This window comes from Rhinolophus sinicus, linkage group LG10 (genome assembly GCF_036562045.2).
Source record: "Rhinolophus sinicus isolate RSC01 linkage group LG10, ASM3656204v1, whole genome shotgun sequence".
NCBI classification, from domain to species: Eukaryota; Metazoa; Chordata; class Mammalia; order Chiroptera; family Rhinolophidae; genus Rhinolophus; species Rhinolophus sinicus.
This window is the reverse complement of record NC_133759.1, coordinates 39,172,838-39,299,726: the sequence shown is the minus strand read 5'-3', so window position 1 is coordinate 39,299,726 and position 126,889 is coordinate 39,172,838. Positions and strand designations below refer to the sequence as shown.

General features: G+C 37.0%; 1 protein-coding gene and 2 long non-coding RNA genes across 5 annotated transcripts in view; all 3 read right to left on the bottom strand.

Annotated features, from left to right (window-relative positions):
* Nucleotides 1–5,428: 5,428 nt before the first annotated feature.
* Nucleotides 5,429–107,827, bottom strand: RASA2 (RAS p21 protein activator 2). 3 transcript variants are annotated; one of them, XM_074312934.1, is made up of 24 exons: nt 107,607–107,827; nt 84,601–84,718; nt 80,152–80,255; nt 70,081–70,175; nt 61,191–61,267; nt 50,007–50,090; nt 48,296–48,368; nt 45,024–45,100; nt 43,940–44,041; nt 36,025–36,181; nt 35,538–35,686; nt 34,801–34,915; nt 34,264–34,338; nt 33,403–33,526; nt 31,046–31,152; nt 25,765–25,848; nt 25,208–25,285; nt 21,648–21,721; nt 20,989–21,098; nt 13,371–13,453; nt 12,295–12,503; nt 11,507–11,610; nt 10,964–11,153; nt 5,429–8,602 (listed from the first exon to the last, which is right to left on the bottom strand). In XM_074312934.1, exons 1-24 carry the CDS (start codon nt 107,737–107,739, stop codon nt 8,575–8,577), a joined length of 2,550 nt encoding a protein of 849 aa, XP_074169035.1. In that variant the 5' UTR covers nt 107,740–107,827; the 3' UTR covers nt 5,429–8,574. The 3 variants fall into 3 exon arrangements, with proteins under 3 accessions (XP_074169035.1, XP_074169036.1, XP_074169037.1); XM_074312935.1 differs by having other exon boundaries at nt 20,992–21,098; XM_074312936.1 differs by having other exon boundaries at nt 107,641–107,774.
* A 6,041-nt stretch (nt 107,828–113,868) lies between these two features.
* LOC141567218 (uncharacterized) lies at nt 113,869–124,388 on the bottom strand. Its single transcript, XR_012489685.1, has 4 exons — nt 124,224–124,388; nt 122,085–122,313; nt 119,966–120,122; nt 113,869–117,776 (listed from the first exon to the last, which is right to left on the bottom strand). It is a non-coding gene; the product is annotated as an uncharacterized LOC141567218 (long non-coding RNA).
* Nucleotides 124,389–126,215: 1,827 nt separating this feature from the next.
* The window catches only part of LOC141567107 (uncharacterized), a 2,187-nt gene continuing 1,513 nt past the window's right edge, over nt 126,216–126,889 (bottom strand). The window contains exon 3 of the long non-coding RNA XR_012489500.1: nt 126,216–126,375. This is a non-coding gene — a long non-coding RNA (uncharacterized LOC141567107). The remainder of the gene's footprint in view (nt 126,376–126,889) is intronic.

Below are 126,889 nucleotides of genomic sequence, written 5' to 3'. Positions count from 1 at the left end.
TTGAAATTTAGCATTTCAGTTGTTTTCTTTTAAACTGCCACCAAAAACAACTGAGTCCCAAAGTGATCATTACACTATTATTGGTTATAGGTTTTAATTTCCTCCATGTTCCCCATACATAAATAACCGGGGGGTCGGGGTGGGGGGGCTTGGTATAAGAAATAAAGCCATCCAGAGGAGGGGGAAATGCTGGGTCTATGCCTTATCTTCTTTGATCACTGGAAGGGCCAATTGTCATCCAAAATGTTGTCCTCTGTGACATTAGAATGCAATTGTCAGTCCCTTCAGCTCATCTGAGTCCAAAAAATCACCTTCACAAGTTGGTGCCAGCTTTGCTGTTTTAAGGCAGCTTTTTGTCTACGAACTATTAAAAGATAAACCGAGGCATATTAAACATTTTAAGCCTTGATTTGAGCAAAAATCAGTTGGAATCAGGCAAAACAGAATTGATTAGCTCTCTGCCCACAGGAGCCAGGGGCCCCAGCCTCTCCCCAGCCCAGAGTTTCAGTGGTGGAGAGAGAAGTCGCCATAATTTCTGGCTGTGAAAACCAGTAGAGATCGTAGCTGAGATGGTGGGTGGCTACACTTCCAGGAGCTCCTCTTAAAAGGATTGGACATGGACTTGCTGACGGACTCACTTGCTCTCGCTGAGCTCCAGTGCAGGGGTAGCAGCTGGAAAGGCACCAGGAACATGCAGAGAGGAACTGAATTGTCTAGCTCCAGGGTGAGGGCTGGAGGGGCAGCTTTCTGGAAACCATTGTTTCTTTGTTGATCCCTTCCCCTCCCAGCATGCAGACACAGACAGACGCCAATCTGAGTCTCCATTAAACTGGCTATCACCTTTCTTCTGCTCTGCCCTATTGATTCTCTGAGACCCCACCCCACCCAACTTTTGAGCACACCCAAGCCACATCCAGTGGCTTTTCCGTATAAATGGCCTGCTTTGGCTCATGCTGCAGATATTCCTAAAATCTCTCAAAGGTTCACAAAACCCCAACAAGCAGCATCTGGCTTTAGCGTGTTTCGTACCTCTGGTTGAGCAGCCCTCAGCCTGGCACCAGCAACAGCTGGCCTCGGTTCATGGCTTGGCCTCTCAAGGCGCCTCCAAGCACAGTTTGAGTGGTGGCCATCTGTGGATTGCTTTGTGGCTCATGCCAAGTAGTCCTGGGCAGGGCACAGACTGCAGCTGAACTTGGCCTGCAATGGGTCCCCTCCCAGGAGGTCCCAAAGCTGGCAGGTCCAGTGGCCAGCTTCAGACTGGGCTGGAGCATCACTTGGCCACTTTCAAGGATGACACACCCAAAAGGCAGATTGGGAAGACAACAAGAACCCTGCTAAAGCGAACCCTGCTCTGTCGGGTCAGCCCCTGCACCACAGCTCCTCCACTGTAGTCACAGTCAGTCCTCAGAGCTAATCAGCTTGAGGGCCAATCCCTCCCAGTGACATGCAAACAGCAATCAATCTCAACTATAACAAGAGGCACACAAAACCCACACAAAGGACACACCTAGATCATCCATCTCTGATGACCAAGGAGACTGTACCACTGGGTCCCACAGAACACCTACTACGTAAGGCCATTCTGCTAAGACTGGGAGGCATAGCAGCTGTACATATAAACAAACACAGGGAGGCAGTCAAAATGGGGAGACAAAGAAACATGTCCCAAATGAAAGAACAGAACAAAGTCCCAGAAAAAGAACTAAACAAAATGGAGACAAGCAATCTACTAGACACAGAATTCCAAACACTGGTTATAAGGATGCTCAATGATCTCAGGGAGAACTTCAACAAAGAGATAGGAAACATAAAAATGGAGATAGAAGACATAAAAAAGAACCAGTCAAAAATAAAGACTACAATAACTTAAGTGAAGAATACAGCAGAGGGTATCGACAGATTAGATGAAGCAGAGAATCAAATCAGCATTTAAAGGACAAGGTAGCAGAAAACAATCAGAACAGCAAAAAGAATTAAAAAAATGAGAGTTTAAGGGGCCTCTGGGACATTAGGCATAACAACATTCACATCATAGGGGTACCAGAAGGAGAAGACAGAAAGCAAGGAATTGAAAACCTATTTGAAGAAATAATGACTGAAAACTTTCCTAACCTGATGAAAGAAGTGGATATTCAAGCTCAGGAAGCACACAGAGTCCCAAACAAGATGAACCCAAAGAGGTCCACACCAAGACACATGATAATTAAAATGTCAAACGTTAAAGACAAAGAGAGAATCTTAAAAGCAGCAAGAGTACAGCAGTTAGTTACCTACAGGTAACTCACATAAGAGCTCCCATAAGATTGTCAGCTGATTTATGAACAGAAACTTTGCAGGTCAGAAGAGACTGGCACGAAATATTCAAAGTGATGAAAAGCTAGGACCTACAACCAAGATTACTCTACACAGCAAAGCTATCATTTAGAATTAAGTGACAGATAAAAAGCTTCCCAGATAAGAAAAAGCTAAAGGAGTTCATCATCACTAAACCAGTATTACAAGGAATCTTAGAGGGACTTCTTTAAGACTAAATAAATAAAAAACATGAATAATAAAATGGCAACAACTACGTATCAACCATTACTTTCAATGTAAATGGATTAAGTGCTCCATTCAAAAGATAGGGTGACTGAATGGATAAGAAAAAAGACCCTTACATGGGCTGCCTACAAGAGACTCATTTCAGATCAAAAGACACATACAGACTGAAAGGGATGGAAAAAAGTTATTTCATGAAAATGGAAACAAACAAAAAAGCTTAGGTAGCAATACTTATACAAGACAAAATAGACATTTAAAACAAAGGCTATAAGAAGTGACAAAGAAGGACAAGTAATCCCCCTTTAGAGTAATTATCTGAAGAAACCCAAAATGCTACTTCTAGGAGACATGTGCATCCATATGTTCATTACAGCATTGTTTACAAGGGCCAAGATGTGGAGGCAGTTGGGGTCGTCTGTCAATGGATGCATGGATAAAGAGTAGGTCGTACATATATACAATGGAATATTGCTTGGCCAGGGAAGAGAAAGGGTTCTCACCTTTTGTGGCAGAATGGATGGAACTGGGAGGGTATTGTGCTGAGCGAAATATGTAAGACAGCAAAAGACAGATGCAATGTGATTTCGCTTATATGTGGAATGAAATAACAAAATAAACAAACAAAATAGAAACAAACTCAAAGATACGGAGAACATTTTGATGGTTGCCAGTCAGGAGGAGGGCTGGAAATAGGTGAAAAAGGGAAAGGGATTTAAGAAGTACAAATTTGTTGTTAAGTAGTCATGGGGATGTAGGGTATAGCATACGGAACAGTCAATAATATTGTAATAACTATGGATGGTGTCAGATGGGTCCTACATTTATTGGGGTGATAGATGGGAAGGGTGTTGGGGGACAGGGTGAAAAAGGTGAAGGGATTCAGAAGTACAAATTGGTAGTTACAAAATAGTCACGGAATGTAAAGCAGTGCATAGGAAATATAGTCAATGCTATGGTAATAACTATGTACAGTGCTAGGTGGATACTAGACTAGTCAGCGGGATCACTTCTCAAATTATATAAATGCCTAACCACTAAGCTGTACACCTGAAATTAATATAATACTGAATGTCAACCATAATTGAAAAATTATAAAAGGGGGGGGAAGGTGAAGAATAAGAGGTTCAAATTTCTAGGTATAAAACCAATAAATCATGGGGATGTGTGTACAGCATAGGGAATATAGTCAATAATACTGTGATAGCGTGGTACAGTGTTAGATGGCTGCTGGACTTATCATGGTGATCGCTTCTTTAGGTATATAAATATTGAATAACTCTTGTGTACGCCTTAAACTAATATAATATTGTATGTTAGCTGTATTTTAATAGAAATCTTAAAAAAAAGAATCCGTCTAAAGTGATGGCTGTTTGTTTTTTTAACAGTGCAGGCAGTGTGGCCTTCTCAGTTCTGGGTAGAGTTGAGAAATAGATTAAATTTGGAAAAGAATGTTGTTCACTCCAGACAATTCTCCCTTGATGAGCAAAACCTTTGTGTCTAAGACTGAATTACATGTCAAAAAGTAGGTCAACACAAAAAACGTACAAAGGTTTTGATATTACAAAACAAAGAGGAACTGAAATATACGACAGAAAACTAAACAAACCTTAATAGGACTTTACTCTAATTAAACAGGTTACATACACTTTTACTGTTAATGTAAAATATAGGCATAAGCTTAAAATATGGTGGCAAATTGTTTCACCAAACTTAAAGTCAAGTGGCAAAATGACAAGTCAAAGAATGAACCTTTTGGCTACAAAAGACCAAACCTGAGATGAGAATTTGTGAGAAATCAAAACTAAAGGTCTCTGAACATTGGTCAGTTTATTTGGAAGCATGTCATGTCTACCCACGACAGGCTATTCTCTGAAAGGTCAGCACTGGCCAGTGCCTTGGAGTAGCAGAGAAACCCAGCAGTGCCCAGAACACAGCAGTGCCAAGCTATGTCGTTTCTTATTCTTGCGTACACCTACAGGGACTCTGCTTGGCCTCAGGTGCCTCTCATTTTGGAAACATGTACTTTGGAAAGGGAAACTCAATTAAAGTATGGCCCGCTCTCTAAAAAAACTAGCTTGGTTACATCATAGAACCCTGTCTTTAATGTTTCTGACAAGTTCTATTCTAATATATGGGCCAGTATGAAATGGGATTCCGGTGCTTCAATAAAAATAAGATCCTTAGAGATTCAGAACCGTATTCCTTCCTCTTTATTAACCTTAACCTTTTCTGGAGTTGCAGGGGCTAAGTTTTATGGAGGTTTATTTAGAGATGCTAAGAGGGCTGCTGAGGCACTATGGGGAAGTATTCTTGCTTCTCTTGTTGGCGGCACAAGTTACTGACTAATCTGGTTGTTGGTGCTGTCACTATATTCTCGAGACAATTCAGCAAAATGGCATGATGTGGTTTAAATTAGTACATCCAGAGGGATGCACTAAAAGGTGAGCTACAGGGTAGGCTCAACTGCGGGAGTCAATGCAGGACCTGAGTAACGAGCCTGTAATGTTGACTTTTTTGAGGAGAACAGAATGTAGCATTCTTTAAAAAGTCTAACAGGCTGAAAACTTCAGCTCCAAACTACTGACCCAGACAGGAGTGGAATATATTCCCATACATGGGACCTGCATGGCTCTAGGGAATGACAGGGTCCTGCATGGCACACTGTAGGTCTTCAAAACAAGTCTGTTGAATGAATAAACAAATTAACGACCACAGTCCATCAAAAACCAGCCTAGTTAAAGGCAAGAATACTGACGCCTTCCCAGATTGCTTCAGTATTCTTTGTAATTGAGGATTTCTCACTTTTGCTATTCCCTTACTAATAGGCAAGGTACAATAATTTTAAACAAGAATTCCTAAATAAATTAGAAAGAGCTCACAAAGAATGGACAGGCTTTTTGTACTTTATTTTGAGTTATTTCCAAGCGACAGTTACAAAAGTTTTTAATTTTTATAATACTCTTGATAAGAAAATAAATTTTAAATAAAAATACATTCTCAACAATACAACATGGTTACACAAATTTACTACATTAAGTTTTGATAACTTACATTTTAAACTGCACACTGTAAAAACCAATATTTACTAGCAACATATTAATTTCAAAATTATAAAAATGGAAGCAAATAATATCAATCAAGACAGGTAATTTAACTCTAGAATGAGTCCTGCATTTTTCACATACTGTAAGGCCACCTAAAAGGCTTTGTTGCATTCTGTCTTTACAGGATGTACCGTTAGAACAAATTAAAGGTGCTTTTACTTAAAAAAAATAAATCTGCTTTCTAAAACCTGGCATGAATGAGCCTTTCTGATAAATGAAATTAGGCTTCAGAAACAGAAACAAAAGCCACATCATTCGTCACCTTTTTTTGTATAATAAGGAAAGCCTTGTTTGACATTTAATATGACCAGCGATACTATAATATAAACATATTTCTTTGGCAAGTAAAATCGTTAAATTTGATAAACTATATTTCTGGGAGTAAAAAACTTTGCTATTGCCCATCATTGTATTAAATGAATATTAAAAAAACAAAGCTAAACAATACCCCCCAAAAAACAATAACAACAAAATAGGCAAGAGATCACCAAAATTTCAACTGATGGAAATGGCTATGCTAAGAACCAGAACTGGCATTTATGGCAAAAGTTTCTCTGTATTATCGCTTTCTTTCCTTCTTGGGGTTTTCAGGTTTTAGGATGAAGTGAGCTGCCACGTATTTTTTCAAATGTGGGAAAGGCAGAGAAGAATAGAACGTACATGTAATATTACATGTACATTCTATTAGCACTACTAGATCAGGTAGTAAAAAAATCAAAGTATTGTAAGTTAACAGCTGAGGACTGAGGCCCTCAGAAGCAAGTACCTTGATTATCTAGGGTCCTACTGACATGGTCTCTTATTCCAGAAGACTTTCAAAGAAAATTAATTTCACATTACTTCTTTTTAGGCTGTGCGATGTTGGTTAATTCCAGTCAACTGGCTGTTTAAAAGTGTCATTTGAAGAAAATAACTAGATGACTGAATTCTTTCCTTCAAATTCGGCATTATGCATCCACACAGCGCTGGTCCCTTTGTATAATGCCATGATCTTTAAAAACCATCATAATTGGGAATTTGATATTATAAATATTAGAAGAATATTTCTTTTGCCTTGAAAAATATAGCAGATGACTAAAAAACCACTAAAGATAAATGGGTGGTACCTGGCAATGCTCACATGTCCTTTTCAAGTAGACATTTCAGAGACTCTTAAAAGGAAATTTCAATCTGAATAAAATTCAACAAGAAATTTGTTAAATGGTTAAATTCCTTCACATTTATAAATCAGTATACAGAATCTACAGGCTCATAAAATTTAAAGGACTCTTTCAAACTTGTCTTTAAAATGGGTCAGGAATAACCTACCATAATGTAGACTAAGACTGTTTCTTAAACAAAACCAACTGATTTTTACAAGTCATTTAGGGAAATACATTGCTCAGTTATAATCATTTATGGAACAACTTTGATTGTGTGCCAATGGTCTTTGAAAATAACTACCTAGTAACAATATAATTTAAAAACAATTACCAATTGTATAATTGGCAAAAAGTGTATCTTAAAATATAGCTTATGCTCAGGGACACAAAAAAAGCACTACTAGCTAGACTTACATTAATAAGTCACAGTTTTAAACAAAGGTGTATAAATACTCCAAGGTTCAAAGTACCACATTTAGAAAATGTTTGCTTTTAAAAAGACAAAATAAGAGTACCATGGTTTTTAATACTGATGAAGAAGTGTATCCCTCTTAACTCAAGGTGGCAACTTGCTTTGACTGCTTATTTACAGTTATGGTTTTTAAGATAAAAGTAAATTATCAGGGAAAAATAGGATTCAAACAGTTGCTTGCCCAAATTCCATTTGGCTAGCAGGTAATAAGCAAACAGCAATGAAATATAAACATTTTTAGGAAAGCGGTATTTCTAGATTTAAACACTGATCATTGAACTGATCATAAAGATTAGATACCATGGAGTATCTGAAGTAAAATCTGGGGCAGCCCAGATTATTAAAGTGCGCCGAGTGACTGTTCTTAAGTTAGTTAGCTCTCCAACCGCTAATAGTCACACCAGGAGGAGGGCATCCCTATGGTGGCCCTTATAATAATATGGAATTACAGGTGAAGTCAAGTGATTTTGACTTTACCACCACCTTCATTCACTGTTTACTTTCTCTTCTTTTTCAGAAGAGATGTCCTTACAAGTCATGTTAACTGGAACGCTCAAGTCAAGAGAATGAGTACCTGATATTTGAAACAATGAAAAAAAAATTTAGTGGTCTCATTTTTATTTCATCTGCTATCACTCATCTCAAATGTAAACAAGACGCACACAATAGTACATGTTCCCTGATTCTTCCTATCTGAATTCTGTTTACATCTTTAAATAGGCAAAAGGATCTACCAACTTTCAAGGCTACTCTGGCCGTTTTCTAAAGTTTCTGTCCCTGCCCTAAATGTAATCTGTAATGACTAATCAACCAAAGGAAAGACTTTTATGTTTTTTCTTTTTTGAAGAGGGAGGGTCTAGGTGAACTACCTGGAAAGCTCTGAGTTGTCATGGACTGAGATTTTCTAGTAAAACAACACAATGTCGGCAGTATAGAGCAGGCACTAATGGTAGTGAAAAGTCCACAGCACATGGAGTGTTACAAGAGATGGTTTCTTGTTACAGAGGAGTTCTCTCTCTTTTTTTTTTTTTTTTAACAAAGCTTCTTTAGGAAGATTCTTTCTATTAAAAAGAAGTTTTAGAAACATGGCTTTCAACTTATAAGATATGAAGGGAAATCTTGGATTCCAAATTCTCTAGTAATATATCAATACCAGGATTCCCAAACAGGTAATTTCAATTATTAAATATTAAATACAATGTGAATGCAGGTGACACTGAAGCCAATGTTCATTCTTAAATACTATGAACAAAACATATGATGAATTGAAAAACAAAAAAAACTTTCCAGTTCTTCTGATTTAATTGGACAAATTCTAAGATGTTTTCCCAATTGGATTTTCCCTAGAAAATAATAAAAGAAAGTCATTTTTCAGAAGTTAAAAAAAGTAACATTTTAAAAAGTGACAAATATCTCATAGTATCCATTAAGCATTTATCGTTTTCCCTTAATAATCTCTCATGACAAGTCTTATTTCATTAATTCAACAAGTATTTACTGATCACCTATTAAATGTCAGGCACTGTTTTAGAAGCTACAGTAACAGTAGTTAACAAAATAGTCAAAACTCTTGCCCGAATGAAGCTTGTATTCTAGCATAGGGAAAATAAAATGAAGAAGTAAAATAGTAATAGAAGAGCGACTGATAATTTTTAATAGAGAAAAAGAAAGCTGGGAAGGAGTAGAGTGTGTGTGGGCATGACGGGGAGTTACTGTTTTAAAAGGATGGTGGAGCATGAGCTAGAACCTCATATGGAAACTTCCTGGGGCTACACAACTGCATGACCACTGTTGGAAGAGAACCAATTACGCTAATGTAGAAGAGACAAAATGAGGATGTTTATAATAACCTGTTTAATGCACTGAGCCTTCTATCCGGGAGACAAAGATTTATACCTGTGAAACTGATTTTGATTGTTGAAAATCCACAAATATAATTATTAATCCACATAATTTTAAAAGAATACTTAAAATTGTGGGGCCAGGATTTAAACACCACCTTACTAATCAGCTGTGTGACTTTGAGCAAGGCACTTAACTTCCCCTAGCCTCAGTTTCTCTAGCTGTAAAATGGGGATATAACCAGGGTGGGCTGATGTGAGGATCAACGAAAGTGGCAAATACTTATTTGCCACTTATTTGCTGGTCTAAGCACCATCCCCTCCTTATTTACTTCTGTATGAACAGAAACCTGATTGCAGTGCTGGTACTGGGCAGCCCTGCATTCCTAGGGAAGCTGGGTAACTTTAGATAAGGTTCTTTTCTCTTAGTGAGGAGAAACTGCTTCTTCTCTGCCTCCCAGAACTATTATATAAAAGTGTGAGGCTTTGGGGCGACCAGATGGCTCAGTTGGTTAGAGCGCAAGCTCTGAACAACAGGGTTGCTGGTTTGATTCCCACATGGGCCAGTGAGCTGCGCCCTCCACAACTAGACTGAAGACAACGAGCTGCTGCTGAGCTTCCAGAGGGGCAGCCAGACAGCTCAGTTGGTTAGAGCATGAGCTCTCAACAAGGTTGCCGGTTCAATTCCCCCATGCGATGATGGGCTGTGCCCCCTGCAACTAAGATTGAAAATGGCGACTGACTTGGAGCTGAGCTGCACCCTCCATAACTAGATTGAAGGACAATGACTTGGAGCTGATGGGCCCTGGAGAAACACACCATTCCCCAATAAAATTAAAAAAAAAACAAAAAAAAAACATAAAAAAATTTTTAAAAAATGGAAAAAGGAATTGAATACGTTAAAAAAAAAAAGTGTGAGGCTCTGAACTATTATAGCCCATCTGTGACCATATAGCCTGAGGAAGACCGAAATCATCTTGTTGAGAATGGCTGAATGGCCGGATGGTCCTTTTTGTTTGTTTTATACAATTTTTATAAAAATGTATCTGAGCCAAAAAGAGGAGGCAAGATCTCAACAGACTGAGATGAATGCTTCCCTTGATGTGTTGAGCTGACGAATTAACCAACTGTAGAAACTAGGACTTAATGTGTGAGATTAAAATTTTTCTTACTGGTTAAGCCACTTCCACTGGGATTTTCTGTTACTTGCTGCTAAAAACAATCTAAGTGATGTGATGTAGAGTTAGGCACACTGCCTGGTGCTAGAATAAGTTCCTAACAAATAAATGTTAGTTGTGTTGTTATCCATCTATATCTGAGATGGGTCCAAAAATCTACTATAAAATACTTCTGGAATCTTTACAGCAGATCCTTCCTTCTTTCCTTCCTTCTTTCCTTCCTTCTTTCCTTCCTTCCCTCCCTCCCTCCCTCCCTCTCTCTCTCTCTCCCTCCCTCCCTCCCTCCCTCCCTTCCTCCTTCCTTCTGTTCTTCCTTCCCTCTTTTTCTTTTTTAGTACTTATGTATAAAGCACCGTGGGAGATATTAGGAAGGAAGAGAAACAGTAAAAACAAAACAAAAATAACAAGCTACTGAGTATTCAATTTAATGAATTACAGTGGACTATGACATTAAAAGTGGTGATAAAGTACAGCATCAACATAAGGAAATGATACCAGAACTGAAAAGACAAAGGTCACTGTGAGGGTGGCCAGGGAAGCTCTTACACAGGAGAAAGGTTCTGAGCTGGGTCCTGAAGGAGGAAGGGAAGCAGGAGGCCTGCATTTCAGGTATAGAGTACAGAGTAGTAGAGGCAATCTCAAACTATGTTTAAAAATATGTTTAAAGTTTCTTAAAAATACTTACTTGCTCCCATATTTTGCACTACTTGATCTTTTCTTCCTATACTTTTCATGAGGTTCATCTAATTTCTCTATGATGCTTTTTATTTGCTGAATTGTCTTAAAGGTTGTCACGGAATCCTCGATGACAAAGTTAGAATAATCATCAGGCTCTTTCTGTGGTCCTTGATAGACTGCTATAGTTCCACAGGCCTCTGCAAGGAGCAGCAGAATCTCTCATCACACAACTATAGTCCATAAATGCAATTTGTAGTACAAGTAAGAACTTTTCAAGTGTCTCAAGCTGGAGAGATTTCCCCCCGGAAATGCACTGATAACCCAAAATACATTCATTTTATTAATTATGATCATCACATTTATGCAAAAACTGTATTTTTACTTCATGAATTATCTATGATAATTCATGGGAGTTTGTCAACTTTCATATAAAGTAACATTTTGGTAAACCTATGAGTAGTTTCAACTTTAAGATAATGCCAAAGCAACACTACAGGAATTGGCAATTAAGGATCATAGTTACATAAAAATATTTTAATTGTACATTTACCTTCCATTTTCTGTAGCTTAAGTAAACTGAGGGTAAAAAGGGAATAAATTCTTTCTGTTTCTCTGTCTTCATCAATATCTATTTGGATGTCTGCAGGGACACCTCTATGGTAAAAATGAAATTAAAGACATTGGAAAAATTTCACTTTGTTAATATGCCAAAGACTTTTGATGATTTGAGACTAAAAAAACTCACAGAATTTTGCATAATGAACATCAGAAATCTAGTCTCGTTTGACAATTACACAGGGCCAAGAAGTTTGGTCATTATGTGACCCTAATCAAAAGGAGGGGTCATAACCTATGCTTCATCACAATACCAATACATTACTTCTTAAGTCTATAGGGCGACAATGGCTGTTCCATACAATTAAAAATGAGAATGTTAAGCCCTTCTTCCTTGATATCTTGCTCAGGTTTACACATCTATTTAAACATTGCCCCTTTTTGCTGACTTGTGCCAACACTACTTATTTGAGAACATTTTCATCACCCCCAAAAGAAACCCTGTATCCATTAGCAGTCTCCATTCCTCCCTCCCTCCAGCCCCTCACAACTGCCAATCTACTTTCTGTCTCTATGAATTTACCTATTCTGGACACTTTATATAAATGTTATCATACAGTATGTGGTCTTTGTGTCTGGCTTCTTTCACTTAGCATGTTTTCAAGGTTCACGTGTGTTGTACCATGTATCAGTACTTCAGTCCATTTTATGGCTGAACAGTATTCCATTGTATAGATATACCACAACTGCAACATTGCTTTTTTAGTCAGAAAGAAAACTTACGCAGTACATGGCTTGCAGCCGACAGCGTTTTCACTAGTCTCCTGACAGCAGAGCCAGCTTCCATTTATATATGCAGAGGGGTGATAGGAACTGAGCCTGTTCTGATTGCATCGGCTCACCCTGCAGAGTACGTCTATCCATTCATTAGCTTCTACACAATTATTTGCCTGGACATAGAGTGGTTTCTCCGTATGTATTACTTGGAACATCTTCATAGGCAATTAAGATAAAAAGTTAGTGACAGTCTAAAAACCAACACACAGAACAAAAAAGAAAAGGTATATAACAGAAATATAGTTTGCTTGGCTAGATAACTGTTCAGGTATCTTATGAATTGTTACTTTTCAAGCAAGTTAGTCTCAAGGACAATCTGAGCCACATGTACTAAATAGTACAACATTATATAATTTTTAGAAGCCACACATGCCCAAAGGAATGGACTATCATATAAACAGTATAAAGGGAGGGAATTTCAGATGGAGGAAAAAGTATGAGTAAAGGCAAAGCAGTGGGAAAATATACAGAAACAAGGAAATCATCTTGGCTGGCTTTAGTATAATGATATGTACTGAGTGGTAGCAGAAGAGAAGATTGCACAGATTGCTTGAGACTATATTATTAAAGACTTGAATGTGGTTTCCAGAGTGTAAGGGGGGAGGGGGGTGGAGATGAGGGTAAAGCGGGAACAAATATATGGTGGTGGAAGGAGAACTGACTCTGGGTGACGAACACACAGTGGGATTTATAGATGATGTAATACAGAATCGTACACCTGAAATCTATGTAATTTTACTAACAATTGTCACCCCAATAAATTAAAAAAAAAAAAAGACTTGAATGTCAAGTTGAGAAGTTTAAATAGGGTAATAATGAGAAAAGTACCTTTACCTTAATAGTGTAGGCAGACTATACAAGGCATCAACAATAATGGATATTTTTAAGATAGAGTTCTAACCAGCAATTATACAATAAAATAGTAATGATTAATGGCAAATACTAAAACGACCAGCTTCTTCAAAATTCTCAACTTAGTAACATACACAGTTTAAAAAGCTTTAATTATATCTGTAACTTACATTTTTCTTGCTGAAAGAGCTCTCTTCCAGTTTTTCCACAGCAAGAATGTTTTTCACTGGAATTGTGTAAATTGCATCTTTGCCTAATAAAAGAAGTATGACAAAATTAAAATAATTTCCTGCAGAATTATAAAGATGAGAAGCTAATTCTGTAAGGTTTAAGTTTACCCTCTTGATGGTATAGGAGTATGATTTCCAAATGGCACATTTAAAAATATTTTTTGTTTTATGGAACAGATGAATTTTGAATGTTTTCTATAAAGTGACTTTCTCTTTTTTCAATATAAAATTAAGACATTTTCAAGGAAAAAATGTGGGAATAAATTTGACTTCTATGTAGAAAATAAAAATGTTTTAATATTTTGTAACATTTATTATATGGGGACTGAAAGAGATAATATACTTAATAATAGAGGCCTACTCAAAACTTGCTAAGACATGGAATTTTCTTTTATGGAGTTATTACATTAACAGCCGATCTGACTGTACCTAAGCAGATTTTTCTGTTTTTCCACCCTAATATTTAATTAAGGGGCTAATCCTCAAAACAGTGTTTTTACATTGAAAAAGTGTTCATTACTATCACATATTGGCTGGTCAGCTGACTAGAGCTACCAAACTTACTCTAATAGATACAGGAAACAAAAGTAAAAACTTTATTTGGTAGAGTGAATCTTTAACCTAGTTTAAGAATTTGAAATTTGGGTTTGCTAAAGGAGCTCCATAATAATACGGCACGAGGATATGATGCTCTTCAACTTACAATTTACCTGAGAATAGACTTGACCTCATGTAGTCATAGAAACTATAAACAAACAGAATTACACCTTTTCCTGGTCATTTTGTAATGCTGTTGTTTAGAAAATCAAAGCTTTGCTTTCCCCTCTGTGCCCAAACTTTAATGACATGTGGATTGACGTGCTGGAGGTTAAGACCTTTACATTTTAATCCATGGATTAATGCACAGCTTTCTGGTCAAAGATAATTATTTGGTTAGTAAAGGTTTTCTGTCTTGAACAGAGAGCTAACATAGAATATTTGCTAAGCCTAGTTCCTGGTGTAAAATCTGAAATTTATGTAATTCAAGCAGATGTGATATACAGTTTAAAAAAAAACAAAAAACAAAACATCAAGACACTTCATTCAACGGTCATACATTGAATGTCTACCATACACCAGACACTGTTCTAAGCACTTAGAACATAGCAGTAAACAGAACATATAAGGTCCCTAAAGAAGTTTACATTTAAGTCTGGAAAGACTGACAAAAGACAAATAAATATTAAGGAGAGATGAATGCTATACTGAAAATAACCCGCAGTGATGTGACAGAAAGTAATTGGGAAGTTACTTTAAACTGGGTGGTTAGGGAAAACTTTTCTGAGGAAATGACATTTAAATTCAACAAATACAGATCACAAATGCCTGGGAAAATAAGAAAAGGCTCCCGGAAGAAGACAAAATCAAATTTATGGCAGCAGAGGAGGAAGGGTGGTGGTGAGGTGGGGAGGGTGTAAACTGAAAAAAGCCACATGTAGGAGAAGACATCTGCAAGAGCAGGGCTGGTTAGGAGGGGGCTTCAAGCCATAGGCAATGGTCACGCTCAGACAGACATACCTCAGGATGATTAGTAAGTAGGTGAGCTGCATCTGAAATAGCTGGGCCAATTAGGTCCTCCCCCTCCCTGCCCTCCCCCCAACCCACTAGCTTGTGCTTGTGCTAAGCAGCAGTCAACAGCGGCATATGTCCCAGGCTGAAGCAGCAGGGATGCGTACTGGGCTGCAGAACTGCGATGTCACAGGTAGCTGCTGGCCCTCAGGAGGGGAAGAGCTGCCATAGCAGGAGACAAGCGCCAGCACCCTTGCCCTGCCTTGTAATCACTGGGGTAAGCTACTGCACACTCAAGCGGGTGATCTAACTGTAAAACACAAATATGAGCAAATCACCAATTAAAAGAAAATCACCAAACAGATGAGGAAATCACTAAACTCTGAAGGACACACATGCAACAAAGAGAATGACATCTGAGGAAATCAGACGTATAATAACTTAGGGGGCAGAGAAGCCATGTCTTTGAGTACTGATCTACATGGGGACACAACAGAGATCACAGACAGTTTACAAATTTGGCAGAAGTTTCTAGCTTCCAATTTGGTGAATACACAAAGCAGGCACATACCCTACAGTTGCTGTATTTGTTCATTTCTGGACAAATTATAATATAGCTTACATAGAAAAAGTGCATGGCCCCCAGGCACATACACTATCCATGATGTCACTAGAGTTAATTTCACAGTAAATAGTGTTAAATGGAATGAATTGCAAGGTAAATTAGTAAAATGGAAGATCTTACTGAGGACTCTTCAAAAACTCAAAGAAACAGAAAGTAAAAAAGTTAAGAGCCATGGTGGATGGATTAAGCAGTTACAATACGTCTAGTAAGAATTGCAGAAAACAGAATAGAAAGACTGTTCAGGAGAAAATTACCAATTAAAATGTTCCAGAGATAAAGGTAGAAATCTTCAGATTGAAAGGATTCATTAAGTGCTGAACAAATGGAATAAAAAACAATAACATGTGGATACTTGGCTGTAAAATATTAGAAGTTGAAGGCTAAAGAAAGTCCTAAGAGTTTCTAGGAAGAAGAAACAAGACTGCGAATGGTTAAGATTGATGTCAAAATTCTCACCAGCAACAGTGGAAACTAGAAAACCATGGAGTAATATCTTCAAAGTTCTGAGGGAAAATAATTTTAAATTCAGTCTATCATTCAAGAGTAAGGGTAAAATAAAGACCTTTTTTTTTTTTTAATATGCAGGGACTCAGAAAATTTATCAGTCATTAAGCCAATCTGAAACAATTCCTCAAGAAAGTATTCCTGCAAAATAAGTAATGAATCCAGGAAAAAGACGAGTATGTTATATAAGAAAAAGTGCTGGACAGAACGGGGTCCTGCCTCTTTTGCTCTGCTCTCGGTACAGGATTCTTTAGCCAATCCTGTGAGTGCTATCTTCAAGATAGATTCAGAATGTGATCCATTTTTACCACCTCCATTGCTACCAAAGAAAATATAGAGAAAAAAATACTGCAGAGCCATGCGTGTGAAAATGTGAGCAGGTAAAAACCAAGTCAACGCAAATGTATTGAGATTTCTGTTGAAAACATTACGGAAGTTTCGTTTATATTGTCCACAGGCTATATGAGCTAGAACATTTGCGATCACGTGGAAGTTATGTAGGCTGTATGTATGTACCTGCGTATGAGTATGTCAGGTCTCCCCAAAGTGGACACTATCTAAGCAAGTCTGGAGAACACGGGAAATAATTTCAGAGATGAATTTCTTAATAATCTATATGCTTGGTGAAAATTTTAGAAGTCTAGCGCTGTGGTTCTTAACATAATTAAGGTGATAGCATATCCAGAACACACGGTCTTCTTTCAAGAACACCATTTATTAAAAACATTTACTAAATGCCTTAATGAAGGAAGTAAAAACATGTCCCCACCACTGAGAATTTTAAAGACCAGGGGAAGAGAAAGGCCACACAGTATGACAGAAGTTATTACTAAGGTGATAAAGAAACACAGTAAGGGAATAGCTCAACTGAGGTGGCTAGTGGCTTATAAATGACTTCTGTGAAAAGCTAACACTTGGGGGCGGCCGGATGGCTCAGCTGGTTAGAGAGCAAGCTCTGAACAACAGGGTTGCCAGTTCGATTCCCACGTAGGCCAGTGAGCTGCGCCCTCCACAAGTAGACTGAAGGACAATGACTTCGAGCTGATGGGCCCTGGAGAAACACACTGTCCCCCAATAGTCCCCAATTAAAAAAAAATCATATTATTGATTTAAAAAAAAAAAAAGAGCTAACACAACTTAAGGCTTAAAGGACAACAAACCACTGGAAGAAGGAAAGAAAGGGATATCTAGGTAGGTCATACGCAAAAGCATGTATGTAAAAGAGTACAAGTTAAAGGAATTACAAGAGATAGGCTGGTGAAGTGACATGTGGAGAATGCAATAGACGAGACTGGATGGGACAGGAAGAGGCTGGAGCATCAGTAACTCATTTGGCTCCAACATAGAACTAGAAGGACTTTTACTTGTGGAAGACTACTGCATTAAAATAGAGCAATATGAAAAACCATAATTACAAGCACATGGGTCTATAAAAAACTGTCAAGGTAATTATGACTGACAGCTGACTGAGTACCCTGTAATATTCATTTGCCACATGTTAATTTAGTTCTATTGGATTTGTTGCTTACTGTTGCTGTTAGTAATTACCTAAGCAGGCATCAAAAATTTAATAACTTGTTTGAGAAAAACCCTTAAAAATGAGAAAATTGTATTAATTCCTTTTCCAGTAAATTGGAAAAAGGCTGTATTATTTGATTCTAAGTAGTAGAAAAATTCAGAATACTAGTGTCCAGTAAGAGAACAAAGTGAAGGACTCAATGATTTAGAGCTAGGTCACAGAAAATTTGGGAGGAACGCTTTTAGACACCAAAGTCACATAGTAAGTGTAGCAAGAGACTTAACTAGTAGTCTTGGCTATCCAGAAAGCAGCAAGGAAACAGGCAATAAGCAAAACATTTGTTGAACAACCAAACAGGGAATCCAAAGCACATGTATTTTATCCATAGAGGAAAGTCCTGAAGTTTTCAAAGACTTAATCTTATGCATAATTTTAACAAACACAGTACCCATATCCTCACTCACAGTATATTAGCAACACAAAATGAAGGCAGGTGATGGAGATGGAAGTGAGATGTTACATCATGGTTCACTAACAGTACAAGAAATTTAAGGTGACAGCCTAAACATAAAGGGGATAGGAAAAAAACGTATACAGCAAATACAGGAACACAAAAAAGCATAGCAGTCCAAGGCATTTAGCTGGGGAGTAAACAGCTGCAGACACCCATAAGCAGCCCTGAAGACGTTACTAAACCACAGCACTATATAATAATTAATATTATCAATGATAGCCCCAAGTCATCTAGAAAATGTTAACTTACGTTCAATGAACTCTTTTTTAGAAGGCAAGGAAGCATGTAATACATTTTGGAAAAATCCATCAAAATAGTTAAAGCAACAAGCATGGATGCTTACAATTGTAGGGTTTGGTAAATAAACTCACAACTTCGTATGACAGAGCTCACTCCTCCAATGTCACGCTCAATTTCTTAATGTCTGGAAACAATGTAACTTCTAATGTTTCTATTTTATATCTAGAGTAGCCTAATCATTCTACAAAATTTTGTTCTCCTAAAATCACTGGCCAGAATAGAGGTTCTTGAGAGCTGTGAATGGACTTTGGGTCTATGAACTCTCTGAAATTATATGCAAAATTTTGGGTTTAGTTTGTATGTGCATTTTTCTAGAGGAAAAAGGGCCTAAAGCAGGGGTGTCCAAACTGCGGCCCGAGGGCCAACTGTGGTTCGCAATCCATTGTTAATTGGCTCGCAGCAAATTCCAAAAATATATTTAGTTTACTTAAATAAACCAGGTGAGGCAATACGTACTTCACCTCGAGTGAGTGGTCTGGCTGTTTGTGTATTTTACCGCATATGGCCCTTGGTGAAAACCGTTGAAAAAAGTTTGGACAGCCCTGGCCTAAAGCTATCATCCTAGTCTCAAAGTCTTAACCCCAAAGACTTTAGAATAGTGGCTTAGATTAGAAAATGCTTTCAATGAGAAAAAAAATAGCTAATTTATTCATGGAGAATGACTAACTTAATTTAAATTTTATATCAATGTACCCATTAATGTAAACATAATTAGCACATTATGACAGCGATTTTTAAATGTTGCTATATATGTAAGAACATTTATATAGTATTCAACATAAGCTGTAACTTCTAAAACATTCAAAATATGCTTAGCCTAAAACATGCTGTCTGGAGAGGCAAGTATGTGGCCTACTGATGTTTAGTCATTTGAATATTTATATGCCATAACAAATTGGGTGCCTAAAGATAAAACGCATTTGGTTTTGTATGTCTTACTAATATATTTGGACATAAACAGCCATTTTGGCTAGGCCATTCAAAGAAATTATGAAACAAAAAAATGTTATTATCACTCTACTCTTCTTAACTGAGTAAACTGGGTAACTTAACTATTCTTAAGCTCCATTTAACTGAGTTTACATTCTCCTGAAGGTATCCTATGTCTGGTTTTGTTTTATCAGTTCAGAATTCATAGCAGAAGCTCTCTTAAGAGATCTTTACCTAACAGATTTGATAGACTAACTGAGACTCCCCGTTTCCTCTGTAAAACATACTAAATGACGTTCATGGGATGCTGAACATCCCATGGTTGCTAGGCTACTATCTATTAAGCCTGTATCCTTCTGTTCCATTGGTTAGGCTTTTTTGCTTACCAAGTCCATTGGGCTTGTTCCCAAACCTATTTATCCCATTTTTCCATGTTGTAATTTTAACTTACTGAAATATATATAAAGTGATGTGCCCCCTACTAACATGTGTATTATTTATTCGAAAATCAGGCAAGTGCTCTGAAAAGCTTCAAAAAAGGGGACTCAGACCCACACAAATAAGGTTGATTTATATAGGGAGTTATACAAGATTAGGGTGACATTCATGAAAATCTAAAGGGATTCTGTACTTGGATTACTTTTCAAGTATTTAAGTTCTAGCTTCACTTTGGAGACATTAACCTGAAAACTGATGCATTAGGGGTATATTTGCATAAGACTGAAGGGAAATCCAACCTATAAATCCATACTCAAAGAAAAGATCTTGGCTCTTTATGAAAGATTGGTAAACAAATATGTAAATATTTAAAATATGTATGTATCTTTTCGTTTGTTTTAAAAAGATTCTTGCTTTAAACGACCTTTTTGGTTACGTGAACATCTTTGGATCCTGATCACTTAGAATGAAAAGGATTCTACTGTGTGTGATCTATAATCTAGATACTAAGTTCTTCTTGCTAAGATACCAGAAGAAGCTAATGGTCTTTAATAGGTAATGCTTTAACCCAATGAAATAAACTGACAATGGAGATTTTAAACACTGTGTCAGTCCACCGAGAGAGAAACTTTGCCTCTCTGAAGCCTTCACATCACACCGTAGAAAGATAGCTCTCTTCACACAGACGGCCTATTTGTGCTTTCTCAGGAGGCAGACTATTAAAACTTCCATCTTGGAGCTGGCTTGGCCAAAGTCTACAATGAATCTTATAACTTTACAGGAATCACAATCTATGGTATGACTATGGGAATTTTTGGTTGATATTATCCAGCAAATCACTGAAGTACTCTCCTCTATTTGATACTGATTCTTAACCACTTGACTCTGAGAGTTAGAGAAACTTCTAAGAGATCTAAATGTTGTTCCTTATATATTGATTGTAACAGCAGGGATTTACTGGGGATTTTTAAAAAACAGAGCACGTGTGAGAAAAATGTAATTTACATGGTGCCACTTGTCAAACACTTATTCCATTTTTAGTTGTATACATCACTGTGAGAATCAGCAAACTATAGTTTTATTAGTGAAAAGATTCACTAGAGTCACATTAAGCAGCAAAAAAGAAATCATTACTGAGAACCAGGAAAGAAGAGGCCCCACAATAAAGCATAAACACAACTACCTGGCTGTTTGTGGTAGGTGAGCTCTCTGCTTGTCAAGCAGAACCACCGTTTCTTGAAATTCTTTTTTCCAATCCTAGTTCTTCCCTGAGCTCTTTTATGCATCTCACTGCCAAAACAACAGATGTGAACATTTAGTTACAAATATTAAGATAGTTAATCCAAAACAAAAACTTGCTCTTTAATTTTAAATAATATGAAAGGTTGTATAAGATTATATTAAATATATAAAAATGTCTTTGCCATTTATAAGTTTTGCATTTATTTTGGCCATACTAAGGAAATAAAGTCTTTAATTAATTTGATATTTATAATTGTGCTATCCAGAACTAAAAGGGCCAAATGAGTGATTTCCCCTTTAACTTCCAATGATAACACTATCCTAAGACTGAACAGTGCTAGTACTTTTTCAAAGTACTCTAATACCCATAATTTCATTATATTTGCAAAACAACTCTAGGATTGCATGGACAAGGAATCATGCCCATCTGGCATAAAGTTATAGGATAATGAGCGCAAATTACCTGTTTGATGTTACTTAGGCAGTTCTAGCACGGAACAAAAACTCAAGACTGCCTCATTCTCAGACCCATGCTATTTGTACTTACTTAACATCCATACTAAAACACGCCTTTACTGTTTAATTTCATTAAATTACCCTTCTTTCAGGTGCACAGGCTCACTCGTACCACTGGACTCTTTAGTTTCAGTAGATGAAATTTCATCCAAGAACTAAATGGGAAAATAGGCAAATATTACACTTTGTGATAAGATATAGCATAAACTCAGTTTATCTTAAATATCACTGATAATACTGTAAAATTCTTCATTATTAAGGAATACACATAATTGTAATTTACAAAGCTAAAAGCATATTTAATTGTAGCGGAAGTCCCTAATTTACATATGACAGGTATTCTAAAAAGTTTATTCTTTTTTTTTTTAATTAAAAAAAAAAATTTTATTGGGGTGACAAAAAAGTTTATTCTTAAATTACTTAAAACCCAAAATATATTCCCTGTAGAAATAATTCAATCCATAATCCCTTAACTGCAATTCTGAAATCTGTAAAGCACAAATACTTTTTATTTTTATTTACAGTAAACTAATTTGGGGGTATAACTTAACCAGAACTGGGATAAGGCTATTTATAGTCTGTATGAATCTACTTAGTGTAAATATTCATACATTTACTACAGAAATATTAACATATTTGATTATGGGGTACGGTCCCAGGTCCCACTGGGAGTATTATAATACATAGCATATACTTAATTTTTCAAAACTTTGAAAAGCTGAATTCTGAAATACTCCTGGTCCCAAAGATTTTAGATATAGGACTGTGAACCTATATTATAGATTAGGGATCATCAAACTATGGCTTGGAGGGCCAAATTCAACCTACAGCCTGTTTTTGTAAGGCCCACGAGAAAAAAATCGTTTTTGCATTTTTAAAGTGTTGTAAAACAAAAACAAAAAAGAAGAAGAAGATGTGGCAGAGCCCTTAAGTGGGCAGCAAAACCTAAAACATTTACTCACTGGCCCTTTACAGAGAAAGAGTTTGCTGACTTCTATTATATACAATTCACTTTAGCCCAAGAGACAGTATTTCAGTTATGACTGAAGTATAACTGGGTTTTCTGGAATAACCTCGAATCTAATCACCATTTATAAACTTCCTATGGAGAATGTGTGAATGTGGTGGCTCCAGAAAATTGGGAGTACCCATGTCTAACAATGGCAAGCTACCCAGTGAAGAGCATTTAGCTTCATAAATATGCTACCTTGACTGGTCAAGAGCTTCCTGTGTGGCTATTGTGGGAAAGGGAAATGAGTAGTTCAAGAACAATTCTTGTTCTTAGAGAGGAATCCCTATTTTGTCCCGCAAATGAACATCCTTGCTTTTTCCTTTATATTTTATGTTGTGCCATTTAGGACTTACAAAAAAATAAACAAAAACAGAGTATATTCCAATAAGAATGACACTGAGGCTCCAGTGCCTACTGTAAAGTAGAATTTGTGGGCACAGCCATTTTCTCCTACAAACAGCTGTAGATTGCCCGCCAGAACCCACACTTGGAAGTTTTCCAATGGAATGTTTACTTCTAGTTTGCTGGAAGGAAATCTTCGTAAGAGAAACAAGAAGAGCAGAGTTTCTTTTGCATTATACGTGGGTGATACAGAACAAGTATCCAAGGGAACTGAAGAAGTGTCCTATCACATCTTCAGTTATCACAGATGGGCCACCTGCTAATGGCGTATAACACACTGATTTGAACATTTCATTTCTTAGTTTTGCCCTTGAAGGCACTGGTTTATTTATTTGACAATATTTATTATTTATTTATGATAATTATTACAGTTTAAACTTTATTTGTAGATTTATAAGGAATTATGGGGTAAATATAGTTATACAAAGTGAAAGAAAACACAGTAATTAAGATGGGACTATACGCAGGGTGAATATAGGCCCCATTTTGCTCAGGGCTATCCTTGTCTGCAACTGTGGTCCCAGCATAATCAATAGAACTCCCTGTCACTCTTGAAAATATCCAGGTTTTGACACTAAATTACGTGGTCATTCTGTTTATAGACCTATCCAGGTTACTGTTACTAAACTGTAGGAACAGCAAAGGATTCAGAGTTATAACCTATTTTCTTCTGGAGCAGAGGTCAATGTCACTAGTGAGAACAATATGAAATGAAAAATTGGGTTTCATAAGTTTTGCAATTTATAACACTGCACATATCCAGACTTCTCTAGTGAATAATAAAGAAAACTCTTATATTAGGACAAAATATCCTATGCTAGTTTAGGAATGTAGAACCAAATCTGAGAAGGAGACATACTGTGGTGACAGTCCATGAGAATGTGAGTGGGTGACTCAGGGTGGATCAGGAACAGACTAAACTGGCACCCTTGAATGCTTTCTCCACTGACCTTATCAACTCTACACATTCTGATTATATCAGGAAAAAACAAAATCAGATGCTACTATGACCTAGGTCATAAAAAAATGGAAAAACAACCCTAAAACAAAAGACAGTACATCATAATCTTGCCAACAAAAGTCTGCCTACACTGTCCCACAAATGTTTCAACAATGTCCTATAAATAAAAGGGTAGCTTTTTCTTTGCCATTCTTTTGAAAGACTTTCTCCTCAAAAGCCTTCAATGGACGCTTAAAAAAAAATTTGGTTGAACTTACACTATTCTAGATGAAAAATTCCCACTGGCTTTAATTTTTTAAATTATCACTTTCATTTATTGAGTCCCTGTAAGAATTTTAAAAGTACAATAAAAAGCACAAACATACTTCCACAAAATATACTCTTACCAATCAACTGTGAACCATGCTGCAGAAATTGAATGAAATCTTTAAATTTGGCCTTGCTAATTTGAATTCATTAAGTTAGAATTGTGATAAGATATAGTGTTTTCTTTAAGCCAAGTTTAAATGTACTTCAAAATAACTTTTTTTAAACAAATTTTTAGAGCAATGCTAATTTTGTTTAGAATGATTCAGAACCAAAGACTCAAGAAATTATAGATCCTGTCAAAACATTCTCAGTTACTAAGTACAGTAATTTTTGTATATTATAGGCCTTGTGTTAGGATGCTATATACTGTAGGCTTTTGTACATTTTAATTTACAGTAACTTTCCTCAGGTTACTACCACAAGACTATATCATTTATAGAATGTTCAATAATTCATAAATTTTTACTATGGCAGTTAAGTACCTACTATACGTGAGGCACACAGTAATCCTTTACCCCTAAATCAGAGGTTCTCAATCAGAGGCAATTTTGTCTCTCAGAGGACATTTGGCCACTTAGAGACATTTTTGGTTGTCAAACTGGGGATGCTGCTAAATGTCCTACAATGTACAAGACAGCCCCTCACAATCTATAATTATCCAACCAAATTGCCAATAGTGCCGCTTTTCAGAAGCCCTACTCTAGATGTAATTTGTGTCATTAAGATACTGGCACTAGTAGCTGTCACTAAAATTCATTTAGGTATTTTCACAGCTAAAAAACCCGTAGTTTCGCATAGGAGAAGAAATGGGGAAAAAGACAGCCTTGTTACATTTGATGGCTAGTTTAAACATTATTTTTTAAACCAGGGATTGACACCTAGGAATAATAAAACATGTTATTTTCCCAGTGCTATATGGTAAGAAATGTTAATATTTCCAGAGTAAAACAATCATACCTTTTTAACTGCTATAATATATCCTTCTTCTTGAAACATTTTGAAAAATTCACACATGAATGTCTCCTTGAAACTTGACTAAGAAAAAAAAACACACAGAGGATTTATGTATATTAAGTAGAGAACTAAGACTATAATGGACTGTATTTTATTTTATTTTTAAATTTTTATTTATTTATTTATTTATTTTGGACTGTATTTTTAATAAAGCTGAAGATTAAGGCCTGAAAGGATTCAATCATATTTTTCAAGAGCGTGGAGCTGAAGATTTCCTCAATAGCTGTCATATGATAAGGGTGCAAACCGATAAACAAGAAGCACTAGCGTCTGTTTACTAGGCCCGCTCCCCTCTTAGATATATTAGTTTAAATGAATTTATTTCCTTTAACAGGTGACTAAGACACAACATCTACCTAAAAGACAGCTACAGAATCTATATATATGTATTTTGGGTTTTGCTTTGTTTTTAATTTGTGAGGGAGTAAGTGAGGGAGAAGGGATCACAGTAGAACAACATTTAGAAATGTGAATAAAAAGCAGGAGGTGTAAAGACTTACCTTGCTTTTGGACAGACTTCCCCAGCTTCCCAAAGTTTGAATGGTTTTTGAGATGAGAGTTAATGTTCTAATTGTCGGTGCATCCTACAGAATGCAAAAAAGACACAAAACTCCTGTTAAGTTTTCAAAAAATAGAATTTGTATAAGAATAGAGTCAGTGGGCTACATTGCTCTAAAACAGTGACTCAAAAATGTTCATTCAAACCACCAACATAGTTAAAATCTAGCAATGGATGGGCACAATTCACTGGACTAAGGAATTAAGAGGCTAAAGAAGTCACATATATTGACAATTCCTTCCAAAGTAATTATATTTATGATATGTCATCTCTGAAAGACAGAATTTAATAATTATTATATATGTTGTGTTGTACAGTATGGCAGTTTTAATTACCTAACAAACTGCATTCACTTTTGAAATGTCAATGGCATCTACTGTTCTCTACCATATAACTTAAAATAGCCATTTCCAAATTTTCTGTACTCAACCCATATTTAAGCATATTCAATAACTTTTTTTTTAAAAGAGTACACGCTTTTCCCCCACATCCCTCTGCCCTCCAGTTCAAGCCGTTGTTTCTCAGTCTAGTTGTGTAGGACACAGCTCCTTGGCCCGTGCTGGTATTATGAGCCTTGAGCTCCCCCAGGCTGAGGCAGTCGGTGGCTCAGCTCATGGCAGCTCTTGCCGGCTGCCAGCCACTCACGCTGGCTGCCGGCCATTCATGCTGGCCACTCACTGGCCACTCAGGGCAGCACATGGTAGCCCACGGCAGGGCATGGCAACCCACGGCAGCACACAGCAACTCACGATGGTTGCCAGCCACTCACTGGCTGCTGGCCACTCACACTGGCCACCAGCCGCTCATGGTGGCACACGGTAGCCCACAGCAGCACACAGCAGCTCACACCAACCTCCAGCTGCTCACGGCAGCCCAGCTCCAGGGAGATCTGTTGTTCACAATCTTAGCTGTAGAGGGCGCTGCTCACTGGCCCATATAGGAATCCAACCAGTGACCTCGGGGTTAGGAGTACGGTGCTCCAACTACCTGAGCCACCAGGCCAACCCCATATTCAATAATTTATATAGTTTCTATAATCAATTCTTTTCACCATGAAAGCAAAGATCTAAATTCAACTTAGGAAATGAGAAATCACCCAGTTCATATAGGATCTTAAGCAGAGGGTTAACTATTTGGGTCTATTACCCAAGGTGATTTTTCAGGTCTCTCTATCAGAAAGAAGTAAATGTAAATAATATGATTAACAGTATTCCTTCGAGTCCTTGCTTCTTCCCTTTTCTTATAAAAAAAGACTGAGATATAATTTACATATAGTGAAATGAACTGACTTTAAATATATATATAGCCTGATGAGTTTTCACCAATCCATACATCTGTATAACTAATTCCCCTATCACTATATAGAGTATCTTTGTTTGGGGGATTCAAATAAACAATATCTTTCATCAAAAGACATGCTGAAGAAAATGTAGATACAGAAATGGTTTAGTTTTTGGTTTACATTCCTTAATATTTGGTATCCACACACTGAAAACAGGCAGTGAATGTGAAGGGGATGAAACAACCAGAAGGTAAGGCAATCTGGAGAAAAAGGGCTATGTGGGATATGATTATTATGATATACTTATGAAATAGTTACATACCTTAATTAAGGTTATTCAGAAATGTTTTAGCTAGAATATACAGGATTCCACTGTATGTGTCAAAGGTCCCTATAATTCTCTGCCTTGGAAGAATATAAAATTCTTAATGTGCTAATAAACTAAATCTCACCAAGACTTCCCTGTTCAAATTTGGTTTTAAAATCAGTGTTTTATGCCATCATCTCCCTGAACTAGAAAAAAGGAACAAAGCATATTTTATAGTTTCTGCCTATCAGAGATTGGTTTTCAACAACATGGCCCTCACAGCTATTTGACAGACGTCCATTCAGCGCCAGTTGATTCCCTGGTGTCTTCTAGATAGAAGCTGTTCTAAGCTTTCCCTTTGCTACCATCCGCCATCATAATTTTTCATAGACAACCAGTACCTTAGACATCTGGCAACCAACACACAGCTTGGCACTGGCATATAGTAGATGCTGTGTAACATTTATTAAATTAAACTGAAATGTTGACTCATTGTTGACCTCAAAACAACATATCCTATCCTTTTTTCCTTATATTAAGTTGAACATATGAAATTACCATTATTTGACTATTTTTGATCTACAAAAACCCAAACAAAACAATTTCATGGGGTTCACCATAATATTTCATAGGAGGAATTATTCTTTTTCCCAAGGTTTACACCATCACTTTCTAAAAAGACACTCTTTCTGGGACGGCCGGTTAGCTCAGTTGGTTAGAGTGCGGTGCTCTTAACAGCAAGATTGCCAGTTCTATCCCCACAGGGGCCGCTGTGAGCTGCGCCCTCCACAACTAGATCAAAACAACTATTTGACTGATGGGTCCTGGAAAACCACACTTAAAATAAATAAATGTTAAAAAAAAAAAAAAAAAAGGACACTCTTTCTGAATCCTCCAGGATACTGATCTGGTATTAGTGAGCCCCCTTCTCTCTTAAATTTCTCCTACTGCTCATCTCTTCTCTATTTAAACCACATGTAGGTTTTCCCATTTTGGAAAAAACTCATCATTTGACGGGCTCTCTCTCTGAGCTACCATTTTCACTTCCCAAACATTTACTGAGCACATACTTATCCTAGAAACTGTGCCATGTGCTTGGGATACACAAACTTGAAAAAGATCTAGCCCTTGCTCTTAAGGTACTGACAGTCCACACGCAGAGACTATAAACAGATGATTATAAAACAGTGTAAGAAATGCCATGACAGAGAGAGCCACATGGTGCTCCAGGCACACATAAGAGAGGCACCTAACCCAGATTGAAGGATTAGAGAAGTGCCTTGGCTGAGTTCTTGAAAGGAGCTATCAATGAAAGAACGGGGAATATGGTGAGAAGGATAGTTCAATCCTTATTTTTTCCACCATAAAATTTCTGGAAAGAGTGGTCTGCCATGTCAATACTAACATAACTCATGTTTTAAAAATACTATTCATTCACATGTACATGCATGTGTACTTACCTGAATTTACCCATATGATTGGCAGCAGGGCAAGCTCACTTTTGTTTTATTTCCTAGGTAAAACTACATTCACCTATTTATTCTTTAATCTTCTGCAATCTGATTTTCTTCTTCTCTTTTACTCTACTAATACTGGCTTCTCAAAAGTCAGAGAACTTTCAAATATAAAATCTAACGACCTTTAATTGGTTCTCCTCCCCAACCACTCTGTAAATTTTAATACTGGTCTTGACAATGCCATCACTCCCAGGTCTCCGAGATCATTCCTTGCTCTCAATTTGTATAGTGTGAATTGTCTATACGTCTTACTTGGTACTAATCAGGTGCTAGTTTTAGATTTATATATGTAGTTTTAGATTGTGTATCTTATGCATTTACCCTATTTCCCCAATTAGAATGAAAGGCTCTTAAAAAGAAGGGATGAGGTTACACTTAACAGTAAGCAATAGTGGGGCGGCCAGGTGGCTCCGTTGGTTAGAGCACGAGCTCCCAACAACAGAGTTGCTGGTTCGATTCCAACATGGGCCAGTGAGCTGCGCCCTCCACAACTAGATTCAAGGGCAACGACTTGGAGCTGATGGGCCCTGGAGAAGCACACTGTTCCCCAATAAAATTTTTTTTAAAAAAAAAAGGTAAGCAATAGTTATGACAGTATGAAGCAATCCTTCTGGCATACCGATAAGAAAAGTGACCTAAAATAACAGAATTTGTGGTTAAAAAAACTCTATAGCAACATCTGTTACCAGGAATATGCAAATCCAAGTCTGAATACAAGGCAGGGTCACAAGCTCAGAGGTAGGAGTTCTGTTTACATCCCGAATGTTGCTACCAAGCGTTTGCTTCCCCCGAGTTCAGTCCAGCTTCAGCGACACAGCCATAAAAAGGACAGCCATGTGAACAAAAGGACACTGACCCACGCTCTGCTGCAGCTACTCACAGACCATTTGTCCTTTGAGAAGAATGGGTGTGTTGCTGCCACAGCAGCAGGGTTCTATTTAGTTCTCCAAGTTAAATGAGTGGCCATTGTCAAGAGGAGGCGTGGCCTTCAGAGCCCTGTTTAACTCCAAAACTGAGGGGGTCCTCCTCACATTGCATTAGTCAGTGAGTTTCCTAAGGGCAGGAGTCTTCCCTTCACTGCATCCCCAGGGCAGAGCACAGTGCCTGATACACTGTACGGCTCCAACACCTGACTGCCTAAGAGGCAGGAAGGAACAGGGAGCAAGCGCACAGACTGGAAGACCAACTAAGTCAAATTCCAGTTTAATCCAGTTCAAACTGAGTGAAATCAAATCATAATTTATTAGTTGTTTGACCTTGGAGAAGTTAGTGAATTGTGATTTTCTTACCTGCACATAGGGATGATAATAGAATTGACAGGGTTATTGGGAGGACTAAATTAAAACATACAAAGTACTTAGAACAAAGCCCAGTACAAAGTAAGCACAAAATAAATGTTGGCTATTACTATTATTTGTTAGACAAATCAGCAACAAAAGCAATTAAGATAAGATTATAAAATATTTGGGACATGAAAGGTTCAAGAATTAGCAGAAATAACATTGTATGAGAAGGAAACGCAAACAGCAAAAATAAGGACTTTAAAATTGTTAAGAAACATAAACCTATGTTGTTCAGATTCCTATTTAAATAATTAAATAGGACTTCACAACAAAAATATTATATGCTTTAAAAAAGTTTTAATCTCATACAATTACAACATCATCTCAGGTGAATAAAAAGTAAAAATATGGAGATAGCAAACAAACTGTTCCAATAAAAGTTTCCACAACTTTCAGAAATGAGCCTCTTCAAATTTCTGTGAGATTTAAAAATATATGAAAGATTAAACTAAACCTGTAACTAATTTAAAAAATCCTGTATTATGGAAATTTACAAACATACACAACAGCAGATGGAAAATATAATGAACCCTCTTTGTACCCATCACCAGGTTCCAACAATTATCAGTATTTTATTACTCTGTGTAGTACCTTTTAACAATAAAAAATAGAATTTTCAGCCTTCTCTGAAAAACTGGAACGGCCAAGAAAAATGTACAGTGAATTTAAGTATAAGAAAACATAGCCAAGTGAAATTGGCATATTTTATCTTTTCTTCATTTTAATAAAAATAAATAAAAATGGAATAAAGCTTTGAGAAGAACAACACTTACTGGATGATGAGGTCGCAAATGAAAAGTATGAGGTGATACTACGGCTACAGCAAAGAAACGAAGAAATACAAAGCTGCTCACTGCAGAATACTGAACATGAGGGTCATCTGCAGGAAAAAAATGGTGACATGTCATGCACAAAAACACTGAATTGAAAAACGATGACAAAGTAAAAAATATTGAAAAAAAAAGAAACTAAATAGATTAATATAATTTGTCTAGTAAAGATTGAGTTGATGAAATGATAGTAATGATTATGACTAAATTAAAGGAAAAAATTCTATGACTAAAAAAATCTGAAAGAAATACAATAAATAATAAAGAAAATGAAAGGCAAAGCTGCTAAGTTTTCAGAAACATTTTAATTTGGAAAAACACTTCTTTCCTCAATCTGCAAGAGACTCCTGAAATTACAACAAAAATAAAAGTAGTATCTAGCACTACCTAGTGGTAATAACTGAATCCGTTAAGACTAGAAGAGGAGATTGTTTTCAGCTTTGGCATATTATTTCAAAAATCTTAATAATATCAAAGTTTATGCAATAAAAACAATTCAGCTGAAATCTTTATTTTTAAAAAACTATCAATATCCTATATAAAAATAGATAAAATGGAGACAACTTGTGGCTTTGATTATCGACCTATAGCTTTCGTTTCAGACTGGAGGCAACTCTTAACCCAACAATCAAATGGTAGAGAAGCAGGTGGTAAGGGAAAGAATGTCTGGATTTGGTTTGAGTTTTAATTCTTATAAGTCACTCAATAGGTAGTCACTGACAAGTCATTTTAATTTGTAGTTCTTTAATAATTCTTGCTTCCCATTCATTGCTTCCTCCCCACTTTCCAACCCGTCTTCTTCCCAGGGTGGTAAGAACAAATGAGAAAATATGAAAGTATTTTATGACAATAAAACTATCATTACTGTAGTCTACTGAGGGTACGAAGACATATTAATATTTAAGCCAACAAAAAAACAGTCAAGAAGATATGTTTGCATTTATTTAAAAAATCCTAAAATGTGTTTTAGATTCTTTATGTAAACAAGAGTTACATGCGTACAGCATATTTAAGGCCAGATCACTGAGCAGTGCAGGGTACAGAGATTAGCAGCAGGCTTTGGAATGGGCCAGGCCCAGGTTTGATTCTGCTTGCCCACTGGCCATGTCATGGACCTTGAGCAAGTTACTTCAAGTTCTCTAAACCTGTTTCATTGTCCACCTGAGGGGAGCAGGACCTGCCTCCTGTGGTACTGAGCAGATAAGAGCAGGAGACAATACAGGCCAGCGCTGTGCCTGTTCACTCACTAAAGCATTCCATGTGGTTACCATGTTCTAACTCACTAAAATATAATTTCAGTCAGCATTTCATCTTTCCATATGTTAATGTCTCTACTCCCTTTATTTTTGTTACAAAGATTGGATTTAGTATACTTATTAAAGTTAATTGTTTATGTCTTTACTATAATAAGCAAAGGCATCTAGGTCTGAATTCATCTACATGTTAGTTGGACAACTCAGCCCCACCACTTTATCACTGGGTAAATTTGGTGGAAGGGCAGAAACTGCACACACAGGTGTGCACATACACACACAAAATCTCTTCAGATGATTATAGAAATAAATCATCTGAAAAGTTTCACATAGCTGGGTAAGACTGATAATTTAAATAGCTCCCCCTCCCTGCCATTACAGGCAGATCTGGAAAGACAGCTATATCAAGTTTATTTGCTTATCAGAGATGCATGTAATTAGAATAATTCCAAGTATTGACAATCAGAGATAGCAACTCTTAATTTTGTGAAATGTATCTATGTAAAGCCTTGACATAGCTGCTGTCAAAAATTAAAGTATGCTAGTTATTGATATGTTCCTCAAAATTCTATGTATATTATAACAGAGATGTTTCTAATATCTAAAACCAAACTTATCACCACCAAAACCTTATCATCTCAAACTGTCAAATCTAGTCAGCCGTAAAAATTCTCAGTAGTTGAAGGCATGCACATGGAAAAGGGAGTTAGTACAAGTAACAAAGGTGTTTTTATTATATTTAACAATCTCATAAGCACCTCATATAAATGCTTATATGTCATAGTTCTAAATTTTGCCTTGCTTAAAAATAATGATTTTGATTTACTCTTAGTAAAAACTCATCATTATATTGAAATAAAAAGGAATATGTTTTCAGATTACAAGAAAATTAAATCAGATTTTCATAAAAAAGCTAGAAATATTTTTAAAAACTAAGACTGCACCTATAAACTGTAAACATTTCCCATAAACCAAATACACAGGAAACCTACAAAAAAATAAAATATTGAGAAAGAAACGGCATGTTTTAGAATACAAAGCACTTACTAGGAAATCTCTGAGTAGCCATTTGCCTTAAAGAATAAAAGATATCACACATTACAGTGGGGCAGCTCATACTTGATTTTATAATTGTACTGAATAACTTGTCTACATAGTAGCGCAGATTCTCCTGTAGGATTTGAAAAGGTATACATTAAGATTTTGACTTTTACACATGTTCAATAACCTTCATGGAAACACATGCAATGAAAATGAGATCAAATAGGCAGTCACTATTGAGTATTCTCAAACTCTGCTTCACTTCACTAAACTCATCAGCTAAAGGACAATTTACAGCTTGACCTAATTTAATAAATTAGATTTAGACTAGCTAGATATGAGAGGTAAATGTATGGGATAAACTGCACAAGAAGCAACAGAGAATAAAACAATCCAAAGGGAAATAACTGAAATACACACACACGGACACACACACACACACACACACACACACACACACGGACACTGTAGCACTGTTACCTACTGCAATGAAAACTTGTGGCTCTAACACAATCATGATTTTCCCAGAGACAACTATAATTATCGGTTGACCAAGTCATTGTACTCCTTAGCCTGATCAGTTTGAACCTAAAGGACTGACCAGAATGGGGCTGCAACTAGACACAGCCTTACTTCACTATTGTTACTAGGGCAAAAAGGGACAATCAAGAACAAAAATAAAGTGAAACCTGATAAGGAGATAACATTCTAAAAACTAGACATAGGAAATACTGCTAACAGTATGGGCATCATGCAAAGAATAAAAAGCACTGCCTCCCTCCATACAGCATTGCTATAACGTAAGTGGGAGATACGTATACCTTTAAGGCCAATTTTAATGCAGTTATAAAGATAACAAGGACATACCTTATTATTTTCTACATTATCTCCCTCTTTCAATTTAATAGGATCAATTTCACAGGATTTTGAGGATTCGCATATCTGGAAAACAGATTTTTCATTTATTAGTCTTTTAAAAATAATTTGGCAAAATGAAAATAATTAATATTTTTTGATATACAAGTTAATTATAAAAATCAAAACTGTAACAAACTTTAAAACCCCCATCCAGAGATAATGTATACAATACTCCCAAAGAACTATATAAAAAAATATTTCTCATGTATTTGACACTCTAGCTAAAACAGAAATCCACTAACAAAGAAATAATTATGTAGATTATATCATCTGAAAAGTTTCACACAGCTGGGTAAAACTTTTTTTACAATTGCCCTTTGAGTAAAAATCCATTGATGAAATAGTTTATTTTACTTCTCAAGTGTAAAGCCTTTTTTAAGTAATACATGAATGGATATATCATTCCCATCAATAGATTATTAGATGAAACAGATGCTATAATAAGGCTACACACACCATTATCATCAGAGTACGTATGTTCCATACCTCATCTATAATAGGTTTTAATGTAACTTTCAGGTAGTGCCCTCCCACTATTTTCATCATCTCATCCAGACATCGGGTAGCCAAGGAATTTCCTCTGAAAATTGTGTTTGCATCTCTGAAATACAAAGAGAAATAAGGTGAAACCAAGTAAACAAAGGCTGTGAAATCAATAATACAAGATAGCTGACTTGGTCAAATGAACAATTTTAGTAATTTTTACTGTCCATTTAAAAGCTTGATGCCATTAAGATTTTCAAACTTACAAAAACTACTTACTGAAAATATAAGAAAATAAGTTTAAAAAAAGCAAGCCATATTTACTAACTACAAACATGTAGACTGAGTGTGCGTGTGTGTGCGTGTGTGTGTGTGTGTGTAACAACAGACTATGACGAGAACGGGAAGCCACCTGATTGTTTTCTAATGTCACACCTGTGCATATAAGGGTGATATATAATGGATAAGGAAAAAGAAACTTGTGACTTGGTGTTTTATTTGTGACATGTGAATCATTATAAGAAGCTATGACTAGTAACAGGAAATTTCGACACAGTAAAAAAAAAAAAAAAGTCATTAATTGTTAATTTTTCTGTTGGTGGATACTGTTTGCTAACTTAAAAGAACTGCCTTTTATTACATGGTAAGCAGTTCTTTACAGACTATGATACAGATTATGAAAAAATTTGACAAACTAAGGTCCATATCAACACATAATTGACATTTAATACAACTCTTACTGTGTATCCTTCAAGTCTAATTCAGCCACTGCAGTGGCAAAAGGAACAAGTTTATCATGGTGCAGCAGCAGTCGTACAAGGGGCAAAACAGCATCATTTTTATCTCGACATATTTCACCGAAAATGTAAGCAGCTGAGGCAGATATCGGCTAGAATATAGAAAGGTAGAAAACAAGCACAAAATCAAGGAAACATGACTAACTATTCAATCACTAGCCTGTAAAAGTAATTCAAATATGTTCATTAACTATCGGAGATGAAATCTGGAGCACATATTGGAACCACAATACTGAGGTTCAGGTAAATTAAATTAAAAAAAAAAAAAAAAATATATATATATATATATATATATATATATATATATATATATAAAATTGCTGTTTTAATAAAATTTGATACTCTGAAATTTTTTCCTCATCATTTACAGAATTATTTTAGCCTTTTCATATTAAATACTATACTTAAGATGTTTAAGATTTTAAAGTACCTGAACATCTGGTGATTTTAGCAGCAAAGTTTTCAAAGGACCATAATACTCTGAAGGAAGCACATAGTCTTCTGTATAACATATATTTAATCGAAGAGACCCCAGGTCATCAGTTTTAGATGACTTGTTTCCATTGTCTCTTGGCTGTAGCAGGTACCTAAAGTAAAAACACAATCAATTTCATGTGATGGTAATGAGCACCCAAGCTGGAGGTAAATAAATAGCTAAACTATAAAAAAACTGAACCAGAAAGTCAATGTTTAAGGTCAGGACACTTCATAAGCAGCAGACTATTAGTCTTCAGATTAATAGTTGTATATTGAATTAGAACGCTATAAATAGATTTTTATCCAGGAAACAAAAGGTATAGATAATACAAAAATTAAGACCTCAAAGGGATTGAAGAAGAGTTTGATTAGCTTGCAGGTTTAGAAAAAAAATTAATAAAAAGTAAAAAATTTAAAATCCACTGTATTATCAAAAATAACTTTTTACCAACTAAGTTCAAGAAAGATGCATTTAGTTAAAATAGATAGGACATACTACACAAAAAGGTGTAAGTGACCTTATTTAAAAGTAAATCCTGACGGGCCTGGTAGCTCAGGTGGTTGGAGCGCCCTGCTCCTAATGACGAGGTCACTGGTTTGATTCCCACATGGGCCAGTGAGCTGCACCCTCTACAGCTAAGATTGTGGACAACGGCTCTCCAGGGAGCTGGGCTGCCGTGAGCAGCCGGAGGTAGGCATGAGCTGCGTGGGACGCAAGGCTCATAATACGAGCCTTGCGTATTATGAGCCAGGGAGCTGTGTCCTATACAACAATGGCTTGAACGGAGTGGTGGTGGGGGGAGGCGGAGAAGGGAGAAAAAAAAAAAAAATCCCATATGTAAAACTTTGAACTTATTTTTTAAAAAGTCAGTGACTGAAGGTCTATAAATAGATTTTTGTATTAAAGGAGTAACAGTGTAACCACAATGAAAAATTTTTTATTTGTAAAAATCAGATTTACATGAATTTTTTTCAGTTAAGTAAAAGGAAAAAATAATGTAAAAAGAGACAGCTATAAAAATCCAAGCAAAGTTTAGAAATCACGAGAAGTTTGCAGAACTAAAACTAGAAATCTAAGTTACTTTATAAGACTTTTTATTACAGAAAATTAAAACTACACACAAAAGTAAAGACAGTAGTATACCTAGCTTCAATAATTGTCTCAAGGCTATTCTTCCAGCCATACCTCCACTCACTCCTCCCATCTCACTAATGCGTTATTTGAAAGCAATTTCCAAGTGTTTAATAATTTCATCTATAAATATTTCAGTATATATAACTATATATATAAAACTCTTAAAAACCATTAACAGTTAGTACTCAAGTTCTTCCAAACATATCGTAAACAGTTTTCTACAGTTTTTTTCAAATCCACGGTCCATAGATTATAATTGATTGATAACTCAAGTTTCTTTTAATCTATGGACTCCCTCTACCTCCTAAAAAATCAAATAGTTTCTCTGACAGAACTTTCCACCTTTGAGGTTGTGTTTGTCTCTATAACGTCATTTAACATGTTATTTTGTCCCGCTATATTTCTGTATATTAGTAGTTAGAAATAGAGGCTTGGTTAGATCTGTATTTGATATTCTGCCAAGAACACTTCATTGACAGTGTTGTGTAGTTCTACCAAGAGGCATTAATGTCTGATTGTTTTTCTCTTTGTGATATTAGCAGTCATTGATGATCACTGCATAGCACTGTTAATCTTCACAGGCTACAAAATGATTTTATAATTCTATCATTGCCCCTTCATTTATTAGCTAGAATGCTTTTTATAAAGAAAAGTCAGTAGTTTGGATATTTACTTTTGATATTTACCACTTATGGCCTCCCCCGACAGACCAACCTGGTTAAAAATAGAAGGGAGGAGGATTTAATGGAATATTTATTAGCTTTGAGAAAGGTAAGATTAAAGACTTAAAAGACAACTAGAGAATCAAGCAAGCAAACTTTTAAAGATGAGGGGATGATAATACAGGGAGAAGAAATTATACAGAAATTATATCACTACCCACAAAAGAGGAATTTCTATCTTGGAAGACCAACCTTCAGAACTTCTACTGATTTGAGAAATAATGATTTAAAGATTTCCTAAGAAAATAACTGCAAATAAGCCTGCCAGCAAAGGTGACTCAGAAGTACCTCTAAGGGAAGTGCAGCTGGCTGATCACTGAGCATCTGGACAAGGTCATTATTCTGGGCATTTCCCACAATCAGTGCGTGTTCTGCAGCCTTGCAAATTCAGATACCTAGTTTCATCATCTTCTAAAAGTGAACCTGAATTGCAATGACTGAGCAGAGGCTGGTATATTTAAAGTAGAGAGCCAATTACTAAATTTATAAAAGGAAATACAAAAGTCAAGTGGCAAAAATACCTGCACTTTTTTTGTGACCAATACATTTTATTATGGAAATGTTCCTTCACAGAAGCAAGAAGAGTGGTATTAAACATGAACACTCTCACCACCACCACGTTACTCAGCTTCAACAATTACCATCATGTTCCATGGTATTTCATCTATATCCCTCACTTCAACTAATACAGTTTTTTTAATCTGTTAATAAAAATTTTTAAATCTGTTTGATTAGTATTTTTTACCTGTTGGTAAGCTATTTGGAAAGCCAAATTATCAGAAGGTGCTGTGGTGAGTACAGAGATACAGCACAAAGATTTCAGGAGGCTTAAGAATCTCTAAGCTAAGACAAGAGTTTTGCCAAGGAAATAGTAACGCCTCTAGAGCAGAATCCCCTTCTCCTTGATCGTGCTCCAATGGGCAGTACCCACCCTTGACTGCCTCTTTGGCACCACATTTTTTATTGTTCCAATATTCCCCTTCTATTTTAACCTTGTGTTACAGTTAGAACCTGGTTCTACCTCCCTGAGACAGAACCTACCCATATTAAACAGTGTCCCCACACTTTGGTCAGATTTCAGACTCTGTCTTGGTTTGTTTTATAGAAATTTTACTCAGAGGTTAACTTTAATTCCTTTATCTCCAAATTACTGGAGAAGGGAGTATGTCTTATTCCTGTTACTCTCATAAACCTACAAAATACCAGCAAAATAGATCGACAGTTCTAACATGGCATGTTCTTTGCAGAAGGATTAGGACAGTGCTATGCCAGTTATTAAGTTTTATGCACACAGTGTTTAGGATGCTCAGAGACTCCAGGAGGGCTCACTCCTGCCAGACTTTTTAAGCTTGTCCTTGGGTTTATTTGGCAGGGTAAAAAAATCCCTATGGATAAAATATCTCATCTGTGCCTACTTGGAAAAAATACAAAATTTCAAAATATCTCACTGTCCTACCCATTCCTTAAAAAGATCATTTTTTTTAATGAGTAGAGACCACTTCAATCTTCTTTTAAATAATATTTTATAAGCAAAGGGAACTCAAATCTTTGCTGTCAGCTTAAAACAGAATATTTTTGAGTTTAAAACATATCCAAAAATATGTATGACAAAACTCAAATTTATTATAGTACATTGGTTAAGAGCACAAACTTTGGAACCAGAGTTTGGTTCAAATCCTAGCTGTGTGACCTTGGGCAAACTGCTCAGTCTCTCTGTGCTTCTTATCTGTTCAATAAGGAGTAATAATAGTATCTAATAGATTTAATCCTCATAAGAACTCTAAAAAGGTTATATAAATAAAGCACTTAGAATAGTGCCTAGTATACAGTAAACACTATTTATACACATAAAACACTTACCACTTAAATATCTAAATAACTATTGATAAATGTAGTTATTTATATAACTATAAGTATGATTTATTATTTTACAATATTGTTACAAAAGGCTTAATTTAAATCACCTGAAGGATCCCTTATAAATTAAGGAAACTTGTATAAATTGAAATTGAGGTAGGCAGGCAAAAACTGTAATTATTTGTTCATAATGTGATATAAGCTGAAAAATAACTGTTCAAAGGCAACTCTACTAATACTTGAATGTTACTTCTGGTTCCATAAAGATAACCATTCTCAATGAATTTTTACAAGATAGAAGATTAAAGATTAGGTGCCAAAAATGGCAAACTAGGAAACCAACTCATCTCAAGTAAAATATTTAGCTAGTTTTAAATATGCATAAAGTGCTTATGTTGAAAGAAACCCAACCACTGTTTCATTTACTATTTGAATCTTTGTTTCAAAATTAAAAATTACAATATGAAAAGATATTTATATTCTTTTCTTAATGTAGATTTTTACAGTTTGGATCATTTGGGGGAAAATTATTGTACCAATCCGTATAATCACACAAAGGTTTTACACACATTAAGTTCTCTGACATTGAGGAAACTGATGAAATGTGATTGAACTAGATTATCTCTAAGGTTCTTTTATTGATAACCTTCCAAACAATGGAATATTGGTGCAAAAAAAAAAAAAAAGAAAAAGGATGTAGAAATACTATATGTACTGATACAGAATAATGGTGATGACAACAGCAATAACTATAATGACGAGAACATGAGTTATACCCACGGTCACCGCGCTGGCAGCTTACTTTATGCGAACTCATTTCATTCATCCTCTAATAACTTTGAGAGGCAGGTACTATTTGTTATTACCCCCATTTTATAGCCAAAGAAAGCAAAGGCAAACAGGTGGAAAAACTGAACTGGTCCAAGGTCACACAGGTAGTTGGTTAATGGCAGAGATGGGATTTGAACCAAGGCAGTTTGGTTTCAGAGTCCATACTCATCACTACTATCAAGAGACAACATATATATACATATTGAGATTCTACTAAATAGCTAAGTGAAAAAAAGCAAGATGCAGAGCAGGATACAGCATATGTTCATTTGTGTAAAGAAGGATATGTATGTATTTGCCTGTATATACATAAACTATTTCCCCAAAACTTAAAACGGTGGATGCCTCAGAAGAAGGAAACTGATTTTGCTGGTGGACAGAGTCAGGCAACAGATTTTTACCTTTTGAACTGGGAACCATGTAAGTATATTACCTATTGAAAAAAAAATCAAATAGGGGTGGATAGGTGGCTCAGTTGGTTAGAGCACAAACTCTGGGCAACAGGGCTGCTGGTTCGATGCCCACATGGGCCAGCGAGCTGCGCCCTCTGCAACTAGAATGAAGTCAGTGAGCTGTAGCTGAGCTCCCAGATGGCCAGATGGCTCAGGTGGTTGGAGCGCATCCTCTCAACCATAAGGTTGTCAGTTCGACTCCCGCAAAGGATGGTGGGCTGTGCCCCCTGCATCTAACAATGGCGACTGGACCTGGAGCTGAGCTGAGCTCTCCACAACCAAGACTGAAAGGACAACTTGACTTGGATGGTGCTCATGAGTCCTGGGAAAAACACACTACTGTTCCCCAAAAGAAAGTCCTGGAAATACACACTGTTTCTCAATAAAGTCCTGCTCCCGTTCCCCAATAAAATCTTTTAAAAAAAATAAATCAAATAGAATTCTATTATCTACATAGGTTCAAGTTAAAGCTAGGTAATATCAACACCAATAAGCTAATCCTAACGCTTGACAGACATTTCAGAATAAAGAACATGCATCACTACTCAGGAACTGAAGCACCAAGGAAGGACTGGGAAAATGATTGAATTGTGTTTAATTTGAGAATAAAATTAAATTGGGACAATCTAAAATCATTTTTCGGAAAAAACTACAGTAGACAAATACTAAGTAGAAATTATGTGAAAAAGGAAAATAAACTGAGGCTTCTGAAACAATAGGATTACAGTACTGATAATTTTCCTAACTCCTTGCTAATATCAAGATTAGAAAGAATATGCCTGAAATCTTGAATAAAGCTTTCCTTGAATGTTCATGTAGTTACCATCAACCCCATAAGGAGGTGCTACAGCTCTACAACTGACAAAGGAGGCTAAAAGTTCAAATTTTAAAAGGAAATGGCATTCACATTTTATTTTTTATAATGTTAAATGCTTTAACAAGTAACCAGTAAATTATTCCATAAGAAACACTTAGAAAAAGATTATTAGGTGATAATACTACTAGATGGTCAAGATAAACATTATAAGCAAGATTTATCTCAGAAATCAGTTAACAGTAAGAATAAAAGTAAACAAACTAACATATTTGCTTTACTATTGCACCAGGTTTTCATCATTTCACATCTTCCAGAGTATTCTTTCACATTTTTAAATTTCCTTACATCCATGGAAGTATAAATGAACTAGGAGATGTTTCTATTTCATTCTTGATAAATTTTACCACTTTTGTCGGGTTACTTTAAAATATTTTAAACTACTATTGACAAAAAAACCCACAAAAAACTATAGAAATAAAATTAATTTTTATTTGTTAGTATTCTTCCATCCTGCCAAGGTAGGTGGACAATGTTTTGCCAAATTTGGAGGGCCTGTCTGGAGACAGACTTACTTAAAATTCATGCTACGTGGCACGTTTCAAGTTCACCTTGAGGGGCTCTGGGAGGCACAACTCACTTTTTATTTTGTACCAAGTAGTCTGGCACATAATTTCAAAGACTTAACAAACTGAGTTCAGAAATTTTCACTTTAAAATGTATGCTATTTTATGGAAGGTGGAAGAAGACATGTGGGGGCGGAGGGGACAGGCCTCAAATGTTCATCAATTTTTCACAGTGACTAAGTTTAATTTTTGCCCCTCCATGGATGCATTTTAGAAATTACACAAAATGCCACCATAAAGACCAATAAATCTTAGATCTGCATTAGCAAGAGGTAAAAATAAAATAAAAATTCTGAGTCTAAAATCAGTCTCAGAGGGTAACTACTTGAGGAGAGCAGTCCAAAGTGAAGAACATCTGATGGCCAATCAGGAGAGGCAGGCTTTTTTTAAAGACAAATGAGACTGGTGCCCAGACATTCAGTTTGAAACTCTTCTTCCAGGCAACTGAAACTGAGTTCTAAAAAGTTGGCCTTAAAAGCTTAGCAAATGAGAAGGTATGTTCTTTTATACTCAGTTGAAATCCAAGTCTAGCACGAGGGCTGCTGGGCAACTCACCGGAAGGGAGAACATATGCAGGCTTGTTAAGTGCCATAGACAGAAAAAACAATAGCTTCACATCAGTTCTGCTAAAGAAACTACTGTGTTTCCCCAAAAATAAGACCTAACTGGAAAATAAGCCCTAACATGGTTTTTCAGGATGGCATCCTCTGACCATAAGCTCTAACACATCTTTTGGAGCAAGAATTAATATAAGACCCGGTCTTATTTTCAGGGAAACATGGTAACATCAATTTAGTGTCTGAACACTACTTTTAAAGTAACACCAGTTTAATGTCACTATTAGAGTCATGAAGGTAAAATAATGTTGTAACCATTCTTGAGCCACCAGAGCTGTTGAAAAGTGTATTAAATGAATCAGCTCAACAACATCTAGACCCTCGACATTTAGAAAATATCACCTGGGCTGTTCACAGTGCATGTAATGGGTGTGTGTGGTGAAGGAAAATCACAGGTTAGATCCCTTACACAGCTGATTCCCTACAATCAACCCTTTGCCCTCGAACATCCACAGGTCCCATGACCATTAATAAAGCTTCTGAACTGCAGATGTTAATTTGTGACCAAACATCTTCTCTCACAGGCAACTTTTATGTAATGCTTTACATGTTTTCCAGTTTCTCCTTAGAGATAGGATCTAGTTTTTAAACAGAAAAATATTCCTAGACAATTCAGTTCTTTTGTCGCAGTACCAGAGGTCCAGTCATAAAACTATGTACTTATATTTCTGCAACAATAAATTAATGACTACATCAATTAATGTTAATGACTTTTGACTCATTCCCTTGCAAATTTTAAACATGCTTATAGTAAGTATTTATTTGCATATACAGTATATTTACATGGAGTTCACTAGAATGAGTGTCTTCTTACCAGGCTTGATGAGAGGAATCACTTCTTAACACGTTCACAGGCACCTTAAGCTCACCTAGGAAAATATCTTGAACCAGGTTTCCGTTGTTCCACAAGTCGATCCTGAAAATTTTAAACTGGCTTTATTTTTTGCAAACAGTGTTTAAGAGAACACATGCCACCAAATGGCTTCAAATTACTTGGATTTGTATTATAGCATTATTTTTACATGCTTAAAAGTAAGAGATGTTAACACTGTCATATACCTTACTGTCTAAACTAAGAAAGCAAAATACCGCAGTAGCTTTTATTTATAAGCACAGAAAGAAACTATTTTAAATAGTGTAAAAGGAAGCACTTAAGTTTCCTAGTTTCAAAGTCTAGGCTTTATTTTAACCTGTAGGAATAAGGACTACAGTTACTTTGTTGAATTTGAGAAAAGAAACCGACACAAGACTACAGTTTCTTTCTCAATTAGAATCAGTTAACATGTAAAGATAGGTTACTCAGAAAAATACATTACCTGATCATTCAAGCCTGTGATTAATACACCCTTTAGATGAACACACTGTTAACACCACACCTATACATGCATTTACAAAAACTTTCCCCTCCCAAACAGCATAGATATTTAAGACCTAGGAAATAGCACAAACTTCAAACACATGCACCTGTTGAATTATCTTATAAGACTTCTTACCTCACTGAAATTTCTGTTAGACAGCAGATATGTTAAGAAGAATAAAAAAATTATTTCTAAATTGGCTAATATGTAATTACTTTTCTATATATTCTTTGCATCCATTATGCTATGATTCAGAAATTTAAGGAGCAATTAAATTTGGGAAAAATTAAAAATATAATAAAATGGGTGAAACAGTTCATTGTTGTTTATAAAATAAATATACCTTGACTATTTCTATAAAGAAATCAGATTTTGAAAATATAATTTGGATTTAAACTAAATTAGATGCATGTTCCTCTGAGTTTTATCAACCAATTTGCTAAAGAAAATTTATTAAGCTTGATTCACCTTTTCCAGTTAAATTTAGGATTTTCTTTTGGCACAGAAAAAAGTAATTCTGTAAAACTCTAAGACACATACCTAATTTCTAACTTTTCAATGTCCTCCTCTTCTACCTGGAACTGGGACTTTCTGGTGTAACTACTGGATCTGGTTACCTGCAAACAAAATATTTTAGTAAAAAAAATTTTTTTTAAATCTCTTTCCTACATGAACTTAAAAAACTATCATCCCTAAAACGTTCTAAACAGAGGAAAATGCCTAGGTAATATTTTACCCAAAAGTGAAATACAAAAACAGCTATGGAAGTAGCAGGGAGGTAAGAATAAGGTGGTGTGAAAGTATCAATAGCAGCCTTGCCTCCATACTGTTCCTTATCAACTCATCATAAAGCACCAGGAGCTTCTCTGGCTCATTGGTAATCTGCCAGCGACTCAGAGTAAAAGTGTTCTATTTCATTCTAAGAACTGTTTGAAGGCTTTTCCATTTCTTTCAAGATACCAATGCCACCCTTAAACTTCCTTCTCGTATGTTTACTTAAAACATCAAGGCCATTGGCAGCAATTTCCTCAAATACTGTCCACTTGAACACGTCCACTCCCATAAAGGTTTTTCTACCTGATGAGTTTTCTCATCCTCTTCTGAGCAAGATAATGAAATGATCCTGCTCTTTTCTAAGACCACTCCGCCCACACATAGTATGCAGTAAGCATCCGATCTATTTTAATTACAGCTTTCTTTACCAGCTTGTTCACCTCACTGAAGTCTAAGAAAAATTCTCCCCTTAAATTATGGTGTTCCTATCTCTTTCCTTTCACAGACAAATATCTCAAAACTGTAATCCATCCTTACAGCCCCCACTTCCTCACCACCCACTTGCTACAGTTAACTCCTCATAATCTGGCTTCCTTGCCCGCCTAAACGCCCACTCTTAATCACCAAGTCTGATGATGAGTTCTGGGTTCTCACTGTCAGTGACCCCTCTATCTGAACAAGTGGTCATACAACTATACCTACTTTCCCAGAAACACTCTTTTCTTGGAGTTTGCCCAGGCACCACCCTGGCAAACTTCTGCTCTCTTTGCTTCTTCCTCTGGTACCTCTTCTTCCACAGAACATACACATATACATATGGGTTTTCTCCAAGGTTTTATTTTCAATTTGCTCTACCAGCTGCACAGTGCTTTACAGCCTATACATCCATTATCTCCTCTGTTCATCAGACCACTGCTCTGAAGCAGGCAGAGCTAGATTTATTATGCTCATCTCGAAAATGAGGAAGCTAAAGTACAGAAATTAAGAGACATGCTCAGAGTCGAACACCTACAAGTGGCAGAACTGAGCTTCTTCACTTGTCTCCTTTACTGTATACGTCTATTCACTTGGCTTTCTTGAGTCTCTGTAAGCAAATCTTGAGTCTTTATCCACAGCCATCACCCATCTTAAGTTTCAGTCATGAACTGACTAGTAGAGGGTTTTACATGTCAGACTTTGAGCTCATCATGCACCAAAATGAACCACTTAATTTTCCTTCTTCTGAACTTTTCTATTTTTCCAAATTAAACACCATGAGGACATTTGACTCCTCCTTCTGTTTTTTCTTCTACAACCAATTCATTGTCTTGCCCTTTGCAGTTTCTTTCTCATCTGTCCCTTCCTCTCTATTTTCATATTATCATCTTAGACCAGATCCCTTTCTTCTTGCTGTTTTTTTTTTTTTTTTTTTTTTAATAACAGCTGAACTACAACAGTCTTTTGATTTTTCTCTCTGTCTCGGTCCACTGATCATGGTTAATTCTTCCTAGAAAAACACACTACATTACTCTTGTCACTTCCAGGCTCAAAACATTCAGTGGCTAATATTTAAGCATCTCAGCCAGGCACTCAAAGCCTTTCATTAGTTGGACCTACTCTACTTTTTTAAGCTTAGTTCTCATTATTCCCTTATCCAAACCTTCCAGTCAAACCATACTTGCCATTCTTTGGACATAACTTTCTTCTCTTCTGTCTCTGTCTCTGCTTAACATGTTCCTTCTCTCTAGAACTCTTTCCTCTGACTCAACCCAGCTGGAGCTGACCTCCACAATATATACTAGTTTACTGCTGTGTGTACATTATGCATACGTGTGTGTGCTGTGTGTCTCCTGCTCTACTAGAGGACAGTAACTGACCTTTATCTTTATAATTAGCTCAACAAAGTGCCTTCTGAAAGAATGTTTCAAGGCCTAATAGGTACACTTGGATACAGCAAGCCAGTCAGGCCTTGATTTTCAAAGGACCATCTGCTTACTGCAAGTTGCCCCTTCTTCATTTACTGCACGCTAGATGTAACAGCCATTAATAAATGTAGAAGAACTGACCTAAATCCTTAGCCAGGGAATGGAAAAATCTCACATCAGTACATTTTCTTTTGTTTTTCCTTCTCTCTTGCCTCCCCCTCCACAATTCTTCCCACTCCAATTTTGGCATTTCCATCAACCTGTGTTCCTTTATTAAATGAGGCATGCCTAGCTGTGCTCTCACTTTCTCCACTTTGAAATATCAAGGAAAAAACACACACAAAAGAAGAAAAAGCACAAAATGTAACGTTTTTCAAATCTTCCCTACATGTTAATCTCAATGTTCTACAGTTAGAACACAATCTTTTAGAATAGAGAATTTGACTTTTCTTCTGTAATTTTCAAATAATACGAAAAAGAATTTCTTTAACAAATTTAAGAAATGCTCCCCAATAAAGAATTCCAAAGCACTGTATTTTGGGCAACTACAAGGCAGCTGACGATCCCTATGAAATAAGCACGTTGTCCATAGAGGGTACTTTACAGTCTCAAAGCATTCTTACATTTGGGCCTCATAAAAACTCTATAATTTAGGTAGGGCTGCTACTATTTTCTCTAACCAAGTTATCCTTTCACAAGAGGAGAAATTTGAGTCTCACATTTGGTGCTTTGTTCAAAGTCAACTGAGACTAGACCTTGGATCTCCCAAGTGCTGTAATACTTACTTCACCAGTGGTATTCAGACAGTACTCTGCAGAAGAGTCCTGAGGCCACCATGTCAGGTGGGGGGGCTGGACAAGGTGGCGGGTATATGGAAAAGGATGTGACACTGAGGATGCCTGGGGAGTGGGTGTGGCCTTAGACCTCCCCAGCCCCAAATCAATCAGCGCTCTGCCTGTATTTGTTTTATATACGGGGCCTCCACTGCATTACAGCATGGTTCTACTGCTTTCAGGAGAGAAATGTTTAGTTGCATTAGTTGGTAAAATGATTACTATGGCTGTAGTTTGAAAAAAGAAGTCAACCAAATATCAAATATTCATTGTTAGTTATTTATATAAAAACAAAAGTTACCTCAAAATAAAAGATTTCATTAAACTGCGGATTGCTTGTTTTCTTCTTTACTTTTGTCTTCTTTTGGTCATTCCTGTTCCAATGTGGTAGAGTTTTACCTTGTAGAACTTAATAGTACACAATTATAAAACATGCTATTTCCAACCAGGGAGCCTGACCTCTGTTTAACTGTTAAGATGACTCAGAGAAGATTGTAGTTTTAAATATTACTTGGGGGAAAAAACTGAGGTATCTCTAGAACTTAAAAAATACACCGATTTATGCGTATATCCGATATATGCCAAGATTGCATTATTCTCTTTATGGCTATACTAGATGGACTGCCAAACTTAGTTCAGGGGTTTTCAATAATACATTTTATCATATAAGCAACTCAGAATAAATGGTAGAAAGAACACAATGAGATTCAGAGTACCTTTATCTGTGCTGAAAAATACCTGAGGAACACGAAAAGCATTCTTAACTCAGTTTACTTCTTGGGCTTCAGCGACAATGTGGCTTTTTAAAAATCTTTTCATTTTGAAATAATTATAGATTCAGAGGAGGTTGCAAAGAAATGTACAGGGAAGTCCCATGCAGCCTTTCCCCAGCCTCCCCCAATGTTAACATCTTATACAATAACTACATCACAATATCAAAATCAACAGTGACTTTTTAAAACAAATTCACATGTCAAATAGTTTCTATCTGTATGTTGCTACACAATTACACTTAAGAATTTGCCTGTCAGGTACAGATTATAAACAAAAACAAAAACAGCTCCACTAGTTAAATCTTTTTTAACATGAAAAACTAAATCCCTCTGATAGCATGAATGTTACAGGATCGGGTATCTCTTTTTAAATTTAAAACCATCTGTAATAATAATAGCATTATTATTGAGCACCCAGTAAGTACCGGGCATGGTGATAGGATTTTACATACATATATACAAATACATTTTTCAAAGTGACTTACTGGTGATTTTCTAAGAAATAAGAATATCTAGAGAGCTTAAGGTTGGTGAAAAGGTGCATGTTTGTGAGTGTATGTTGTGTTTGTGTAGAAGGAATGCTGTGCTCTTTATTTCCTGATTCTAAATCTTGACGATGTAGGCAAATTTCAGACTAGTGAGGCTCTGGAAGAAACCATAATGAAATGATAAAATATAAAACAGTACAATGTGCTGTAGGTTTTTCCATAGATTATCCTGAGTAATTTAAATCCATGAGATGGCTCACTTCACCATGTTCTGGTACTTCAGCAGTTTGTCTACAGCTTAGAATTCTCTCTGTAGGGCACAGATGCCATAAACAGAAAAGCCACTTTTTTGTCCTGAGATGCTTTCCAGATAAAAGTGTGGAAATTGCCTTATTTTGCTATTAAAACAGGATTTTACCTGCATAAAATCTAGGACATTTGCAAGTAGGAAAACCGATGATGAATGAAAATCCAGTTTATAAGTACATTTTAAAAAAATACTATAAAATTGATGCTGTTCCCCACGGCCTAAGAGTCTGGCGGATTTGAAATGGCACCTACTTTCTTTCTATAAAAACAGGACTTGGTGTTTGCAAGTGTGTAACAGAATTCTAAAGACTTTTTTCATTCAAAGCACTCATTACTTTTGTCATAAATAGCTATTTAGCATTTGATCTTAGAACCTTAATTCTGTAATTCTTACATAAAACTTCAAAACTTAAAAATCTAATAATAATTCAATAAACATTACCTAGAAGGGCCCACTAGAGAAACTGTTGCATACGGGTCACAGCTTTGTCCATTTATGAGAGGCAACCCATGGCATGCCTTGATGCTAAGAATAAAAAAAGTTAACATATGATATTCAAGTTAAACAGCGTAAAACATTACCTTTAAATACAAATTAATACATTCAAAGAGTTAAAACTGCTTTCCATATGTCTGCAGTTGTATGCTTATCTACCACCTACCCCAAATACATTTATGTATGCATTTATTTACTTACGCTGTATTTCCAAAATAGGACTAAACTAGAATGCCACAACCAGTACTGACACTACCAAATAACATGTAGCACACACCCCCCTACTAAACACTATATCCAACAAGGTACATTTTGTGGTTTGACAGCACACTAAAACTGCTGTGGCTTCTAAAAATGAAAAGAAATAGGTGTGAACCTTAAACGAGAAACTACAAAACCAAGCCAGATCTAGAGCATCATGTCCTCTGCTAAAGCATGAATGAGAAACAAGGAAACCGTGGTTTCCACTTAAAATCTGATTCATATACAGAGGGCAAGCCTCACATAATTCTGTAGCCTTTTTTCTGATTCTTAGTAACAGCTCCTGCATCATTCTATAGAAAATGTTTATGACCATAAAAACCAAGGCATTTAATCCACTCCATGAGTAATAGTCATTGATATTTACAGAGAACACAGAATTTGACTTAATGATCTACTCTTCAAAACTTCTCACTAAATACGTCATGAATTTAGTTTAACATCAAAGGGTCTGCATTTCCTAATAACTAAGAGAAACTTTTGAGTGTTGCTGAAAAGTATTCTTTGTTGAAAGATATGGGCTACTGAGTAATATCCTTATTTCTCCCCACAACCCCACAGGTCATATATGTGGGTGAAGTGCACACAGTGTATTGTTGAGTAAAGAAAGAAATGGTAATATGATTCATTTCCATTAAATTGGGCATCAAAAATCAAATAAAAAAAATGAAACTAACCAAAGAAAGCACAGGCCAAGATAATATTCTGGTTATTAATGTTAGGCTTAGGCACAGTCAAACTTTCCCACTGTACATACTGTGTGAAACTTACACTTCTCAGGCTAAACCTCAAAATGATACCTGATTTTTATATAGCATTTGCAGTTTACTATGTATTTTCACAAACTGCATCTAATTCTCACAACTGCCTCTCAGCAGAGTATCAAAGAGTATCATCGTGCCATTTTAAAGAAGAAACTAAAGCTCAAAAGGGTTATGTGAAAGTAACAAATTAAGGATAATGAAGTAATACAAAATGTGTAAGAAGTGAACCAAGACTCAGCTTCTACTTTCTTAACCATTTCTAAAGTCTAGCCTTCTTCATTCCTCCTGTGCCTGGAATATACTGTATTACTCTTCTTGTAAGACCAGATTTATCTCATGTAAACACTCATTATGATCACTTTCACTTTTTTTAAAAATAATTTATACTTTTTTTTTTAGTTTCAGGTGTACAAAACAGATGATCACTCTTAATTACAGAAATTTACTATAACTTTATGAGGTATAAAAAACAAGAAAAACATAGTTCAGTACACAAAAGACTTCTATGAGAATACTCACAAACCAAAACAATGATACCTGTAAGCCAAAAGTATGAGACTATAAAAATCATCAGAAATACTCAATTTTTAAATGTAAGAGTTTAAAAATTGAGTTTTCTGAAAAACTTAATATTATAAATACAGATTATTTTATTTGCTACATATATTACAAAATATTGTATTTCATAAATTAGAAATATCCTATTTCTAATTACCCAGGATACAACTATTCTTCTAATTGGTAAGCCAAGCAATTTCATATCATAAACCAGAGATGAGAAGAAAATGGTTAAAATAACCACAGTATATGAAATATCTTACATCTTGTTTATATATCCCATATAAAAGCATTTGATATTTATACATACTTTAGAAATTACAAAGGAAATAAATTTATTCCAAACTTGTTTATAATACAAAGTGATCTGGATCTTTTCTTTGGATTTTTTTTTTTAAACTAAAAGACAAATGTTAATTTCTACATGTAGCTAAGATAGAGTAACAGGGAATGGAGTTACCCTCCCACCTGAAAAAAACTAAAAAACTAAAAAAAAAGAAGAAAATCAGCACCACAGGATAGTCATCTCTCATGGCAGAAGAAACAAGCTGAGCCCTCCGACTGTCCCACCTCACTGCTATACAGTTTCCCTGAGAAGAAGAGAGAACTGTCAGCTGGGGAAGGCCAAAGTGACTCGAGTTCCAAGGGCAGAGGACTGGAGGAAAGAAAGCTGCTCACAGAGAAAGAAACCTCCAGAGAACTACAAGAATCCCCCCTGGAGTCTTCAGCTGAGTGTTGATAAACATACATGCCAGAAAACTACCTGAAGCTAGGAAAGAATCATTTGAAAAGAGTAAAGGGAACAATTCCTGAAGCCCACAAATGGCTAGCATGAGGTCTCACTGGCTACAAAAAAACCTAGTAATTCATGGGTGCTATCTCAGTAATGGGAAAGTATAACCTATAGACTACAGGCCAACTCTTGTTTTATCTAACAAAGCTTAAAAGCAAGGAGAAAAAGAAACTGTTTTGAAGTAACTTAACTGAGTCCTTAAGTATATTCATGGGAATACAAAAATATCCAGCAACTTCGTAATGTCTAGCATTCAACAGAAAATAAGCAGAAACACAAGGAATCAAGAAAATATGACACACAATGAAAACAAATTAATAGTAACAGGTAGTGTTGTAACTTCTCTCTCTCTCTCTTTTTAAACACCACAATTTATTATTTTACAGTTTTGTAGTGCAGAAGTCTAACATAGATCTCACTGAGCTAAAATCAAGGTGTTGAGAGGGCTGCTTTCCATTCTGGAAGCTCTAGAACAGAATCTCTTTCCGTGCTTTTTCTAGCATCTAGAAGCCCCCTTCCTCCATCTTCACAGCCAGCAATGTTACTTGTGCCCTTCTCCCATACTCACATTTTCCCTCTAACTCTCCTCTTCTGCCTTCCTCTTCCACTTTTAAGAGTCCCTATGGTTACATTTGAGCCACCTGGGTAACTTGTGTCTCTTGCTTACTCGCTCTCACTCTATCTCTGCTTCTCTAGTATAAAAATCAGTGCCTGGACCTCCTGTCACCCTGTACCTATCTCATTTTTCTGGTTGTCTCTTCAAATTTCTTGACTTCCCTTTCACTCTGCGCCCTACTGAAACCTAGTTCTTTTCTCCATTCAGCATCCTATGGCAACTCTCCTCATTAAGGTCCTCATTATGCTATCCATACTTTTCAGAGCTCTTCTTATTAGACTTCTCGCTGCATACAATACTTCTGACTACTCTTTCTTTGAAACCCTTTTCTCTCTTGGTTTCCGTGGCCCCTACTCCTAATTTTCTTCATATCATCTATTGGTCTCCTTCATGTTTTCCTCACCTACTAGTCTACCTCTTCTGCTGGACCCATTCTCAGTCAACTGCTCTCTTTACACTATAATAACCTTCCTCTAAGCCTACTTCTATCTATTTATCCTTATGGCCACAACTACCGTTAACTTTACATTTCTATATGAGACCTCACCACAGAGTTTTAGATTTTTATACCGAAATGCCTGATGGAAATCCCCAACTAAATAAATGTTCAGGAGCAGCTAAAACTGAACTCATTACCAGTTAATTAAAGCAACTCCTCCAGCATTTTTTCTTTGTTGCAAACACCACCATCCACCCAGTAATACAATCTAGAAATCTAGAAACCACACTTAAATTCCTTTTTCTTCTTCACTTTCTGTATCTAATCAATCAGTAAGTTTTAGTGATTCTACACTTTAAATATTCCTTCATCAGTCTTCTTTTCTCATATCTACAACTACTGTTCTGGTGTAGAATCTATCATTTCTCACTTGATCACCCTAAAAACCTTCAAATTCACCTCCCAGTTTCTATACTTCACTGCTGTTACAGATCTGATCTTTCTAAAATGAAAATCTGTCCATGTTACTCTGTTGTCTAAAACCTTCCAATAGTTCCATAAGCTCATATAAGTTTCACAAGTTCATACGGTACAGAAGAGCCTCCAAGATCTAGCTCCTGACTATTTCATCAATTTTGACCAATCTTTGACTCAAGCTTCATATACTAAGTAACGTTAAACGGCTTTTCTCCCTCTCTCTCTCTCACCATGCTATTTCTTGCCTCCATACTTTTGTCTATATTATTCTTTCCTTCTGGGAAATAAAAAATCTCACTTTTTCTAGGCTAGCTACTTTCTATTCATCCTTTAAGAAGACAAACCTTCTTTCTTCATTTAGTTGTTTCAAAGATTTACTTAGTGCTTATTGTCAGGCACTGGGGTGACGAGGTGAATAAGACAAACATGGTCCCTGCCCTCATGGAGCTTAGAGTCCACTTAAAGAAACAGACAACAAGCAATAAAGAAGAAAATAATTGCAAATCGTGTTAAGTGCTATGAAGGACAAAGAACAGGTGCCCTATTTTAGAGTAAGTCATATTTAAGCTGAAACTTTAAGGCTGAGAAGGAACTAGCTAGAAGTAGAATGGGCATGAGGGTATTCCAAGCAAAAGGAAGAGTGGATGTAGAGCTCTGAACTGCAAGTGTGTCACATTTGAGGAATTGAGAGGAAGTGAGAGAAGGCCAGCAAGAATATGGACGAGGGGAAGCATGCCACACGATTAAATCAAAGAGACAGGCAGGGTCAGAACACTGGATCTCGCGGTGCAAGATAAGGGGCTGGACTTTATTCTAACTGTAATGGGAACTCAGTAAGTGTTTGAGCACTTACTGAGTGAACATGATCTAATTTATGTTTTAAAAGATTACTCTGGGCGGCTATCACGAGAACGGATTGCAGACTCGAAGACCAGCTAAGAGACTATTGAAACAGACAAGGTAAGAAATGGTTGGTTTGAATAAGAACATGCCACTAGACATTACTAAAAATTAAAAAATTCAAGAAATATGGTACAGAATCAATAAGAAATGAATCCAGCATGTGGGGACAGTGAGGAGAAAAGATTTTAAGTGACTCCTAGAATTATGGCTTGAGCAGTTAGGTGAAGAACGGTACCACTTGCTAAGGCTGTGGTGAGGAGCTGGAGAGATGTAAGAATCAACACGGCAGTTTTAAATGTGTTCAATTTGTGATGTTGTTAGATATCAAAGTAGAGTTGCCAAAAAGACAGATGGACATATGAGTTTGGAGCTCAGAAAAAAGACCTGGGTAGAATGAACAAGATACAGACAAACTTTTTTAAATTCTTATTTTGAAATAATTTCTGACTTATAAAAAGTAGGAAAAATAATATATAAAGTTCCTGTATACACATCACCCAATGTTAACATTTGTGTAACCAGAGTAGATTTATAGAAAGAGGAAACTAGCATTGATACAATGTTAGTTAATAATATTAACTATTCTATAGACCTTACTCAAATTTCACCAATGTCCTTTTTCTGGTCCAGGACGCAATATAAGATCTCACATTGCATTTAGTTGTCATGTCTTCTTAGTCTCCTCCATCTTAAAATAGTTCCTTAGTTTCCTTCTTTGTCCCATCATCTTGCCAGTACTAGCCAGTTCTTTCGCAGACTATTCCTTAATTTTAATTTATCTGATGTTTGCTCGTGATTAGATTAAGGTTATGCACCTTGGTGTCTTTCTCAATGCATCATACAAGGGGGTACTGGATGCTTCATTACAGGTAATATTAACTTTGATCACTCAGTTAAGGTGGTATCTATCAGACATCTATGGGGAGAGTCTTTGAGACTATGCAAATATGCTGCTGTCATCATACTTATGTCCACTTATTTAGCATCTATAGATGATTTGTACCTGCACTAATTATTTTTGTAGTGATGGCCAATGATGATTTTCTATTTCCATTATTTGTCTTACTTCATTAATTAGTTTGTTTATATCAGCATTGACTTGTGTATATTTATTTATAGGCTTTTTTTTTAAATAGTCAAAAAGGACTTCATTTAATTAGTGATATGTAGACTTTTGCATAGAAAAAAGGTTACAAACTCATTTTGTTTAATATTCTATAGGTTTTAATCCACCATTATCTTTATTGTGATGTTCAAATTGTCCCAGATTTCGTTATCTGGAGCTCCTTCAAGTTGGTTTCAATGTCCTTTCTACATGCCCTGATTATTTTTTAAAACTTATGAATTATTTATTTCTGAAATTTTCTATTTAATATTTTTGGACTGTGGTTGACTGTGGGTAACCAAAACCACAGAAAGTGAAAATGCTGATGGGGGGCAGGGGACTACTGTACTTTATATATCCCAGACTGAGGAGCAGAGAAGCTGTCAACCTGGAAACACCAATGGGCATAGACAGAAAAAATGCCCTAAGAAAAATCCAGCTCTCTATAGCCAAAGGACAAGGAACGGGGCAGTTTACCAAGACAAAAACCGTTTTTACATAATAACCACCTACTCCAAACAAACACCATGAAAACACCACGGCTCCACCCTTACCCCATCAACAAAAGGCCAAATGTTGAGGGGGAGAACCTAGACTTCCATCTTTGACAGGCTGTAATGAGCTCCTTCCCCCCCATGGTGTCAGTAGGGACCACTGGCTTTCCATTCCCACTAAGAGAAACAAGGCATCCTCCCCCTCCATGGCAGGGCAGTGACAGAGAAGGTGGAGTGGAAAGGCAAGGCTCTCCCCACTTCCTGTGGGTAACTAACTCCTCCCCACCCTGGTGTCAGTGGAGGCCACATGGGGCAGTAACGAGGCAGTCCACCCATCCCGGTCAGCGCGTCACAGGAGAGGACTAATGGGAACCTGAACTACCACTCCATTCAGCAGTAACAAGGAATGCTTCTCACTCTTCCCCAGGGGTATGAACAGAGGTTAAGTCAGGAACCTCGACTTCTAACCTGATAGTAATGAGTAGGCACTCCTCTTCTCCCACCAGGAGAGTGTCAGAGGAGTTTGGCTAAAGCAGAAGATTTAAATGAGATCTAGAGTCTCACAACACAATACCAAAAACGTCCAGGACAGAACTGAAAACCACTCATCATACCAGAAAACCAGATAATCTTCAATTTCAATGAGAAAAGACAATTAGCAGATGCCAACATTAAGATAACATGACCGTCAGAATTATCTGGCAAGGATGGGAAAGCAGCCACCATAAAAACGATTCAATGAGCAATTATGAACATGTTTGAAAAAAATGAAAAAAAAAAAGGAAAGTTTCAGCAAAAAAAAAAAAAAAGAAAAAGAAAATCACACACACACATATTCTCACCAAGGAAATAAAAGATATAAGGTACAGGAACCAAATGGAAATTGTAGAACTTAGAAATAACCAAAATAAAAAACTTAATAAATGGGATCAACAGCAGAATGAGGAAGATAGAGGAAAGACTCAGTGAGCTTAAAGACAGAATGATAGAAATTACCCAAAATGAACAACAGAGAGAAAATAGACTGCGAGGTGGGGGTAGGCAGAGCCTCAAGAACCTACAGGACTCTAACAGATGCTCTAACATTCATGCCATTGAGGTCTCAAAAGGAGAAGAGAAAAATGGCAGGGTTGATAAAAGTACTAAAAGAAATAATGGCCGAAAATTCCCCAAATTTGGCAGAAGACCTATTTATATATCCAAGAGACTGAGTGAAAACCAAACAGGATAAACCAAAAGAAATCTATGTCAAGATATGTCATAGTCAAACTAAAACACATTGAAAATAAAAATGAAGGAAAAATCTTGAAAGTAGCTAGAGAGAAACAGCACATTATCTGCCTAGGAAAAACAATTTGAATGACAGTAGATTTCTCATCAAAAACCATGGGGGCCAGAAGGAAGTGGTACATGTTTTTATGTGGAAAAAAAGAAATGAACTGTCAACCAAGAATTCTATATTCAGTGAAAAGATCCTTCAGATATAAAGAAAAAATTCAAGACATTCTCAGACGAAGGAAAATAAAGAAAATATGTCACCAGTAGACCTACTCTAAAAGAATTAAGAGGAAATTTTCTAAACATAAAGATAGTGATTAAGAAGGAATCTTGAAACAACAGGAAGGAAAAAAGAGTACGGAAGGAGCAAAAATATGGGTAACTACAATTTTCTAACGTTTCCTAATTGTGTTAAAGGGCTAAAGCAAAAATTATAACACTGTTTGATGTGGTTCTCAATGTATATAGAAGAAACATTTAAGACAATTATATTACAAATGGTGAATGGTAAAGGGGTTAGGAGGAAGATTTCTACATTTTATTCTAACTAGTAAAATGTCAATACCAGTAGACTACGATGTGATAGATGTATGATGTAATACCTAAAGCAACCACTAAAAAAAAAGTATACAAAGATATACACTAGAGATTAAAAACCACTATAGATAAGTCAAAATGGAATTCTAAAAAATGTTCAAGTAACTCACAAAAAAACAGCACAGAAAATGAAGGGAACAGAAAACAAAACAAAAATGACAGATTTAAGCCTAACATATCAATAATTATAATACATCAAAAGTAAATGTATAAATTCACTAAATAAAAGAGATTGGCAGAGAACATTCAAAAAGTGACCCAACTACATTCTATCCACAAGAAACACACACAATTGGATGGATCTGATTGAAAAAGCCAATCTCAGAAGGTCATGTACCATAAGATTTTATTTACGAAACATTCTTGAAATGACACAATTATAGATACGGATTAGATGTTGCTGAAAGTTAGGGATGGTGGTGGGGGAAGGAGTGGGTGTGACTATAAAGAGATCTTTATGGTGATAGAATAGTTCTGTATCTTGATTGTGGTGCTGGTTACACAAATCTACACATGCGATGAAATGATATGTAATACTTGTATACTATACAAGGTCAATTTCCTGGTTTCTATATTGCATTACAATTATGTAAGATGTAATCACTGAGGGAAACTGAGTGCAGGACCTCTCTGTACTTTACAATTTCCTGTAAATCTGATTATCTTGAAAGAAAAAAAAAAAAATCAAACTTTGAAAGTTCAAATCCACTCTACTACTCCCTGTATGAACCTGGGCTTATTTAACCAATCTGTGCATCATTTTGTCATCTGTAAAATGAGGATGACAGTATCTACCAAGTTAGGATGAGAAAAAAATGAAATAATACCTAAAAAAGGATAAACTATTGATATATGCAACAATGTAGATGAATCTCAAAAGCATTATGCTAAGCTAAATAAGCCAGACACAAAAGACTATATATTATATGAATCTGTTCATATGACATTTTGGAAAAGGCAAAATTACAGGGACAGAAATCAGATGATGGTTGCCTGGAGGTAGGTATAGAAAGCAGGGATTGAACATATTTTTGAGTAATGCCATTTGGTATAGTTTTGACTTTTGAAGTCATGCGAATATTCTACATATTCAAAAAATAGAAGTAAATCAACAAGGATGGGGGGAAACAACATTAAACTAAATGCAAACAAACCAACCCAACCCAACTAATTGTATTTCACATGTACAGCACAACCAAACTAAGCAGAGGAAGGGAGCAGTGGAAGAGGGACTAATCCAAATACTTTCAGTATATGCTCGCAGTCTAGGGGGAAAAACCTGTAAAGAAATCTTGAATTGTTTTTAGTAGGTAAATCCAAATTGAAAAAATAAGTGGTCTGAAAAAAAAAAAAAATAACTGGTCTGTATTCTTTAAAAAATCTTAATACCATGAAAGACAAAGAAAAGCTAAAAATGATTACAAGTTAAGTAGATTAAAGAGACATGACAGCTAAATGTAATATATGATCTTGGACTGGATCTTGGAGAGGAAAAAAAGTCTAAAGGACATTACTGGGACAGTTGACAAAACTGAAATATAACTGTAGATTAAAGTATTGAATAACTATAGATTATACTTTTATTGTAACTGTTAAATTTCCTGAGTTTGATAACTCTGCTACAGTTATTTAAGAGAATACGTTTATTCTTAGGAAATACACATTGATATATTAAGGATCATGATATATGTAACCTTCTTTAAGAGATCAGAAAAAATTAACCAAGTAAATTACATACAATATTTAATATATAAATACATAAATATAAATTTATACATATTTATATAGAGAGCAGATGCCTTAAAGGAGCTGGGGTGCTCATAATTAAAAGAATAAATTATAGACAGGGAGAGAACGCCACTGAAGATGGAGGCAGAGATTGGAGTGATGTGTCAAAAAGCCAAGGAATTGCCAAGGATTTCTGGCAACTACCAGAAGCTAGAAGAGGGGTCTGAGAGAGATTTTGTCTCAGAGACTCCAGAAGGAACAAACCCTGCCTAACACCTTGGTTTTGGACTTCTAGACTCAAGAACGGTGAAAAAATAAATTTTTGTTGTTTTAAACCAAAAAAAAGATAGAAAGAAAGAGAGAGAAAGGAAGGAAGGAAGAAAGAGAGAGAGAAAGAATAAATTATAGCTTGGAGCAGCAATAGTAGAGTAACATTTATCCTACTCCCTGGCTCTAAGGTATCTGGGTATGGTGGAAAATACGGCCTCTGACTGAAAAGACAGTAGAGCAAACAGTATCTCAGGAGATATTCAGCTATCAGTTAAGACAGAGATAGAAAAAACATTTAGAAGAGGAAGAATCTGGGTTAAGAAGGAAAAGGTAAAGGATTGGGTTGGATTCCCAGAACTGTTAGAAGATTAGAGTTTGGGTGATAAAAAAAAAGACTTGAGGGCAAAAAAGGAAAAAAGGAATTCAAATTAGGTAACAATACTGGTAATCTCAAGGTAGGCATTTAGATTTAGTCCCAGGGTCACTAATGCCCTGCTCTGTGTTGTCCTCGTTCCTAGAGGCCCTCCACTAGGAAGCCTTTCTGCCTCCCTCCTGCCAGGTAGTTAAGACACGCTTATCTGTGATCCATAACATCCTCTTGCCTATTCTATCATTTAACCCACATTCAATAATAAATATTGGTTGAATGAATTAATGACTCATCATAACCCGAACAGACTAAATAGGAGAAAATAAATTGGAAATCAACTTAATAAATGAATGGCACAGCAGTTTCATTTCTGAAAAAAGTTTCTGAAGTATTTAAAATAAGGAGTTGGCTTAAGATTCAAAAAATACAAAACGGAGAATTATTTCTAGTTAATTTTGGTAAAAGAAATATGCTTACTGTACAACAAGCTGCTGGCACACAGTTCCATTCTCTGTTATCAGTTCATTCAGTTTTAATTCAAGGTGAACTTTACCCTATAATGACAAAAAAAAAACCACACATTATAAACTGAGTAGTCTATTTTGTTGACAAACTATTAATTAAAGGTATATACTTTTTCAAATGGTACTCATAATATCTAGTTACACACTAACTAAAATATTAGTGATTCCTAGCACATGGCTTTGCCCACACTAAGTACTTGTTAAATGACTAATAACCAACAATGTAGATCAAAATCTGAAAGATAAGCACCAAATGCTTATATCAAACATGGTATTCAAATCTAAGAATTTTATGCCCAGTTCAACAAATATTTATGTATCTCAATTATCAAGAATTACAAATAAAGATAACACTATTGTCTTATAAAACTTTGAAATAAAAGCAAATTATAAAATGTAGAATGCTTTTTCCAGGAAAGACAAACCATCAATAAGGACGGAGGCAGTATCATTAAAAGAGAAATTATATAATTCTAAAACAATAAAACTAAGTTAAAGCTAGTAAGACAATCTGTCAACACTTCTCTTAACAAAGATTTATGGATTTTAGGAGGCAGTGTGGGAGTGGGTAGGAATCCATATATACATAACACACAGTCACTGCTTATAAGAATCTCACAATCTAGTTGGGGAGACAATAAACAAAAGATAATATATGGCCAAGAGCTTTGATGAAAAAAAAAATGAGATACTGAAAACCAAGGGTTACTTTTTTAAATAGCCATTAATAATTAGATTTTTAAAAAATTCAGTAGAATAAATTTAAAGCAAACTATCAAGTTCTTAAGAAACAAAGGCTTAGGAACAATATAATCTAGTGCTTGCTATTTGTACTCTGCCACTGGTGGTGATGAGCAATTCTGAACTGGTTAAGAATCAGTGCTAGATTACCTCCACCCAGCTGACAAGACAAATTCCCACGGTGCCTAGTGGAAATTTCAGGGGTGTGATGTCTAGGGGCTGATGACATAAATAATTTCATCAGAGGTAAGCAAGTTTGTTATCTAGTCACTGTTCCTCCTTGGAACAACCTCTTCCCAACATTCTTTCACAGAAATCTAACCTGAATCAGCCTCACTATTTTACGGGGATTTGTTATACAAGAGTGAATCTGAGGTTCACTAACTACAAAGCTCAGGGTTAGAAAGATAGTTTAAGTGCTGAACAATAAATATTGACAGATCTCAACACAAAAGTCTACATAAGAAAGGTAAGCTCTAAAGAAAGGCATCAGTGGTAGTAAAATTAGCAGTTCGGTGGAGTTAGAACTACATTAAGCAAATCTTCCACTAAAAATCTAAGCACAAAGATTTATAAAATCATATGTAATTTATAAAATAGGTCTTTTGTTTTAGTCCTGCATTTAATACTCACAACTCCTTCTATTCAAGAGTGACCCTGAAGAGGTCCATCTGTAGTAATTTGTATTATTACTCAATTAGAGTTTTGAGTCATGTTTGCTGTCACACCGGCATGTGTATCACTTAGCTAATGAGTGAGCCTAGCCAAACTGCACCAACATTTGCATCTCAAGGCAGTTTTACTATTTAATGTATATGCATTTTTATGATAGAAATTGTATGCTCCCAACTGTCTCTCAGGAAATATCTAGAATCTACTGGAAGACAATTTAAGATCCATTAAAACAGAGTAGAGAAAAAGTATAATAACTTCATTCACAACTAGAAATCATAGTACTGTATCAAGTGAAGCCTAGAAATAAAAAGATAATTAATGGGATTCTACCAGGAATTATTATCACTGAGTCAGAGCCTACTGAATATGTTCATTACCACCACTGGCTGTTAAACACAACAACCCTTTGGGATGAGTTAACAATAACATAATTGTATATTAACCTGGTCAAGAAAAGAGTGGGGGCAAAACAGGTAAACACACAGGATGCATACTATTAGTGTAGCACACTAAAATTAAAAAGCATTATGAGTTAAATTAAGGAAATTATAATTTTTAAACTGTAAAATATTACCTCATTGTATACTTTAACATGGAAATGTTACTTAGTAAAAGAAACCAGTTACAAAATAGGGTGTATAATATAATGCTAATTTGTAAAAATAAAATATACTATATATTACTACATAAAATTACTACAAGGCCATCTACTAAAACATTGTTAGAACTTACCTTTGATTGGTAAAGTTTCAAATTTTTTCTTTTGCTCATCTAAATTTTTTTGGTTTCTACTACTAGTGTGTGTTATTTTTTAGTAAAGAAAAGTGAACAAAAAGTTAAAAATTATGTGAAGCTACTTTTAAGGGTCAGAAACCTAAATCTGTGTACATTTTAGAAAAATTATTTAGCATTCCTTACTACAGTCACACAAAAGTTTGGTGTTACTTACATCTGTCATCATTTTGTAGATTTGGATTGCAGCAAAACAATTTGTTTGTTTTCTTGACAGGGCAGTTATGAGTTCAGCAAAACATTTCCTAGTCTCCCTTGAAGCCAGGGATAGTGGCTAAGGATAGCCATATTATGATACAGTTCTGGCCAATGAGATGTAAAACAGAAGTTGCTGGTAAGGCATCCGAAGAAGCTTGTTGAATGGGATTTCCTAACTTCAGCAGTGGCCGGAGAGGCTACTCAGCTTAATCAAAGCTTTCCACAGTCTCCTGGTACTGGGCAGATAAAAACTGGAGACCAGGGCCCACCAAGATAGAGTGGCCCTGGTAAACACCCAGGCTTTCTGTTGAAACCTCTGAACTATTATGCCTGAGGAGTAACAATGAACAACATAGACCAGTCCTGCCTTACAGAGACTGAAACTTAGCCTGGAATCAGCCAAATCCCTAACTGGATTAAGGTAAACTGCCTCTAACCTACACATATGCCAAAAGCAAAAGTAAATCTCTGGAGGAAGAAAAAGAAAAGTATCACTCAGCGTTTCAAATTATCTCTAAAATATTTTATATTTCAATGTCCAGCATTCCATCAAAAATTACTAAGCATGCCAGAAGACAAGACAAACACCAAAAACAAAAATAAAAAACTGACAAAAAAGATGCCGATTTATAGGTGATGCAGATATTGTAGTTGACTGACAGAGGTTAAAATAGCTGTTTTAAAAAAACTTTAAGACAGAAAACAAAACGGAAAAAACCTAGCAAATAAGTGGAAAGTATAAAATGTTATCAAATGAAAAATTTAGAATTAAGCAATAAGAAGACCAAAATGAGGATGTATTTCATAGTAGATTAGCCACAGCTAAAAAGAGGATTGGTGAAATGGGAGGCATATTAATCAACATAAAATATCCACAAATGAACTATGGGAGGGAGAGAGAATAAGAGACAGAGCAAAATGGTCTATTATTCATGAAAGTGCAGTCCCAGGAAGAGAGGAGAAAGAATAGGGAAGGAAAAAAGAAAAAAAAAGATGAAGAGATAATTGCCTGGAATTTTCCAAAACTGAAGAATGACATCAAGGCAAAAATTCAAGAGCCCCCAGGAACAGCCAAGTAGGATAAAGAAAATCACACGTAGGCACAGCATAGTAAAACTGCTGAAAACAGAAGATAAAGAGAAAATCCTAAAAGCAACTAGAAAAAACAGAGACGTTACCTACAAAGAAGTAACTGCAAGACTCTAACAAGGAACTATGTTTGCTCACAAGCATGCAATATGATTTGGTCCACAACTATTTTCTTATCCAATATCCTAACGGAGATTCAATAACAAAATAGTATACCTTTTATATCTGTCACAAAACATTGGAAGATCAGTTATCTGGCAGTACAGTCTCTACTTTTAATTAAAAATAAACCAAATTTTTGGAATATATTCTATGTATTTCATAGCACTGATTAGGGTGGTATATGCAAATATAGCATATTAATTTGTATTAGTATATTTAGAACTTTATTCTGGTATTATTCTTGTACTGTCTGAAGCCTTAATATTTTATATGCTAACTTTATTTCAATTACTTTTACAAATATTTCACACAGATTGTGATTATTTTTATTTTATATTATGTTATTCTTGGTAACATACAGGATACGTAAATTTCTGCATACACTTGGGGAAATTCAGATGAATATAGGTACTTGAGCAAAACACAATGCATGCACTTAAAATCACAAGTCTAAACACTTTTTTTAGTTTTTAATCACAAAACACTAAATTTTAACAACTATTCCACACAAAAGAACACAGTACATTTCATCTGGTAAAAATTTTGCTTCTTATGAGGGGGTAAAAAAAATTCCAACTTCTAGATTTCTGACAGATGTTTTCATATATAGAAATTAAATCTGTAAATAATTTTGGACATAACTACCTGTCAGATGAAAAACAAAATAAAGGTTTTACTTACTATCTCTTATTTCTGTTTGGATAAATTTGTTTTTCTCCTTAAAGAAGTACTTATGATCTAGAAGGCTCATTCTTTTGCTATTTCATGTTTATAAATTTACAAATGATTTTTTAGAAATCAATCTACAATAAATTATATCTTTATATTCAATTATGTCTTCATTGGGCATGTAAAAAAAAACCTGATGTATGTATTATTAGCTATAATCAACACATTTCTTTTTTAATACTTGTTTAAACAGGGAGGGCAGAAGCCATGTTACAAAAGAAAAACTACAAAACAATCAATAACTTATGGCATGATCCAGAAATTCAAGATTAGCTTGTTGGTAAAGACTTATTAACTAAGTAATTACATTAAAAGGATGCAATTGACAGTACATCTGGATTTACTGCTTGTACAAGTTGTGTGAGACAAACACCCATATTAATGAGAGCACCAGCTTCTCCATGTGGGAGATTTGGTTTAATCAGTCTTATGTGAAGGCACGCTCTTTATCATAGCACCTAATAAATAAAGGAAAAACCTTTCCAGGACCAAATAGCTAACAGCATGGCTGCAGATCACCAAAGCGAAAAGAGAATTTATAGGAAGAGGCACCAACACAATCCATATTAACTTCATTTACATGGCAAAGAATGTGGAGGAGTAACACCAAGTGAAGTAGGATGATACAGGACCAGAAATTAAAAGAATGCTTCAAAAAGGAGAGAGTGGTCAACAATATCAAAAGCTGCTGAAAATCACTTAAGAAAAGGACTAAAATATGCCCACTAGACTTGGCAGTGACACAATGTCATGGGGAGTCATAGTGAGAGCCGTCTGTGCTCTCTCTCTGACCCTCTGTGGCGTCTGAAGGCAGATTAGAATGGACAGACAATAGTCCAATCCAGAAGGAAAAACTGCAAAAGTGTAGAAAATGCATTCATGAAATATCAATATCTTGAATGTTTGAAAAGAAAACTGAAAATAACTAACGTTAAAAAAAATAATAAAGCACCTGGGAAACAAGTCCAGGTAAGAGATTAGAGTTCTTGGCAATTTTTCAACTGTTTTGGTATAAATCCCATCTTACTACTATAGGGATCTTTTCATTTGAGGGCTAAATTATGTTTTCGCATGTTACTGAAACTGAAGGGAATCCTACATATTGAAGTCCTCAATTCACAGATGAAGATCCTCAGACAACTATAGATAGGTCAGCAACTATTTTGGAAACAAATGCCAATTAGTGGTCGAGCTAGGAAATCAAACATTTTCCCTTCTCAAGTACAGAGATCAATCATTTCCTCTACTCAAATCCTGTTCTTAAGGGACATGCCTACCCAAAGCCCCAAAACAGACTTCTCTATAGTGACTTTTCCCCCAATAACATCAAATTAGACTGCAGTGGACATCTGACCCAAGTTTGGCCAAATTCTCTCTCTAAATTGTGGCAGAGCACTGAATCAGATCTTAGAGAGTGAGGGGACTGTCTGGCCATGTAGACTCAAAGGCTGACATGGCCTTCTTTTTCAGCTATCAACAAGAGATTAGAGTGGATTTACAGAGAGACGCAGAAGGGAGAGACACGTAGTCTCATCAGACATAGAAAAAGAACGTAACAGCATCTCATCACTAAATTGTATTGTTTCCTTTCCCTTGCATTTTGCAAAGTGAGTAGTTATTAAAATGAGAAGGACAGATTGAGAGAAAACATTAAGTAGTCACTTTACAAAATGAAAAGGAAATAAAAAAATACTACTTAACCAGTGAGCACTTACAGTCAGTAAGTTCAGTGAACATACAGGTAGGGAGAAATGAATCAGTGGGTCTCAGTTCCCACGTGCCTCTTGCAGGATTTACTGCTTACTGAGTGGAAGTTTAAAGATACAGTATATATTTTAATTTCACGATGGCCCCAAATGCAAGATTTTATGTAGAGGTCAACCAACTACCCAATATTTTAGTGTACTTTATGAGAAATTTAAAACTCTTCAAAAATGATTTTGACTAGACTTATTATTGTAAGACCCTGACCACAACTTCAGATGCAGCGTCCCTGTAAATGTCTGACAACTTTCTAGCTCTTACTGGCCAAATTGAAGTTCCTGTAATTATACTCCAAGAAGTTCCTTAGGAACTTTCTAATGCCCCTTGCTTTTTCTTTGAGCTTATTTGAGTAGGCTTCTGTTCCTTATACTCAGATGGTCCCTAAGAGATCCTCCTAACAATCTCTGTTGAAGCCTTTTTATGACCAACAGTACAGAATAGTGAAAGGCAGTAGGGTGCGGTGGTTAGGAGTCTTAGCATCAGACAAGATTCTAAATAGAAATTGTAATCATGGTCCCATCACTTAATAGTGCTGTGACTCTGGAGACATCAATTAACATATGAATTCATTTTCCATATTTGTAAAATGGAAGTAATGCCACCTATACCTCATAATGCTGTTTTGAAGATTAAAAGAGATAATGTATCTTCAGTACTTAATACTGTGCTTGGTATATACTGTTATAATCACTAATAGCAATTATTAGATGGGATTCCTGCTGAACGCAATCTGTCTCGTAGCTTTTTCCTATGTCTCCATCAATGACTCTCATTTACGTGATGTTTTTGTAAAATTTTATAAAATTTATGCAAGTGAACAAATTTATTGACAAAGTAGGATTTGTATGAATCCTAGACTGCTTTCCTATGTTTTCTAGATTAACAAAGTTAATTTAGTATTCCTAGATCAGTTTTGGGGCCAAACAACAACATTCCCAATGGTATATATTAATCTGAAAAGTGTTATGCATTCCTCCCTCCTCCTAAAGTATTTGTCCTTCCAAATTTTATTTTGAATAGTGAACAGCTCTTACTAATTAGGTATCATTTAAGAAAAAAGAGCTGTAGAGGTTAATAAACTCATGGTCATGAAAATAACTCATAGCAAATAAAAAAGTTGACATTATACTTCTATAGAGAATATTCTATAGAGATTTTTCCTTTTTGAGTGTTAGGGCCCTTAAGTCACTTAGCAAATTTACATTGGTCATAAGAAAAAAATGGATTTTAGAAACTATATCTTAAAATAATCCTCAAATTTCATTTTGGATCAAATTCTCAAAGCCTTTTCTTATCTTGTGTTTTGTTAAAATTATTAAAAAAGAAAAACTAGTACTTTAAATTTTTCACATCTGCCTTTTCGTAAAGGTTTATATTAGGGAAATTGCCACCTGATCAAGTGGTGGTAAATAGGCATTTTACACTTGGATAGCATTTAACAGCTTTCAAAATACTCTTAAAGGTATTTCACACAATTCTCACAATCATATGAGTCAACATGGAAACCTTTATTTCCATTTTATAGAAATAAAATTCAAGGTCAGTAAATTAACCACATATGAAAATTAGGACCTAAATTTTCTGATTTCTAGTTTAAGACTCTTTCCACTTCACCACATTGCCTCTCACCTGGATCATTTACCATACTGTATAATTGGGATCTGAATAACAGTTATTGTCAAATGGAAAGAAAAGAACACTAAAATGGGGCACAGTGGAAAAAATGGGAAAAGTTTCCATTGCATCTGGTACTTAAGAAGGTACTTAATATGGCTTTTACATGCCAATACTTAATTTTTTGAGAATTTAATCAAAGACAATGCTTGAGAGGTTATGAGGAAACAGAGACACAGGCACTTTATTTGCAATTATCTGTGGGTGTGTGCACAGCACTTTTTTCTTGTTCTAAACTTCTGTTTGAGTCACAGGGTCAAATTATAGCTTCTTTTAGAGAGGAAGAATTCTGCTTGCAGTTATGCACTCGGGAAATGGTTTCACAATCCTTACTCTATTTTATAAATAAATACGGTTACAAAAAAGAATTCCCTTTAGACAGAAATAACAATTTCTAAAAGCAACTCAGATTTTTCAGAAACAAATAGAAAGTTAAGGTAAATGGCTAAACATCCATCTTTCCTCACATATTAGAATTTGTAACATCTCTTATTTTGGCAAGAGGAAAGAAGAGCCTTAGAAAGAGTAATGATACCCTTTCAAATAAAGAAAAGGTGAACACTAGGAAGGGTGGAGTGTGGGACTAAAGGTTCTGTATTGTGGGCTCAGGCGTGGTTTGAATGAATAACATTTTCCCATGTCTAGTTTATCAGAGTAAAGCAATAGATCAAATCACAGCCATTTAGGGATTCTCTTCAAAGTTAGAATAAAACATATTTTTTCCCTTAAAACTTTCCTCCATCTAAAAAAATTTGGTAATTTGCTACTGTGATTCAAACAAGAGAACTAAGTAAGGAAAAAAATGTCCCCTTAATACAACCTCCCCAAAGTCATGTGTTATTCTTGAATTCATTTGGCCAAGCATTTCCTTTTACTACATATATTACTCAAAGGTCTAGAATATTTACATCAGAATTTAAAATAAGGTGAAATAAGCTCTATGTATATGAACTAGTATAATTCATTTTTCACTCATTTTCTGTGACAATCTCCTACGTCACTGAAGCCTTAATATTTACCTGAACCTCTGAATTGGAGTCAACAGGCTGTAGTGAAAACCAAGTTTCTTTGCCACTGTGGTTACACAAGTCTTCTTTTTTGATGGCTACTTTTCCTATAGGAAACAAGTAAAACAATATGAGGAAACATTTTGTATAATCATTAGCACTGTTATATATAATACTTTGTAGAAAATATTTTAAAATAATTTGGACCTATTGATAGAAAAATACATTTTTATAAAGCATTTTTCCATATTCTAACGAATGAAAAGTGCTTATTTTTCCTTGCCCCTTAGCAGAACCAGAAATTTCTCTGGGTCATTTTGAATCAGGAGATTAGACAAAAATTCAGTTGTATTTATATGCAACTGCATTTTTAATACTTATTCAGAATCATGTTTTCACCTAGAGTACATTCAGTATAAAAAGCGATGTATAATGGTAGTAACAAACTAATCCTGCAAATTCTTAAATGCTATGAATAAACCATATGTTCTATTATATATCTGCATTTAATATGAGTTTCTAAGTCCCAATTAAGAGAAAAATAAAAAACATCATATATCACTAAGAATATTGAAAATTATGGGAGATTAAAACAATAATTTTCTTAAAAGTTTGCTTTTATCAAAATACTTCAAACACTGCTTAAACTGCTTCAATGCATACAAAAAAAATCAAGGCAGTTCCTTAAAGAGTTTCTACCCCTTAGAGAAAGATACAGTACAATGAACAAAGTAGTATGAGAGGAAGAAACAGAAATGCTCTTATTATAATGAAGTATTTGCCATGTTGGTACAAAGCATTTCCTTCCTCAATTCAAGTTTTAAGAAGTAGACAGAGTTTTGCATATGACTGACAACTCATTTGAAGATCCTACACAAAAACTTCAACAAAGGATATACACTCAAGTAAAAAACACTTCCTTTTATTTTGTCAAATAAGAATTTTCATTTTAACTGCCCTAATTATACTTCAAGGGTAGCTTTCACTTATGACCTATCTTGGTCTTTTAGTTCAACATTTGAAAACTTTTAGAAAACGGTAAAAAAATATTCTGTTAAGATGTCAATTTTTGTGTATCAAGTGGAAAGGAAAGTCATGACAGGAAAAAAATACCCACAGAAAAACTATCTTTAAAACTTTATTCTGGAATTAGCAATGATGGCTGCACAACTCTGTGAGCATACCATAAACCACTGCATTGTTTACATTAAAAGGATGCGTTTTTATCGTGTGTGAATTACACCTTAATAAAGCTGTTATTTTTAACCATACTAAAAATTTTGATACGCTTACCTTTCTATTCATGATTTGGAACTCAAACTACAAAGACTACCTATATACTGGGGGTGCCAAAAAAAATGTGTACAAGTGGACACTTTGGTCGACGTTGCTCAAGCAGTAGTTCGCTGTAATCAGAAGTGTCTGGACGCTGATGGTAACCATTTTGAGCACCTCTTGTAATTGCATAAGTCAAAATATGACTTGTATTCATCTTTTGAGAATATATTGAGGTGCAGTTTTCTTTTCTTAAAATGTGTATACATTTTTTGGGCACCTTCTGTATATGCATAATTTTAAGCAAGATATTAAAATACAGTTATATATATTTTCATTATAGTGGTGACTGTATTAATATATAATCCAAAGGTAACTATTGAAAATTCATTAACTATATTTATTAACAAATGAGGCTTAAAACAAGTAAAATTTTAAAATTAATATATTGGCCCTCACAACAAGCATCAACCTTTCCAAATTTATTTTAGATGTATGGGATGGAATCTAATGTGAAGGCCAGAATCTTCATGTGAATATATAGCACTGATAATTCATTCAAATCTTGCAGGAAATGGCACTAGGAAAAGAATATATTTCAGCCTTTTGGGGGTTAAATGTAAGGTTCCAGTAATAAATATACAGATTAAAAGCCAAGTATGGAATTCAAGCATGAAATGGAACATCCAAATATTTTTTATATTGCTGATGGGTTTAGGTTAAGAGCCAACTTATATATATCTCTTGACATGTTTTACCTATAGATTGTATCAAATTCCTGGCAAATCAATGTAATACCAGGAATGGCTTAAGAAACAGAATCATGACAAAGTATTCAATATTGTTTGTCACAAATGATTATGATTATCACAATTCTATCAGGTGGGTCCATCTACCACTGATTTCACACCAGATATAAACTCTAAGGCAATGGATAACAGCTTGTTACATATATACATACATATACGTACAGACAGATCTATACATCTTATTGCTAGAGTTCTTACATTTTTAGAACCACTCACCTCCTTCTTTAAGAATCTCAGTACCTATGTATCTTTTGTGTCCTCTCCCCAGAAAAATGCAGATATTATCTGGCATATAATTTTAAGAGCGTTTACCCACCATCCAGAAATTCACTGGTATGCTCCTGGTTAAGATCCCTATCCTACAATTCAGGATTTTTAGTTTTATACATAATTTATGAATATGTATGTAGATGTACATATGTATGTACATATAATACATACAAACATCACTACAGCAAGCCCCCAACTTAAAAATAGGGTATTTTTTAAAGTTTATTTAGAAATTTACTGGTTTGATTCACTTATTCCTTCAACAAATAATCACACTGGCACTGTGTTTTAAATGGTGATTTGATTTCCAGGCTTCCCTAACCAAAGTCTACTTAACTAATAATGAATCTAAAAACCACAACAGTAATCTACCTACCTATTATATTTATGACTCACAACTCCAAATCACTGGAAATACATCTTCTCTCACAGGTGTCTTCCCAAAAGAGAGAATCCTCTCTTAGTTCACAGGTAAACAAAAAATCCCAGAACCAAGTACCTTCTTCCTCCCATTTCATAACTCCTGTATCCATAGTCATGAAAAGAGTTGAATGATTCTTGTCTTCTAAGAGGGAAACCCTTCTCTGACTAGCTGCATAAATAACCCATTCCTAAGTTCAGAAAAACCTGCAATTTTATTGCCAGCTTTTATTCTTATCAAGTTCCTTTTTAAGATGTCAGTTTGTGAAATGTAAAGATTTATTAATAGTCATGAGACTAGCCTGAAGAAGCAAGGAAGAGCACATGATCCCAAGAAGTCAGAGAAACTGTTATATAAGAACAGAGGAAAATAAAGAAAAACATTTGACATTAGGTATTAGGATACCTGCAATACGTTCAGTACTTTATTGAGCAACATAACATGAAAAAGTCATCAGTCCTAGAAATCAAACAGGGTAGAAATGGGGAAGGGAGGGAGGTAAAGAGAGAAAATGACTGAATAAATGAATGAGAGAAAGGTGGGAGAGTGAAGGGCAGGGGATGCAGAAGAGGGAGAAGAGAGGGACAGGGATGGAAGGGACAAGTTTCTGAAATACAAATAAGGCTAAAAAAATAAAAAATAAAAAGAAAGCCACCCTCATCATTCTTACTTGTTTTGAGATACCCTTAGTTAAAATGGTTAGATGGCAAGTATTGTGAAAGGTAGGTAGCCTGATACAGTGGAAAGAGCACTGAACTGAGGAAAAGCCAGCATTTACTGAACATAGAAGACATTCTTACATATTTTCTGTTTAATCTTCATAACAATCTTGGGTGTAATTACCATCTTAAAGATGAGGAAAGCTGAACGATATTTAAAAACCTGCCCACTAACAAGTGCTAAGCCAGGTTTCAAAACCAAGGTATCCCCGTCATGTTCCTTCCAACACAGACATTAATTTTGTAGCATAGTGTCAATCCTGTTACATGTTAACTATGTGATCTTGGACAGCTTATGTAAACTCTATGTCTCATTTACCTGCTCTGTATTAGAAACAACTTTTAGCTCTAATGATCTTAAAAACCAATTCTGTGACTTCAATGGTCCCAAAGATTGTTTTTGTTTAGTGTTTACTATTTTTAAACAAAGTTAACTCATTACTTCACTAGCCATGAAATCACCCAGGAACAAACTACCCAACAAATTATTCATAGGCACTATTTCATTTTCTCACTGTCCGACAAACTCAGACAGAAAGAGCTTGGAACACAAACACACACACACACACACACACACACACACACACACACACACACACCCCGAGATGCAGTATTAGTTCCTTAAAATAAGACAAGGAGAGGAAACACAAAAAGAATTGCAGGAACTGTGGGCAAAGAAACCATCTTTGTTGGTCTCTAAGTAAAACACACAGCATGTTCTTAGAAATTTCATCCTGATACAGATCACCAGCTGGCAAATCTCAATAGTCCTATTCCTACTTGGACACAAGTAGAAATGGCTGAAAGGGTAAATAAATGTAGTGACAAGTGTGATGGCCTATACAAGATGAAATAGAACCAGGAGACTGAACAAATGCCGGCAGATAGTCAACAACGAAAATTCAGTCAATGGAAACACTTCGCTTCCTCAGTGTATGGGGTTCAGGTGGATACATTTTGGCCTTCATGGCAGACTGGTACGTGAACGGTCTCCTCGGTGGCAGACGGGCACGTGAATGGTCTCCTTGATGGCAGATGGGCACGTGAACAATCTCCTCGGTGGCAGACTGGTACGTGAACGGTCTCCTCAGTGGCAGACAGGCACATGAACGGTCTCCTTGGTGGCAGACTGGTATAGTAACGGTGTCCTTGGTGGTAGACGGGTATATGAACGGTCTCCTTGGTCTATGCCATTGTGTAGTCCCCTCCAGCAGAGACTCTGGGCTTGGCCATGTCACTTGGTTTTGCCAAAGGGACATCAGCAAATATGATACAAATAGAGGCTTAATAAACATCTGTGCAGTAGGGTTACCCTCTTGGAACCCTGACACCACATGGAGAGGAAGCCCCAGATAACAGCCAGCACCAATCATCAGACATACGCGTCAGACCATTCAGCCCAGTCTCCCATACAACTGACCCCTGGTGAGACCAGCAGAAGAACGACCCAGTTCAGTTTGGCCCAAACTGACAACCCACAGGATCATCAATAAATAAATATATGGTTGCTGTATTAAGCCACTAAGTATTGGAGTAATTTGTTACATAGCAATAGATAACTGATACAGTACCTAGGAAAACAGACACTAAGGCAGATTTTAAACAGTAGGTTAAACTTAAGAGCTAAATGACAGCAGAAATTGCAATTCAGAGTTGGAAAAGACAACTATCTTAAACTCAGCCTTATTTTATAGATGAAATGGGCCTAAGAAGGTAAAGTGACTTGTTTAAGGTCATATAGCTAGTTGGTGGTAGTAATGACAGGAATTCAAGTCTCTGATAACCTAGTAAAATTCTCTTATCAAATGTTGTTCTAAACCAAGGGGGAAGAAAAAAAAGTTGCCTAAGTCTACTAAGATAATCAAAGTTTAGTTGTTTGAGCCTAGATTCCTCTGAAAACTAAAATAACTAGAAAATACACATTAAGAGATAAAATATATATGTTTTACTTTTAATGTTATTAGGATCTTTATTAGAATTGGAAATACATAAAGATTTTCTTTTCTCTTTTTCTCAATTTTTAAGAGAAGACACTATACTTTAAGACAATATATCACACAGTAAAAGACTTCTAAAGCTTTAATTTTACAATTTCTTATCTTTTGATAAAATGTTTCCTAGGCCTCAAGTTTTTAATTAATCCATAATTGATCTTTTGCACTAAGTGTCCCTGCCATATAAAGATGCCTAATGTGAAAAATTATGCTCCATATTGATAACAGTTATAACTTCTGGGAAGGGGACTAGAAGGGGATTAGGGGATTAGTGGTAAAAATTAATTAGGATTATCTGTAATACTATAATTAAAATATTTTTTACAAAAAGAAAAATACCTATATATTACTTACACAATTAAAAATAAAAACCAAATAAGCACTTAAAGCTATATTCAACCAGTACACATTCTCAGATCTCTAGCTCAAATTTCATTTCCAGAAAATGCCATGGTACTGTTTAATCTACAATTGGACAACTGAGAGTTATAAAATTAAAAAAGTAAAACAACAACCCAACTTTATGAGTTAATGAACTACAAAAATGTAAATATTTATAAATGAAAACATTCAATTTTCAACTTTAAATCAAAAATTTTCAATCCTTTAAATCAAAGCGTATGTGTGTATTGTGTTTACTTAAATAATAATTCCTTTGTGTAAAGGAAAAAAAATTCCCCCTAATTATAGAAATTTTATCTACTAATAAGAAAAACTTGTTTGACAAAAGTTCTCGTACAAAGTTACGGTTTTCTGATACCAATCCACAAAGAATTGGTTTTTACTTAAAATTATTTTACTTAAAATAAAATTGATTTTTACTTCAAAAACACACACAAAACAAAGGCAACTTTTGGAAATCATACTTATAAACCTCAACTCAAAGCCTTTTCAAGAAATGATAACTATTATATTATGTGTAAACAGACAATAAAAATTACAAAATATTTTCTTAGAAAGACGTGACAGTCAATCCAAGATACACTCTCTCAAGGCCTGCTAAGAATCACCAGCAGCCTCTACCCAATCCTTATCCTACTCTACCTCTCTCTGCTTGTTGACATTAAAAGACCTCCTTGCTGTCAATGGTATTAATCTCTCCTATCTTTCCATCTTCCTGATGTACCTTATTCATCTTCACTGAAGCCTCATTTTCCCTGCAACACACTCCCTACCTTCTCCTAGGGAAATGTCATTCATTCCAGCAGGGGATTCAAGTATCACTTAATACTAATGACGCTCAAATCCAGATCTACAGCCCTTCTAAGTCTCAGATTTGTATTCCCAACAGTCAACCAAAGATGTTCCACCAGATGTCCCCAAGGTAATACAAATTTAATGTTTGAAACCAAAGTCATTCTCTCCCCTAACCATCCCTCACTCAAAACTGAAGGCTCCTAAAACAAAAACCAGAGCAAACAAAAAACTGAATGCTCCTGCTGTGTTCCTTATCAGTTAATTACAGCCATACTAACAAGGCATTTTTAACTCTTGTCCTTCTCACATCCTCTTTGTCCCCTTAGTCCCCATATCCTACTTGAAGCTACTCCTGTGAAGTACGTTTCCTCATTTGCATTTCCACTGCCTATTCATCTCCTGTGGTAATAGCTTCCTGGTTGGTCTCTGCCTCTAATCTCTCTCTAAACTATAAATTATAGATTACATGCTTAAAGCATATATATATATATATATATATATATATATATATATATATATGTATTTTCATGTATATATATTTTAATACATGTGTGTATACGAGTATATAGTTATATATAATTACATATAATATACTTTATGTAATCAATAGACATTTAGTTTAGTTTGAAAGCTACTGTTTAGACCACAGGAAGTTGTTAAACTACAAACGTATATATGTATATATAGTTATATAAAATTTTTAAAAGGTTCCTCACTTTTAAAAGGCTCAACACTACTATCTATAGGATAAAGTCCAAATTGCTTAGCATGGCCTTTAGGGTCCATCACAATTTGACCCCAATTTATATTCCCAACTTCACCTTCTACCACCTTCCTCCTAAGCAATTTATATACTCCAGCAGATACACCACAAATATGATTCAATTTTTCTCCTCTGCTTCTGCCAATCCCTATTACCTTGAAACTTCTTCCTTTTTCTTCCTAGGTAGTCTGTTAATCTTTCACCAACCAAAATGATCTGTTCTCCCCTCACGCTCGCAAGTGCTTTGTTCCTATCTCCAGCACAGAACCTATCATATTAGTACTAGAGTACAAATCTACCTCTCTGACAGCCTAGAAGCAAACTGAGTCTTATTCGTCTTAATATTCCCATCCGTTGTGTGCCACATAAAAGTGTTTGTAAATGTTTGCTTAACTGAATTGAGGATGGAGCCTCAGGAAAGATCTCTAATTAAGGGTTTGCTAGAAAGAGAAGAGTCTTCATATAAGTAAAGAAGTCAGAAGAACAAAACAGCTAAGAAAATACAATGGCATTAAACTGTATTTTCCTTGGCTTTCAACAAGTTAAATAAGCAATCAAAGAATGAAATGTGACACAGAGACAGATGAGCATTAAAAACTGTGAAATGCCTATTGTGACAGAGAAAAAGTATTTGCTATGAATACAGCTGACAATAGCTAACATTTAATAATATGTCACAAAATAATATTGAACTTCAAATATAATTAAATATATATACATACATATATATGATATGGTCATGGGATATGGAGTACAGCATAGTGAATAGTCAATGGTATTGTAATAGCTACGTATGATGTCAGAGGGGTAGCTAGCAGATTGGGGGTGGTGATCACTTTGTGAGGGGTGTAAATGTCTAACTATTACATTGCTTTGTACATCTGAAAGTAATTAAAAAAATTAACATATTTGATAAATAAAGATGCATAAGAATAAATAAAAGATACAATTCCAGCCAAAATAATGGGCAAAAAAATGAAAAACCAATTTATAGGAAAAAAATGGAAAAGACTAATACATATGCAAATTCCTCAAATTCACTGATAAACAAAAAAAAACACAACAAGTTAAAAATTAAATATTATTTTTCACCTACCAAATTGTAAACATTTTTCAATGGTAATACCCAAGACTGACGAGGGTATGGTGAAATGGTTAATGTCCATGCCATATTTGGGAGAATGTACATTAGTACCATATTTCTGGGGCCAATGTAAGAATACATATAGAAGGAACCCTAAAAACATCCATACCCTTTAACTCAATATTTTCACTTCTAAAAATTTATCCTAAGAAAAATGGACAATTTTGCAAAAATTAACAAATTAAAATGCAAAAATTAACACAGAAGGATGTTTATAGCAGCATCATTTAGACCACCAAAAATCTGGAAACACAAATGTTTATCAACAAAGGAGTAGTTAAAATAATACATTTCTATATAAAAGATACTATATAACAAGCATTTTTGAAAAATATTTACTAACACAGGAAAAGGATCATTAGATGATATTAAGTAAAAAAGGAAAAAACTGAGTAAGTAGTACAATGTAATAATATAAACATATGGAATAAAGAATGGGAAAAATATACAAATTATTAACTGTAGTTACTTACTCCTTTGCAGTCACTAAAATTATGTTAAGTTTCATAATTCAAACATGTTTTTTAAAATATGTTATTTGACTTTCTCTAAAATGATTTTTGCAAATTTCAGAAAATGGTTTGTCAGAAAAATGTAGAGGCCAGGTTACAGAGATTTAAAAAGAAATAAGTAGCAAGCAGAAAAGGGATACAGACCATTTGTTAAAGAGTCAAATAGCAAAGGAGAAACAAATTAGATGGTGGTGAAGAGGACTAAGACAACATAAAGCTTAATCATTTAAACTGATGGAGACTTGAGCATATTTGAAATCAGAAAGGAGAGATGCAGATGATGAAATTAAGAATACTAAAAGGGGAGAGGATAATACATGTTAAATTATACATCTCTACCTGTTATTAAAATACAAAGATAGTGGTGCAAAGACCATGAATGCAAAAACACATATTTGGCCAGTTAGCTTTGCTGTAGTCCACCCAGCCTCAGACAGTTGTTTAAAAAATAAACAACTTTGGGGGGATCAAATACAGTGATCTTTGTATAAAAACACCTTTGAACCATTCTACAAATATTAGGTTGGGTGCAAAAGTCATTGCCGTTTAAAAGGTTAAAAATACTTGCAAAAACCACAATGCACCAACCTAATACATACTGAACATTTACTAAATGTAAGGCACTCTGAGTGACGGCCTCTGCCTTCACAAGTATCATATTCAACTAGAGAATCTAGACATCAAACAACAAACTGATGAACAAGCATAATGAGAACTACGGAAAGGAACCCATCAGGTACTATGGAAACATAGGACACTGTAACAAGGAGGGATCAGTCATGACATTTCCCTGAGGAAGTGTCACCAAAGTTGAGCATACAAATTAAAAATCAGATTCACAAATGAACATGAAGGCTAGAGAAAACGATTAGAAATGTTGAACATATATTACTTTGTTGTTTTCAACACTTTACACTTAGAAAAAGAATGAACATAAACACCAATGTTGTGATTAAAGATAGTTAAGTATACCACATACCTATACGAAGGTCTCTTTGTAAAACATTCTTATCATAAACGTAGAAAGACAAATACTGGAAAGCTCTTGGAATCTCAAAGTAAAATTCTTCACTGAAAAATGGGCTAGAGAGAAAAGGAGGAAAGTTAATTATTTTAAATTTAACAGTGTCCTCAAATAATATTTTCAATAAAATAAATTAGACTAGAATACAGTAAGAAAAGCTTCAAAAGCTCCAAAGTAATCCCTGATGCTAAGTTTCAACTAAATCCTGTACAAACCAAGCTGAACTCTGAAAGGACCTCAACTGCCAGGTTGACCTCTAAACAAACAGCTTTTCAGGAGTGCTGCAGACAGAAGACCCAGTAATTGCCTAGCCTAGGTCATGCCCACCTAAAGTGGACACAAATGAGAGAGGAGGACACTGTCAATCACACCATCATCATCTTAGAAATATGTAAAACTATATTAATCACAATACATAACACCTAAAATGGATGTTATGTAGTTACTTTAAAATACATTTAAAAAATCAAAACAGGTTATTTTTAAATCAATTTTACTGAGGTATAAATTACATATAATAAAATCCAATTTAAAGTATAAAGGTTAATGACTTTTGATAAATTTATAAACTGTGCAGCCTCCATCTTAATTAAGATATGGTAACATTTCTATATCCCCATAAAGTTCCCCCATGCTCTTCTGCAGTTACCCCACCATAAATGCCACAGGTAATCTGTGATCTATTACTATAGATCCGGTGTAGAATTTTATACAAATGGAATCAAATAGTATGTACTCATGTCTAGCTTCTTTCATTCAGCTTAACATCTATGAGATTTTTTTCCATTTTCTGTGTATATCAGTAGTTCATTTGTTTCAACTGCTGTGTAATATTCCATTCATGAATATTCCACAATCCATTCTCCTATGATGTCATTTGAGTTATTTCCAGTTTGGGCTATTAAAAATTAAGCTGCTATGACCATTTTTATACAAGGCTTTTCTTGGAAATATGCTTTCGATTCTTTTGGGTAGGTAACTAAGAACGGAATTGCTGGGTTAAAGGGTAGGTGAAATTTTAATTTATAAGAAACTGCCAAACTGATTTCCAACCACTTTACATTCCTACCAGCAATGTATGAGAGCTCCAGTTGCTCCATATTGTCAACTTTTGTTATTGAAAGTGTTTTTAAAATTAGCTATCTAGTGCATGTGACATAAATTTATACACCTGTGTAGTCTCTACTCCAATAAAGATATAGAACATTTCTGTATCTCCCCAGAAAGTTCCCCCTCCATACTGTCACAGGAACTAGTGATCTGATTTTTATCTTGATACATTATGTTCAAGAATATATAGTGCCAGAAATGGTTTCAAACGGCATTTCCCTGATGACTAATGATGCTGAATATCGTTCATGTGTGTGTTGGTCACTTGTGTACGTTCTTTTGTACATGTGGGTTTTCACCACATATTTTAAACTGGGCTTTCTTATTATTTTTTTTTAAATAAATTCTGGATACAAGTCCTTTTTCAGAATATTTTCTCCCAGCTGTGCTTGCAATTACACTTTCCTAATAGTGTCTGCTGAAGAGCAGAAGTGATTTTGATGAAATCCAGTTTATCAATTTTCCTTTTATGACTTCATCTTTTTGCATCTTAAGAAATCTTTGCCTACTGCCAAGTTGCTAAGGTTTTTCTCCTATAAAATAGCTTATTTTATAAGTTCATTTTATGAATGCTATTTTGATATTTAAATTTTTCTACGAAGACATAAATCTCTGAGATGCCAGTGAATATCTTTTGTCAAGAGTTCCTCTTTCCTGAGACTGTTTAAAGAACAAAAAGCGACTTTGAAAATGTCACCATAAATGCAATCTCTTTAGGATGTCACAATCTAAAGAGAAAGTAAAATGCTTTCTGACTGGCCAGCAAACAGCTGACTTAGCTCTTGAGCTGTTATAATGCCTGATCAACTTCTGTCAATATTTTTCATTTCCAATGTAACCAAAGTAAACTTTTAAAAGTTGGTCTGTCAAAATAAGTAGAATCTTCTAAGTAGTCTCAACATAGAAACTGATATAAAAACAACTATTAGGCAAAGGCATGATGTGTTTAGGTATTTTTCTCCTTTGCATCATTTTATAAACAATTAGAAGATGGAGAATTTTCTTCATATATCATATATCCACATTCAAGTATTATTTTTAAAACACATTCTAAAGCCAAATAAGAATAACATGAGCATTAGCCATGAAGTGACCTATATGACTGCACCACCCAGATCTCAATGACCTAACTGCTACATCTGGGTGCCCACATCTTCATTTTATAAATTAATTAATTAACTAATCAATCCATTTGAAGAAAATTTCTCCACAAGGTTGGTAGAAAGTAATGACTAGACTTACACAGTTTTTAAAACTGTGTTTACCACTGATGGTTACCACTACCCTATGAGCCTGTGTATGACTCCCAAGAGAATTCCTGGTGTGGGGACGCGAAGCCCCAGGCACAGGCAGGACCGCTATTACATACCACCTACTTCTTAAAAGGATTGAGGGAGAGATTTAGGAGCTGGAGATTCCTCATGTGACTCCTACTTACCCATTATGAAAATTCTATATCCAGACTACCTATAAAAACTATAGTATCCAGAACCCAAAAAATATCTAAGTGGTATCTACTGACTTTTGACTTAACAGCTAGCTTACTTACTACAATATCCACAAGGGTAGAAAACACCGAAATGAAAGCAAGGTGAGCAAGCATTTATACTACAGATTGTTTCAGCCTACTCTACAAGGCAAAATGCTAGGGGGCTCCTAGAACACAAGCATCTAGTCTAACACACACGTAGTCTATATTGAAATGACCTAAGGTAACCACTGCTAGCTTTAAAATATCTTCCAAGTTGCTATGCATCTAGAAAAATAATTTAAGATGGGTAAAAATAATTGGTCTTATCATTTCATTTCCCCCAACACAGACAGTTGGAAAGGCAAGGGTTAAAAAAAAAAAGTAAGCTAATTTTAATTATTCACTTACAAGGCTACATATTAGAAACTACTGTAAGTATTCAATTTATGGACAATCATCGATTTTTGTGTGATATGGAATCAGCGTACATTAAGTAACAAATTGAGATTTAAATAGTTTCAGGTCCCAATCTTAGTTTTGCTTCTAAGTTCCTTTATTACATGCACAAATTATTCAGCTTTCCAGTGACTCAATTCCATCATCTATAACATACAAATTACAACAGAATTCTAACACAACAGGGACAAGGTGATTTATGACTGAAGATGTCAAGTATATTACTTTAAATCTTTTTGGGTTACTAAAGTATTTTCAGCTTTATACAATGCCTTTCCTATGAAGAACTCAACAGATATTCAAAATTATAAATACTGATAATAAAGACAAAGGGGAAAACTTCAGAGGAAAAAAAGGCAAGTGTAAAGGGAAAAGATATTTTAAAAAGCATTAAAAAACAGATACCTGAAATACAATTTACGTAAGTCACGACACTCAATATTTCAGCCACCACATGTTCATCCCAACAACTCTTGGTGCCCTTGTTCTGACTCTTCTCTCTGAACAAGACTGCACCCTTCCAGCACAGCTCTGCACTGGAGAGTCCATAAACGCTACTAGAGTGCAGAGGTGGCACAGTTCACTTTTGTGAGTTAATATTTATACTATGAAACTCTCCAAGTGCTATTTATACTTTCAAAGATGAGAAATCTACCGAAGAGTTCATTCCCTTACAATGCCCTACTTGTATAAACCATAAGATTTTATTTATTTTCAAGAGAAACAAAATAATGATATACTTTGAGAAAAGTTCAAACGAATGGGCAAAATTTAGCCTAGAGAACAAACTGAAGTATATGATAGTTGTTTCAAAAAACTTGAATGCGTCATGTGAGGGATGGATTAAACCTGTTCTCTAGAAATCCAAGGGACAGAATTAGGAACAATTAAGGGACATTTTGAGGCAATGAAAAACTACATGAAAGTAAGCGCTGTATCTATCCTGCTTTTGTGGATGTATTAATAAATAGAACCCAGTAAGTTCCTGGCATATAGTAAGCTCTTCTTTTAATAGATATTAATCGACTAAATTTAAGAGCTTCTAGGAGTCAGAATAGTTTCAAGACCAACCAGGCTGCTTAGGAGGCAGTGAACTCCTTGGTCACTGGTACATTATCAAGCAAATGACAGATGACCACCTATCAAGGATATTTGTCAGAAGGAACCAAGTGTAAGGCAGTTAGTCTAGTTCAGTGAACATTAAGGCTCCTTCAAACTCTGAGATTCTATAATTCTAAAGATAAATTCAGACTGTAAAAGAAAAATAAAAGTTTCATATGAAGAAAGTCTTTTGATGAAGCCTGGAAAGTATATAAAAATCAATCCATACATATCATATCAATGATAATTTATCCATTTTTACAAACCTTAAAGATTTTTCAACAACTTGGGTACGATAAACTTCTTCCTGATCCAAATTTATGGTGCAGAAACAATCTCTCATTTTGTTGGGTCCAAGATATGGCAATAAATTTTTTGCTTCACCTGTTGGCACAAAAAATGAAAATTGCTGTTAAATATCACCAGCTGCCTCCTGCTAAGCCTCATACAGGATGAATCCATCCAAAAGAACATGGAAGATGCAGCACAGAAAAAAAATTAGTATTAGAGAAAGACGATGATCAACTTGCTCTAAAGGCATCTGGTGAGAGTGAAGGAGGAGCTGTGCGTGAAGGGGCCTGGGAGGGCGTATGACATCACTGCATCCATGCTCCGAGAAAGGGGCAATCCCCCCACCGTGCTGTCCATCCCATCCCACCAGCACCACCCCAAGGACTTGCCTCTACAATTAATCCCTCTTTCCAGGATCACCCTTCATTTTCCTCTCTAGTGGATCATTCAATCAACACATAAACAACCTTGGGTATATCCCAATTTTAAAAAAACCCAAAAGGAAAAAAAATATCCCTAGACTCCATCTCCTCCCTCATGATGTCATTCCATTTCTAGACTCCCTTTCACAGCAAAACCTCTCAAAAGCAATTATCTCTAGTCATTGTTTCTTAATTTGTCATCTTCCATTCATTCAACCCTTTCCAATCGGCTTCTAAGCCCATGATGACACTGAAATGGCTCTAGCCAGAGTCGTCAATGCCTTCCACATTGCTAAACCCAGTGGTCATGTCTCTGTCCTCATCATACTGTTTAGTATAAACGATCACTAACATCCATCCTTAAAATGTCCTCTTTTCTTGCCTTCCACAACACAGTGTTTCTGGCTTTCCTCCTACATCCCTGGCCCGTTCATGACTTCTCTCCCTCCTCACCTCTAAGTGTTACAATGCTTCATGGCTCCGTTCTAGACCACCTTCTCTTCTCTCCCTATGCAATACCCTTCAGCATATGATGTTAATGCTGATGCCTCCCAAAGCTGCATTTCCAGACCTGATCTCTCTTCCTCAACACTAGATGTGAATATTCAACTGCCTCTTTGGACATCCAGTAGGCATCTCAAATTGAACAAGTCCAGACAAACTATCTGATTTCCTCCCCCTAAAACATGCTCTTCCCCCAGTCTACCACCATCTTCCTCTTTTTCTCACCATCTTCCGCAAACCTCCCCCCCACATCCAGTCCATGAGTAAATCCCGCAGACCTCCAAAATGAATCCCAAATCCAACTGCTCCTCAATCACCTTCACTGGTAGCACCCTACAATCCACTCTCCATCAAGCACTGTGATCTTTCAAACACATCACTCAGGTCAATCACTCCCCAGCTCCAATACCATTCCATTTCACTTAGAATAGAATCCCATTTCTTTTTTGTTTTTCCTTTTTTTTTTTTTTTTGCCATTGCAATTAAAGTTTATTGGGGTGACAACTGTTAGTAAAGTTAGGTTTCAGGTATATAATTCTGTAATACATCACCTATATATCACATTCTGTGTTCACCATCGAGAGTCAGTTCTCCTTCCATCACCATATATTTGACCCCCTTTACCCTCTGGCAACCACAAAACTATTGTCCGTGTCTATGAGTTTCTGTTTCTTCATTTGTTTGTCTTGTTCCTTTGTTGTTTTCAGTTTTATATACCACATATCAGTGAAATCATACAGTTCTTGACTTCTTCTGTCTGACTTATTTCACATTTATCCATAAAGATATATGTACTCCTATGTTTGTTCATTGCAGCTTTATTTATGGTGGCCAGGACACGGAGACCAAAGTGTCCTTTGATAGATGACTGGGTAATGAAGATGTGGTATATATACACACAATGGAATACTTCACTGCCATAAAAAAAGATGAAATAGTGCCATTTGCAACAACATGGACGGATCTTGAGATTATGATGATACAATCCCATTTCTAAATTCTCACGTTCGTGGTCTACCCAGCCCTACGGAACTGTCCTCTCCTCTCTGACCTACCTCTTCTCCTCTCACTCGCTCCAGTGTTCACCTTCTTTCCATTCATCAACCATGCCAAGCTTGTTCAAGCATAGGGCCTCTGCCAAGAATGCTCTGACCCATGGCTGGCTCTTCTTATCACTCAGGTCTCAGCTCAAATGTCACTTCCTCAGCGAACCCTTCCCTGACTATTCTATCTAAAGTAGATAATCTTGTTACCACATTCTATTTCTCTATTTCTTTTCATGGTAGCATTTACACCTATCTGAAATTCTGTTAATATTTGTGTTTCTTTTCTGGTTCCCTCATTCTTGAGGCCTGAGAACTTTTTGATACCCAAGATGTAAAATAGTGACTGCCATTCAGTAGCTACTTGAGAAATATTTGTTGAATGAATATTAAAGAAACCAAGTAAATCAAGTTTTGAAGTTCTTGTGAGATGCTCATGGGCCACAAGGAAATACAAAAGTGTAGGTGCTGAAATCAGACACCCGTGGATTAAATTAGGAAAAGAAGGCAGTTGGCGTAAGGGAAAGTGCATGGCCCTAAAGATCATGAAACCCATCTTCCTGTCTCACCTCAGCTACTAAGCGGCTAAGTGAGTTCGGACAGACCACTGACGCACAGCTTTCCTCATGAAAGTTGGGACTGGGTAAACTTAAGTCTCTTATTGCTTCTTAACTTTAAAATCAAAGGCCGTTTAACCAATATATTTTTTTAAAGTTTATCAGAAACTTAAGAAGCACCTATGAAAAACTCAATAAACAAATTTTTAAAAATTAAAATGAGAAAATCAATGGAAAGGCACTAGTAAAATACTCATTGTTATTAAGCTTGTTGCTGAGAAATCAGAAAAAGAATCAAGTTACCAACTTGAACGGAATATGAAAAAATATTTATGTTCATCTTAAGTCAGACTCAAGGAATCTAATCTTTAAAATGACCCCCAAATTGCCTCATATGGGTTGGGCTTTTACAAATAAGCCTGTTTCTTAACAGGAAAAATGATACATATTTGAATTTGTATCCATCCATTCTCCTCTTCCTCAAAAGACTAGATGTCCTTCCTCTTATCAGAAGCTCATGTGTAGTCCATCCATCCACCTGTGCTCTGTACCCCATCCCCTCCCTCTCACCCAGGACACCGATCAGCAATTGTTTTCATTATTTTCAATCTTCTTCTCCTTCTTCTTTGAGGTCTCCTCTCTGAACACTCCAGAGGGTTCTGTTTTGTTTTTTAACAAAAAAATCCAACTAGGTTACCTACAGAGCCTGGAATGTAAACAAATTTGGAATTAAATCATAGCAAACATGCTCCACCTCTAATGAGGGAATTTGGAACAGTAAATCACTGCCCTTGAATATGTTCCTGTTTCATTTCCGTAAGTGCAGCGTAAGAAAACTACACTATATAAACGTACACATAGCCTACTCCCCACCTTTTTAAGAGGGAGACAATGGGGATTATTTTGACTACAGCGTCCAATGAACTTGACATTATCAGATATTTACTTAGAATAAATAAAAACTCAAGCTCTATGTAATGTATGAAATGCATTCAACAACACTTCCTATAAAAGCAGTTATAATCTATACTCTTTGAATATCTGTCACTAATGTTCAAATGAACTACACGGGAAGTGAATCCATCTTAATTAATGTTCAGCTCACCAATCAATCATACAAATATGTTGATTAAGTCAGCTATCAAGACTTTAAACTGCACCTTTCCAAACTATAGTAGTAATTAATTTGCACTTTTTAAAAAACATAAAAATATTAACAGCCACTTTAGATAAAAAAGTAATCAGAAGTGACTAATTGTTACAGAATAATGTTGTACCCATTGTATCTCTAAGCCGAAAGAGATTATTTTAATAGCACTCACTTCACATCAAACTACACAAAAAGACCAAAGTGAGGACATTTGGAAGATTGTACTTATCTTGCATGTGATATGTGCTTTGGGCCTTACTTGTTCTAAGTAATTATGGTATATAAAGCAAGTGAATTGTACCAAAAAACAAAAACAACCCAAATTACTGCTTCTCAAAAGGCAAGCTTCTTAAAAACATTCTATAATCTCTGCTCCAATCCTTTCCCTCCTACTCACAGCCTAAACCTGCAATTTGGCTTCTGATTCTATTTCTTTATTAGAACCTTCAAGAACACCAACAATATTTTTTAATTAGCTTCAGGTGTACAAAACAGCATAATGATTAGACATTTACACCCCTCACAAAGTGATAACCCCACCAAGTCTACTACCCATCTGACACCGTACATAGCTATTACAGTACCACTGTCTATATTCCCTATGCTGTGCTTTACATCCCGTGACCATACGTGTGTGTGTGTGTGTGTGTGTGTGTGTGTATACACACACACACACACACATATATGTATATGTATATATATTTAGAGTTGACATTCAATGTTATTTTGTATTAGTGTCAGGTGTATAGCGCAGTGGTTAGGCCTTTATATAATTTAAGAAGTGATTCCCCCCATAAGTCCAGGACCCATCTGACACCCTACAGTCTTTACAACATTACTGACTGTATTCCCCATACTGCGTTTCACATCCCTGTGAGTCTTTTGTGACTACAATTTGTAGTTCCTAATCCCTCCACCTTTCTCACCCACCCCCCAACACCCCTCCCATCAAGCAACCATCAGTTTGCAAGAACACTAATAATACTAAGTGCTACCAAATCAGATGATCGCTTTTCAGTTCCCACCTTCTTTAACCATGCTTCAGTACTGGATGGCACTGGCCCAGCCTTAGTTTAGGTAACCCATGCTAACGGTTTTTCTTTTAGTCCCTCTTTCATCTACTACCCACACTTTAAATGTGAGGAAACTTTTGGCATCCACATACCATTAAATTCATCACATAGGTGAAGCACCAATTTTAGGTATTTTTTAAGAAGCACCTATGAAAAACTCAATTAACAAACAATTCTTAAAAATTAAAATGGGAAAATCAATGGAAAGGTGCTGTGTGTTGTTATAAAACAATAAAAATATAGAAAAAAACAAATACTTGTAAGTTTCTCATCATTATTTCTCAGCTTAGCCATAGCGCATAGCCTCAAGGAGAACCAGGGTCTATAACTGTGGTACATAGATCAGTGTTCATCATCCATTTCAACGTCCTTTGGTGTATGACTTCCTGTACTGCAGAGACTAGAAAGCTGAAACGGCATTTCCCAGCCTCTCTTGCAGTTAGGGCTGTGGATAGGACTTAAGTTCCACCAATCAGACGCACTCTCTAGAAATTTGGAGGCTAGAAGGGAAGGAAGGTTGCATTTAGGCTACAAGTACTGGCATGGAGCCGTCCAAGTTTTCTTCAGCAATGTTTGCAGAGGTCCTTGTATCCAGTCACGTTTCACTGGTATCAAGAAGGGTACAAGGAACCTTCTGTCACACAGGCTGTGGCAGCCGTGGCTTGGCTCTAGAGCCAGCAGCAGTGACCACAGCTCACTGATGAAGGTGGTTCTGTGCAGATGGCTATTTCCTAACAGTGGCAGATTCCTGATCATGGCAGAGAGGGCAAGGATCTGAGCCAAGCAGCTAAAAGTTACAGCTTCTCAATTATGTAGGCACCTTTCTGATCCTAAAAGAGACAGTAACTCTCTTGGTGGTCCAGTTGCAATGTGGCTTTGGGATGTCATTCTTGAAAGTTCAACACAGAGTCTGTTTCTTCAGTCTTTCTAACAATTCTATAAGCCACTTAAAATCTTTTACTAAATCTCTTTCTGCTTAAACTAGCTAGAGTTGATTCTGTAACCTAATCCTGACTCGTTTATTTTGTTATCCTTTATTTCCAAAAAATTAGAAAAGCCCACCCCACGGTACTGGTCATCAGAGTCTGGTAAATCTTTCAGCTAGATGTGGCTATCTGGATCAAACATGGACTCAGAAATGATAAAGCAGCATCTCACTGAAAACTACTTTTATTGTTCCATTAACAGTGTTTCATCGAATAGGATAGCATATTTCAAAGGTGAATGTGTCAACTTGGGAAATAGAGACAAAAGGATCTTAATTCTCTATATTGTTGCATCTGCCTTTGGCAAACATGTCTTCATTTCCTACTGTAGCATTTGGATGTGGTTTAAAAAAATGCTCAATAACACAGGATCATGTTTCCATGAATTTGGGAATGCCAAATTCTCAACATTCAAACCATGTACACCATTTTGGGTACCTCCATCTTATCCTTAAATTTACACATCATATTTTGACCCAAGGGTAGTAAGATTAAAGTATTCAAGACATTCAGTACATCGCTGCGATATAACACTTGAGCAAGACAACTGAAGTCATGTAAATGGTTTTCACTTGCAGTGGAATGAAAGGAAGAAATGTTTTAGCTTATCCCTCATTTAAAAAATTCTGTGCATGCCAGGGTGCTGTAATATGCAAAGGTAGATATTTGGCCCTACAAAAGTAATGTGTTGGCCCTACAGAAAATAGTATGGATCTGATTATATTTACAACTGTCACTATTTCCGTCAACAGTGACTCAAGATCAGGAGGCATATTATTGATAAAACTGTTCCTCTACGAAAAAAGGCGGCTGGCCTTCTAGCACAACGTCTTTTATTCTGTAACAACACCCTTTCTTGTTGAATTCATAACTGGTACTCCTTAAAAACTTTTCTAGTCTACATTATGACTTACAATATAATTGTTAACTAAAATTTTGTAAATCTCTCTCCTAAAGCATGGATTTTTAGAGATGAATACACTAATCCCCCCACAGGGCATTTCTTCTCCCTCATAGATGTACTGCAAGTGTGCCAAGAACACCTTCACACTACACATCAGTGGTTTCCGCCCAACCATAACATGAAATAGCCTTTTGCCCATTCATGTGATAGTAACCATTTCTCTGCATCTTACATAGCTTGCAACATCATATATGGCTGAAATAAAATGCTGTGTTTAGCTTGGGTCCCCATCCTTCATACTGTTGTCAGCTACCTTTGCAATATATAAACATATGTTATCACACCTTGCTCAAAATCTTCAGTGGCTCCACACTACCAACCTTACAGGATAAAATCTAAAACTCCTTGGTCTGGCATAAGAACCCTTCATGGTCTGACACCATCCACTACATCTTCGGTCTCATCTACTTATGTAATCTTTACCCCCACAAGTTATGCTCCAGAACTGTATGTCTGGTTCCTTGAGTACACTGTGTACTCTTACGCCTTTGTACACCTGCAATGCTTTTCATTGTATGGAATCTCTTACCTGTTTTTTTCCCCAAAAAAAGCTCTGTTTAAGGGCATCTTTGTTAAGTCTTCCCTCAATTCCTAGGTAGTCATGACACTCTTTTCTCTATTTCCTAATGCATCTTATATGTCCTTCTACTATAATGATCGTACTGGATTGCACTTGTTGCGTTTCATTCAACAAATATTAAGTGCCTGTAACATGCCAGTAACTTTGCTAAATGCTGGTGATATAACAATGAGTAAAAACAAGTCTGCTGACACGGAACTACTGCACAATCTAGACAGGGGAGATAAACTTCGTAAACTCTTAAGTATATACTATTTATTGCAATGGAAGAAACAAAGTAGGGTTAGAGAGTCAGGGTCACAGGGTAGACAGAGGGATGAGAGTCATGTTATTTTGTATAGGGACCCAAGGAAGGCCTTTTTATGAAGACATTTGAGCACATACCGGAAGGAAGTCAATAATGAGCCATGGGGATTTCTGGGGAAAGGGATGGAGAGGCAGAAAGAATAAACATGCAAAGGCCCTGACACAGGATAGTTTGGACACTGAAGTAATAGCAAGGAGGCCAACATGGCTCTAAAACAATAAGCAAAGTGGAGAGAGGGGGAAATGGTGTGAGATGAAGTAGGGGTAAGAAGAAGGCAGATTCAATAGGTCTTGTAGACCAAGGGAAAGTCTTAGGCTTTTGTGAGTGGGATGGGAAGCTACGGAAGGATTTTGAGAAGAATGGCATGATCTGACTTCTGTTTTAGAAAACTCACTGCAAAAGGGAAAGGGTGGAAGCAGGAGACTAATAGGAGGCTATTGTAATAACCTTGGTTAGAGATAAGTTAGATGGGAGGAGGATGGATGGGGGGCAGTTCCGGCAAGGAGAGAAGTGGCCAACTGGGCATATATACTGAAAACACAGCCCACAGTTTTGATATTTTGGATACGGGTGTGAGAGAAAGAGGGGTTAAGGATGATTTCTTAAGAGTTTCAGCCTAAGAAGCTGGATGAATAGAGATGTCATTTCCAGAGGGAGGAAGGGGATCAAAATTTTGTACTGGGCATATTAAGTCTGAGATGCCTATTAAATATCCAAGTGTAGATGTCAAGAGGGCAAAGACGTCCAGGACGGAGATAAAATTTGAGAATCATCAAGAACTACATAATCTCAATAAAACCATAAGACTATACAAGATCTCCCAGAGAAATATGGAGAGAAAAGAAGAGATTTGAAGACTGAGCCTCAGAGCTCTTTATTTTGACTTAGGAGAGAGGGGAAGTAACCAGCAAAGAAGACTGCTTATATGTCTCTTCACCAAACTATATACTTCTTAAGGGAAGAGATCAATTCTTAGTACCGTTTTAGCTTATAATAGAGAATGAAATATCTACTGAATAAGTGTGTGTGTGTGTAACTTTAGCATGGGCAATTATAGTTCTAATATTACATCACAAACTATATAATTGTACATAAGCTTCTTTTTTTTCAGTTGATATAGGCTGATCTACGTCAACTGCTCAAAAGCTCAACAAAAGAAAAAGGGCCCTGTATGCAGTTACCAAAAGCACTAAGTATAAGAATCTTTGTAGTGTTAATATAGAAATACCATGTTGAAAACAAACAAACCAGTCCTGAAATTCACACATTCAAATATTTACTGAGTGCCTACTAAGATGCTAGGGATACAACACTGAGAAAAACAGATAAAACTGCATCTTTATTGAGCTAATATAGACAGACAAGAAACAAGATAAATGAGTAAACATGGTAGTGTACTAATTAGCGTTAGGCAGGAATGGGCAGGCACCACATGAGACGGCAGAGGCAGGGGGAGCCAAGGGAGGCTCCGCTGAGAAAGTAGCTTCTGCATAAATACCTGAAGAGGGGAGATAAGTATTTTCTAGAAAATAGTAGCCTTTAGTCATTGTCAAAAGTAAACAGTTTAAATCAAGAAGATAAACACCACTGGGAATCAAAACTGAGAACTTAAACTAACAAATGGAAAGCTAGTCAACTCTGTGTACAAGATCAATGATTCTACATAAAAACTGCCAGATATTAATAAATCCAGATCCTACCATGTAAATTGTACCTAGGTCTAGAATTCCAAGTACCAGGCTACTGGGTACAGATTCTGGTATATGTGAGTATGCACACACGTATGTGCTTATGTGTATGCCTGGCGGGGACTGTGCAGCATTTACAGCTGTAGGTTTGTGTGTGTGTTTCTATGTGTCCTGGTGGAAGACACTACCAGGAGAAGAAAGGAAGATTCATATTTATCAAGTAGTTGGATGCTCCAAGACAATGCTCAACATGTTCTCAAATATCTCATTTGACCTATACAACAACCTGTAAGGTAAGTATTACTGTTCCTTTCTATAAAAAAAAAAAAATTCAGTTACATATCTGATAAGGTGATTTGACAGAACTCAAACTCCAAAGCTTAGTCTTTCCATTCCACTCTGTCTTTCTGAACACAGCAGTGCTGAGAGGAACAGACAGCTGTTCCTTTCTGAAATTGTCCTTAAGAGATCCTGCAGGCCCAAGTCTATTCAGACAATAAATTAAGTACAGGGATAAGAGCCAACAGGGATCCCAGTGGGACTGGATTAAAACCCAAGAAAAACTGCAAAGGGCCAGGGTCTTGGATGACATGACCCTAAGACAAAGATTATTTGGCATGGGAGGAGAGCTAAATCACAACAATAGCTACCATTTACTGAATAAGTTAATACATACACTACACACAGCAGACATTTTTTAAGGACTTTACGTTACTTAATCTTCACAATAACACCTTCCAATTGGTTTGTTGTTGTTGTTGTTATTTTTAATACAGAAATTGAGGGTGGAGGGATAACATACCAAGATTAAGGCACAATGTGAACAAGTTCTGGAGGTGGAAACGAGCAATTCCTTCAAGAAGGGAGTGACTAGTACAGACTGACTAAAGCAAAAGGGAGCTGAAACAGAAACAGAAGAATTAAGATTGTAAAGGAAGGGTGGAATCAAACAGAACCTGAAATGTCAAGCTAAGGACTTTTAACTTTATTCGGCAGGCAACAAGTGTCACTAAACATTTCTATGTCGTGAGAACTATGCCTTAGGAAGACTACTCTGATGGTTAAAGGGCCTAAACTAAGGTAACGAAATGGGAGGAAAAGAAAAATGTAAGAGATAGAATAATTTTGCCTGAGTGACTCAGGATACGATGTTCTAATAAAAAGAATCAACCTAAACATAGGGTTGGAACTTAAGATGAGGAAAAGATATAAAAACATGCAAACTTTATCATTTAAATTCACACACACACACACACATGAATGAACTGAAGAAGAATGAAGCAAATGTACACTTAAAATATACCGTGTTTCCCCGAAAATAAGACCAGGTCTTATATTAATGTCTGCTCCAAAAGACGCATTCGGGCATATTTTCAGGGGGTGTCTTATTTTTTCATGTATAACAATCTACATTTATTCAAACACAGTCATGTCATCTTCTTCTGGAACATCGTCATAATGTATTAAATGCATCCGTCTGGCTGATGATTTTAACTGGGGCTTATTTTTGGGGTAGGTCTTATTTTCGGGGAAACACGGTAATAGTCTTGGTGTTGACAAATTTAGAGTAAAATTAAATGCTGTTACGTCAGCTAATCATACACAAACAAGACAATCCTATAGAATATTAACATAAGAGCTTTCAAATTTTCTTATCAAGTTTAATTTTTACAAGATAAAAGGGGCACATAATTCTGAAGACATACGGTATCAATATAGTATCACAAGGTAAATGAACTCATGTTGGAGACAAGAGATTGGAGTTTCAATACAAGCTTTGTACTTGATCACCTGTATGTCTTTAATCTCAACCTGCTGCATAAAAAGAGGTAACTAACGCTTCAGGATTGCTGTGACTATTAACTGAGGTAAAGCACTTACTCAATGCCTAGAACAGAGGAAGCACTCAGTAAACAGTAGCTAGGAGTGCCCTTCCTTGGTCAGAGAGTCTAAAAATGTTAGCATCTGTACACAATTCCTTCTCCCCAAGCCATTAGGTCCTGACCAAAGATAATCCGTAATTTAACATTTGAATACACCAGAGGAGCTCACTTATTTTTTAAAAATGAGATTCTTATTTCAGAAGTAATAGATTTCCATTATGGGAAATAGATGGAAAAACACCTGGGCTTTTTGTTTCTATACCTCAGACTCCACATCTCTAAAGTGAGGGGTTTGAACTGTTTTAGAGGACACAAATTGGGGGTCAGCCAGCCAGAGATTTATTTTGTTTGGCCTGCCAAGTATTAAAAAAAATATAGCTGAAATCTAGAAACTGGGAAAGTTACTAACAAATAAGTACATTATTTCTGGTTTCTCTTCAATAATCAAAGACTTGGCACCATGGTTCTGAATAGAAACTGCAGGTACCCCTTACTAAAGCATAACCATCCCTACCCACTGGGTTCACCTCATTATGCCCGGTCTCTGTAGACTGGAGTTTGCGACCCCTTCACTAGTTAATCTTCTTGGTTCCCCACAGCTTCAAAATTCTGACACCACATTTAAAAAGCACACGGTAACAATGATTTCAAATGTGTTTAGACATTGCTACCTATTCCAGTTCAATCTGATGAACAGTACAAGAACTAGATACAGATTTATATTAAATAAACTGTTCATCAAAACAAACTATGCAAGTATACTTTACCAAGTATCACTACCGCTTACATTACAGCCCACACTTAACTGAGCGCAGCGTGCCAGGCGGTGTGTACTAAATCATTTAACCTTTTCACAACCACTTTGTAAGATGAGAAAAACTACTATTCCCAATTTATAGAAGAAGAGGCTGAGGCTCAGAGAGGTTAGGTGATTACTAGAAAAGCAGCAGAAAACCATGCTTTCAACATGCTATATTATCATTTATCAATCAATTTCTATACAGCTAATATAATAAATATACTGTCTAGGATAAAGATATCTTACACAAGATAAAAACTCTCTTTTGTTCATTTATCTTTATAGTTTTCAATGGAGTAAGGCAGAGAACCACCATAATCACACACGACCTTCCTAAGAGTCTTATATTCATCCTCTTTAGAGTATGTCAGGTTACCCAAGGTGCATGGTAGCAAAAAAAACAAAGGGGGTGAGGAGCTAAGAACCACTGAAGAGAAAAAAATCATGTAGCTGCTAGGCGCTTCCCTCCTTACTTGTCACCTTGAAAGCACCAATGAAAAGTTATACGTTTATGATATTATTCAGGCAGAGAAAGAGAAATGGTACCACTAGGCACAAGGAGGGTTTTCCAACACACAAATTAATGAGAACAGATAACTGGGTGCCAAGCAATTTTTCTCACTTCCAGTAAATGATAAATTAGCTTTAAAAAATATAATCTGAGATTCTATAATCCCATGCAACTGTTACCTAAAAAAAAAAATCAACAGATTACCTAATTCCTCTCCGAAATCTGGTTCTGCCTCAGAATAGGCAGTATGATATTAACCTGGAACCTACCTGGAGGTTAAAGAAAAAGGGAATAATAAAGTTTCACTAACACTGCACTCCTACACCTTCATGGAAATAAGGATGTGCAATCATCAAGGTGCCTAAAAACAAGGTCACACCACCGAGAAAGCACTTGAGTGATCAAAGGACTCCAGGAATCCAGCATAGTTTAGGTGGTTAGCCTAAACTCTGAGCAAAGAACTGTTTTGTGGCTATAAAATCTGAACAATAAGCATAATTCTCGACAAGGCATAAAATCAAGGTTAAAGCATACATTCCACAGCAACTCCTCAAAAGTGTCCTACTAGGTAAGGTGCAACTCCTCAGTGGGAAAGTTGACAGGACATAATTAGGGGCCACTTGTTTTACCCAAGTCATGTGCATAATAATTATCATAGTTATCTATATTACTATCGTATTAATCACTTTGGAGTGCAGCTCAGTACAGAACAAGAAGTTAGGAAACTACTCTACATGAAAAAGCAAGTTTCACAAGGTATTGCCAGGAAGCGTCCATTGGTTATAGAGGTACGTCGCCAAGATGCAGGCAGGATCTTCCTGTGGTTTGCCTTGCCCACTTCCGGCTTCAGTTTTGAAAGTGTGCTGATCCCTAAGCTTCCTACAGCCCCTTCTCAAGTAGCAAACCAGACTCTGAAATACATATGGCAGGCATCTCTCCTAGGATGGGCCAGTGGTTCCTACAGCTACATAAAGCTCAGCAAGGCTCCTAAACTGAACAGGAGAGACCAGTGAGGCAAGCAAACAAACTAAGGGCTATATGGCCGGGTCATGTATGGAATACGGCTGCTATTGCTGGTAACGATATCCAGAGACCCAAAACGGGACTCATTATGATCTAGTGCTTTTCAGAAAAAAAAAAGTGGCACCTGGATATAAAGAAGTTGCACCACGTACACATGCATGTAGAGGGGGTGTGTGTGTGTGTGTGGTTTTCTAGAAGAACCACTGACAAGCACAAACTCACATGAACATTGACAAACAGAAGAGTAACATTTTTTTGTGACCCCCCCAAAGCAATACTAAAGATACAGCATTCCAACATTCTAATTTTACTGAGTATCTATTACGTTAGACCACAACCAATTTAGGGATAATTACTAACTTTTTGACAACAGAAATGTACTCATCAGTTCTTTCCTTTATATCATCTGTCAGGCAACTTGCTAGAGAAAAGATACGGACTTTGGTAACTTAAAGACCTTTTTAAATCCTGGACAAATAACTTTTCTATCTGCTTCTTCACTAAAAGAGGAATAACAACCTCCTTCATGAAACTGGGTTACATAAAACAATTTGCAAAATAGCCTAACACAGTACGTAGAAAAGAGTAAATCAATACTCAATAAATGTAGTTCATTTCCCCCATCCTAAGAAAATATTATACAAAATTGTCCAAACTCAAAATTAAGACGTTCTGCACCACTCACACACATTATTATTTTAAAGGATAAAAATTATTCTTTTTTACTACATTCCTCTGAAACAAAACATTCAAATTTTTTTAGTCAACTTTTTAAATACAAATAGTGAAAACAGGCAAAGTATAGGAAATAAAAAGTTACCCAAAAACTTGACAGAAAAGTTGACTTTATTTCTATGTGCACTCAAAATGTTACCAAGCCTAACATTTAGTCGCCCTTATTTCTGTAGCTAGGATAGTCTTCAACAGTGGAGCAAGAGAGATTAATTAGTATCAAATTCATTTACACAAATGTCATTTATTATAACATAGCTAATACATAAATACTCTGTAGAAAAAGAAATCAGTGTAAGTAAGGCTACTTCCCTTCGTTCATCACTGCGGTAACCAATGTACATCTTTTAAAATCTCTTTCTGTGCATTTTCCCATATACATGTAGAAAAGATAAAACACATATGTACCATACATATCTATTTAACAACTTACTTTTTTTCACTCAATAATCATCTTGAAGTTCATTCTTTTTAGCTGCTATAGAACATGTATCTGAAAATATTATTTAGCCATTTTACTACTGATAGACACTTAAGTTGTCTCTAATCGTTTTGTTTTACCAACAAGGCAACATTAAACATCTTTGTACATGCCTCTTCTGCAACTGGACAAATTTTCCTATAGGGTAGATATGTAGAAATAGAAATGCATAGGGTATATACATTTAAATTTTTAACAGATACTGACAAAATGCTCTCCAACATTGCTTTACCAATTTAACAGTGAAGAAAGTAGCTTTTCCCTGAACTGTCACAAAATACTGAAATTAACAAGCTTTTCTGTTTTCACAAACTGATGACTTTTTAAAATTTGTATCTCCGATTGATTTTTGTTAAATCTTACCAGTATTTTCTTATGTTTATTAGCCTTTCGTATCTCCTTTTCTGTGAAATGCTTATTCACATTCTTTATTTTTCTAATGGCCTTTTCCTTTTTCATATTTGTATGAACTTTTTATATATTCTGGACACTAACAAACAGAGGCAGCACAGCCTAGAAGGTGAAGAGGAACAGGATGGACTCCAGAGCCAGTCTGCCCAACACGGGTCCTCCACTCACCAGCTCTCTGAGCTCAGTCAACTGAGTTAGTTTAGCTATTCTGTGCGTCAGTTTCCTCACCTGTCATAATAACTGTACTTAGTTACCGTGACGATTAAATTAATTAATATGCTTAAAGTGTTTTAACACACTGCCTGGCACAGAGTAAGTGCTATATATGTGTTTCCTTTTTGTCTGTAGGATTTGTTGCAAAATCTTCTCCCAAGCTATTATTTCTCTTTTAACTCCTGTTTATAAGTTGTCACGTACCTTTGCTCAAACAATTCTTTCTCCAGCTCTAGTCTAATATCAGAAATTATGTAAGATGAGATCGACGACTGACTGTCGTCACTGGATCTCACAATCAACTTCTCAAGAATAAATGCAAGCATCAGCCAAAGCATTTAAATTAAAATATATATATATATTTCCGCTAAAAAAATTAGCTACCTTCCTTACTGAATAAAGCATACCCACAAATCAGTAAGAAGACTGATACTCCAGTAGAAAAAAGGAAAAACGAAATAAACAGGTAAGTTCATCCAAAAAACAGGAAATAAAAATTGCTCTTAAAAATATGAAGAGATCCTTGACCTCATTTAGAAGAAGTGCAAATTAAAACTACAAATTAAACGTTTCCTTTCATCTTACAGACCAGTAAAGATCAAGAAGTTTTAAAATACACACTATGTAGGTGTAAAGATATAGGCATTCATACATTGGTGGTAGGAGCATAAATTGCTATAGTTTCTATGAAAAGCAATTTGGCATTGTCTTTCCAAAGTAAAAATATATATATACCATTCAATTCATCAATTTAACATCTAGAAATTTATCCTACTAATAGATACATGCACTCATATTAAAAATGACATCCCTACAAGGTTATTTATTACAGTAATGTTTGTAACAGCAAAGAATGGGAACAACCTAAATGAACATCAATAGGGGACTGGTTAAATAAATAGTGGTATATCCACATGATGGAATATTATGCAACTGTTAAAAATAAGGCAGCTCCCTATATATACATTATGGATATGAAAAATCTTCAATCTATTGTTAAGCACAAAAAAGCAATATGCGATGTGTATATTTTGCTATAATTTGTAAGCTGATGAGAGAGACATTAATACTCTACATTTGTATTTGTAAATACAAGGATAGACAAAAAACTGGTATGCTTGCTTCTGGAATGGGGATGGCTAGGGGACAACAGAAATAAGGAAACTTACGTTTCAATGTATACCTGTTTTTATCTTTTGAATTTTATACCAGATATTTGTATCACCTAATCAAATAAATAAATCTTCTCAAAAATAATCAAACAAATTAAAACTTCCCTGTGATCACACCAAACTTTCTATGGTCCCTTCTAAATGGTCACGCACAGCACGTTGCTATCATTCGGTAGTTTGTGGCTAGTCTGTTCAACTTGCAAAAGAAGAAGTTCACCATCCTGGCTGCCCATTATCACCCTTTGATGAACACTTTAAACCTACAGATGCCCAGGCACCACCCCAGAAATTATGATTCCGTGGGCATTAGAATTTTTTAAGTTCACAGGTGACACTGATGGGCAGTCAGGACTGAAAACAGCAGGGTTAGAGCAGGACACAAGCAGGGAAGCACCGAGGCTCAGTCTCCACGTAGGTCACAACCACAGTCTCCTCACTAACCCTAACCACTTCACAAAGTTATTAAAATGAAACTGATGAGTGTGTGTAATGGCACAATGAAAACCTATTACTACTGGATATGTCACTAGATAGGCAGTGCAATCTTCTTATACTAAATGAGGTACGTTTGCAACACTAGTACTAATGAATTCATCCTAAGTAGCACTTTAGAAAGAACTTTGATAATACTAGTGGACTAGTGGCCAACAGGCCATTGACTGTGTGACACCTGGACTCTCTGAGTGGCAACTCCTTTGTAAAATGAGAGGACAGAACAAGTATGTTCTCTACCTTCCAGCTCTAAACTTCCATAACTCTCTACGAATACAGGTATCTGAAAGCAACTGTTGCTTAGTATATACTTCAGGATAAACCAGTAAGGAACTTTTTCATCCCATTCACAGCTTAGACCCAATTCACAGTCCCGTGGGCTAATGTCCTACCACTCAGATACGTATAATGTACTGCTAAATAAATTAATTAACATACAGAGGAAAAAACTTTAGAATTCAAATAATCTTATCTAACAAATCTTAGATATTTTTAAAACAGTGCATCTTATGCACAACAGGTATACTAAATACATTTAAGCGTTCAAGTATCACGTACTGTCTTAAACAGGATGGTTCAAGTTTAAAAGCAAAAAACAAACAGTGCTAAAAGGGATGTTAAAGACCACATCCAAACCTCTCATTTTACAAGTGAGAAAATAGGGGCTCAGCAAAGTTAAAGAATTTTTCCAAAGTCCTTCTGTCATTAATAGTATTCTTAGATCCAAGCTCTTAGTAACAGAGCAAATGATTAGCAATTATTATTGATATTTGCATGTGTATTGCAAATATCACAAATATAACCTTACAAGGTATATTATTTTAGCTAGGGATTTTTTTTGGATGACTAAAATGACATACAAAACTAAAGATACATGATAGAAATTTCTTAATATACATAAAGAGTTACTAAAGTTGCATTAATCGATGACTATACAACAAAACTTAGCAGCTCTCAAAAGAGCATAGAACTTCCTTAGTAGATAAAACATGTAATCTGGTATTATTGTCAAATAATTTCATAAAGCACATTAACAAGGAAATAGGATTAGCATCTATGATTAAAGGATAAAACGATAGTTTTATTTCAGCTACATTAATTTCACAGGCTCTTAGAGTCTATTCAAAGAGTTCTAAGTTCAAAAAGAAAAAAATACTCTATGAACTCATTGAGGTTTACCTCCTGTCTTCCTCAGAGCAAATGATTAGCAGACTGCTCTGCGAACTTCTACAAAGAACCTTTTCTCTCATTTCTATCCATCTGAAAGATGGATTCTTCCTCCATCCTAAATAACTCATCATCTCATTTCAAATTTCTGACAATAATGAATTCTCAGCATGAACAAAACCTTTTTTAACCTTTCCCTCTATTAATTTATTAAACAACTTACCTCATTTCAAATATCTGATAATAATGAATTCTTAGCATAAACTTTTAAATCTCTCCCTCTCAATTCTATTTTGTCGTCAATAAAATGTTTTGATTTATACATTACCAAAAAATTCAAACCTGCCATGACAAATAAAAACAGTTGGTGTGTAAGGTGGGATTATGAGATTTTTTTGTTTTCCAAGCTAAAGACCAAATATTAACAATATTCATGGAATACATACAGTCAGGTAACAATAGTCAAATCCCTTAATAATAAGCAATCGAAGCATTTAGAAAAATGTAATCCTTTTCCTAATGAGGCAATTTAGGCAACAGTTCAAACCTAAGCTCAGCTGGCACTGTGATTTTCAAAGGGATAATCTTCCTGCCACAGATCCATGTAGTTTTCTTTTAATAATACCATCTCTTCTAGTTTGTTCAGCAATAAAATGTACAAAACAGTTTCGTATCTTGTATCTCAAATCCTCCTCATGATAACATAGTGAGAGGTATGGCATTTTCTAAAGGCCAGGTCTGTTCTAGGAACCACGCTGACACTAGGATAGCTAAACAAGAAAAAAATAAACAAGAATGAATTCTACCTTGGAAGAGCACACAGTCTAGCAGGGGAAACAAATGAATTTCATGAAATGTACTATATAATAAGGAAATGGACAAGGAATTGTGATTTCCCAGCAGTACAAAGGCCTAACAATCCCAGGGATGGGAGTTGGTGGTGTCCCAAAGAAGGCTTTGGTCAGGAGATTGCATGGAGCAGGGTTTTGAAGGATGAGTAGGAGTTCTCTAACTTAAACATGGGGCAGAAGAAAGGAGAAAGACACACCCAGGCAGAGGGAACAATGTACATGATGAAGCATTATTCCCATTTTAAAGATGAGGAAGATAAGCTCAAAGGTAAGTGAGCTACCTAAAGTCACCACACGAATAATAATAAACAATGTATGAAACAGAACACAGGTCTTCTGATTTTAATCAGCTTTGTACACCAGAAAATGCCAGTATATGTTGGACAAGAACAATAAATAAAGATTAGTTTTTATCTCCTACTTTACTTCTTCCTAAGAGATGGTCCGTGTCTGACCCAGCTCCTGGAGGGAGGGGAAGAAATGATGAGAGAAGAGGATTTATTTAATCCTCAAATCAATCCTGTGAGAGAGATGATTTTACTATCCCCATTTTACATATGAGAACACAGAGTCACACAGAGGTTAACTCAAGTTGGAAATTAAGTAAAGATTCAAAACTAGGTGACTAACCTGACGAAGCATGTGAACTCAAGCATACCCCATAGATCCTACTTTGCCAAATAGCCCTAGGTCATTCTTTATCTGAAGATTATCAGGGAGACCAAGTAAGTTCTGGGATGTCAGGGTCCCAGACCTCACACTGTACTACATGTCAATATTCACCCAAATCCTCAGATTTGGCTCCCTTTCCAACCTGGTCTCCCTGGAGCAGGTAAACCCGTGCCTGAGCTGGTGTGGGCTCTTTCAGCACCATTTACAATCTTATTTAATTGGACAAGAACAAGCTTAACAAAAAGCAGTAAACAAAAAGGAGAACATCACAAAACAACAGCATGAAGCCTAAAAGTATAAAGGAGAAAGCCCCAATCCTCCTCTTTTGCTTGTTTATGAGTTTTGTTTTGTTTTTGGGTGGGGGGGGGGAGCATGCAAAGTGCTTCAGCTGCCCTAGCATATGTGCCACTCACTGCACAGACCAAAGGATGGTGTCTGGAGTAACCCTTAATATCCTTTATCAAGGGTTCATATGACAACTGTAGGATATCCAACAACCAAACCTGCCTGTTGAATATGATGGAAGCAGACCACCTGAAACTGTCATAGTTTCCTAGGGCACTAAAATGACCTCAGGGAACCGGAGATCAGCATGTAAGACAAAATAATTGTCAGCAGCCCTGGATTTGTTAATGTCAGTTGATTGTTTGAAACTGACCACAAAATAGTTTTTCAATCTGTCAGCCTGGTAATTCACCTTGTGAAGTATACAGGAATAAATACTGGAATGAAACCCCTAAAGAAGGTTGTGGACCATTACCTCTAGAACTTGAAAGATATAGAAATCAATCCAGCCTCACTTTTTTGCTGATATGATTCGGAGTTGAAGGGTCTTAGCCCAGCCTAGGAAAAAGGATGTTTCCTTTCAGTCTCCCTTGCAGCCGGATGGATCTCGAATTCTCCAGATCAGAGACTCAGTCAGCAGTGTGGAATCTGCCAGCACATCTCCAAGCTAGTGGGCACTATCAGCCTTCCCCCCCCCACCTCCCACCCCAGGTCTCCCAGTATGGTCAAAAGGTAAGCTGACACGATTACCCCCACCTCCAAGCTGCTTAATATCTTCAGTGTCAGAACCATCCTCATCCCATTTCTGTGAGTTTAGCACCTGCTAATGACTCCTCCAGCCCCCCAGCCCCCACCATGCAAAACCCATATGTCAGTTTCAGGAAAACAGAAAACAGCATCTCTTCACAGGGTTCTGAAGGTCAACCAACTTTGGATTACACCAGCTAAAAGGAGAGCAGATGGAGATAGAGGTGGAGAGAAGTTCTGTATATAAGTATCCTAATACATTGTTTCTGTGAAGCAGACACTCCAATGATCTGAGCTATAAGCTGAGCAATTCAAAAAGCAAGAAACTGACTGAGATAACAGATGTAATATTTCCACTATGGTTAAAGTGCTAATGTCACTCTCAGCAACTGGATGAGCAATCTCCAAGTCTGAGCAGTGGGGTTGCTCTAACCCACGGAAACAAAGTTGTTGTTTTTTTCATTTGTAGGCCCAAGGTTCACGCACAGTAATATCTCTTACTGCGATATCTCTGCCATGGAACAGGTGAAAGTGCAGGGCAGCTAAATAGCCCAACCCCAACTCTCAATTCCAAAACATGTGTATGTGTAATTTCATGGTATAATCTGCAGCTATGTAAATCAGTGAGGCGCCAATGGACAATTCCTAGCATCAAGTAACACTAAAATGTAAAGTCCTAAAAATTTGGAAAATTAGATCAAGGGGGAAACTCTGGCCCATTTACAGTTTTCCCAAATATCAAATTAGATATATACAAATATTAAGTATAAGATGTAATGTGAATTCTGAAAAGATTTTAATACCCTAGAAAGTAACTTTAATGTTGGAATTTATATATAGACAAGATTTACCTCTCTGGTGTAATTTTCCAGATTTTAAGAACTGCACTCTCTTAAGAGCCCCAGGAAAAACACATAACATGTCTGATTTTGAGGTTTAATAAAATCCCAAATACTTGAAAGTGGGGTGGGGGCAACTTGAAAAGAGGAATGTGGGAGAATCCAAGATCAGTGAATAGTATCACTATTCAGAAAGAGGAAAATGTTACATCCTGCGTAAGACAGAGCATTGTTAGCCATTTTAATACAGTTCGATTTTCGTCAAAGTAAAAAGCATGTTCTCATAACTAAGGGTTATTTACATGAAACATGAAGCACGTTTCCAGTCTGATACTGAATAAAGAAAATAAAACTAATGTTTGACAAAAGCAAAGACAAGTTTTATTGATGTTATCTTACAAAGAGCAAAAAAGAAGTGTTTCCTCTGAATAAATTACTGTGAAAAATTGGCAGTCTGACGCCAAAAGGTCATTTCCCCCCCCAAATAGATGTCCAAACGACTGAACTCAAATGGTCTGTCTACAGTAATGCTCAGGGCCTCTAAGCAAAAATTTTGTATTAAGTCAACTAGTATGGCTCGCTCACAAAAGTAACAATTAAATGCATGAGAAGGAAATGAATTAAGTGGGTTAAGTGCTGGTTAGATGACTGTTTTGAGACCTGCTCACAGGAAGCCACTACATCCTGCCTGAATTCACTGCCAGTCACGCTGTCTCTCGATTCAAGTCACCGCCGCAGCTTGTTGGGGCGAGTACAGGTGTCCAGCCCCGAGCCCCTCCCAAACACCCCGTGCGGCGGCCACTTGAGTCCCAGGGAGCCTGTTTCCTCCAGATCAGGGAGCATTTTCCAACCTCGCCAGGGCTCGTGAGCCCAAGAAACAGGCAGCCCCCTCCCCCTTGGGCCAGCCCCACTTCCCCGCCCTCCTCCTCCTCCGGCCGCGCCTCCCGGTAATTACCGCTCCCACCTCGGGGCAGCTCCCGGGCGCCCGCAGCCGCCGGGAGGCCTGCGTCTGAGGGCTGCCGGAAGCACCTCACGCCCCCAGCCCGCGCCCCCGGCCGCACCCCGACCTGGGGCGTCCCCGGGTTCTGGCCGCGCCCCCAAGCCGAGCCCCTCACGCTGGCGCTGCCCAGGCGCCCTCCTCCCGGACCAACTCCCCCGCGCTCCACTCCCTCCGGACCGGGCAGCCCCAGCCCACGCCGCCCCGTCCAGGCGACGCCTCCCCCAACACACCCCCCTTCCAGCCTCACCCGTGCCGGGCGTCCCCGCAAGTCTCGCCGGGCCCCCGACCAGCTCCGGCTCCCGCCCAGACCCCTCACGGCCCAGCGATCCCAGCGCGGCTCGGGGCCGCCACCCCCGCGCGCCCGCCGCCCCCTCAGCCCGCGGCCGCCGCCGCCGCTGGGTGGGTCCCGTGAGCCCGGCCCCCGCTTACAGATCTTGCCCCGCAGACTCTGCAGCACTCGGACCTCGCGATTGTCCTCGTCCCCAGCCTCAGGCTCTGCCGTCGCAGTCGCCGCCGGCGCCTCAGAAGAAGCCGCCGCAGCAGCAGGCGCCGCCGCCGCCATGGTGCCGCCCGGCCCGTGCCGCAGCCCCGCCGCCTGCGTAGCCCGGCGAGGCGGAGCCCAGCGGCGGCCTAGGCGAGGGCGACCCGCGCCTGGCCCCGCCCCCGGCCTCGGCCTGCCTGGCCCCGCCCCGCCCCGCCCTGCCGCAGCCCCGCCTCCGCCGCACCCTGCAGTCGCCGCCCTGCTGTCCCGAACTTGGGCCGCAACCCCTGCGAGAACCGAACTCCCGGCTTTCCTACTCTTTGCCCCACAAAAGCCCAGGCGCCAGCCACAATAGGCTCCAAGTCGTGGCTCTGAGCAGCCTTCAAACACCACTTCGAGAAAACCCCAGCCCTCCCGAGATCCCCAAACCCTCCTGGGAATTAGGCTCCCGGCACCAGCGGACTTCCACATCTCCTAATTCTCAAGGGAACTCCCTGTGGACTAGGATGGAATTTGACAGTTGGGTGGACTTCAAAACTCCCGTATTCAAAAGGATCCCAGAGGTGCATTAGCGACTCCCCCCAATAATATCCATATGTCTCCCTACCCCCAAGATACACACACCACACACAAATCCTTACTTTGAAGTAAGAACACTGCTCTGCAAAAGCTGGTTCAAAAAAGGAGCATACTCCCCAGTTACAACCTGAATGCAGTGCCTGACACCCACAGAGAAATTCTGAAGTCTTTACCACCACTATGTATTTCGGAAACAAAGAGCAAAGGAGGGTGGAATCTCCACCCACACAACCGCAAGTGGGCTTGTTAAAAGTTAATTGATACTAGGAAATTCGTCAATTTTTGACTTATTGTTAGCTTTATTTCAAGGGAGCTCTTTACAGTGAGTAAACTGCATGAATAATACCCTGGTATGTGATGAGGAAGATGATTTCCTGGTCTTGAGGTTGTTCACTGCACTGCCTTAAGAAGGAAGAAACTGTGACTTACTAGGGCAGGGTGGTTGTTTTCCAAGAGCAACAATAGGAATCAGTCTGTCACAAACATTTTCAGAAGGTCAGACTTGGTGATAGCCTCAGAAACTACACAACTGTCAAGGTGAAGAGAGCCCCAGCCCTCCAGCAGCAGCTCAGTCTATGGGGAGACACAGAAAAGAACAGAGGCACTGGGGAAAAAGAAGTAAAGTGAGGAAACCGGGGAGTCAGGGGAGACCTTCCTGGGAAATGCACTGGGGGGTGAACTAAAGACAAGCCAGGAGAGGCAGAAATGTGCCAAGAAGTACAAGCCACTTGTGCAAAGGGTGGACAGCCAGAGAGAATACCCTTAGTCGGTGTCTATTGCTGAGGAGTGACACTTCCAGTTCTCGGTGTGTTGCAGCTGATCTCTATGTGATTTTTACACTTGCAGAAAGTGAACCTACCTCCTCTTATGTGGATGTTTTGCTGTCATTTCAAACAATAAGTACAAAATTTGATTTCCTATCTTCCTTCCCAAGTCAGAGTTCAAAGCCATATAAATTCTGTTAACTGACTTTTTAAAATCCCTTGTCACCATACTGTTTGCAGTTGCCACATCCTTCTTACTGCTGAAATCTCTCCCTTCCTTCCTTTCCATTCCCTGCCATTGTCCTTGTTAAAATCGTCCTCCTTTGAATAGTATCAACTTGTAGTGTTTGTTTGTTTGTTTGCTTGTTTGTTTTAAAGGACATGAGCTTATGAGTCAGACTTGGGTTGGAGCCTCATTCTGCCACTTGTACATGTGCGACATTTGGGCAAGCTACTCACCCTTTCTGAACCTGCTTTTTACCAGTAAAATGAGAATGCTATATTTACTCTTCCTTCTTCAAAGGGTTATTATCAGGATTAAATAATTATCGAGAGTATGTGTGTGAAGCATCCAGTGGAATACTGGGCACGTAGTGGGATTAATTCAGGAAACTCATGCTCTTGACTGGAACTCTTATAATAGGTCTCCCGTCCCTCTCATTCCTCCTACACACCACTTAAATTAATCTTCCTAAAGCAAAAATTGGAGTTTGTCATTTGCTCAAAAAAAAAAAAAAAATCAATGGCTTCATTCATCCCTTCAGCCAGCAAGCAAGCTACACTACAGGTCATGAAGAGTTCTAGAAACGACAAAAGAATAAAATTCAAATTCCTCAGGCAAGTGTCCAGTGTTGGGACTGGACCCAACTTACCTAACTCCTCTTATCTCCGGCCACACTGAGTCACTTTTCCCACCAGTCTGACTGTTAGGAGTGACATTCTTTCTACAGGGCCAAATGGTGCCTCATTCACCTCTCTCTTTCTCTCATAGACGAAGGGTTGTTTTTGTTGGTTTCTTTGTTTTGTTTTTTTCACAGAGGTTCTTATTTGTACCTTTTTGTGGCATTGGTCACAGGTATTATGTACCTGTATACTTGTTTATCTCTTCTCCTAGATTCATGTTTTTAACTCCCTCGATAAATATCTGTTGAAGGAATGAATTGAAACATGTTAGTTCACTTACTTCCTCCACGCGGCAGACTTGAAGTTTCCCTGTTTTGAAAATTCTGATTTGTATTTATTATCCATTATCATACCTGTCCAAATGGTTAAAATAGGAATAGAAAACTTTAATAACATCCTACAATTTGAAATTAAAAGCTAGTTTTTAAAGCTTTGTTTCCTGCCTTAAAATGTCAATATCTGTACCAGATTCTACCTAAGTTACCTTCTTTTTCACTAGCTTAACCTTAAGTCCATAACTCTATTACGATTAAATTGTTACTAAACATATGAAAACAATTTTACATGAAGTGACACTCCACTTTTTTTTTTTTTTAACTCCAGGCAGTCTTCCTATTGCAAATTTCAGAATTGTCATACTGTTTCACTAAAACCCAGAAACTCCAAATTTCCTTCATCCAAAATCATTCTTAATCACTCTAATTCTGAATAAGCACTTAAGGACATTAATATTCTTTAACTGGTACTGGCCTGCTATGCAAAGATCTTTAGCAGAGTCAACGTTTCCTTAATGTAAAATATTTGGGAAATAAAGTTTAATAAAGACTAATAAGATTTACAGTAAAATTACAAGAAGGCTACTATTACATCTCTTTCCCTTTATTGCCCTTGCATTGTGTTTTAAATTCGTCTACAGTTCCTCTCATTTCTTCATGATGTTTAGTAACTGGAACAATATTGCATCACGCACAACTTGCAGTTCACTTCCTTCCTCAAATTATTAATGAATGTGTTTAAAGCCTATCACTCCTATCTCTGCCCACTCTGTTCTGATGAGCAACCATTCATTACCACGTCTTTTCCTATTTCTTCACCAGTTTTTAACCCATTCAGTCATTTTCACCCATAAACTGGCTTGCTTCAATGGTGGCTGAGGTAGGAAAACCGCATTGCCTCTTAACATGTCCTCCAGCTAGAAACTAATTCTGGAACTTGTCAGTTATACAGCATTGTTTTGAATCAGCACCCACCAACCTATAACATGGCAAGTGAGGGATTATCTCCTGGGCCTGAGTTATTTACTACCTTCTTTCTGGTGAGTTAGGAAAGAGAAATGTGCTTGCTTTTTAATATTTACACAGAGATCATTTTCATAGGGCTGTATATTCGTGAGGCAGAAATATTTTTGCTGTACTAGTGGGAAGGCAAGTTCTTTTGGTCAATGATGAGTTGATTTCCCCAATCATCTCATCAGAGTACCATTTTTATATTAAGCATTATGCACTCAGTTACATTGTACAAATAGTCTCTAAACCATTCAGCATTTTTCTTTTTGAAAAAGCTGGAGTGGTGGAAGGTGAGAACTTACATATTCAAAATATTTTTGCAGACTAGTTCAAATATACTTTTAATATTTTACTCAAGATCAAATCTGGCCATAACAAGGATGTGTCTAAAAATATGGACAAGTTTTTATCCTAAAGCTTCCAGCTCCTCCATTAAAAATATTTTCAAATTTGCTCACGTCCCAGAGGAGGACACCAATGGCCTGAATGTTGAAGCATGGGACAGTCTATGCCCCTAGGCAAATCTGACCTCAGTTGTTTCTCAGTTTCCCTCCTTTTGAACTTGATGGCGTATACACTCCACTTCCACCGTACTTTTCTTGTCATTTCAGACTGAAACAGCAATGAGTCTGAAAAGAAAGCTGGAAAGTTGGGCCATCGTGCACTAGTTTTATCTGCTACTCTGTATTCAAGGAATTCCTCTACTTGTCTGGGCAGATGTGTCCATTCATCATAAACCCTGGAGACATGTTCCATCCAGTTGGCGAGAACCAGGCCAGAGGACCTGAGGCCATGACCCAGCTGATTCTCATGTTCTGAAGACATAACTAAGGTCTCCTGAGGCTTAGAACCTTGTCACTCATCTGGTTGGCACACATTTGAGTTTGTGCCTCCAGCAGTCAGGGAAGGAGGTTGGGGCTGGAGACCCATCTGGCTGTACTCATGGTATGTTGCAAATCAACGTGTCACCTCTCAGCTCCTTCCCCGGTGCCATGGGAGGACAGTGGAAGGTGTTTGGGTAGGTGATGCTCTTTCAAACTTTTAGGAAGGAAAAAGGAGACTTGGGTGGAACTAGAAAGCAACTGGCTAGAGAGCTGGCCAAAAGCCCCCTCTTTCAGCAAAGCTCAGGAGAGGGAAAACATCAATACCGAGGGAACATCAATAATGGGGAACTTCTCTAAAAGATATCTCTACCCTCTGGCAGAGCACAGGAACTAATAGTGCCATGTTCTGAGTGCTGACTCTGTGTCAGACTCTTCGTGTAGACCCATACGGGTTGATACTATTGTTTTTGCAGTTGCTGTTATTCCCATTTTATAGATGATGTCTCTGGGCACCGAGGGGTGAAAAGACTTCCAGGTCAGATAGGAAGTAGAATATCTGGCATGGGCATTGATGCAGTCTGTCTGCAGGGCGCATCCCCAATCATGCCACTCCAGTGCCATTCTAGGAAGAGCCGTCTCCCACTGGGCAGTTTTCCTAGTGATGAGGGTTTGGAAGCTCAGTGCTTAGGGTCAGTCACTCTTGATGGTGAGAGCAACTTCTGAGCAGCTTCCATGGTATTTTGGAGGTGAAAAAGCTGGTTGGGGGTTTAGCCCTAAAGCAGCGAAGCTGGCTCCAGAACAGGACCATAGGAGAATCTTAGGTGAGATGAGACGGGTACAGATGGCTCCTGGAGACAAAAAGGTGCCCAGAAGGAAGGGGCTGGAGGAGCCAGGCAGCGCTGAGGAGGAGGAGACGCCAGCAATTCCTGTACCAACTATTTTATTGCATAAGCAGAATTCTGTGGGTACAATACAATTTTGTTTTCCCCTCCATGTCCTTTTCTCCCTTCTCTGGGACTAAACTTCTCTCCCACCCTGGGTGAAGTCTCATTAAGGTTCTTCTACTTGTTCAGTCACTTTTAGTTACAAAAAGTCTCATGTCAGTAATGTGTCTAGTTCAGAATAACAATCAAAACTTCTCATTTCAAACTTAAAGCATCTCCTTTGCCTGATTCAGACCTGCCCTGGGCAGGGAGGTTTACATAGGGAGGGAGGATGAGATTGAATTCTTGCCCTTAACCTGGGCTCCTTCTGCACTTGCCAAGGTGGCAGACCCCAAGATCAAGGTCTGGCCAAATCAGTTTCTGATGAGAGCTCTCTTCCTGGCTTTCAGATGGCGACTTCTCTCCATGTCCTCACATGGACTTTCTTTGATGAATTCCCATGGAGAGAGAGCACAAGCTCTCTGGCATTTCTTCTTATAAGGACACAAATCCTATTGGATCAGGGCCCCTCCATTACGATCTCCTTTAACCTTAGTTAGTTACTTCCTTAAAGGCCCCGTCTCCAAATACAGCCACACTGGGGACTCGGTCTTCAACATATGAATTTGGGAGGACACAGACATTCAGTCCATAGCAAGCTCCCATAATACGTACCTATGCCAATCAATCACACACTGCCAATCAATCACAGCTCTTCTTTCTACTGAATTTCAATGAGCCTCAGAACATTGTGTCCAGTCTTCTCAAGATCAACGTCTCTCCTTGAAGCTGGAATGCATACATATGACTCAGTTTCTCCCAGGGAGTGAGAGCCATGAGAGACTTTAATTCAGAGGAGAGAAATATGAGGAAGAAGACATTGCTGATGAAGATAGCAAGGCATAGCCCTGAGGCAGTAGTGGTAGAGGCCCCGGCCACTGTATCCTGTGCAAACGACAGTGCTGTGTGTGTTGACCAGATGTGTGACTTGGGTGTTGATCTTGGATGAAAAGCTTTTCCACTTGACTCTGACTCTCCAAGAGACTCTTAGTTACCCAGTACACTTAATGCATTTGTTTCTGGCTTAAACTAACTAGGGAAGGTTCTGTTGTTTCAACACCAGATACAACTGATACATTCTTGGACTTTATGGGCTGATATGTCCAGCTCTTTGCAGTTCCCTAAATGTGCCAGATGGTTCTGTGCAGATCTGCTGTATTTCAACTGCTTCCTTGTCCCAGATTCCCTCCCCTACGTCCCCCGTCAGACCACTTAGGAGGCATTCGGCTGCAAGTAACAGAAAAACTGTCAGAAAATGGCTTAAGAAATTAGTTTATTTTGCCCATAAAAAAAGAAGTCCTTATGGACCCTCAAAAAATGAAAACTAGAATTACTACATGATCCAACAATGCCACTCCTGGGTATACACCCAAAATAATTGAAAGCACAGTCTCAAAGAGATTTTTACACCCATGTTCATAGCAGCACTATTCACAATAGTCAATCCAAGTGTCCATGACAGATGAACGTATGTGAGCAAAATGTTACATATCCATGTGATGGAATATTATTCAGCCTTATAAAGGAAGGTAGTTCTCACACAGGATATAGCACGGCTAAAACTTGAGGACATTATGCTGAGTGAAATAAGTCAGTCCTAAGAGACAAATGTGTATGATTCCACTTATCAACCAATGGTCATTAGCATCAATTTGAAACTAACAGGAATCCCCAATTTGGGATTTGATGAAGAAAGAAACTTTATTCCGTGCAAACAGCTCAAGTGTGATACAGCACAACTATGAAGAGAGCGTGGCTGTGGAATGGCTCAATAGTGTTACAGCTCAATTATGAATCAGCATGGCTGCAAGGTGGTCCTCGGGCCAGGCCCCTCTCCAGCGAAACAGCTCTGCTCGGCTCTGTCCTTCTTTCCACTTCTCAGCTCTGGTCCTGCGAGATGTCTGTTGTTACTTCATATTCAGTGTTTCAGCTCCAGTCTTCAGTGGAAAGGTAAAGTGTGGACCCTGACCCACAGGGGAACCGACTTATATAAGCAGAAGGCCTCACTCCTGGTCCCTGATTGATCTGTTCTCATGCAAATAAGAACTCCAAATCCTCACAGTCTGATTGGCTCAAAAGGCACTGTCCTGATTGGTTAGAATGGAGCTACTCTGGTCAGTGAAATGCTTATAGGAATATAGCTGCTTGGCTCCAATTGGATGAGGAAAGCTTCAGTCCTATTGGTTGAAATACTATTCCAGGAACTCCTTTATAAGGGTTGGCTCAGGTGGCAGGAACACAGTGTAGGCAAGCAGCTTACTGCAGTCTTCTCCCTCAGTGTGGTTCGCATGAGAGGTGCCTGTGCAGCAATGACTGCTAGGCCCTATTTTGGTTTTTTTTGTGTGCTTTTTTTGGCTTGTTTGTTTTTTTTTGTTTTAATTTGAGCCCAGTTGGCCACCAGGCACCCTTCTTAGTATCTTCTTTCTCAGAGTCCACACACTTATGTGCGGTCCCTAGAGTAGTCAAAATCCTAGAGACAGAAAGTAGAACGGTGGTTGCCAGGGGCTGAGGGAAAAGAGGAATGGAGAGTTATTGTTCAATGGGTACAGGGTTTCAGTTTTGCAAGATGAAAGGAGCTCTGGAAATGGATGGTACTAATGGTTGCACAACAATATGAATGTACTTAACTGAATTATACATTTAAAAATGGCTAACATGATCAATTTCATGTTACGTATATTTTGCCACAATAAAAGAATTAGCAAAAAAAGTGTCCTTAATACACAGCCCCAGGGATGATGAATTCATCAACTCAACGATGGCAGTGTTCTGGGTTAGCTTCTGTACAATTTTCTCTGCTTTGGCCTCATGGTCACAAGATGACTGCTACAGCTCTAAAGATCTCAACATCCAATGGCAGGAAGGAGCATTTGCTCCTTTTTTTTTTTTTTTTAAATCAGGGAGGAAATCCCTTCCCAGATAGCTTTTTCTGGAAGTCACACCCCTCTCCCAGTGCTCCTTCCCACCTGACCTTAAATCTCATTCATAGTCATGATCATTGTCTTAGCCCAATCAATAGTCCCTGGATCTGGAGATGGACTTTCCTTCCAAAAGTGCATTGTTGCCTGTGACCTGATTGCTGAACCAAACCAATATTCTCTTGTGAAAGAAAGGGGACCGATAGCTGTAGAGTAGACAGCAAGGTCTGCCCACCATACCAACATACCTACTTATATTTCAATAACAAACTCAACTGAAAATATTTCAATATATGTAATGCCTGAGATTCACCTCCTGCTTTGCCCCATAGAATTGGCCTCTTCTTCCTTTGTGCCAATATAGTACCTGATATATACATTCACCATAATGCTCATAACACATGTACCACTCCAATTTGTTTGCTTAGATGTAAGATTCTAAAAGACTGGACAGGATTTTATTTGTCTTTTCCTTTCTAGTGCATAGAAAACATAGAAGAACATAGTTCTTACTAAATGTTTGATGAATGGCGAATGAATAAATGAAAATGAATGAGTAAATCAATGAGATGGCCTGCTCAGAGAAGCTGCTAATAAATGAACTCGGCATTCTGAATTTAAAACCCACAGGGAAACCAGAGCAGACCACATAACCATGTTGGGCTGAGCCTGGGCTTTGCAGAAAGCTTAGGTGTAGAGAAAAGGCAACGCCTCAGAAGTTAGATGAGGAAGGAGAACGGGAAGGAGGCAGGGCCTGGGGTTTGCAATCCTCCCCCTTGGCAGAGGCTGGGTATGTCACAAGCAGCTCATTTTGGCAGAGACACCAACGAGAGCAGAAACTCATTGGTCATGAACTGCCGTCTAGCAGTGGGCTAGATCTAAATATCTTCCATTTGTTGTGGGTTGTTGTGAAAGTTGGAAAAACTGATTTCAAAGTGGCCAGTTGTTCTCACACTTGTTATTATGATCAAATCTCCAGGCAGGCAGCCATATGAGCCTGTGGCTACACATGAAATCCTGCTAACATCATTAACCCCCAATTTTTTTTATCTTGCCCCCACTTTCCACTTGTGTGAATAATTCAATCTCTCCGTAAGTGTTTATTTCCAAGAGTGCCCAAGTGGTCAGTTAGACACGCACCATTGACAGTGTGAAGGTAGCTGGGTTTGTTATGTTCTTGCTTTCCTGCTCTGGCTTCCCTTTGTCACTGTGTCTACTCAGGAAGTAGCTTGAGGGACTCTCACTCCTTTATAGTGCCTGCTGTGAGGCCACCAAGGCCTAAGCCAAGAATATGGTCCCTCAGAGCCCACAGAGCTTCCAGGTGTCAGCAAACCTGGTGAGAAAGGCCACTGCCCCAATTCTAGGCACCCAAGTAGGACTGCTCGTGTTCAGAATCTCTCAGAAAATCAACTCTCAGCTCTGGTTCTCATTTTTTTCCTCAACAGGCCTCCAATTAGTCAGAGATGCCAGGCTGGAAGCTGGAGTGTTTTTTTATATTACGGTTAACTCAACAGATACTTCACACCTCTTTCTCCCTTGCTGCCTGCTACAGAGGACAGTAACGCTAAACGTTGCTTTTCCAGCCTCCCTGACAGCTAGAGTTGGTTATATGACCCAATGAGAAAGGAGAGGAGTCCTCTTTCGGCTTCCAGAAGGCTGTTGCTCTTCCTGGTAGAAGGAACAGATGAGGCCGCCACCACACCTTCTCCCTGTGGCCCCCTGTCTTCTTCCTTCATCGAACATGGATACAATGTCTGGAAATGCAACAGCTGTCTGTCACCATGACAAAAAGTCCAAGAGAATTCCTGTCCCGACATCTTTAAGCCTCTGCACCAGCTTTGGATGGCTTTCCTCCAGCCTTCTTGTTATGAGAGAGAAAAATAGATGCTTAGGTATTTAAGCTACCATTTGTCAGTTATTAAAGCACAAATTATGATCCTAGCTGTTACAAGTTTGATTTTTGCACATTATGTGCCAGACTAGAAAACCGTTTTTTAGGGTGGCCCGTTAGCTCAGTTGGTTAGAGTGCAGTAGTGCTCTTAACAACAAGATTGACGGTTCAATCCCCACATGGGCCACTTTGAGCTGTACCCTCCACAGCTACATTGAAACAACCACTTGACTTGAGCTGATGGGTCCTGGAAAAACACACTTTAAATAAATAAAAGTAAAAAAAAAAAAAACACCAAAAAAACCCATCTCTTAGAGTCCATTTTGTTCGTTCATAAACCACCTGAGGGACAATGCTTTTGATTCATCACTGGTGGTCCTCCCTGCCATTTGCTGTTACGGGAAGGAGAGCTACATTCTGATGATTATCTACTAGTGAGCAAAAGATGGAGAGTAACCATGGTTGTTTCTATTGATCATATCTTAAATGTGATAGCTTTTACTTGGTGTGCTAGTTATGTGTCTTTTATATCGAGAGTAAAAATATTTGTGGGGGATTTTCATGAATTTTGTAAAACCCTCCATATTCAACTTTTCCCACAGGGACTGGAATTCTTCAATAGGAATTCTCCCAACTTAAAGGTTTTTAGAAACCCTAATTCTATGATTTGGCTAATATTACTCTATGTATTTAGTGCTGTTTAAGAATCAATATCACCAACTTGAAAAAATGTTTCAAATGAAAAAAAGCTGTTTTTCGTTTAGTCTTTGGGAAGAGAGGATGTAAGGAAATAACTACCCCTTCTTCCATTTTTCTATATCAGGGTTTCTCTACCGTGACGCTACTGACATTTTGACTGGGATAATTCTTTGCTGTTGGGGGCTATCCTGTGCACTGTAAGATATTTAGCAGCATGTCTGGCCTCTACCCAGTAGATGATATCTCCCAGTTGTGACCATCAAAAATGTCTCCAGACATTGCCAAATGTCTCTTGGGAGGCAAAGTCACCCCCAGTTGAGAACCCCTGCTCTATATTAATGCATCTCCTGTATAACGGGACGGTCATTGTGTTTTTAAACCTGTCAAAGCTGAGCTCCCTAAGTAGGTGGGGTTCAAAAAAGCAAAATCCTGATAGGAATTCTACTCTTAATTTCAAGGAATATATATGAGATCCAAGTATGTAATCTAGAGCTGCTCTTATCACAATACATTTCCTCTCCTCTAATGTTCAACCATTCCATTCCTCCCTCTCGTTCCCCAGAACAGCATGGTCTGTCATCTACCCCTTCTCTCCCTACATCTCTCTCTGTCCCTCTCCCATTCCCACTCGATGCGAATATACCCATTTATGCCCTTCATGGCTGCTTGCAAGAGGAGCTTGGTTTTTATTCTTTTCTCCTTAGAATCTACCCATGTGTCTTATACCACTTTTCTCTCTCTCTCCCATTTCCCCCATTCTGCATCGAAAATCCCCCAAATCCTGTCTGGACCCTCTAAGCTCTTCTTCACAGTTGGGTGTGGGTGGATGGGAGGAACTGAGCAGCCCGAGCAAGCACCAAATTTAGCAGCAGCGGGGAGGACGGGAAAAGCTGGCAACACTCATATGTGTGAAGGGTTGCAGATTTTTTTCACCCTACTCACAAATGTGCAGAGAAGATGTAGCATCTTCATTTCTCTGAAATTATTGCTATTTTCCTTTCAAGCCTCCAACCACCGAACAGGTGGGAAGAATACTCTGGCACAACAAGTTAAATAGACATATTAGGTAAATGGTCCATCTCTTTAGGTAACACATGCTTAGCCTCTTAGGTACCTGCATCCTCCCTTTCTGTCTTTTCGAGATGGTGTCTGGGTTTTTGGTGGAGGTGTGGCTAAAGCATTCCCTATGACAGAGAAAGATGGCACCCTCAGGTCCATGCAGCATCTTTGCTGCTTTCTGATGTGGGTGGGTGGTCCCTTGGTTGTATCCACTCCCTGGGAGCTCTGTGAGCACTTGCTGTTGAGGTTGTAGCTACAGTTCCTGTGGTCCCTCCTGGGTTGGAAGGGCCTGTTAGTTCTCCCTGATGACTCAGTCTCTGCTCTGCCTGCTGCCACAGACCCCACACCCTCCATCTGGCTCTTTCCTAGAATATCCACCCCCTGTCTTGTTGCTGACTCACCTTTTTCTCCTGATGGCCGACACGTGGAGGCCTATGGGCTCTCAGCTCAGCTACTTTCCAGGCCTCTTTGCAGCAGGAGCAGGTGGGAACTCCTTGGTCCAATTTATTCCCTACTGGTCCTGAGGGCAGCCCAGAAAATTACATTCCGCCTCTCTCCCTGCAGAATCACATGGTACTGTTGAGTTAAACCTTGATATAGCCACTCCCAGGGTGGTGCCAGCCAACCTACAAGGTGAGCTCCTCCCAGAGTCCCAAAGATGAAGTCTTCAGACGCCTTCAATCTTTCCTCCACCTACTTAACAAACCTCCCTGCTTTGGGCAGAATCAGGAGAAGGGAGATTAGAGTTACCTCTGACAGTACCTCCACCTCTCTCTTGTTTCCCTATGTAGTTCACTAGGACTGAGAGGGTGGTTTTCCTCTTTGTCTTCCTGTCTATCCCAGGACTTCCCTATGTTTGGACTTCCCTAAGTCCCAGGACTTACCTCATCAGGTTTGTTTTTGATATGTCAACAAGAGAAATAAAGGAATCTAAAACATCTTTTCTCTCTTACAAAACCTAGCTTTTAAGATCATTTGGCTGAAAAACCCTAAAATCTTATTTGGAGGTTGATACTTAACTTTTTTTCCCCCTCTCTTTCTCTTTTTCTTTGTATTTCTTCTGTAACAATCCTAAACCTCTCTGAGGCAAATGGAACCCTCCGGAAATATGGGGGGAGGGTCAGTATAGGAAACATAAAAGAAAGCAGCATGTCTGGGTATTTCAAAACTCTATACTCACTAGCATACACACTGATAATTGTCCCCACCACGTGGCCTGTTCTAATGTGGTTGTTCCATAGAGGCCTGCAAGGCCAAGACCGCAGCCCTGTGGGTAGACCGCGTCTGTCCAGTGAATGGCAGGAAGAAAATGTAGGTCCTCAGACAGGAAACCAGAACTCTGAGGGCAAATCGTAACAAACAGAAAAAAAGGGTTCTTTGCCATCCTCCAGGTCCCTTGGCCTGGACTCTCAGGGGCCTTGGGACTAGGACATTCCTCTCAGGTGTGGGCTCATTTTCTCTCCAAATGGAGTCAGGCCCAGGCCTGTGAAGGGAGATGTCTTCATAAGGTTGTGCTTCCCTGACTCTGCAACAAAAGATCAGTGTAACACAATATTTTTAATGGGGTGACTAACACTGAGTTATCAACTTTTTATTTTGCCAAGCAAGTATGCTTAAAACAAACCATTATTTCTATCATCGAGGTTTGGTGATTTTGTTTTAAGGAAGGCATCGTTTATGATAAGAGACAAAGCCATTTCACATGCCTGGAATGGCATGGAGCAAAGGCATGGAACAGAGGTAGGGAAGGGAGGTAGGCAATATTTATTTCAGGGTTGGTGGGTATGCTTCTTTGCCTCCAGGATTTGTACAGGGGCCGATGGGAGGTGGGACTAAAAGGAAGTTAGAGCATGTCATGGACATCCTTAAGTAACAGTGTGAGAAACTAGAATGTCAGCTCTGAGAGAGGAAGAGCGTCGAACATTTCATGAGAAGGAAATTGACACAAAGAAAACCACGTTGGGGAAATTTCAGTTGTAGGTATGTGCAGCCTCTGATGGAATTACTGCATTTTGAGGGTGAGAGGCTAGAGGAAGAAAAGCCATTTAGGAGAGAAAGTGTGGAACCCTCTAAGACTTTGGCTGAAGTGTAAGGTTTGGTGGGAGGTGAATGGGGCACTTTTTCTGTGTCTGTTGGTGATTGTGTCTATTGGTTACCATGGTGGGGGTGGGGAATGATTTTAAAGAGTACCACAGATACGCCTGATAATGTAATAGATATGCACAGGGTAGATGTCAACATTTTAGACAATCCCTATCTCATTCTGCACAGAATTTAGTTCACATTTATACAGGATTTCTACCTTGATTCACCTTGTCCTGATGTCTGTACTGTTTGTTACATGGCTTTTACTTTTCTATTGAATCACCGCAGTTGGTGATTATTTCATTAATGTGAACATTTCAGTAGTCTCTATTTCCTCCACGAAACTATAAGGTCCATAAAAAACAGGGTCTGTGTATTTTCTTCACTATTGAATCTTCAGCACCAAGCAGGGGATGAATGAATAAATGAATTTACCTCTAGGAAGAATGATTTGAATCAGCCTCAACAAGTACACTTTACGAAGTGCCTTTCTGTGTGTGGTCCTGTGTTGTTATGTTTTGTGACAGAATGAGGTTCTCGAAGGCCACAATCAGACAAAAAATGGATCCCATGATCGCTGCTACAGGAAGTGGTCTCGGTGGCTCCTGGCAGCCTTCTTTCCCCAGCAAGCGTTCAACAAGGCAGGGTGCTAGTGTAGTGCCACCTGTTGGATAAAACAGAAAATCCAGCTTTTTGCACAATCACAAATCTCTGTGCAAATAAACATGTTGCAATTCCTTCTAACTTTTGCTCATTGAGGCTCTTCTCTGGCATTTAGAAACTTTTTACATTTTTTAAAATTTGGCTTCATTTCCTCAGCTAAACTGACAGTGTCATTATTCTTTCTCCATTAAATAGTATCTTTGTTTAATCCCATTTTCTGCATTTCAGATAAAGGAATCTTCTATATCAAATTGTAGTAAAATTTTGTTACACAAAAGTAGTCAGGCAATGGAACAACTAATAGAATTACTTTATGTGCTGTGCAGGAGGAGTCACTTGAAGACACAGATGTTTGTGATAGAAATACATTCTATGGTGACAGCGTGGCAAGACTTCCATTGATAAAAGATTATTGAAAAGAAATTTCAAAAACATGCAGTTCCTCAGTCATTATTGTAAATATCTGTTTAGAGCTGGAAAGGCATGAAAATAATGGTTAATAGAATCCTGGCCAAAGATGTTACTAATATGTTTTAAAGGACACATATATTTTATTTATATTTTTATTTATTTTAAAAATTTTTGGGAGAATATTTGGGAACAGTGTGTTTCTCCAGGGCCCATCAGCTCCAAGTCATTGTCCTTCAATCTAGTTGTGGAGGGCACAGCTCAGCTCCAAATGCAGTTGCCATTTTCAATCTTTAGTTGCAGGGAGCGCAGCCCACCATCCCAATCTGGAATTGAACCAGCAACCTCGTCATTGAGAGCTTGTGCTGTAACCAACTGAGCCATCGGGCCATCACATAAAGGACACATATATTTTAAAATATTAGATGTAAAACACATATGCACACCTTGGCCTATTGGTTCCCGTTAGGAGAAATGCTTATTGACTCAAATCATGTTGAGTTCCCATTGTCACTTGTCAGTGGTTTTTATCATGTTAATGTTATAAAGTGGAATTATTCGTGAGCTTGTCTCCACTTCTGGACAGATTTCTAAACTGTTTTTTAAAGATTTGTGTTTTAGCATTTGCTATTTTATCTTTGTTTTCCTTTCATGGTTCCTGGCTCTATATCAGCCGTGGAAGGTTTTTGTCATCCTTTTAGATGGGGAGGTGAAAGAGGGGAGAATGTTTTCTTCTCATTGATTTCTAGGAAATATTTACCTACAACAGGTATGAACCATTTTATGCATATGTGATGTGCTGACATTTTCTCCTAGTCTCTCCCTCTTTCCTCTCTCTCTCTCTCTCTCTTTCTCCTTGTTTGTAGTATTTCCATCACATAGAAATCATCAATTTTTATAAGTCCATAATCTTTTTCCTTATGATAATTCTATCACCATTTTTGTGCTCAGATTACCTTTTCTTTCCAGAGATCAGATATATGTGCAGGAATACGTATTATCTTTGAAATTTGCAGGTTAATGGAACATTAGTTCAAAGATGAGAGAAAATGATTATTCTTATTTTTATACATAATTTACTTTTACATATACTTTGAACAAACATACTTGTGAATAAAATAACCATATTTATAAGTTGGCTTCAAGCTTATATTTTTAAACTTAAACTTAAGTGAACTGAATAATGATTCAGACACAAGTTAATATGTGTGTATATCTTTCCTTGCGCCAAAGTCTACCTTACACATTAAAAACTCATTCTGTTTTTTTCTGGATTATTTCCATTTTCAAACTGAAAGTCCCACATCCTGGGAAACTTGGTAGACTGGGACAGTAGGTCAGCATTACTGGTAGACAATCCTCTGCTGTTTACAACAGCCCAATGGCCACCTGGTGTGGAATCTGTATGCGGGGTTATTCTTCTTATCAACAGCAGCAGCAACTGGCCAAGGCTACAGATTGATTTATATTTAACCTCCTTCCCCACGTCCTTTTCCCACTTACTTTGATTGGTTGATTTATTTCTGAGGTGCTCCCTCCAGCAGAGAACTTGGTTTCTTCTTTTTAGAATGAATGAGATCTATTTTCATCTGGAAGGGCCTTAATTTAGGATTAACTTCAGCAGAGATCGTCACAAATTCCATTGCAGAGACATCCAAGGAGATTGCCTTAGCGTTTGCGAGATGGGTAGAAATGAAGGTTATGAAAGTGTTCAGGGGAGGGGTGACAGTACATTTAAAAAATCATTTTGCTGATTGTTTAAAATATGTAGCTACTTATAATTCACTTTTTAATAATAGCTTTGTTGAGATATAATTTATACACTGTACAATTCACTCATTTAAAATATATAATTCAAAGGTTTTTAGTACATTCACAGCGTTCAACAATTATCACCACAATCAATTTTATAATATTTTCCTCACCCCAAAATGTAATTCAATACCCATGAGGAGTCACTCTCCATTTCCCTCCAACCAGCCCTAAGCATTACTAATCTACTTTCTATCTTTATAGATCTGCCTACTCTAGGCATTTTTCTAACCATTCATGATTGCATTCTCTTCCAGATGAACTATTAGAATCATCTCACCATTTTCCAAAATACGACTATTATTATAGAATTTTGGTTCACCCTTTATATCCTATTCAAAAAGTATTAATTGAGAATTGATATGAAGGAGCTAATAAATGTTGGCCAAATAATACTGGCAGCAACATTTATAGCCGTATGTTTCTTTATATTTGCAAAGCGCTTTAAATGTGTAAAAGGGTATCATCACGGAATTTTAGAATACTTGAACACAACATTTTAGGCAGGTATAAAGAAAGGGAAAATCTCTTCAATGCAGGGGAACAGGCCGGCTGAGTACACATAGGATTCAGAATCTCTAGTTCAAATCAGAAAAGTAAAAGTTATAGAAGAGGTTAAGGCAGAGATTGCGGATGGGGACACACGGATTTAGAGGGTCTCATACTCTAAAATGAGATTCAGCATATCAACAGGCACAGGTTTGCACGTCAGTGAACGGCATCCTGGGTCCTGGGTTCACGTTCCATGGACCTGAGATCGCAGCTCTGTAGCTCTTGAAGCCCTGGGAAGATAGAGAAAAAAGTTTGGGCCCAAAAAAGTAAATTGACTGATACTATTTAAAAAATGGAGTTCACTACAAGTTTTGTATTCGTCGCTTTAATCTGTGAGTGTTTCTTATTTATGCTACTGGAAAAATTAAGAGACTTTAGAACATGTTAATATAATTAAATCTGTAAACAGAGTTTGAATGTTTACGTGGATTTGATTTAGTACTTCTATAATTTTTATTTAATATATTTATTACTTTTTGATGAATTCAATAAGATTTTGTTTGTAACTCTATTCTGTTAGGCAACTGAAATACTTGAGGGGACCTGCATTAAATTTGTAAATATTGTTTAAAATGTTTAAGGGAATTTAGTTAAGTCAATTCATATAAAGAGTTATTTGTTTAGGAAATACGTATTACCTTTGAAATTTGCATTATTTCAAAGATGAAAGAAAAAGATTATTCTTATTTTTACACATAATTTACTTTTACATATACTTTGAACAAACATACTTGTGAATAAAATAACCATATTTATAAGTTGACTTCAAGTTTATATTTTTAAACTTAAACTTAAGTGAACTGAATACTGATTCAGACACATGTTAATGTGTGTGTATATCTTTCCTTGCGCCAAAGTCTACCTTACCCATTAAAAACTCATTCTGTTTTTTTCTGGATTATTTCCATTTTCAAACTGAAAGTCCCACATCCTGGGAAACTTGGTAGACTGGGACAGTAGGTCAGCATTACTGGTAGACAATCCTCTGCTGTTTACAACAGCCCAATGGCCACCTGGTGTGGAATCTGTATGCGGGGTTATTCTTCTTATCAACAGCAGCAGCAACTGGCCAAGGCTACAGATTGATTTATATTTAACCTCCTTCCCCATGTCCTTTTCCCACTTACTTTGATTGGTTGATTTATTTCTGAGGTCCTCCCTCCAGCAGAGAACTTGGTTTCTTCTTTTTAGAATGAATGAGATCTATTTTCATCTGGAAGGGCCTTAATTTAGGATTAACTTCAGCAGAGATCGTCACAAATTCCATTGCAGAGACATCCAAGGAGATTGCCTTAGCGTTTGCGAGATGGGTAGAAATGAAGGTTATGAAAGTGTTCAGGGGAGGGGTGACAGTACATTTAAAAAATCATTTTGCTGATTATTTAAAATATGTAGCTACTTATAATTCACTTTTTAATAATAGCTTTGTTGAGATATAATTTATACACTGTACAATTCACTCATTTAAAATATATAATTCAAAGGTTTTTAGTACATTCACAGCGTTCAACAATTATCACCACAATCAATTTTATAATATTTTCCTCACCCCAAAATGTAATTCAATACCCATGAGGAGTCACTCTCCATTTCCCTCCAACCAGCCCTAAGCATTACTAATCTACTTTCTATCTTTATAGATCTGCCTACTCTAGGCATTTTATATAAATGGAATCATGCACTACGTGATCTTCTGTTGTCTGACTTCTTTTACTCTGCATAACATTTTCAAGGTTTGTTCATGCAGTAGCATGTATTTGTACTTCATTCCTTCCTATGGCCAAATAATATTCCACAGTGTGGCT

What these genes read in the sequence shown, in the direction of transcription:
- RASA2 (XM_074312934.1), bottom strand. Translation starts at nt 107,739, where the DNA reads ATGGCGGCGGCGGCGCCTGCTGCTGCGGCGGCTTCTTCTGAGGCGCCG. An exon ending in GAGTCTGCGGGGCAAGATCT is followed by an intron (nt 84,719 to 107,606) that starts GTAAGCGGGGGC and finishes TTGTGCCAACAG; the next exon opens with GTGAAGCAAAAAATTTATTG. An exon ending in ACAAAGAGACCTTCGTATAG is followed by an intron (nt 70,176 to 80,151) that starts GTATGTGGTATA and finishes TGTTTCCTATAG; the next exon opens with GAAAAGTAGCCATCAAAAAA.